This window comes from Eleutherodactylus coqui, chromosome 4 (assembly GCF_035609145.1).
Source record: "Eleutherodactylus coqui strain aEleCoq1 chromosome 4, aEleCoq1.hap1, whole genome shotgun sequence".
NCBI classification, from domain to species: domain Eukaryota; kingdom Metazoa; phylum Chordata; class Amphibia; order Anura; family Eleutherodactylidae; genus Eleutherodactylus; species Eleutherodactylus coqui.
Genome location: NC_089840.1, coordinates 204,862,754 through 205,006,932, shown reverse-complemented (window position 1 = coordinate 205,006,932; position 144,179 = coordinate 204,862,754). Strand labels below are relative to the sequence as shown.

At 43.5% G+C, this 144,179-nt stretch overlaps 4 protein-coding genes across 7 annotated transcripts in view; 3 read left to right on the top strand and 1 right to left on the bottom strand.

Annotated features, from left to right (window-relative positions):
- NUDT13 (nudix hydrolase 13) overlaps window positions 1-17,336 on the bottom strand; it is a 51,185-nt gene extending 33,849 nt beyond the window's left edge. Inside the window, exons 1-2 of the mRNA XM_066600585.1 lie at window positions 17,289-17,336; window positions 4,367-4,473 (exon numbers count right to left, since the gene is read on the bottom strand). Of these exons, the coding sequence (XP_066456682.1) occupies window positions 4,367-4,437 (71 nt within the window). The 5' untranslated portion in view covers window positions 4,438-4,473; window positions 17,289-17,336. The remainder of the gene's footprint in view (window positions 1-4,366; window positions 4,474-17,288) is intronic.
- Window positions 17,337-40,288: 22,952 nt separating this feature from the next.
- Window positions 40,289-87,374, top strand: P4HA1 (prolyl 4-hydroxylase subunit alpha 1). Of its 4 annotated transcripts, none has more exons than XM_066600583.1 (15): window positions 40,289-40,441; window positions 63,214-63,321; window positions 65,671-65,767; window positions 67,602-67,753; window positions 69,081-69,218; window positions 69,366-69,605; window positions 72,997-73,181; window positions 73,300-73,476; window positions 75,444-75,514; window positions 80,059-80,158; window positions 84,254-84,307; window positions 84,935-85,000; window positions 86,100-86,168; window positions 86,518-86,614; window positions 86,771-87,374. In XM_066600583.1, exons 2-15 carry the CDS (start codon window positions 63,234-63,236, stop codon window positions 86,839-86,841), a joined length of 1,605 nt encoding a protein of 534 aa, XP_066456680.1. In that variant the 5' UTR covers window positions 40,289-40,441; window positions 63,214-63,233; the 3' UTR covers window positions 86,842-87,374. The 4 variants fall into 4 exon arrangements, with proteins under 4 accessions (XP_066456680.1, XP_066456681.1, XP_066456678.1 ...); XM_066600584.1 differs by lacking the exon at window positions 84,254-84,307 and adding an exon at window positions 84,138-84,191; XM_066600581.1 differs by lacking the exon at window positions 75,444-75,514 and adding an exon at window positions 74,851-74,921.
- Window positions 87,375-98,115: 10,741 nt separating this feature from the next.
- LOC136624837 (speedy protein 1-A-like) lies at window positions 98,116-102,440 on the top strand. The gene is made up of 6 exons (XM_066598770.1): window positions 98,116-98,423; window positions 99,460-99,617; window positions 100,437-100,495; window positions 101,274-101,356; window positions 101,597-101,765; window positions 101,851-102,440. The coding sequence occupies exons 1-6, from the start codon at window positions 98,389-98,391 to the stop codon at window positions 102,085-102,087; spliced, it is 741 nt and encodes a 246-aa protein (XP_066454867.1). The 5' UTR covers window positions 98,116-98,388; the 3' UTR covers window positions 102,088-102,440.
- Window positions 102,441-106,756: 4,316 nt separating this feature from the next.
- Window positions 106,757-137,828, top strand: LOC136626577 (speedy protein A-like). Its single transcript, XM_066601626.1, has 10 exons — window positions 106,757-106,974; window positions 107,292-107,385; window positions 118,585-118,638; window positions 118,695-118,762; window positions 133,073-133,186; window positions 134,261-134,418; window positions 135,271-135,329; window positions 136,456-136,538; window positions 136,954-137,122; window positions 137,208-137,828. The coding sequence occupies exons 1-10, from the start codon at window positions 106,757-106,759 to the stop codon at window positions 137,442-137,444; spliced, it is 1,254 nt and encodes a 417-aa protein (XP_066457723.1). The 3' UTR covers window positions 137,445-137,828.
- The last annotated feature ends 6,351 nt before the right edge of the window (window positions 137,829-144,179 follow it).

Below are 144,179 nucleotides of genomic sequence, written 5' to 3'. Positions count from 1 at the left end.
GTTAAAATGCTGTCCTGTGTATATTACACCTGCAAGTCCATATTCGTAACTCACAGAAAAAGAAGACAGATACAGGATATATACTACAAAAAGGCTTGATCACCGTTTAACCTGGTAGCATGCAGTGAGCCAGATTGCAATATAGAGGAGCAAAAATGTTCATGTGCAGGCTGATGGGCAGCCACTCAACCCAATCCAGGGGAGTGGAGTGGTGACTGCTAGCAAACATAGTCTACACAATATGAACTGATACCAAGATGACCGCCATAGATAAGTGCGCCACATATACAGGCGTACAACCCACACTAACTAAGCAGTGGATTGCCCTGCATTAAAAGGTGTGCCACACTGGCATGCCATCCTGGGCTCCTCCAGCATCTATAGCAAAACACACACTGATAAATGCGGGTGTTAGTATTTTAGGCCTAAAACACGTAAGCTGGCGTGCCGCGGTCATCTTGGTATCGGTTCATATTGTGCGGACTGGGTTTGTTAGCAGTCACCCCTCCCTCAACCTGGGTTGAGTTAGGTGGCTGCTCAATCAGTCTGCACATTAACATTTTTGCTCCTCTATATTACAATCTGGCTTGCTACATGCTACCAGGTTAAATGGTGATCAAACCTTTCCTGAAGTATATATCATGCATCTGGATTCTTTTTCTGTGAGTGATGTCTTTGAGCATTTTTTCTCACATCTGTGATTTTACAAGTCCATACTCCCAGCAGTCAAAAATGGCACAAAATTATGTATATTATTTCGGAAAGTGTAGTCCCAGTCTTCCCCACATCAGGGGTAACAATTGACAGGATGCTCTGGATGCCATTAAAACACCGAACTGATAGCCATTAGTTCTTAGTCCGCTGTATGTTTTTCAGCACTTCTATTAGCCAAATGACACAAATTATTTTGTATTGCTTTGGCTAACCAGAGAGCTGAGCTGTAGATGTCATGCAGTGTATTAGGCTGATAAATAGAAAGTGAAAGGCCAGGTAAAAATATACAGCTAATTAATACATTTGAGAACCTTGTTATTAGAAGTGGAAAAAAAGAACAAAGAGAAAAAATTCAGAAGGCAAATAGAAGAGCAAGAGACACCGATCACAAACTAAAATATTTTACACAAAAAGCACAGAGCATGGAAAACAAACAAGGAGAATTGGAGCTCCTAACACAGGAAGAGAAATATGATGTCATAGGCATCATTGAAACCTGGTGGAATGATACACATGATTGGAATACAAAGCTTGAAGGATACAACTTATTTATAAGAAACAGACCTAAAAAGGGGAAGGAAGTATTGTGTTGTATGTTAGGTAAACATGGCCAAGTTCCTAAACAAGCACAACATAGTGATTATTATTTTAACTGTTCAGACATTTGTTGGGAATCTCTCTCAGGCAAAAGTAATGGATCTAATAAATTCTTATCCGCTCTTGCTGAGAACTTCTAAAAGGTAGAAGAAAAAACAAGGGGATCTGCTATCTTGGACCTATAAAAAACAAAACCAATAATGTGCAAACAGTGCGCTAAACTTGAAAGGTATGCAAAAAAAGAATCACAATATGCCAATGTAGAAAGCACTCTTCGAGCAAAGGCGGGTGGAGGACGGGAATAGAAGGCAATGACCAGCAGTTTAAGAAAAAAAGCACAGAGCACACATGTGAGACGCAGCCACTTCGGACTTGGTGAGTGCTTTCTACATTGACATATTGTGGTTCTTTTTTGCATTTCAAGTTTAGCGCACTGTTTGCACATTATTGCTTTTGTATTTTATATATCTTAGTAGGCACAGAAATGCTAAGTCCTGAACCTGGGCAAGAAAAATAAAGAAAGCACATACTGCACATAATGGGACTGATTGGGCTAAGCAGCAGCACATGTGAAAAAAACTAGAGCATACTAATAGATCACAGACTGAACATGAGACAACAGTGTAATGCAGCAGCAAAAATAGCAAACACAATTCTGGAATGTATTAAAGGGGTTGTCCCGCGCCGAAACGGGTTTTTTTTTTTTTAAACCCCCCCCCCCCCCCCCCCCGTTCGGCGCGAGACAACCCCGATGCAGGGGTTAAAAAAACCACCCGCACAGCGCTTACCTGAATCCCGGCGGTCCGGCGTCTTCATACTCACCTGCTGAAGATGGCCGCCGGGATCCTCTGTCTTCATGGACCGCAGGGCTTCTGTGCGGTCCATTGCCGATTCCAGCCTCCTGATTGGCTGGAATCGGCACGTGACGGGGCGGAGCTACACGGAGCTACACGGAGCCCCATTCAGAAAAGAAGAAGACCCGGACTGCGCAAGCGCGGCTAATTTGGCCATCGGAGGGCGAAAATTAGTCGGCACCATGGAGACGAGGACGCTAGCAACGGAGCAGGTAAGTATAAAACTTTTTATAACTTCTGTATGGCTCATAATTAATGCACAATGTACATTACAAAGTGCATTATTATGGCCATGCAGAAGTGTATAGACCCACTTGCTGCCTCGGGACAACCCCTTTAAGTAAAGAATAGAGTCTAGATCACATGACGTAATTATCCCCCTCTACTGTTTCTTGGATAGACCTCATGTGAAATACTGTGTCCAATATTGACAAAATGGAGTAAGTTCAGAGAAGAGCTGAAAGCATGGTGAGCGATCTGAAAACCGTGTCCTATGAGGAATGGATCTAGGAATGTTTAGCTTACAAAAAAGAAGGCTGAGAGGAGACTCACAACTATCTACAAATATCTGAAGGGCTGTCACAGGGCAGAGAGATCAACCCTATACTCATTTGCACAAGGAAAGACTAGAAGCAATGGGATGAAACTGAAAGGGAGGAGACACAGATTAGATATTAGACAGTGAGGTGATCAATGAGTGGAACAAGTTGCCACGGGAGGTGGCGATTTCTTCTTCAATGGAAGTCTTCAAACAAAGGCTTGACAAATATCTGTCTGGGATGATTTAGTAAATCCTGCACTGAGCAGAGAGTTGGACCAGATGATCCTGGAGGTCCCCTCCAACTCTACCAGTCTATGAGATGAGCTTTAAAAGGCCTTCTGATTCAATTGTTTTCATAATCTCTGTCTGCTGTCAGTGAATGAGAATATAATTTTATAAATTCAGAAGCTGAAAGTCAAATAGATGTTGTCCTGCTCACTCAGATAGTACAGAGAATTTCCTATAATTATATCCAGTCAGGGAAATCCGATGTGAACTATTGCAAACAGTGTGGACTTTAGGAGGAGACATTGTAGCATCTATCAGGAATGAATAGAACTCAGTGCAACCAATTTGTTTAACTGATGGAGGTACGTCTAAACTGAATACATTTCAGCAAACTCTCAGTTGTGTAACATATTAAATACGTTGCTCCATTCATTTCAATGGGTCTGATAGAAACAGCGCTCAGCTATCTCCAGCAGTCCCCTTGAGAATGAATGAAGCGATGGAGTGCATGCGCAGCCACTTGTTCATTAAAGGGGTTGTCCCGCGGTAAAAGTAAAAATTTTTTTTTTTGCCCAGTCTCCCTAGCTAGCAAAGGGCATTAAATATACACTAAAACCGTTTCCATAAGTGCTGCACACTTACCTGTAGCAGCTTTTGTTCATTGGGAGAATTTTCCTTTTCAAGATGGCGCCTCGGGTCTTCTCCCACGGTGCACCGCGGGTCTTCTCCCATGGTGGACCGCGGGTGGTCTGCTGCTACGTGCGTGCTCCCGATGACGTCATTGCGGTAGGCGGGCACCTTTCTGTTCCTGCTCTCCGCTCTGGTGGCATGTATGCACTGCCGATTCCAGCCACCTCATTGGCTGGTCGGCGACACGTGCAGGAGGGAGGAGGGTGTTCAGCCGAGGGAGGAGCCAGCTCACAGCGTCCAGAAGACAGAAGAAAGCTACTGCGCAGGTGCGACTGCTCCAGCGGGGAGAAGAGGACTTTGGTCGGCGCCAGGACAACGGGGACGCCAACACAGGGGGGGGGGGGGGGCCCTGTAGGTCAGTATATAACTTCTGTATGGCACATATTTCATGCACGATGTATATTACAAGGTGCATGTATATGGCCATACAGAAGTGCTTAGCTTAACTTTAATTCGTGGGGCAACCCCTTTAAATCTGACGTTACTGCGGGTCAGTGCAGTGAGCCCACAGCAAAGAGAAGAGTGAGACGAAGGAACCCTGTTCTCGGGATCTGTGGGTGTCTCAACGGTGAGACCCCCACCGACCAGACTTTTATTGTATGGATAGGTCATAAAAATCAGTCCAGATATCAGTCAATATCTTTAAACGGTTATTACATAAATAAGAAAACATAGACCACCTTCAAGAAGATAACATCACACAAAACATAAGTGGGTGTGAACACCCTACAAGCTGACGTACCGTGTCTGTTTAATGTAGGAAGAGCAAAGCCTGACAGAACGGGCTGTATGCCTAACAGCAGCGCTAAGCATCTTCTGCGTCTAATTACTACTACAGCGGGAAAATACCTACAAACGACAAAGGCAAAATGGAGATTACAATCAAAATTAAAATCAAGGAAAGGGTTTTTTAGCTGGTGTATTCAAATTATTTCCACCTAAGGGCTCAGTCAGATGAGCGTTTTTTCCTGCGCATTTACTTGCGTGAAATGCACGCAAAAGGCATGCGGCGAAAATTCACAAGACTGAGGTGGGTGTCACGGTAAAAAAAGTAAAATAAAAATATCGCACTTGGGTGCGTGCATTCAAAATTTGCACATAAAGTGCAGTTGCATCGCCATCCCCTGCTGCAGCTGTGACACATCCAGGGGTTTCACCTTGTGGTCAGTCGGGCCAGTGGCAGCAGCGGCGGCCCCATCGACAACATACAGAGAAAATCGCGATCTTCTGCCACAGCTGTGGCGGAGGATTTCTTCATCTCCGCGGGGAGTCCCCTCATCACTAAACACTGTGACAGCACTATCACAGTGTTCAGTGACAGGGAGACTCCCCACGGGGATGAAGAGTTCCCCTGCAACAGCTGTGGCACAGGAGCGCGATGTTCTCCCATTGCTGTTAATGGGGCCAGCGCTTCTGCAGCCCCATTGAAAGCAGTGGATTGCCAGCAACCCCTGCAGTGATTTTCGGGGGAAAGGCTTTAAATATAAACTTTAAATTGAGAGAAATGAAAATCTCACCTTGCTGTTGTGGTCTGTGATCGTATATTTTTGAAGCATGCGGCTATATATACTCACGTCCTTTACCATTCGGTCCGGATGGTTACACTTCACTTATGTAAAATAAAGTTGAGAGAATGTGGACGTACTCCGAGTATATTTAAACTGCTTTATTAAAGATGTGCTAATGAAACAAAGTTTCATTCAAAGCTTTGTTTCATTAGCACATCTTCAATAAAGCAGTTTAAATATACTCGGAGTACGTCTACATTCCCTCAACTTTATTTTATTTAAACCCCTCCCTGAAAATCATCCCTAGCAGGTGTAAAAAAAATTTTAAAAATATATACTCACCTCTCTGCCGCTCCCGGGGCTCAGGCGCATCTAGCCGCTTGGTCCTCCTGAATTGCTCTGAAGTTGTTTCAGCAGGCAGGGATTTAAAATTCAATGAATGCCTGAATTCAATGAATGGCTGAGCACTGCCTGTGATTGGCTGAGCGCAGGGACCAATCACAGGCAGTGCTCAGCGGTCATTCAATGAATGGCTGGGCGCTGCCTATGATTGGCTAAGCGCTCAGCCAATCAGACACAGCCTTTTCAACAGGCGGGGATTTTAAATCCCGCTTGCTGAAAGAACTTCAGAGCAGTTCAGGAGGACCAAGCGGCTACAAATGCCTGAGCCTCGGCAGCGGCAGAGAGGTGAGTATTTTTTTTTTTTTTAAACATTCTAGGGATGATTTTTAGGGAGGGCTTACATTTAAAGAAGCAATGGGAAAACATTGTGCTCCTGTGCCACAGCTGTGGCAGGGGAACTCTTCATGCCCGCAGAGAGTCCCCTTGTCACTGAACACTGTGATAGTGCTGGAGACAGTTGTAGCAGAAGATCGCGATCTGCTCTGTATGTTGTCAATGGGGCCACCACTGCTGCCGCTGGCCCCATTGACCACAAGGTGAAACCCCTGGATGTGACAGCATCCAGAGGTTTCACATCTAAAGAATCCTGCTGCCGCATTTAGTTGCGTTTTGCAATTCGCTGTCCTATTTTTTACCGGTGCAAATTTTTTGCACAGGTAAAAACCGGATATTTGACCACTGCCATTGAAAAGCATTGGTTCTCATAGATGCGAATCGCAAACACAAAAAACGCTTGTGTGACTGAGCCCTTAAATGGTAAAAAAAAAATCAGAGAAGATGCTGAACAAGTGATAACAGAGTGAGATAGTGTTATAATAACTGACATTGTTCCTCCTCTCACAAGCAGAGAAGATGTAGCAACTTCAGAAGCACCACACCAGGGATCCCGCCACATACCTAGTGCAGCAGAGAGAGAAGCAAGACTGAGCAGGTGTGACCACCTTGACACAATAATAACGGAAGTCCTGGAATATCTAGGGGTAGAAACTGTTTTATTTTAATAAGTTTAAGTAAATACGACCGACTTCTGTGAGGCCGTCTGCTGCATTACGTCCCGATTTGCAGACTATACGCCACCTAAATCTCCTGGTTTCTTCCTTCTCCATCTGATCAACATTTCTTGGCCCAATTATAAGAAATTAATCATTCACCACCTGCTCAACGTGGCTCGTCCATGCAGCCCTACACTATAGAGACAAGTGACTCCACAATCTATATGTCTCTGGTTTCAGAAACTCCAAGAAGTGAAACTAATGGAAGACTTGACGGCCTCTCTTCCGGAATGTGAGGACAAATGTCTACACTCCAGGTGCTATTGGCGGTGCTTTGTAGAGGAATATCTGCCCTTCAAGTTGTGATATACCCCATCTTCTATTTTGGCCCCATGTCCACCAAAGATCGACTTTTCTGTCAGCCTGTCTGTTTCCCCCCACAACCCCAGATCCACCTCCCCCCACCAGTTTTTTCTTCTTGCCCTTCTCCTTCTGTACCTCTCTCTATATCTATATCTTAACATTATCAGATAACGGTTCTCCCAGATCAATAAAATGTTTTGACACCTTACTATGTTGTGGACCTAAGGCCATTCTAACACATGCACTTTTTACAGCGATTACCGCAGCATTTTAAATACTGCGGTAATTGCGGTATAACGCTCCCATTGATTTTAATGGCGCCTCACAGACATGTGCTCAAACGCAGTGTTATCTAACTCCTTGATTTTTGAGTGCTGTGTGCTCTATTTTGCACCATTTCTCGTTTTTAATGCATGTCATCCCCGATCACAATGGTGGGGGTGCGTTAAAAAACACTGTTAGACGCAGTAACCTGCGCCCGAAAATGGCAGTAAAATGCCGCTATCAAAATCACAGCGTGCACTGCTCCCAGCCCGGCCCGCCTCGATATATGGGAGTGTGAATCAGCCCTCAAGGTACATAACAGCCTGGTCCTTAACGGGTTAAAGGGGTTATCTAAGTTTAGACGACGTGAAGTCCATCAGCTTGTTGCCCTGCAGATTAATAAAACTCTCAGCTATGCCAATGGGCACTTCTACAGGGTGACTCTGCATGTGACCTGCCAGACAGACGGCATAGACTATACTGTAAGTGCTTATCTCCCCGCTCACATTGTATCACTCACGATTCCAAATGTCTTCATCCACAATTGTTCATTTGCAGTTTCCCCTGCGCTGCTTGCCAGCCATGTAGTAATGGTCTAGATTTTTCATTGCACTAATGGAAAGCAGATGTTCCCATCTGGAAATGCCTAATACCAGGACAATCCATCCCTAACAAGCTAACACCATCATAATCCTTTTTGCCAATCTAGGCACGACTTCGTGTTTTTCCATGTACAAAAATGTAATCCGTTCTCGTAATAAAACAACAAACAATCCTTTCAGCACTTTTTTTCCCCAAATAGATTACCGTATTGCCAGAAAAGCTCCCACGCCGTTTCCATTTCTGGTTATCCATATAACCCATACATTGCACTTTCTATAGGAGACAAACTGACCTACGGTATTTTTCGGACTATAAGACGCACCCCCAGGTCTAGGCAATAGAAAACAGGAAAATATATTTCATAGGGCTCATTCACACGACCGTATACGTAAAACGCTGTAAGAGTCCCGCATCATTTTACCGGTCTGTGTGATGGCGGCTACCGCTGCGTATGGCAGCGAGTACATTGCGCATAACTGCGTATCTCATGCACGGGGTCATGCGCAGTGTGACTGTCATTTTTTAAATAGGGGCGCGTATGTATCGCCGCCCATACACAATGTATTGTGTATGGGCAGCATTGTATAAGCTGCCCATAGAAGAGAATAGGGCTCACGCTGCGTGGTACACCAAGAAATAGAGCATGCTGTATTCTTCTTCTCGCGTGTATCTACATGCTGTGTAGATATGCTTATGTGAATGTCAAAATCCATTTACTTCCACTGACTGCATTCACCATGTATCACACGGCCATACACTGCATGTGTAATACGTGAAGAATAGAGATGAGCGAGCGTACTCGCTAAGGAAAACTACTTGAGCGAGTAGTGCCTTATGCGAGTACCTGATCGCTCGTCTCTAAAGATTCGGGTGCCAGCGAATGTTGTTTTTGAACGTGACGTCGCTAAGCCCGAACAGCTTCCACTGACTTCTGCATGAAAATGGAGCATGCTGCGAATTTTCCTCTCCATAGCAAGTAACGGGCGGTATTTACTGCAATTCCGTGGTGCAGATGCCGACTGCAGATTCAGCAGCATATATCAGCCTGTGAGCAGGAGCCCTTATACACATACACAGCACATTGTACATGCGCACAGCACACATAACTCTGCGGCATATACACACAGCTCTGCTACATGCACACACACACACATCTGCAGCTGGCATGTTAAACACTGATGTTATTACCACTAAATCCCCCCATACAAGTATAGTAATACATGACCCCCTAGCTGCTCCTGGTTACATGGTTAGGACATCATCAGAGGTCCTGCTGCTACTGCAAGACCTTTGCTCTGTATCTGTCCCTGTATGCACAAAGGAGGTCCTGCACCCCGGGGGAGATATGTAACTGATCTCCAGTGTTATTTGCTGGAGGGGACTGATCTGGACAAAAGAAGCAGGACTGTGCGCTATGTATGGCTACAGAGTTCTCCCGATGTATCAGCATTTACCGGATCATTAAGGCAGCGGTCAGGGGTCTCTGGATCTATCAGACCCCCCTGCATCTGGACGATAACGGCGTCTTATAGTAAGAAAAATATAGTAGTTCATCCATGGATTGTTACCTTCTCAAAAATAACATAATCAAGAAACATTACTGAGTGACCTGTACATGTTGTCTGGATCTAAATGCTATTTTCCAAAAGAATAATGTCAGACAATCTCTTCAAATTTACTTAAGACTTTGGCAGAACTTGTAGCACAGGAACAGTGTGAATCTCTCGAGTAGATATTTGGACAATTGCTGTTTGTACATGGTACAGATCCATGCTAATGACTTAAGCCTCCACTAGCTGTAAGTTGTTGACAGCCACATAGTTTGCCTAAGGGACGGTTCACAGCATTGCGGAACATACTCTCCTGTGGAATATTCAGCCCCCACATCCGCACTGCTTACGTGCAGATTATAGTGCGCAATTAAAAATAGCAGAATGCTGCTGGCAATTCTATATCAAAACCCGGTTAGCAAAGCGGATTATGGTACGGAATTCAGGGACGGCATAGCGAAAAGATCCCTAACACCGCGTAACCGCTAACCATACAGAACTGCATTACCACGGGGTTGTCAGCTGCATTGTTGCTGCAAACCAGCCACACAGCGACCGCTTCGTAGGACCGTACGCTAAATAACTTTACACTTAGTTAACCTTATGTCTGACATATTCACTGCAGGCTTTCCAAAGCAGAAAACACAGCAAATATACACCAAATTCACAGCGTGGCCAAATCCGTACCTAAATGGTGCAGATTTGGCTGCGTTTGTAATTGCAAGATTCAACCCTTTTAGTTCAAGGGTTAAATTCTGAGAATGAATCAGTACGGTAGGTTAAATAGACATGCTCAGTATTTAGAATCTGCAGTATTTTTCAAAAACAGATTCATAGAGGAAACTTTCCAGCTTGTGAAGATTTTTTTAAATCACCTAGACATGACTTGTACTGTAAATACTGCGCTTACGCAGTGTGTAAAGATGGCATATACCCATGGTGGCGAACCTATGGCACGCGAGCTAGAGGAGACACACAGAGCTCTTTGTTGGCACGCGCACCAATGGCTGCTCACCACGATAGTGATTACCACCCAGGGTGCCACTGATCCTAATTTCAGTTTGTGCACCTGGGATCTTCCTCCCCTGACCTCTCCTCCTTGGTTCCGCAGGAGAAGAGAAAAAGGGAGGAGGTGTCCGGGCACACACACTTCCTCCCGTAGCAACGCAGAGAAGCAGTGGCGCTGCAATGACAAGGAGGAGATAAGTATATCGGTCTCAGAGGGGCGCTATTACTACTCAGGCCACTTTGGCGGTCACTATTACTACTGTGGCCAATATAAAAGAAACTATTATTACTGAGGCCACTGTTGGGGTCACTATTGCTACTAGGGCCAATTTTAATGGACACTATTACTACTGGAGCCACTGCGGGGGTCACTATTACTACTGGGGTTAATATAGGGGACACTATTACTAATGAGGCCACTGTGGGGGGTCACTATTACTACTAGGGCCTATATAGGGGACACTATTACTACTGAGGCCACTCTGCATGTGACCGCATATCTCAAGCTGACAGGGTATGTTTACATGTGGCGGAAATGCTGTGGAATGTCCGCAGAGGAAATTTCTGTGGCAAATTTCGCAGCATTTCCACATCCAAAAAAACAGTCAAAATTTGTACCACTGGAGAGGATTTTGACTGGAAATCAGCCGCATATCCACAGCTGATTTCATGCTATGCAGCGCTCCCCCTCGCCTCCTCCATAGGTTTCCCGCTGTCAGCGCTCCCCGGCTTCCGGTTCCCAGCGCCCTGGTCAGGTGATGCTGGAGAGGTGAGGCCACTACAGGCCACTGGGAACCAGAAGCCGAGGAGCACTGACAGCGGGAAGCCTTCAGAGGAGGTGAGGGGGAGCGCCGTATAGTATGACATCTGCTGCGAGTACGCAGCTGATTTCCAGTCAAAATACACACCCATGCTGCTCCAGGGCTCCAGCTAGGTAAAAAAACACAGGGCGTTCCTCCCTGTCTATTTTGAAGCACCCCTGTCCTTTTTATAACGACAGAGATAAAATCATATGCCATGATAAGCCCCGCCCGCTGACATGTTGGCACTTTGTGATAGATAAGTGGGTTTTGGGGTGCAGTTTGGGCACTCAGTCTCTAAAAGGTTCGCCATCACTGCCATATACTATACCGAATGGCCACTTTATTTGAACCACTTTCTGGATTGGGGCTCTCCTGTATGGAAATGAACACACGTGACCCCGGAGTGCAGAATAAAATCATGACAATCTTTGAGTGGATTAGTTTCAGTCTGAATCCACATTAGAATGGGAAAATGAAGTGATCTGAGCACCTTCGAAGGAGGCGAGGTCATCGTAGCTTAACCCCTTAGTGACCGGGCTTTTTTGCTTTTTTCCATTTTTGTTTTTTCCTACTCCCTTTTAAAAAATCGTAGCTCCTTTATTTATCCATCGACGTCGCTGTATGTGGGCTTGTTTTTTGCGGGACGAGTTGTATTTTTCAATGGCACTATTTATTGTACCATATAATGTACTGAAAAACTTTTTAAAAATTCTTAGCGGAGAGAAATGGAAAAAAAAACGACATTCCACCATCTTTCGGTGCGTCCTGTTTCTACGGCACACAAACTGCAATAAAAACGACCTGATATTTTTATTTTATGGGTCAGTATGATTACTACGATACCAAACTTATATAGTTTTTTTTTGCTGTACTACTTGTATTTTTTTTTAAGATATTTAATTTTTTTCAATTATTTTCTGCGGTCATTTTGTGCGCGCAATAACTTTTTTATTTTTCTGTGGACGTAGTTGAGCAAGGGCTCAATTTTTGCGGGATGTCCTGTAGTTTCCGATAGTATCAATTTGGAATACATACTACTTTTTGATCGCTTTTTATTGCATTTTTTCTGGAAGACAGGGTAACTAAAAAAGTGTATTTCTGGCATTCTTTTTTTTCTTTTTCGGACGACGTTCACCGTGCAGGAAAAATAATGCACTACTTTGATAGATCGGACTTTTACGGACACGGCGATACCAAATACATATTTTTATTTTATGATTTAGATTTTTTTAGTAATTGATATGGCAAAAGGGGGGTGATTTAAACTTTTATAACTTTTTTTTTTTTACAATTTAAAAAACTTTATTGTTTTTTTTAACTTTACTTTGAAGTCCCCCTAGGGGACTTTAACATGCGATGCTTTGATCGCTCCTGCAGTATGACGTAATGGATCTCCCGATCTCACCGCGGGGGGGGCCGTGCGGGACCCCCAAACAGCGTTCGGGGGATTTAAATGCCGCTGTCAGAATAGCCGCGATCGGCCAAGCGTGGCTATTGCCTGCGGGTGTCAGCTGTAATGAACAGCTGATGCCCGCGCTGTATGGAGGGAGATAGCGCCGCTACCTCCCTCCATACACGTCCTGCAGCTGCAGGACGTAAAAACACTATAGGGTGGTCACTAAGGGGTTAAACTCATCAGGGCCATTACTTCAGAAACTGCCAAACTTACAATGGAGTTGTGGTATGCAGTGAACGCTGTGATAGAGGGAAAACAATCAATGAGAGAGAATAGGGTCGAAGAAGGTTGTCAAGAATTGTTCAGACGAGTCAAGCAAATTGCAGATAAACACAATGCTGGTGCGCCAACTAACGAACGGAGCAGGAAAGCGGAATCCCCAGCGCAGGCGTGAAACCACCATTGCTGCTCGTAAATCATCTGAACTAAATTTGAAATTAATGTGTTTGGGATCACTACTTCTACACCAGGGTCATTTTCAATTAAGGCAAATTTACAACTGCACCAAGCCTCTGCTCTATCTCCGGCGTTCGGCTGCATCCTCGAGGCTCAACAACAATTCTAGAACTACTGGATCCATGCGTCACCAGACAGATCTGACTAACTAATATGAGGTCTGACTAGCTTCCGGTGCGACAGACAGAATTTTCTCAAAGTAGTGCGGAATGCTGCGGTATTTCGTCCAGCCAAGTGTTTATGTAGTCTAATCAGCGTGGAAATGACGGCCTCCTAGTGATTCAGTATAAAGTCTTATGACACTATATACATTTATGCATCAGGGCAAGATTCATATACTGCCCCTCATGGGAGTCAGCCTATCCAATCATCTCCACTATAACACAGCCCATAAGGAACATTATCCTGATATTACCCCCATAAAACTTATTATTTTATTATATGAACTATTATATGTATTAAAATTTGCAGACTGCGTTTGACTATGAGCTGGAATAGGGTTTTCTCCAGCAGGCTTCAGGGTATTCTGCAGCTTCCTAATTGTGTAGAAGCAGTATGCGCACACTGACCAAGTCCAACACGAGGTATCAATCTCATGTTAAAAATGGCTCTTCTGGGAGAGACATCCAGACAGGCCTTTTTATTGAAAAGGATAACACCTGCCCTTTATGGGCGTTTAACAGATTACATCAGTAACATATATATATTCTTATTCGCTGGATTATATAGAATCTCCCGCCTCCCTACCCACCCTTCCTCACGTCCGCCATAGTGTGGCCTTTGTCTGCTTTAGCATGCAGACAACCTTAAGGAATTCTGTGTAGTTGACAAATCATTGTTTAAATAGATTGTGTGAGGAGTGGAAGGGGGCCTAGGTAAACACTCAGTATTGAACACAGGATATACACATAACACTATGGCCCTTAACTCTTAGAGGCTTCTTGTGCAATCCCTATGTACTTAGCTAACATTATATCAGACATCCTTCACCATCCCATTGTCTAGTATATACTATGATTAGATTGTGTGTCGATCAAACTCCAGAGCTAAAAGTCATTACAACAGCATAACACATTGGTTTATATAAATCAATAGACATTTTATACTAATCAATTATCATGTCTACTACAACTATACTAAAGGTCCTGATGGTATTTGCATAACCAAAGTATACTGTATTCCTGACGGATAACCCATATATCTCAGTGTGCTGACGCTAGCTGCCACTAGAATACAATGTTACTATAGCCCTGGACAGCAGCACCCTCTGAGGGCAAGGCTATAATAAAAGGAGAAAAAAATCACGCTGAGCATTCAGAACTTCCCGCTATGACGTCATCGAGATGCGCTCACATCTGTAAACCAATCCCTAACCCCCTCTCATCTCAGCTTATCCCATGGAAGCTCCAATAGGTCAGACACCAGTAACTACCTGCCACTCCTTCTGGTCATGTACGCGGGAACGGGCAAGAACTTTATTAACACTATGTCTCTCTCTTAGGCCGGCTGCACAGGACCGGATTGGATTCCGAATTAGAGATCACGCAGCGAAATATGGCTGTGACCCCGGCCGGCAACCCTGCGTAGCTGCAAACTATTGCGAATGGCGGCGGCCGCTCGGCCGCTGGTCATGTGGAGTACAGATTTTTTTTTAAATACTTGTATTTCTCATGCGAACGTGATATCGCTGCATTTTTTTTACGCAAATGCCAATAGAACTTTTTAATGTTAAAAAGGCATTGCACAAAAATTGCAAGTTTGTGCTTTGCGATTTTTGTGCAATGTGTCTCTAACATTAGAAAGTCCTATTGGCATTAGTGTTTAAAAAAACACAGCGATATCACGATCGAAAATGTGAAGGCACCCTAAGGGCTCTTTCACACGAGCGTATGTCGGCCACTGTTTTCACGGCCGGACGATATATGCTACGATCTGATGCATTGGATTCCAGTGCATCAGATCACATGACCGTACTCCCACGGTGTAAAAGCGCCCGGCCGGGCCAATATAGCACTGCACATTTCACGCCGGTGGGCTTAGTGACTTAGGGCTTATACGCCTTTTTACTGCCCTCACTAATGGGCTTTTAAATGGGCCAGGCTCTTGCTCTAACTGTCAGGTGTGGAGAAACCTCAGATCCTAGCAGTTTAACCCCTAACATTCCAGAATCAATAGCAACTGCAGCACCTAACCAGATGACAGTGGGTGGAGGATCTTTCTGTCACTCTTCAGCATCCCGAAGTGTGATTGCAACCGGAAGCTTGACAAAGCCCTATGTGTCTGCCATGTAACTCAATCCATTAGAACCCGTCTCCGGCAGAGTCTAATAGGCTGCTGTCATAGGCATAGTACAATGCACTACATAAGTAATGCAGTGTACCTAAACCTTAAATAAGCTCTACCCTGATTTTTTGAGATTTTCAGGGGGAGGGAGGGGCTTGAAATATAAGCCCTACCCTGAAAAGAAGCCCTGGCTACACTACATAAAAGAAGATAAATATATTACCTAGCAGGCGCAATGGCTTCGATTGGTTTTTGAGCGCCGTGGCTCAGCCAATCAATGCAGTGCTGGATGAACCAATGTGATGGCTGTGATTGGTTCATCGAGCGAAGCACTGATTGGCTGAGCAGCGCTTGAGAACTAATTGCAGCCATCGCTTCCTGGAGGCAGGATTTATGAATCCCATAACCAGGAAGTGATGATGTATGAGCGGCCAGGACTGAAGAACAACGCGGACCTCCGCAGAGCAGCGTGATGGACGTGGACCGAGCCTGTAACTAAAATGAAACCTCCCCGAAAATAAAATCCTGTGCCTCTTTTGGGGCAAGAATTAATATAAGACAGGGTCTTATTTTGGAGGAAATACGGTAGCTATCGCATCTTCAAGTCCCATTGAGGGACTAAAAAATACGTTCAAAAAGGTTTAATTTAAAGAAAAAGAAATTCTGTTTCGGCTCAGACAATTCATAAATCCCGCCTCCACACACACTGGCTGTTGATTGGTTCTTCAACCGATACTCAATGCAGCACTGGATGAACCAATGCAATGGCTGTAATTGGTTTATCCAGCGCTAAATTGATTGGCCGAACAGCTCTAAATCAACCAATCAGAGCCATCGCTTCCTGAAGGCAGGATTAATGAATCCCACAACCAGGAAGTGATCGTCTGTGGGCGAACGAGGACTGCAGGATGCCTGGTGGAGCTCTGGAAAGCAGCAGGAGGACCCGGACTGAGTCTTTTAGGTAGGTATTCCCCCTTTTTTTTGTTTAGTGTGGCTAGGGCTTTGTTTCGGAGTAGGGCTTATTTTAGAATGTTAAAGTCGTATTGCATAAGACTGTGATTTTGTGCACTGTGATAAAAACGTAGGCTCCATAGAGAAACATGGGCTACAAAAAAGAGCAAATCACGGCAATATAGAGCATATATCCATTTTTTTTTTTTTGTTCGCAATATAGAATCAGAGAAAACAGCGCTAATGTGAAGGAACCCATTGGAAAGCACAGGCTTCACATACATTCGTTTTCTCTTGCTGTCGCATTGCGGCAAAATCGCTCAACTTTGTCGCCTGTGTGAAAGCAGCCTAAACGCCGCCATCCGTTCACCATGTATAATGGGTGAACGGATGAAAGTTCTGCAAAGTTGTTCTCATAACATTCAGTAAAACTGAAAAGGGGGGGTTTAGTCTTTTTAATGGGAAAGAAGTTTTGCGCAAGGGCTGAAAGACGTCACGACATGAAAAATTTACATAGAAGAGATGCTAATTACAGAATTAATAGCTGTTGGATTGTGGCGGATCTGTGACGGAGCCAGCGCGGATTTGAAAGCACCATAAAACACAGGAGGCGGTCTTCAGTTCTATAATCAATTACGTTTTACGGGGTAATATCAGGTGAGGTGCCTTATGGGCTGTGTTAGGCTGCACTCACATGGGTGCAAGTTAAGTTTGACATTCCCGGGTGCGACCTGCATCGCACAGCACATAAACACTCCGTCTGCGTGCTAAGTGGGTTGTATTTTCGTGCGTTTCGCAAAAAAAAACATGAAATGAGGAAATGGTCTAAAATGCACAGCGAGTTCCAACAATTTATCATTGTTTGTGTCATTTAACTAAATCTGCTGCACTATGCGCCATTTTCATAATATTTTTATCAAAATAAATAATATACATTTAATAGACTTTTTTGATAATGATACAAATCAGAGAATAGAGTGCTAATGACTATATCAGCCCCGATACTTGCACTAACATACACTTACTTTCACTCTGGAAGATCAACCCTCTGTACCTATCAGGGATCAGACGAGCGTTCATTGCAAGGGAATTCTGGGAAATGTAGTCCCTGTGAGCCGTGAAGGGCAGGTCACAAGGAGAAACGTAATCGGTCAAAACTACTTTTCCCATAGACCTATTCGGCACTCCCGGCCAATTCAATGGTAGAGGCTAGAAAGAGGGTCCGACGTCAGAAGGTCAGGTGACAGTTCCTGATCACGTGATTTTAGCAGAGGCGAATTTTTTCAGAGCATTGGAGCAGATGCAGCTGTGAAGCTGCAGGGGGGAAACTAAGGGGCTGTGTGAGCTTGTGGGGTGCTGGGAAGTGAATTGAAGAGCACATGAGGGGCTGTAGGATGTTTTGGGGGTGCACTGGAGGCTCAGGGCAAGTTTGTGAGGGTGAATTAAAGGGGAAGTTCAGTTAGAATGAATGTTTTAAAAATAAAATAGCCTAAAGGGTTAAACACCTGTCCTTAGCCCTGGTGTTCTGGCGCTACAGCCCTGCGATTTCAGCAGTGTTTGTAGACAGCGAAATGGGGTGACTGCCCCCTGCCAATCAGGCCGCAGCGTCACCGCCGGTTACGTAGCGCTATATTGTATAGGGAAAACGTGGCGCGGTTAGATGGGTTTAGGCGCAGTCCCGGAATATGTAGGTACGTACTGCCCGCTTTGTTTGAAGAGTCTGAATGATGTACAGAATGGCTGGTTTGGTGGTCCAGGGGGAGCAGGGGGTCTGATCAATATACTGCACAGCTGCTCTGGGGGTCTCAAGAATGTACTGCATGCCTAGTATTGCGCTTTCTATCTTGTTCTTCGTCTCCATAAAGTACTGTATAGCTAGTTTAGGGGGGTCTGCATGGTAATAGTTGTGCAGGGGTATGTTAGGGAGAGGGGGTCCAGGGGAGCATCTCGTCTATGGTGCAGTGTTTGTGTGAAAGGTGAGCCATGGGGTTAACCCAGAAGAGGGGCGCAACCAGTGCGAGTTGTGGAGTCAAGGAGAGCATGGTGCTGCGGTGTGCAACCTGAGGGGAAGTTCAGTTAGAATTAATGTTTTAAAAGCATAGCCCTGGTGTTCCGGCGCTACAGCCCAGCGATTTCAGCAGTGTTTGTAGACAGCGAAATGGGGTGACTGCCCCCTGCCAATCAGGCTGCAGCGTCACCATCCAGAACTCCTGGCATCATGGTGACCAGAATATGAAGGTTGACGCTGTGGCCTCTGATTGGCAGGTTAAAACCGCTTCGCAAGTTGGTGCTTTGCAATTTTTTGCACAGGAAAAATGCAAGTGTGCAGGAGCCCTAAGGGAGACTCTTGATTTGAGAGAGCACATGTGACAGCAGTGCTGGTATCTACAAGACACAGAATGGACAGAAAGATGATCAAAGGATCTTTCTAAGGCCGGTGGCATACAGGCAATCCGGATTCCGGCTCTGCCCCCGGCTGGTGACCTTGCGTACCTGGTTTTTTTTTTTGCTTTTTGTACAGATTACCCCTAATAAAATGTAAAAAAAAAAAACTGAAAAAAGGTACTAAAATATAGCCCTGTATGTGACGGGGAAAAAAATGCAACAAAAATAATTTTGGCGGGCCATAAAACTAGCACATGGGTAAAATCTCTAAAAAGTGCTTGGTCCTTTAGGGCCAAAACATTCTGGTCTTTCGGGGGTTAAGGCTCCCAGCACATGGGTGGATTTGAATTGCGGAATCTGCAGTCGGCACCTACGCGGATGATCTGCTATTATAGTCCCCCTATAGGAAAGCATGAGTGTTTGGTTCGTGTGGGCAAACAAACACCGGGCCCACATGAACGTGACCCAAAAGGGGCTTAGGGACCAACGGGAACAGTGTCAGAGCATGGACACAGACTGGACGTACTGGAAGAAGACACAAACAGGAACCAACTGACGACACATACTCGCCATGCATACCTGTACACATAAGCAGATGTTATAGCTATAAAGGTACGAGGTATTGGTTCGTATATTGGCCATAATACTTAAGCCCGCAAGCTGCGCTCAAGGCTTCTTGTTGTCTTGCGGGTCCCTATACTAGCAAGACACCTGACCCCTAGCTAAAGGGAGCATGGCAGGACCCTACCAAATAAGTGGGATGATCGGCTCAATAAAGGCGGCCCCGCGCTGGAAGTTCGGTCCTGACTATCCCTCAAAGGTTAATACACGGAACCAGAACAAACCGGCACCCTGAACACAATTCACACAGCAACACACAAGGGTTAGCATGCCAGACACACAACCACATAGAACAGGACAGTTGACTCCCCATGTCTAGCCACCTGCACAGACAGAACTTGACACTGTTCACACCATACTCACAGAACAGGGCTAGCCACACCTAATGTCTGGCCACATGCGCAAACACTGGACACGACACTGTTCACCCACATAACATGTACAGGCATGCAAAACCAACAAGCCCTAGAGCAATGTTTCCCAACTCCAGTCCTCAAGGAACCCCAACAGGTCATGTTTTCAGGATTTCCTCAGTACTGCACAGGTAATATAACTATTATCAATGCCTCAGACATTGCCACTGGTGTTCTTACTATAGGATATCCTAAAAACATGACCTATTGGGGTGCCTTAAGGACTGGAGTTGGGAACACTGCCCTAGAGTGAAGGGAAACCAGCTTCCTCTTGCACAGGGAGGATATTTATCTGCATCCAGACTGGTGGTAATTTGGCTAGCAGGAGAACACCACACCAAGCCAGCTCAATCATTCCACACCTGTGGGGCTGTGCTGCTAGAAACCTATGTAGCACAACAGATCCCAGCCGCACACATGCGGATTTTAATTGTGGATTCCACAAGCGGAAAATAAATTTCAGAATGCTCCATTTTAGTGCGGATTCCGCGTGGACGGGCTACATTGATCTTTATGGAAGCATTCAATTGTGGATTTGTAGATGTATATTTTTCAAGTTGCTTGGAGACCAACAGGGAGGTGGAGGAAAGCACCATTAGGCTTGCGTTTGTTTTTTATTTGCGCACGGATGATCCGCCATGCATTTGCGTACATCCGTGCGGAAAAACTTGAATCTGTGATCATCCGCAAGCATTTTAAGTTCATTTCTGCGATGAATCGCAGGTCTTCCGCAGCAGAAATCTACATGCAGCATCCGGATGTGCTGTGTGCAGGCGGCCTAAGATGTCAATCACAATTGACCTTTATATGAATAATATCTATATTCCTGTATGCATGGATGGGAAGAGGCAGCCCGCGTTCTTGGCTCATTTACACTGCAGACAATATGCTGTAAGGTCAGGTAGAATGGAGTGTGTAAGACCCTGTTCACATCACTTTATTCCAGTATAAAGGAACAGCAGCAATGGTGTATGACAATTATAACCTCACCACTTATAGATCATGAGTAACTTTTATTTTCATTTCTTGGTCATAATATACAGCAACAGCTGGGTCTTTTTCAAGCTGATTTCCACATACATGCTGTTACCTCCATTTTATATCAATACATTGCTTATTAACTAGTGATGAGCGAGCATACTCGCTAAGGCTGCATTCCCACAAACGTATATCGGCTCAGTTTTCGCGCCGAGCCGATATACGTCGTCCTCATGTGCAGGGGAGGGAGGATGGAAGAGCCAGGAGCAGGAACTGAGCTCCCGCCCCCTCTCTGCCTCCTCTCCGCCCCTCTGCACTATTTGCAATAAAAAGATGGGGGCGGGGCCAAGGTTCAAGAATTAGCCCTGCCCCCGTCCCGCCTCTTCCTATTGTAAATAGTGCAGAGGGGCAGAGAGGGGGCGGGAGCTCAGTTCCTGCTCCTGGCTCTTCCATCCTCCCCCCCTGCACACGAGGACAACGTATATATCGGCTCGGTGTGAAAACCGAGCCGATATACGTTCGTCTGAATGCAGCCTTAGGGCAATTGCTCGAGTGAGCATTGCCCTTAGCGAGTACCTGCCCGCTCGAGAGAAAAGGTTCGGGTGCCGGCAGGGAGCTGCGGAGGAGAGCGGGGAGGAACGGAGGGGAGATCTCTCTCTCCCTCTCCCCCCCCCCCAGCCCCGCTTCCCCCTGCTGACTGCTGCAACACACCGCTCCCCCGTGCCAGCACTTGAACCTTTTCTCTCGAGCGGGCAGGTACTCGCTAAGGGCAATGCTCGCTCGAGCAAATGCCCTTAGCGAGTATGCTCGCTCATCTCTATTATTAACCAATCACCAATGCACACCTAATTAAAACTTACTCAGCACTCCTTATTTCCCTTGTCATAGGCACGTGAGTGACAGGAGCTCCATCCACTCCCCTGCTACTGAGAACATGCTTGCCGGCATCAGCGTCTGTTCCTCACTTCTGCGCATGCACGGGACTCACAATCCCTCACGCAAGATCACAACTTCCAGCGTCACCCTCTGTCTGCCTATGTAATTCCCCAGCGCATATGCGGGCTAACCAACATCAAGTAGCACTTTCTATACGGCTCAATGTGGACTCAGCAGTGTCTATAGATGCTACGGTGTTACCATGAGAACCCCACACTTCAACAAGGTCTGCAGCACATATCTCGGTCCCAGAGCCGACACAACATTACAGATCTCCCATATTGGCACGCCTCGAAACCTAAAGGAACTCTGTGTATACACCATATATGCAAAGTTACATGGCAGTCACAGGCTGCCAATATCAGCATATTGTAGATCTTTAAAGCCTCCATAGATATACCCCATATATGCTGAATAAGATACCAGGACTGCCTATCAGGGATTGTGCCGTTTCTATTCCAAAACCCCTTCTGAATAGCAGATACAATTTAGTTACATAAACTTCTCTTGGCCATTAAGTAATAATATAACATAAGCCCCTCCATTCCAGGTGACTCTGGGGTCCGATGAGATGATGAATTGGATGAAAGATTCCTTATCAAAATTGGGGTAAAAGCTGACAAATCCGCATTCCATTGTTGTAAATGGGGTTTCCACAGCCTTGTTAATATGCTGTGGAGAATTTCCACAAAACTTTTTGGCTGTGCTGTTTTAAAAAATGACAGGGATATATGTATCATACTTATTTTGCTAAAGATTAGCCCCACTGAATTACACTTGCAGACATGCAGCAGCAGTTTGAGTGTGGGCTTGGATTTCTGCCCCAGATCTTGTGGGCATCGATTTGGGGAGTCAAAAATGCCCCTTCCTCAAAAATGCTGACATTGATCAGCGTTCAGTTTTGTCCGTATTCACATGGCGGGTATTCTCAAGCAAGTTCTGTCCATGTCCGAGGTGGACAGAACACGCTTGGAAAATGAACCTATTCACATGAGCGTTTTGGGTTTTTTTCCTCTCGGACCAATGGTTTGAGTTTAAAAATCACAGCATGCCCTATCCCTGTATGAGTCCCACATGAGAATTGGACATGAAATGTACGTTGTCCCCCATATCACACAGTATACATACTGGGTATCTGCTGTGCATTGTGAGTTGCACCCGACAATCTTGAGCGCAGCTGCCATGTGCATAAGGCCTTAGGCCTACTTTCCACAGGCGTAGTGTTTTACCGCAGCGGATTTCTGCCGCGGGAGAACGCTAAAGTCACTGCGATTTTCCGCGATGAACCTATTATTAATGATAAGTTCATTGCAGTATGCTGTGATTTTTATATGCCAGTGGAAAATTGCGACGATTTTCCGCTCATGTACATTGGGCTGCGCTTTCCATAGTTATCCTATGGAAAGCGTTCATTGCGTTACCAGCGTGCGGATTATCACCGCAGATAATGCAATGATATATCGCCCGTGGACAGGAGGCCTAAGGTACACATTTTTCCAACATATCAATTAAAGGGGTTGTTTGAGTTAAAAGTTTTGTCCTAAAACAGCTCTCCCATGGCCACAACATAACAAATAGCTTATACTTGCCACTGCCCGCTTCTCACCCGCTGGCAGCTATGGCTCTTCCTGGTGATGTATTGTTTGCAATCAGTCTGTCATGTCCTGTAAACCTGCCGCTGTAGTCAATAACAGAACTTAGCAATCATTGCCATAGGGGAATTATTTTTAGACAAAACCTTTAACTCGGATAACCCCTTTAATATTGATCCCTTCGCACTCAATGATGTACACTCATTCTAAAAAAAAAAGTTCTCAGAATCTAATGAAACTTTCTTTGTGTGATTATAACGTTGATATAAGTAAGTGATTACACTAACAGAGCAAAAAGAGAATTTATTTTGAAAAACTGAACACTTGAAGGGAGGCTCTAGTACCCGGTTGTACCGCCTCTAGCTTGCCCTTGGAGTGAAAGGGCAAAAACAGAAACAAGGGGGTAGTCAGTGTAGTTAGCAACCTGGGTCCAAGTAATGGGAATGGGGGTCGAGAAGGGGGTGGGGTTAGTACAGTTAGAACTGACAGAACCAACAGTGCCATTAGTAGCAAAATAAATTTAAAAAACAAAAATCAAAAATAGTCTAATAGGTAAAGTGGGAGAGCTTGAAGCGAGCATGACTGATGAAAACTATGATATAGTTGGAACAACAGAAACATGGCTTGATGATAAGTGGGATTGGGTGGTGAATTTACAAGATTACAATCTCTTCAGAAGAGACTGTGGAAACCAGAAAGGGCCAGGGGTATGTCTGTACGTTAAATCCTACTTAATGCCGAGGCTATGGGAAGATATAGGTGCAGGAGATAAACACGTCAAATCCCTGTGGGTAGAAATACAGGAAGAAAAAAAAAGAAACAAAATCCTGATAGGGGTTTTCTATAGACCACCAAAAGCAACAGATGAGACTGAAACTTCATTATTAGGGCAGATAGAAGAGGTGTCAAACCGCAATGAAGTAATTATTATAGGGGACTTTAATTATCCAGATATAATATGGGATAACGAGACCTGCAAATCTCACAGGGGTGATGAATTCTTGAGAACAATTAAAGATTACTACCTTACCCAACTGGTGAAGGAGCCAACGAGAGGGAGGGCCACTTTGGATTTAGTATTAGCTGACAAACCAGACCGAATGGGGGTGCACGTTGAGGGGCACTTGGGAAATAGTGACCATAATGTAATTAATTTCCAGCTGTCATTCAATAAGAAACCTTATCAGGGAGCGACAAAAAAAACAAACTTTAGTAAAGCAAAATTTGATCAGCTCATTAATTGTCCCAATTAAGGTTGGTAACATTAATTGGGACAACCCCCTTAAAAATAGTACAGACGACAAATGGAAAAGGTTTAAAAAGATCCTAATAACCTTATGCGAGCAGTTCATATCCTTTAGAAAAAATAAAAGAACTACAAGTAAAAGGAAATCAATGTGGCTCGACAAGACTGTAAGGGGGGCAATAAACAAAAAAAAAGCGTTTAAAACTACTAAAACAAGAAGGCAGCAAAGAAGCGCTAAATTCCTACAGGGAAAAAAACAAAATATGTAAAAAAAAGATCAAAATTGCTAAGGAAGAGGCAGAAAGACTGATCGCCAAAGAGAGCAAAAACAACCCTAAAATATTCTTCAATTATATTAACAGTAAAAGGATTTGCACTGAGAGCACTGGCCCTTTAACAAATAATGCAGGAGGAATCATAGAAGACGATGGGGGCAAGGCAAACCTACTAACCTTCTTTTCAAGTGCATTCACGAACGAAAAGGAACTATCACATGAGATGCAGGGGAATAAAATTAATCCCTCACAAAATATTATATATCTAACACAGGAGGAAGCACAGAGCTGGTTAAAGAGGATTAAAATCGATAAATCGCCGGGTTCTAAGGGAACTAAGTGATCTGATAGCTAGGCCGCTATTTCTAATATTTATGGATACTATCAAGACCGGGGTTGTACCACTGGATTGGCACATTGCCAATGTAGTTCCAATATACAAAAAGGGGTCCAAAGGAGAGCCTGGTAACTACAGACCGAGAAGTCTCACTTCAGTAACTGGAAAAATATTCAAGAGGTTTCTGAGAGACGCCATACTAGAAAACCTCAAGGAGAACAATGGAATAACTCCTCACCAGCATGGGTTCATGAGGGGTTGATCAGGTTAGACCAATCTGATCAGCGTCTACGATGAAGTAAGCTCTAGGCTGGACCTGGAAGAGTCTATTGATCTTGTATATCTGGACTTCTTTAAACATTTGACACCGTGCCGCATAATAGATTGATATACAAAATGAGACAGCTCGGACTGCGCGAAAACGTGTGCATCTGGGTAAAGAACTGGCTCAGAGATAAAAAGCAGAGGGTGGTAATAAATGGTTCATACTCTGATTGGGCCACAGGGTTCAGTATTAGGCCCCATTCTGTTCAATATATTTATTAACGACCTGATAGAAGGACTGCAGAGTAAAATATCAATATTTGCAGATGATACAAAATTATACAAGACAATTAATACAACGGAGGACAATCACGGCTACAAATGGACCTATATAAACTGGGGGCTTGGGCAGAAAAATGGCAAATGAACTTTAATGTTCATAAACGTATGGTTATGTACATGGGCAGGAGAAACGGATGTCACCAATATACACTGAATGGGGTACAGCTAGGGAAAAGTGAGATGGAAAAAGACCTGGGGGTACTAGTGGGCTGTAGATTTAACTGGAGTAACCAGTGTCAGTCAGCTGCTGCAAAAGCAAACAAAATCGTGGGGTGCATTAAAAGAGGTATAGGGGTGAAGGACGAGAACATTATTCTTCCACTATATAAGGCACTTGTCAGGCCCCACATGGAATACTGTGTACAGTTCTGGACACCGGTGCTCAGGAAAGATGTAGCAGTGCTTGAGGGGGTTTAAAGGGCAACTACGCTAATACATGGAAAGGAGGGGACCGGAATACCCAAAGAGGCTATCAAAATTGGGATTCTTTACCTTGGAAAAAAGACAGCTAAGGGGTGACCAAATAACAATGTATAAATACATTAGGGGACGATACAAGGATCTCTCCCATGATCAGTTTATACCCAGGACTACGACGGTAACAAGAGGGCATCCTCTACATCTAGAAGAAAGCAGGTTTAATTACCAACACAGAAGAGGGTTCTTTACTGTAAGAGCGGTGGAAGACTGTGGAACTCTCTGCCTGAGGACATGGTGATGGCAAAATCCATTGAGGAGTTTAAGAGGGGACTAGACATCTTTCTAGAGCAGAAGGATATTACAGGATCTAAACATTTTTCAAATAAAGAAGGGTCTCAGCAGCACACCAAATCTCCACATGCTTGATAAAAGTCTGCTGTGTCGGACGAAACGTCGCAAGTTATGCTGCGGTTGGAGTTTTACTGATAAAGATGAACCTAGCAGGGTTGTTGATCTGGGTCTTACAGACAGGTAGGAACTATCAGAGGTTGATCCAGGGATTATTCTGACTGCCATTATGGAGTCGGGAAGGAATTTTTCCTCCAAAAGGGGCCAATTGGCTTCTGCATCCTGGGGTTTTTGCCTTCCTCTGGATCAACAGGGAGGTTGAAATAGGCTAAACTAGATGGACATTGTCTTCATTCGACCTAACATACTATGTTACTATATATATATATATGTGATACAGTGGGCATGGAGGCTCTAGTACCCTGTTGTACCACCTCTAGCTTGGATACAATGTGATACAGTCGGCATGGAGGCTCTAGTGCCCTGTTGTACTGCCTCTAGCTTGGATACAAGATGTGATACAGTGGGCAAGGAGGCTCTAGTACCCTGTTGTACTGCCTCTAGCTTGGATACAAGATGTGATACAGTGGGCATGGAGGCTCTAGTACCCTGTTGTACTGTCTCTAGCTTGGATACAATAAGTGATACAGCGGGCATAGAGGCTCTAGTACCCTGGTGTACCGCCTCTAGTTTGGATACAAGATGTGATACAGGGGGCACGAAGGCTCTAGTACCCTGTTGTACCACTTCTAGCTTGGATACAAGATGTGATACAGGCACCATGGAGGCTCTAGTACCCTGTTGTACCCCTCTAGCTTGGATACAAGATGTGATATGGGCAGGCATGGAGGCATACAGGTTGTGTCTGGTATCCTGTGGCATATTGGTCCCTATTTGCTGTAACTGAGCCTCTAAATCGTGTAAATTCGTAGGCTGTCCAAGTTGGCATCCCAGATGGTCCTACACGTTCTATTGGCGATGACCGAGCAGCCACGGAAGTGTGACAATGTTATGGAGACATTCCTGTGACCCCCCCCCCCCCCTTGTGTGTGCAGCCGAGCATTATCCTGCTTGAAAAAAAACTGCTATAAAGCCAATTAGTAACCTATAGTTTATAATAATTGTCAGGTCAATTAACAAATAGGTTGTATCAAGAATAGCTTTTTAACTCTTCATGAGTTGCTGGAGATGACCTATGTTAGAACCCCAGAACACTTATTTTAAGTGCAGACCTTTAAGTGAATGGTAAAGTCATATATTAAAAAAAAAAAAAGTTAATTCTTTTAATTTTATTAGTCACGTTGATTTTTCACCCAAGCAGCTCCATGTCTCCCTTTACTATATAAGGCCTCCTTCACACGGGTGACACCGTATCGCTGCGAGAAAATTGCAGCGATATCGCATCGCTGCAACGTGCGATATCGCTGTGATTTTCTCTCAGCAATACCATGATTGTGTAGCACTACAAAGTCGCATGTGATGCTACAAAATCGCACGACTTTGTAGCATCACGTGCAAGGATTTTCGGAGGGGGGGGCTTGAAAATAGGCTATAACTAAAGGAGAAAAAAAAAAGTATACATCACCTCTTCCGCGCTGTCCGGGGCACCGCCGCTGCTTCTCCCCAGGTCCCGGCACTGATCATCTTCTTCATCTTCTGGCCGGGGATTGAAAAATCCCTGGCTGCTGGAAGCGCTGGCTGATTGGCTGACACTTTTTGTAGCATTTCTAAGAATGGCTGTGATTGGTTCAATGACTGCCATTCATCGAGCACTTACTGTGATTGGCTAAAGTGTCAGCCAATCACAGCCAGCGCTTCCAGGAGGCGGAGATTTTTGAATCCTCGGCCAAAAGAGAAGAAGAAGATCAGTGCCAGGACCTGGGGAGAAGCTGCGGCCAGGCTGACAGCTCGTCTAAGGTGATGTATATGTTATTTTTTTTCCCCCGTCAGTTAGGGCTTAGATTATAGCTTTGACAGTAGCATTTGCTGCTGTCAAAGTTGCATCACATGCAAACCGCGTTTTCATGCGATGCAACAGAGAGGAAGGCTCCATAGGGAAACATTGGCTACAAAACCTTGCGTGTCGCAGGCATATCCCGGGACCTGCAAGGTTTGTGTGTCGTTTTGTATCATGCTACAAAACATCTCGTGTGAAGGAACCCAAAGGATACCATGGGCTTCACATACATGCCATTTGTAGCATTATAGCAATGCTACAAAATCGTGCGACTTTGTCGCCCGTGTGAAGGAGGCCGAATATGTATATTCCTTTCAGCTGTTAGATAGCAAGCAGTACATTATATACAAACTAGAGTGTATGTGTGCCTTATATGTTTGAAATGCTTATTCTGGCAAAATTTCTTATATCCTGCAATTAGCTGGCTGGATTCTGCTGTACTAATATATGGTAGAATCTAACTCATATTATAATTGGCCCTTAAAGGGGTTGTCTCGCGGCAGCAAGTGGGTCTATACACTTCTGTATGGCCATATTAATGCACTTTGTAATATACATCGTGCATTAAATATGAGCCATACAGAAGTTATTCACTTACCTGCTCCGTTGCTAGCGTCCCCGTCGCCATGGATCCGTCTAATTTCGCTATCTTCTGTCGTTTTTAGACGCGCTTGCGCTGTGCGGTCTTCTCCCTGGTGAATGGGGCCGCTCGTGCCGGAGAGCTGGTCATCGTAGCTCCGCCCCGTCACGTGTGCCGATTCCAGCCAATCAGGAGGCTGGAATCGGCAATGGACCGCCAAGAGCCAATGGTGCACCATGGGAAAGGACTCGCGGTGCATCGTGGGTGAAGATCCCGGCGGCCATCTTGGTGAAGGAAGAAGTAGGAAGAAGGAAGACGTCGCAGAGCGGGGATTCGGGTAAGTAATATGTTTTGTTTTTTTTAACACATCCATTGGGGTTGTCCTGCGCCGAACGGGGGGCCTATGGAAAAAAAAACCCCGTTTCGGCGCGAGACAACCCCTTTAAGCCTACAATTTTAATAGGGCCAATAGTGTGTAGAAATAGAAATCTCATTTCAAGTATTTTCAAGAATGTCCATAAAAATAGAACCATGCAATCTCAAAGGCCCTTTATGGATCATAACATCTATTTATTGTTGACCATTTAGAAGACTCACAAATATCATGTATCTTACAACACCACTAAATCACTTTAATGGTGCTCAAAAGAAAACTGCTAAATGCAGTAGGTGCAATAAATAAAGAGGAACCTATATGATATTACAGGGAAATCAACAGTAACACATTACCCTGTCCACCTTCGATCTACTGGAGGAAATTATTCTGAGGTCTCACAGCATTGTGGAAATCAGTCTCAGAGAAAAAGAAAATACACTTTCCCTTCGACTGTAATGAACCCAACTACCCATACATATTTCTTTAAAGGCTACTTATTATACACTTATTGTCAAACAAAATCCCTCCCCTAGAAGTTGTCAGAATCTATTGTAACATTGATGTAAGTAAGTGATTACAATATTAGAACAAAACGATCATTTGTTGTGGAGAACTGACCCCTTGAAGGGAGGCTCTAGTATACTGTTGTACCGCCTTGTTGTACTTGTAGGCTTTGGAAATTGGCATCCCAGATGGACCCATACATACGTTCTATTGGCAATAAATCTGGCGATAAGTGTGACAATGTTGTAGAAGTTGTTATCCTGCTCGAAAATGCCTCTTGGAAGCCGCCATGAGAGGAACACATGTGGCTGAACAGATCACAGAGCTGTCATTGTCTCTCGTACCACTATTAGGGGTGACCATCTGTCATATGTGATGTCCCCCAGATAGTCACACCAGAAGCGGGGGCAGTGTGCTGCTCCACAGCAAAAGCAGGATTGAGGCACTCATCCTTAGGTCTCCAGAACCGATCATGGCTGATGTCGGTGCCCAAACTAAACCTGGATTTGTCCCTGAAGACAATCTGGTTCCACTCCATAGCAGTCCAGTTTCATTGCACATGACACCACTGCAAACGGAGACGATGGTGGGTGTCAATGGCCATACACCTTACGGGCACTGTGAGAAAAAATGTCTTTCAGCCAAGCGCCTGGAAATGGTTCTGACAGACACAGGGGTATAAATATGGTGCTACATGTCTCAACGAAACAGTTGGAGCTGCTTGTGTTTGTTAGACTATCAGATGATCCTCCCTACTGGTGGTCTGCTGAGGGCACCCTGAGCCTGGTCGCCTTTGTGTGCCCTCACGCATCCTCCAATCCCAACACCTCCTAACAGTCTGGTCAAAATGGCCCAGGTGGGGGCAATTCATCGATTCGATCATCCAGTCTTTCTCTTTTCCAATAATGCGCCCCTCTCAAACTGTTAACTGAGAGAAAAAAGGTCACTACACACAAGAAGCCTTTTATAGACCAAGAGTGTAAACTGCTTTTTGGGCCTCAGGTGGCAAGACAGTTCATCCAATCATCCTACAACTCCTACAACTCAATGAGCTTTGCAGCAAAATCTTAACTTTTTCTAGCTGTTTGATTTTTTTTCTTTTTTGACAAAGAATGTACATATATGGGAGGAGAAATGTCGTATATTTATGTCATATGTATGCTGCAACAGTGGGGACTGGTAAGAACACCGATCCCTGCTGTTAACTGCTTAATTGCAGTGATCAGTGTTGAAGTCATCAGCCCTCTGTAATCGCAGAGGGATGATAGGGTACCATGGCAACCAATCGCAAGTTAATGGTGTTTGGGTCTGCCATGATCTGTGATCGCTAAGAAAAGCAATAACACACTAAACGACCATTAGCATTGGGCAGGGCTAAGCTCACTCTCCTGCAAAAGCCCAGGAAATTTTTGGCACGATAGGCACCTAGCATCATAGCAGGCAGAGGTAGGAGAGACGCAGAAGTGTATATTGTTTTACAGCACACAGGAGAGGACCCCCAGGTGTATATTTCGCAGGGGCCAACAACAGTCAGCAGACATGACAGTTGCCGCAGAAAGACGGGCGGCCTGGACACAGTCCCCGTACTTGGGAAGGCCATGGAAAGAAGCCGAATGACTGACGGTGGAAGATGAGCACAGAAAGGCCTGTTGACCAGAGCTGAACAAAAGCCAGAGCCTGCATGGAAGGAGAGGTAGGCTCTGTCCCAGAAGAGGACAGTGACATGGGCCCAAACAAAAATAAAGGAAAACCTTTGTAGAGGCGCTATGCATTCAGAGAGTTATGTGAAGGAAGTGATTTTCCACATTCCGTGTGGTTTGATAAATGGATTCTTGCTGGTCCATTGAGGTTGTGATGTGGTTCCAGAAATTAATTATGCAGTATTATGAAAGAAGGACAGTAACCCGAAAGAGGGAAATGCCTTGCCGTTCTGAGAAATTGAGAGGTTTTGTCAGTGTGGAATGCTGTTTAAAGTTTACGTAACGCTAAAGTATCAAACCGGTATACTCGTATACAAGTATGGTCAGAAATAATATTCTAGTTTTGGTTCAATAAAGTTTTTTTTTTAATTTAAAAAAGAAATCTGGCCTCCATCTCCATCTAAAGCTGTTGGGCTATCCGGAACCTTTTGTCGCTTCACCACTCGCAACCGAAGGACAAAATGTATATTGCAAAAAACATACATACTCGCCTATCCACTGCCATGATGCTCCCCAGCCACCACTCCTGTCCTCGGTCACTTTATTTGTTGTCTGCAGTGGTCATGTGGTTCTTTCGTCATGTGACCTCTGCAGCCAATAGGATCCCTGTAATGGGATGTCAGTAACGTCCTGTGAAGAGTTTAGGAGCCCACATGACATGGACGTCACCGGACATACAATGGTACCAGAGCAGTGCAAAGGCACTCCAGTGCCAAGTACATATCACATATACCCAATAATAAAAAAAAAAGATAAGTCAGGCAAGCCCTTTAATTGTTGTGTATTCTGCCTATGACTGTCTCTGATCAGTACTATATTGTCTTGCATAGTCTGCAGTGTGGAAATATTCTGCTGAGCGGTCGTGTAGACCTGGTATTTGGCTACTACGTGGTTCATGTGTAGCGGTACTAGGGCTTATACACACGACCATGTTTGCGAAGCTTTTGCAGCCGTGAAAATCATGGCCACAAAAAATGACTAAACTAAACCATTGATTCTCGCACAATATTACAGCCCAAGAGAAAAGATTGGACTTTCCCCATCTTTCTCGCACGCATATTTTATAGGGCTTCTGCATACTGGCGAGAGCGATATTGGGATGTGATACACGCCCCGATATCGCTTTCGCAATCCTTCTGAGGCCCTCGATGCGAGGCGTTTTCGCAGGGAAACAGCCTCCCATCCCTGCAGGACTGAAGGAATCTCCTGCTATGGCTGTCACAGCCACAGCAGGAGATAGTGATCTTTCCCCATTGTTTCCACTGGGGCCAGTGGCAGCAGCGCCAGCCCCATTGAAATCGATGGGAGATGCTCGAGATCCCCTGCCATACTGTGACAGCAAGCCAGACCTTTTTTTTCCCTTTAAATTATAGGTCTGCACCTATATTAGTACTGGACCAGGTCTTGCTTGAGGGATTTTGTTTTTGCAACTTAGATAGCCTTGGTAGGTCATCAGCTGTTTATTCATCAGAGTAGGTTGCCCTCCTGAGCCTTGATAAGACTGAAGAACAGAAGAAAGATATCAAACAGAGCTTAATAAAGGGGACCATGGACACTGAGGGACCCCAAAGGAAGATCTTGAATCATAGGCATGTGCCAAACATTTTACACTTACCGGTAATTGGATTTCCTCATGCCTATTACAGCTCCAGCTTTTGGGGCTGTCCTGGGCAGAGAAGAAATAACATTGGCCGGCTATTAAGGGGTGGAGGAGGCTGCATTTTTTTTTTTACCAACATCTTGCAAATGCCTATGATAATTTTACCATTACCGGTAGTTGATTTCCACACACTTATGACAGCGCTGTCATGGCTGATGGGAATTAGGTGAGAGCTGGTCGTCTATTAACCCCTTAGTGATGAAGCCTGTTTATGCCTTAGTGACAGAGCTAAATTTTGGAAATCTGACATGTCACTTTAACATAGAATAACTCCGTAAAGGTTTTGCATATCCAAATGATTCTGACATTGTTTTTTCGCCACATTTTGTACTTCATTTAGGTGGTAAAAATAGACCAATAGAGTTTGTGTATATTTATTAATAGTGCCAAAATTGGGAATTTTTTTTTCACATTTTGAGGAACATTGGTTTACCACACCAAGCCAAGATTGCAAAGGCTCATAGGTGTCAACATGATAGATACCCCCACAAATTACCTCTTTTTAAAAACTACACCCCTTAATGTATTCACTGAGGAGTGTCATGAGTATTTTTTTTCTATAGTGCACGTGAAAATGAGGATTTACACCCCAAAATGGATACCCTTGTTAGTCCTATGTTCAGAATCATACCCATTGTGGCCCTAATCTTATGTCTGTAAGCACAATGGGGCCCAATCTGAAAGGCGCAACCGGTGACTTTCGGAACAGAAATTTTGCTTGAAGGTGTTTTAGGCCACATTGCACACTTGTAGAGCTCTTGAGCGGCCAAAACGACAGAGAACCCCATTTTGAAAACTAAACCCCTTAACAAACTCAGCTAGGGGTGTACTGTGTATTTTGACCCCACAGTTTTTGAATGAATCTAAGCAAAGCAGAAGGAGGAAATCATGATCTTCATTTTTTCGGCAATTGTGTCATTTAAAAAAAACAGCGCACCCATGAATGAAGACTTTCACCCCAAACTGGATACCCCTGTTTCTTCCATGTTCAGAAACATACCCATTGTGGCCCTAATCTTCGGTCTGTATCCACAACGGGCCCCAAACCGAAAGGAGCATTGCACTTCAACTGTTTTTAACTTTTACGTGATCGCCGTTATCCATTGGATAACGGCGATCACGTGACCGGAGACAGCTCGCTGCGGCCCTCGGTCACTGCTCCAGACTCTTGGCTACCTTTAGTAGCCAGGAGCAAGGAGATTTTAAATTTAAATGAGTGCTGTTATCCATTGGATAGCGGTGGTCATGCGACCAGGGAATGCATACCGCAGCCGCCTGTGAAATCTCCAGGCTCTCAGGTAGATTTGTTAGTCAGGACTGAAGGGGGTATCTTAATGGTACTTGAGCATCTCTTCCTAGCCCCTATGTTTCGGTGCTTCATTTTGCTGGATGGCAATCGCCATTTTCTAACTACTTAATAGACACTGAACTGTTCTGTAAATGGACAACGCTGATTATGTGAGCAGTGCTGGTCAATGACACAGCAGCTACAGTGCATTGATAGTGCTAACACTACCAATGTACTATGGATGCTCTGTAAGTCTAGAGATGGCGCTGCCTATTTTGTCCACCTGAAAACTTAACTGGCTGAACCAGCGGCATAGCAAGGTCAGGTGTACCCAGTGCGGAAATTTTTTTTAACCCCCCCCCCCCCCACATGCACATCACAAAGCCCTATTGAGTCCACTTGTAGCCACCATCTGACATTTGGGCACTTGTTCACTCTGTGAAAGTGAATGTACAGCATCAAACGCCACACAAAGTCAAAATGACTAGTAAAGTAGCTGCACAGCTCTAGCTCGCCATAGACACGGGCCAATCGCCATGTTGTCCCCAACAACTGTGTGAAGCTGAACAATCACCATCCACAGGACATGAGATTGAAGCAGACCATGTTTAAAGGATTAATCTTGGTTCCTCATAAAAAGCAAGGATGGTGACCATATACTCAGCTGTCACCCTATATGGGTGTCGTCAATAAGATGGACCCAGCGCTATATCTCAGTAGGGGCCTAAACTGAAGGAACAATAGAGTACTTGCATAGGAAGGCACGGATGCGCTACACAATGGTATGGCGCACAGGCCCTGGAACATGGATTTCAATTTTGTATTTTGGCTTCTATAAGGGTTCCTTCACATGAGCGTTAGCTTCACGCTATGAATGATTTGCATACATATCGGCGCACATAAGGCATGTAGATTTGCGTGCAACAGATATACCACCCCCCCCCTCCCAATTTAAATGATTATTTAACCTAATAAGGTCTAGATGTGTCCTTTTTTTCACTGAATTGTGCATTTGCGCACTTCCTGTAGACTTCTATGGGGACCTTTGGTGTATATATGCGCGCAAAATAGGGATAGCGCTGGATCCGTCTTTCTGACTGCACCCTGTATTACATCCATGATGCTGCTCACATCCCGCTGCCCCATAAACCAGAAGGGACAACACTGGAGAATTGCGGAGTCAGTCTGCCCACAATGCTGGTGATCCAATCTGTTACTGCGGATGGCATTGTGGTCCTGCTGACACGTTACAAAATGTTTCATCATTTGCACCCAGCCCTGATAAGGCAGCAACAATACGTAACATGTCAGCCAGCTGTCATATCATGTAACATCTGGGGGGCTGATAACTTGGCAGCTAATTAATGAAGAGACCAAATTCCATCCTGTCAGCACTGCCGGCCCCATTACAACGTGTCAGAGACCCCCTCATTACAACGTGTTAGAGACCCCCTCATTACATAACCCTCATTTACAGGCGCAGTCCGCGGCTCGTGTGACTGGAGGCCTTACCGGCTGGGTTGTTGTGGATGAGCTTAACTGTACAGAACAGGAAGCCATTTACCACCACACCTGTGTCCCATCATCCACAATGAGGAGCAATGCCGGCCATGTCCCCCCTCCACTGTCATGTCTCCCTCTGCACACACCCTGATACTTGCAGCTCCATCCACACTGACCATTACCGGCAACTGCTGACAGAGGGTGACCACCACAGCTCAGCCTCAATGTGACACACTGCATGGCCACCGCCCGGGGATGCTGTGAGGAGATCAGCGGTGTCACAGAGGACTCAGCCACAACGGTTCCACTTATCAGAAGATAGGAAAGGTGGGAGACGCAGAAACACACCAAGGTAAAGGCGGGGAGAGTGGTGTATACTCCGCGGAGCGTGGGGTTACATAACCGGGGCTCCCGCTGCAGGTACACTGGCTCACTGAGTGGAGGGGAGCTGTCGGCACCCAGCGGGAATACTTTGTTCTTGTCTAACCTGCGGTCCTATAGCTGAGTGCGGGGAGCGGGGGATGTGAGAGGATCAGAACCAAAGCTGAGCCGTCACCCCCCCCCCCCTCAGTGATAGCACCCGGGGCGACCCGCACCTGCCGCACCCCCCTTCCTACGCCACTGGGCTGAACCAAGGGCCAGAAAGAGAAGATAAAGTACTAGTAAGATGGCTCTTTGGTCCCAGGACAGAATTTTGTTTCAAAATCAGAGGGTGTCTTCAAATGTGTGTACCTTTCTAATGGTACATTGATGCCCCTTGAGATGAAGTTTGGCTAGCACACCCAAAGATGAGTAACTTCAAGGAGATAGTAATTGCAGTTCATATTTATTTGCACACAAAGTAACAGTTCCGTATCTGCATAATAGAGGTACAGCATGCTTGTCAGTTCTCACTGACACATACAATACTTGAACAGTAGAGTAAGGTGTTTTATAGGTGCATGGTGGTTCTACTGCTTTCCTTTAAAGACGTTTTTCAGGATTTCACCATTGATGACCTATTCTCAGGATAGGTCATTAACACTTGATCTGCGGGCCTGATGCTCGGGATCTCCATCAATTAGCTGATCTGTGGAGTGCTGCAGCCTCTTCCCAGGCCAGTTACATCATGTTCATTCGTTACGTAGTCGGAAAACAGCTCAGTGAATGCAATCAGCTTATTGACGGAGGTCCTGAGCTGCGGACTACTGGCGATCAAGTACTGATGACCTATACTGAGGATTGGTCATCAATAGTGTACTCATGAAAAATTCTCAGTATCTTGCTGCCTTGGTACCTTTGCCTTCCTTGGTCCTATGATGTTTTGCAGGAAAAGGGGGGAACTTTGAAGTTTGACTTGGTAGGGTGCTCCGAGTCACACCGGCTTCTCCCCATTTGTATCATGTTGAGTGATAGCTCTCTCCCTCTTTGTAATTCAAGCAGCATGAACCTGGTAAAGGGTTCCCTTACTTTTTTCAGTATGTGTTCAATAAAAATATAAATGGTACAACTTTGTATTATTGGTTTAGCTAGATTGTATTTTCTACCATCGTGACTCAGATAGGGTTGCGACTGGGCCAGTGAACCACCCTAGAGCCAGTCATTTCCAGCTGAGCCCGGTAAAATATAATTAACCTCTGGTGGGGCACCGTGCCAAGCGTCCCAATCCCACTACTGACTCCCCAGGATCTGTCTCGCTCCTGAATATCCGGCTTAGTCTACTCTAGGACAGGAGTAGGGAGGAGTCAAGTTATCATTCACATAGGGTGGCATAAGGTGGCCCGAAGTTCAGACTGTGAGTGTAACAGAAGCTCCTGGTCAAAAGGTTGATGTCTGCCAAGGAAGCCGTTCAGGTAGGGGGGGAGACCACTTACTAATAAAGGCCACAATGGGGGCACTGTTACTAATTAAGGCGACGGAGGGGGGCACTGTTACTAGTAAAGACTATGGAGAGGGCAATATTACTAATTGGGGCGATAGAAATGGGCACTATTACTAAATGGAGCCATAGAAGTGAACACGATTAGTAAATGGGGCTGTAGAGGGAGTACTATTACTATGGGGGGATAATAAGGGCGGCAGTTGCAGCAGGATGGAAAGAGAGGTGCAGAGTTACGTTGTGGCTGGAAAAAGTCTTTATCGCAGACTTGGTTTGATACAGAAGAAATGCAAAATGCACAAATTTTTCTAGGAGCAATTCTGAGTTTTGCTGCAGGGCCACGGAGTTCTATGTACAACCCTGAACTATCAGTGCATTTTTATGAAGGTGTCAATGGCTAGTGCCCCAATATGGGAGAATCTGTGGCTGGTGCCTCATTACAGAGCCATTGCCAGCTGGTGGCACAATGCAGGAGGCATTGGTAACTGGCACTATATTACAAGTGGCCCTATAGGAGAGCGCCACAATATAAGAATGATAACAGCCAGTTGTCACATTAGGCCGGCTTCACACGAGCGTGACGGGCTCCGCCGCGTAATATTCCGCAGTGAAGCCCGTCACGGCGCCCCCCAGAGACCCCATACTTACCAGCGGAAGATAGCATGAAGACGCTTCCCCGCCCACCGCCGTCGCGTCATGCGACACGCCCACAAGTGGCCCTATAGGAGAGCGCCACAATATAAGAATGATAACAGCCAGTTGTCACATTAGGCCGGCTTCACACGAGCGTGACGGGCTCCGCCGCGTAATATTCCGCAGTGAAGCCCGTCACGGCGCCCCCCAGAGACCCCATACTTACCAGCGGAAGATAGCATGAAGACGCTTCCCTGCCCACCGCCGTCGCGTCATGTGACACGCCCACCGCGTCACATGACGCGGCCGGCCGTGTCACGTGACGCGCCGGTCGCGTCATATGACGCGCGGCGGTAGGCGGGGAAGCGTTTTTTCACGCTATCTTCCGCTGAACAGACGGCTTCCATTGACTGCAATGGAAGCCGTCAGCGCGTACACCCGCGGAAAATAGAACATGCTGCGGGTGAGGACGGGAGATTTCACGGTGCGAAATTCCGCGGTGGAATTCCGCACCGTGAGCATTGTGCTATTAGGTTCAATAGAACCTAATAGCAGGGGGCAACTCAGCGGATTTTTGCCGCGAATTTACGCGGCGTAAATCCGTTCGTGGGAAGGAGGCCTTAGGGCTCGTTCACACTTGCGTTTAGGGTTCCGATTATCCGCTCAGTTTTGGAAGCAGAAAAACGCAACCCTGTGGCCAAACATTACCGTCACATGATGGAACTGAACAGACGCCATTCACTATTATGGGGTCTGTTCGCTTTCCCGCTGGGCTTCTGGCATTTTATAGGATGAAATTGTACAGCATGCTGCGCTTTTTCCTCCTGTTTTTAACAGGAATCGGCTGCTGTGAATGAACCTTTACTCATACATTTCCAGTAAGAGTATGACCAGGTCACACGACCGTGAGTCACGCAGCGTTTTACTGCTGTGGATCCGGCCTACCGCCACGTATGGCAGCGATTCTGCGTCTCATGCACGCTGTCATGCGCAGTCTTCCTGGCTTCTTTTATTGTTTACATTTCCCCGCGCCTATATGCAATGTAATTCCGCATGTACAGCGTTGATTATGCACCCAGAGAGAACAGTGGGCTCTATCGCGCAATACACGGCAAAATACAACACGCTGCGTTCATCTTGGCACACATCTGACATGAAATGAATACTCGCAAATATGTATGGATCAATCAAAATCAATGTACTTTCATTGACTTCATTCAGCGCGGAATAGGCGGTGAAATTACGCTTGTGTGAACCCAGCCTAAGTCTGAAGCTTCAACCCCGGAAAATGCAGGCGCAGCTCCTATTGATCTTAATGAGCCCCCTGGCAGCAGCTTCCGCTCCATACTCCTGTGTGCTGCGGTGCTGACAGCAAGCTTCCAATCACCCTAGGTCCCGAGCGGCAAAACCCAGCCAATCAATACTGATTACCTATCCAGAGGATACATCATCAGTAGTAATGCCCTGGAAAAATCCTTTAAGCCACACCCCTTCTGTGTAGTTTGGTTAAAAAAAAAAAAAGGTGCCCCCCCCCCCTATCTTCCACACTCACTGCTCCCCATTACCATCCTCCACAATAATCCATTGCAGCAGCAGTTACCTCTACTTCCTCCTCCATAGCTCTACATGAAGAATATGCCCCACGTTCTAATCTGGTCATGTGACCTATACATCATCAGACCTCCGAGGAGCTAATCCATTCTTACTCTACGGGTCTCGGAAGGAGCCGAGTGAATTCGTACATAGTCGGAACGTTTCGTGCTTTGTTGACGCATGCGTTGTACGTAACAGGTTTGCGCCTGCGTTGGCTGTCCGGGCCAGTGTGAGGAGTCTCACGTAGAGAAGGACTGAGGAGGGGGAGCTGGAGAAGAAGCCTCAAGAGAGGGTGGAGGGGACTGAGGAGATCCAGTACGGGCCGGAGCCTCCACTGACTACAGCGCTGACCGTGGTCCACAGGAGGAGGTAAGAGCACAGGGCAGCCTGCACGTACCGAGCACTCTGCCTGCTCCGCAGGTGGCATCGGGGCAACTTCTCTGAAACTTCCACTAACTTTATAGAGTGGTGACTGGTAGCTGTCAGTGATGCCAGGGGTCATGGGGCTCATTTATAGTGGTAGATGAGGAGCTGTCCTGCAGTATAGCCCAGGTATTAATGTATAGAAAGGACGTGTGTGTGTGTGTGTGTATATATATATATATATATATATATATATATATATATATATATATATACACACACACACACACACAAAATGTCATCTTGTGTGTTCCATTAGTAAGATCTCCCTATAATAATCATTACATCACTGGTGACACAATGGACAGGATTAGATTGGAATTGAAAAATTGGTACCAGTGCTTCATGTGCCATCTGATGGAGGGCAAATCCTAAATATAGACGGAACCTTATAGGACCCCATATACAATAGTTTCGTTTTTTCTTAAAAAAAAAAACAACAAAAAAAAGCTGTCTGAATCCAGAGTATAACCTGAGCCTTTTAGTAGATGCCTATTGCTTTATGCCACGGCTGTGTGGCAGTGCCAGGCAGCTCCCATTCATGGTGAGTTGGTGCAGAAGTGGCATCTTTCTGCCTTTACTTCCATACATCATAAAATGAAGTCTTCTGCTGCGCCAGCCAAGCATTTAACCCCTGGATGTTTCTTCTTGGAATCTCTGCAGCTGTAATTTGCTGGAAATTTCTAGTCTTCTGATTACGTTTCCTTCTTGCGACTTATTTGGAAAAAGGGGAAGTTTCGCGGAGGTTGGGATGGAGTCAGCAGCGAAGAGTAGAAATGCGCTGCAGACTCTTTTATTGAGTACTGCAGTAGGGAAAAGGGGGTCTGACTGTGCAGAATGACATTCCGCAGCAGGGGGGGAGGGGAGGCTATATAGATATATACGTGGCAGAGCATTCCACCTTCCTATCCTGCTCCTGAATCCCCCCTGCTTCCTCTATGTTGTTTATTCTAACACCAAGTTTTTCTCCTTTCTCGCCTCTTTGGTGAAAGTTCCAGACTTCTGTAGGAGAGATGTATGACTGTTGTGTGTAGCCGCTCGGAAGTCGTTCTGCTCCTTTTTTAGTTTGCTGGTTTCTCGTCTCCTGAATTTGCATTAATATTCTAGAAGAGGCTCTGTGAAACAATTGCCCCATTATATGTCCTAAATTCTGCAATGCAAATAACTAGTATTTAAATCCCGCTCTCCTTCTTCTTTATACAATGGATTTCTTTAAATGCCACACGCGTAAATCTGACACCTGATTCAGTAGGAACCGAATGACATGTTTATTTAAAGACTTAATTATCTGTTAACTTATTGAATTGTCCTGGTTATATAATTCTTGGCTGAACAGCTATAACCACTGCTTTCCAGAATCCGCACATCTGTAAAACTTGTGACGCGTCATATTCTAAATTTCCTGGGAAGTCCCCTCCCACCCCCCCCCCCCCCCCCCCCCAGTAAGGGGTGGGATAAAGCAATTTGACTCCCCAAGAGTACGTGACTTTTGTATTTCCAGTGATGGTCAACCAGGGTGTAATGAATGCGGTGGGTTTAAATGCTTTATATTAAGTTTATTGCATCTTCTTCTCAATGTAAATTATTTTTGAGTTGAGTTTAAATATTTGTGAAAGAAGAAACAACTTATTTATTTGTTGCAAATATTTATTTCAATGTTGCAAATTTCTCTCTTCATTCTGGGGACAGTCATTCTTTATGTAGATGGAGAAGTGATGTTCCAGATGTTCAGTGCTGAGGTGGCTGACTGCAGCTGCTGCACCACCCCTCCGTGCACCTTCCTCATCCTGGAACTCCTCATCATCAGGATCTGTAGAGGAGTGTTGGACAAATACGTCAGGGATGTTGTGTGTGTATATAGGATGTTGCAATTTAGTGGTTTTGAGCCAGATACAGAATCGCTACTAGAGAATATTGCAGAGTGCTACCAATTGGACACCTGGTTTATAGCAGATGGTGGCACAAGTCTGGGAGATACCGCTTTATTTGAAGGAAAATAAATAAGAATTAGTATAAAACTTGTATAAACAGTAATGTAGATGAAATCAACACATTCCCACAAAATACTGTACAACTGTTTCTCAATGGTCAGAAGCAGACAAGACACTGAGACATTTCTGACAGCACATCTCGTGTGTTGATGTGGCGTTCGCCTCAGATTTCACCCTTTGCATAGCAATGGGGTATTTTGCGAATTTGGAAATTTGCAGCTCATCTATTTGAATTCGTGAAACCATATTGTTCACATGCGGTTTTTCGCACAAACTGCGTCACCTTTGCTAGTGGACTCTGTATGGTATGTCCGTATTGTAGTAGCCGCCCAGCCATTGGAGAAATATAGTGTTTCTAGTAAAAACAAAAAAATATATATATCCTCTTCTCAGAATACGGCTTTGCAATATGTTCACATGTGGCAGATATTTTGCGTATTTTCTGTAGCGTATTAGAGTGGCACGTTCACATGTTGCTGAAAAAAAATGCTATATAATTGAGCTGCGGGAAAGTTTTGAAATCCTTAGCATACCAATTTATGCAGCAGATTTTATCTCTTCAAATAAGGGGATGAAATCCGCATCAAAATCTGTGTGTTGCATGGAAACTTTCATGTGGATTTTGGTGCACATTTTGACTAGCTCCACAGTGGATTTTTCACAGCGAAAAATCCGCTACCTGTGAACATAGCCTGAGGCTGGGTTCACACAGGGAGGATTTACCACGCAAATACCGCCCGGAAGTTTGCCGCAGCAAATCCGCCTGCGGCTGCTAATCCTGGGTTTAGCCGGCCATGTGGACGAGATTTCTCAAAAGTCTCGTCCACGCGGGACGGCGAATCCGTCACGGCAAAGCCAGCATTGCGGCGCGGATTTCTTGGCCGCAACGTGTCCTTTTTTTTTTCTTTACGTTGCGGCCACGCTCTTCTCTAGGGGAGTACCGCGGGTTTTGAAGCAGCGCTCTTCCGGCGGAAACGTTTTTTTGCTATGGCCAACCTGCGAGATTTCCACTGGGAATACACCGTGTGGGAACAAAGCCTTAAGGTATTATCCTCTCTCTTCAGGCCAGATTTGCACGCACACAAGCTCTGTGTATTTGCAGAATGAACGTTGCTTTTTTGTACGTGCATTTATGGCACTTTTTGCGTGCACAAATCATGTACAAAAATAATCCGCACCAATGCTCCCAGCCATTAAAATGGCTAATTAGTCTAATGAGGTCAAGACGCGTTCTTTTTCCTGCGCAATTAACCAGTATTTCATGCATCTCCCAATGTCTAGCGCGCACATTTGTGCATCCCCATTGACTTCTACGGGGAGATTTGGTGTGGAAATCTGCAAAAAAAAAAAAGAATAGAACATGCTGTTTATATCAAGGCCGCCATCACACGAATGCATTCTGGGTGCAGTTTGGACAAGTGCCCAAGTCTAACTGGTGGTCTACTGACCCAAACTTGTAGCATCGTAGAAAGTGGGGTTTAACTTTCTAGAGATCCAGATTTGTGTCCTTTTTACTTGTTTTTTTTTCCATTCCATCTTGATTTGTATGCAGCTGTAACACATCAGAGTTTGCAGAGTTAAATGCCTGAATTGTGGGAGTTTTGGCTCCCCGAGGATCCGGCATTCCACAGAAGCTCGAAGTAAAAGTCCCTTGTAATATAGCAGTGTGAAGCTCAGCCTTCTCCATGCCATGTTCTCCTCATCACGGGTCCTTGTTTGCCAGACAAGTAGCCATTTGTTTTTTGGAGGCAGACAGCGGTAATTGTATCCCGTCTACCAGACTTCTATGGCGGTGGTATATATGTGTCATATGCCTCCTACCAATCACACTGGACGACGACAATAGGGACTAGCTCGTTCGTCCTTGACTTTTTTTCCCACTTTTGTTTTTCAGTACTTGCCCTAGCGCACCCACAGGGGCAATGAGTGACTACATGATGCCTGTTGATATGAATGTGCTGTTCGTGTTACACATGGACCTACTAAATTCTCTAGAGCGAACCATTCTTCCTAGCTGCTCTCTGGTCCACTTACGGTCCACTTACAAAGTCAATCATCTGACTTTGCTGGGATAATGCCTTTAACTCTAACAAGGTTTTCTAAAATAACCCCTTTAAAGAATATTGGACAGAAACTGGTATTTTTAACTTTTTAACTTGGAACATCCTTGAGGTCATGTAGCTTTCTCCCCCAGTATGTGTGGGAATCCAGCCTACTGCTTTCTGAAGTTCATCTGTAGTAGGTTCTAGATGGATGGACAACTGGCTGCAAGCTTCATCCAGACTGGCATGTTTTTTCTATGTATTGCATGCAGCTTAACTGCTTACAACACCCCAATGCACATGGATGGATTAACAATCCATAAGATGTGCATTCAACCAGTGGAATGTATGAATGTACGGTATTTCATGTACATATGCTTAACTTGCCCGGCATTTTTTGTTAAACTAAAAAAAAGTGTGTTTATTTTTTTAATTAATTAAATTTTTTTTATATTGCACTTACTTATTAGGTTCCCTCCAGACCAAGCCTGCTAAAGAAGTTTGTGTACATGCATAAAGGCAATTTTTTTTTTTACTTAAATGCATGTTTTTTGGGATGACAGTCTTTTTTGCTATGGGGTTTTCAATTTAAAAATTAGCACCATTTATCTTCTGCAATCTCTGCATATCGCTGTATATAGAAACTGCAATCCAAGTCTCACTCGGAGATCTGTCAGTGAGGCTGGACTGACGTCTTAAAGGGGTTGTCTCGCGAAAGCAAGTGGGGTTATACACTTCTGTATGGCCATATTAATGCACTTTGTAATATACATCGTGCATTAAATATGAGCCATACAGAAGTTATTCACTCACCTTCCCTGCGCTGGCGTCCCCGTCTCCATGGCTCCGTCTAACTTCAGCGTCTAATCGCCCGATTAGACGCGCTTGCGCAGAAGGGTCTTCTGCCTTCGGCTCGGTCCGGCAGCAGCGGTGTTCTGGCTCCGCCCCCTTGATTGGCTGGAATCGGCACACGTGACGGGGCGGAGCTACGCGATGACGCGTAGAAGGGGGTGAAGCCAGAACGCCGCTCACGCCCGGACCGAGCCGAAGGCAGAAGACCCTTCTGCGCAAGCGCGTCTAATCGGGCGATTAGACGCTGAAGTTAGACGGAGCCATGGAGACGGGGACGCCAGCGCAGGGAAGGTAAGTGAATAACTTCTGTATGGCTCATATTTAATGCACGATGTATATTACAAAGTGCATTAATATGGCCATACAGAAGTGCATAACCCCACTTGCTTTCGCGAGACAACCCCTTTAAGGCCCTTTTACACAGGATGATTGAGGCCCTAAAGCGCCCGACAGCCGCCCCAACGATAATTGCTCCTGTGAGCGATGAGTACGGTGAATGAAGGCAGAGTCGGCCGAGGGTCACTCCAGCCCGCCTGCTTCCTATCGCCGTAAACAGGCAGGCGCTCATAGATGAACGACTGCCTGTTTACATAGGCTGTTCATCATTTTACTTTTATGCCTGCACAATCTGAACAACAATCAGTAAGTGAATGACTTATCATTCGGTGTTCTGTCGCTGGCCACATTTTTACTGAATGATATCATTCGATGTGAAAGGACCTTTAGTTTTCACTCTTGTCTTTTCTCTCCTTCACTTTGTATCTGTTCAATTTATTGTTGTTGTTTTTCGTGGTGCTATATGAGCTGATACAAAGTGCAAGAGAGGAGAGATAATCAGTCCAGCCTCCCAGACAGATCTGTTATTAAGACTTGGACTGCAGTTTCCATATACACTGATCTGTAGAAACTGCAGAAGACAAATGGTGCAAATTTTTTAATTAAACCCTATTGCAAAAATGATTATTAGCACCAAATCCATGCACTAAAAAAAAAAAGTGCCTTCCAAAAGTGTCCATAGACTTAAGATTACCTAGCTCCTAAAGGAGTCTCAAGGTTTAGTGAAGATCACCATTATCAACTTCTGTATGCTGATGTACTTGACACAGCGGGGATAGCAGGAGGTCTGCCTATCTTGAAATTATTACTCTATTTAAATTTCCTAGTTTTTAAGTCTTTCTTGCCTCCCTATGCTCATAAAGACTATTGCTGTTTGTACATTTTCTTTTCTTTCTCTTGTTTTTATACATAGAGCCAAATAACTCCGATCACCACTGGTCTCTAGATTGAACAACCTCTATTAAGAGCTTAAACCCTTATGGCACTAAGTATCAGTCCATTCAAATCAGTGCAGATGTGCTCACAATGTCAAATATCCACATGTTTCACATGATATCGCTGGATGCTTCTTCCCTGTTTGCAATGACCCATATCTCAGACTCTCTCTCCAGCCAGCATTGATTGACTTGTCTTTACGTATCGCTGTTCACCTGCGGATGCCATTGTTCTTCTGATTACAATAGCCTGTCTCTTGACAAGGGGTCACATTGAATAGTAGCGTGCATAATGCTGTTACGCGGCTTGCATTCCCCCCAGTATGGCGTAGTAACCTTGCCCAGAGCAGTCTGATGTGATTGTGCTTATCGTTCTGCTTTTCAGCTTTTCTGCAACACACATGAATTCCTTATTAATCAGCATATGGTGTCATTCCACTAAACATCCGGAGTTTGTTAGAATATTGCTACAATATTGACACTTAGTAAATAACAAGATTTGGTAACCAGAAGGTTTCAATGCTTTCTAGGCACAAATGCTTTAGTTGGGACACTGAGTGTGGCTACTTCTTGCATTAGGAAACTACCATATGCCACTTGGTGACTGCAGATAATACATTGATTGATACCTATTGATTCAACAGGTGCAATTTAGTGCAGCAAAGATACCTAAAGGAACACCTAAGACCCCCTTCACGAGCATGTGCGAATCTGCAATAAATAGGCCATGATGTGTTTTTATTTTTTATTTTTGAGTGACCGAAATGCGAATGCAAAAACCAAAAATGTGAACAAACCCATCAAAATTAATTGTTCTACTCTCTGCATATTGTGCGCGCAAATATGTGACTTCACACGAGTGTATTTGTGTGCGCAATATGCAGTGAATAGAACCCACTGATTTCAAAGCGTGATTTCAAAGCGTAATTTCCTGCGCATTTCGGTTGCACAAAAAAAGCGCAGCATGCTCTATTTTCCTGCACATTTGTGCACCTAAACGTCCACATAGAAGTCAACATGGAGGGGGGTGGGGTGCACAAATGTGCCCCAAAATATGCTAGGAGATGCTTGAAACACTGCGTAATTAAGCAGGAAAAAGACATCTAGAACTCATTAGATTAATTAGCCATTTCAATCTGTGCTTATTTTTTTGCAGTGTGCAGTAAAATACGACTGTGCGGGCAAAAATGCATCATTCATTCCGCAAATATGCAGTGCCCAGCCACACGCAAATACACTCGTATGAAGGGGGCCTATAGCTGGTGTAACACGGTCATAATCGTATTTGCACTGCGTATTTGCGCACGTGTGTGCCTGTTTTACTGTGCTCACAGTCATGCTTCCATTCATTGAAATGTGCAATTAAGTTAATTAGTTCAATATGTGCTCTTTTGTGCGCAAGAAGATAAAGAATGCTGTGGGTTTTTTTTCTCTCATAAAATGCGCACGCAAAGTTGGTTTATGTGAACGAACTAATTTAAATAAATGGGCGCCAATATTGCACACACAAAACGCTGCGCAAATACGTCGCATGACACAGGTCTTGGGCCTTAAATTAATTAAAGCATGCGGATTTGATTTGCAGACCTTTCAGTCCGGAAAACAAATCGCTGCATGCTCCATTTTTCTGCGGATCCCACTCAGACGGCTTCCATTGAAGTCAACGGAAGCCGTCTGATCCGCAGCTGACGTTGCGTGCCGTGGATCCGCAGGAAAGCAGGATATTTTAAAAAGAAAAAAAAGTGTACTGCGCATGCGTACGGTACGCATCCACTGTGCAGAAGGAAGAAGATCTGGCTGGGATGGAAGAGGCCCGCACCACATCCGGGCAGGTAAGAAAATGTACAAGGCCGCGAGCAGGGTGGGATCCCTCTGCGGGCTCCCGCAGGCGTAATCTGACCCACCCCTGTTCTGTGGCCGGGCTGTCAGCAATGAAAATCCAGAGCTACATACATAGTAGCTGTCACTGAATTACAGTCTAACAGATCTATATGTTTTGGGTAAACTCCTGTATTAACATTTTCTATTAATCGGTGATATATATTAAAGCAACCCTTTGATTTTGGGACAGATTTTTGAACTGGGACCGGAAGGGGGTATATTACCTGCAATATTACCATCCCTCAAATCCACCAGTTCCAGGTCTTATTTTCAGTCGTCCAAGATGGCAGACACAATCTTCAGACTACCTAATCCCCATAGTGCATTGCTAGTATTGGACTACAACACACTATACCTGCTCTCAGATTGGCTGCTCATGTGATTAGCAGTAGCCAATCAGAGGACAGTACACAGTGTGTATTAGAAAATTGCTGCTTTCATCTTGGAAAGTGGAAAATGGAACCTAGAACCTGCAGATAGGAGGGTCAGCAGAGAACAACTGCAGGTAATTTAACCCCTCCCCCTCTGGCCCTGGGACAGAATTATGTCCTGAAACCCGACGGCTGCTTTAACAATATTCTTTATGTAAAACTTGGCATCATAAGATTATCAGAGTGCAGAACTATGTCAATGTTCCCTTCAAAAGGCACTCAGTGAGCAAATATTTAATTTACCGGTAATGATTGTTGTCCATGTGAATCAGTCAGACAGGTCCAAAGTGACTTGTGTCCACATCCGCATTAACGTTGTTTTTTTTTTCTTCTTCCGGACGCTTTCAGACAAGCGTATTTTTACTCCATATTTGGTCTGTGTTTTGCAGATTCGGAGTTAATGTCACTTTATTTACGTGGCTGTATTTTTCGCAGCCTTGATTTACACGCCAAAATAGTACGCAAATGTCATTGCGTACTTGCTGCGTGCCAGTGCACAAGACGGTCGTGTGAGCCCGGCCTAGTACAGATGTGTAGAAATTAGAATAAATGGTTATTTAATTAAAAGATCTGTCTGTCCTTTGTACATTAAAGTCTTTTCCGTGCAGTGCAACCACCTGTCTGATGCTTATCAGATGCCATTTTCAGATTTCTTCCTGCTTTCTGTTCCTCTGTTAGTGTTTCCCCAAATACCAGTCTTAATAACACCCCCTCCCCCCACTCCCGGTCAGGTTTTCAGGATATCCTATAAAGATAACTATACATGCAGTGTAAGAGGCACCGACAATTACATTACCTGTGCAATACAATAGAAATCCTAAAAACATGACCTGTTTGGGGGGAAGTTGGGGTCTTGAGGACTGCAGTTTGGGAAAGACTGCTCTATACTGTGCTAGCAATCCCATAATGCATCATATGACCCACTTGAGCCAGTACCATCTCTGCTTGCTGAGAGGACAGTATGATCATGATTACTCTCTATATTTTCCTGAATAAACTAAAGGCCATAAATATACAGTCAGGAAGATGAATGGTCATCAGTCATCTCCTCCATTATAACTGTATGACAGGAGCCTATAATCATCAGCATTAGGGGCTTATTCACACAAGCGATATTGTCGCGCGAGTTTTATGCGATGCACACAAAACTCGCGCGAATACGAAATACATTCTTTTGAATGGATTTATTCACCTGAGCGATTTCTCTTTTTTTTTTTTTCCTCGCAGTATCATTGCAATAAAAAAAATTGCAGCACGTTCCATTTTTAGGAATTCCAACAGAATGCCCATTGTTTTTCCGGCCCACTATTGTGTGAATGTAGCCTAACTGTGATAGGAGTTTCTGTTTTCCTTTATGAAGAGTGTGTGTGGTTTAACCCATGTCCTCACACAACAATTATGCTAACTGAAAAAGTGACTTCTTGAAGGAACATGTAGCCAAGTAATTTCCAGCTACTCAGAAGGAGTTTACACAACCAACTGAAGAGAAGGACTCCAGGAGTTATTAAAGAGAAAGGAATAACTAACCAATGTAACACTAGCTGACATATATACTGGGGGGATAGTTGCATAATAAATGGAGTGGCCCTTTAAGTTTAAGGGCTTATGCACATAACAAAGCCAAGTGCAGCACACGGATATTGAATGGATTTTCTACAGGTTAGTATTGCAGAGCCCTGGGCATTCCTTGTGCTTTTATAAGCAATTGTTAAGCAACAACTCCTTTATAACCTGGGATTGAGGATGCCAGATTTTTATTTTTCCTCACTAATTCATGTGAAGGCATCAGCAGGCCATGTGTGGATGTATTCTGGATCCTTACCTCACTGATCCAAGTGTGTAAGTCCTAGCAAACTGTCCAAAATAAAGATTGCCGATCTAGTTCTTCCTGCTACTTGAGTTTCCTATTTAGGCTGTTGGAAGCTTCTACCGTGGGTCCTAAAAGTGCCACAATCTGCAGAGATGAGCTCAAGGCGGCTTCTCTCCTAGCGTACAAGAACGGTGAGAGCTGGAGACAAGATGACGCCTAGTTGTACATAGTAAAGTTGTAACTATCCTTATAACCCATTATATAGTAGTTTATTGATAAGCGGCAAGTAGACCATTAGTGGATGTGCACAGGCCAATCTAAAAAGGCTCCAGATAAAAGTATTATGTGAAGTCTTCCATCATAGTAGCAAACAAACTTCATAATCCTTAAATATTTGGAAAGTCTGACACTTATGGATTTAAAGCGGAAAGTCTGATCAAATACAAAACTTGGGCAGTGTCCAAACCTGTTGAGTAGAGGACTTTGGCAGAATGGTTCATTCAGAATACGTACTTGTTTCCAAAAAAAACGGGCAGCTTCTTGACATGGTCCAAATAACCTAGTCATGTGGTGTTATATATACCACTGCGTTATGTAAATATTGATCATTAAGGGTAAATGCACATGGACTAGAGGACTGGTCATATCGGGAAGATGTGGAGACACTTCATCCAATTTTGATGCACATTTCAAAACATGCTGTGGAAATTCACCATGGATTTCACCGCATTCAGAGTTGAAAGGTAAAATCTGCATGCTACACATGCTTATTGCAGCAAAAGGATGTCACCTGTGCATGTATCCTGAATTGTCACATTGATCTACAAATATTTAACCTGTTAGAGACCGCAATATGTCTTTTTTTTACTGATCTCACTGGTGGCCTTAAAGGGGTTGTCCCGCGGCAGCAAGTGGGTCTATACACTTCTGTATGGCCATATTAATGCACTTTGTAATGTACATTGTGCATTAATTATGAGCCATACAGAAGTTATAAAAAGTTTTTTACTTACCTGCTCCGTTGCTAGCGTCCTCGTTCCCATGGAGCCGACTAATTTTCGCCCTCCGATGGCCAAATTAGCCGCGCTTGCGCAGTCCGGGTCTTCTGCTCTCTTCAATGGAGCCGCTCGTGCAGAATGCCGACTCCGTGTAGCTCCGCCCCGTCACGTGCCGATTCCAGCCAATCAGGAGGCTGGAATCGGCAATGGACCGCACAGAAGAGCTGCGGTCCACGGAGGAAGAGGATCCCGGCGGCCATCTTCAGCAGGTAAGTATGAAGACGCCGGACCGCCGGGATTCAGGTAAGCGCTGAGCGGTTTGTTTTTTTAACCCCTGCATCGGGGTTGTCTCGCGCCGAACGGGGGGAGGGTTAAAAAAAAAAAACAAAAAAAACCCCCGTTTCGGCGCGGGACAACCCCTTTAAACCTGCACATAGATCTTTTTAAGGTGGTGGCTTGGCTGACTACTGACAGCCAGGCTCCTGCTCGAACAGCAAGTAGTGGGGAAAAAACGCAGAATAGTTTAAGCCTTGCATGCCACAATCTATAGCAACTTCAGCACCTAAGCAGATGCCAGTGGGAGAGGGATCCTTCTGTCACCCATCGGCATCCTGCAATGCAATCGCAAAGTACCAGCGGGTTCCCAGGGCAGCCGGAAGCTTGACAAAGGCCTTTTCCTTCCATGTCATCTGAGGCCTCCTGCAGTGTCTAATAGGCTGCTGTCATAGGCCTGGTAGAATGCACTACATAAGTAATGCAGTATAATATTCTAGCGATTGTACAACCGCATCTTCAAGTCTCCTTTAGAGACTGAAAAATAGTGTCAATAAACTTCAATAAAGTTTAATTAAAATTTTTTACAAATCAGTTTAAAAAAAAAATGCATTTTTCATCACACAAAATCCATCTTAAATGCATAAAATACAAAAAAAATACTCATAATAGGTATTACTGCGCTCGTAATGACACTTGACGCTGCAAATATTTTGTCATCTATCTCGCATGGTGAACGGCATAAAAATAGTTTTAAAAACTAACGCCAAAATTACTTTTCTTTTTTGCTCCCCAAAAAATGCAATAAAAAGCAATCCAAAAGTCACATGTACCGTAAACTGGTACCAATAAAAACTACAGGTCTTCCCGCAAAAAACAAGCCCCCAGACAGCTTCGTTACCGGAAAAATAACAATACTATGTGTCTTAGAATCCGGCGATGCAGATTCAATTATTTTCCTTTAGACACGTGTTTTTTATTGTGCAGAAGTAGTAAAAAAAAATGTAAAAAATTTACATATACTTTGTATCTACATAGGAAAATTATCATGTTGTTTTTGCTGAATGGTGAACGCTGTAAAAACAAAACCCAAAAATAACGGCAGGCGTTCTGCACGCTATTTCCATCTCCTACCCCCCTTCCCCAAAGAAAAAAAAAACAATGTTCTACAACAGAGTATATGTATTCTACAGTGATTTCATGATAAAATACAACTCGTCCGACTAAAACAAGACTGTCAACGAGCTGTGTCTCTTGCAATGTGATGATATAATCACTTGCTCCTTAAGGCAAAAAATGGTCTGGTCTCTAAGGGGTTAATAGACAAGAAATAGGGACATTTTTAAAGGGTTACAATACACTGGCAGATGTGTGCCAAGGCATGCCTGCAGACACGAGGGGTTCACATCGGTGACTTTGCATATTGCAGAATGATTTACTTTAGAGAGTGAGCTAAGTTCTAGCTCCAGAAACCAGCTTGATTAACAAATCTCTGCTCAATCATGTATACCGTAGACCAGTGATGGCGAACCTTTTAGAGACCGAGTGCCCAAACTGCAATCCAAAACTCACTTCTTTATCGCAAAATGCCAACACGTCAGGGGGGCGGAGCTTATCATGACGTATGAGTTCACTCCCGTTCTAAAAAGGACAGGGCCGCTTCAAAATATACAGCGTGCAGATTTTGACTGACTGCTTTTTGGATGCAGAAATACTGCAGAATGTCCTCAGCGGAAAATTCTGCAGCATTTCTGCATCCAAAAAGCAGTCAAAATCTGCACCCTGCCTAGTTTAAAACAGCACTGCCCATTTTCCCCACATGTAAACATAGCCCAGCAGTAATGGTGACCCCCACCCCACAGCGATAATAGTGACACCCCCCCCCAGCGGTAATAGTACCCCCCACAGCGGCTCTAGTGGTAAGTGACCCCCCCCCCCCCCCTCCACTCCACAGCAGCCCCAGCAGTAAGTAACCCCCACAGCGGTCCCAGCGGTAATAGTGACCCCGACCCCACAGCGGCACCAGCGGTAATAGTGACCCCCACAGTGATAATTGTGACCCTCACCACACAGCGGCCCCAGCGGTAATAGTGCCCCCCACCCCACAGCGGCTCTAGCAGTAATAGCGACCCCCCCCCCCCCACTCCACAGCAGCCCCAGCGGTAATAGTGACCCCCCCACTCGACAGCAGTCCCAGCGGTAATAGTGACCCCGACCCCACAGCGTCCCCAGCAGTAATAGTGACCCCACCCCCACCCCACAGCGATAAGTGACCCTCACCCCACAGTGGCCCCAGTGGTAAGTGACACCCCCCCCCCCCCAACCAACAACAGCCCCAGCAATAATAGTGACCCTCACCACACAGCGGCCCCAGCGGTAGTAGTGACCCCACCCCCACCCCACAGCATCCCCAGCAGTAATAGTGACCCCCATCCCACAGCGGCTCCAGCGGTAATAGTGACACCCCCCCCCCCCCAACCAACAAAAGCCCCAGCGGTAATAGTGACCCCCCCCCACCCCACAGTGGCCCCAGCAGTAATAGTGACCCCCAGCGGTAATAGTGACCCCCACCCCACAGTGGCCACAGCGGTAATAGTGACACACCCCCAGTATAATAACATCCCAGCGGACCTAGCGATAATAGTGACACCCCCCAGTATTACAGTGACACCCCACAGCGCCCCTCCCGAGACTAACATATTTGCCCCCTCCTCCTCCTGGTCCCGGAGCGCATATTAACTCTTTCTTCCCAGTTCGGCTGCAATAGGTAATTCCCAGCAACCTAATTGGTTGTTTAGTTGTTTGGGTTGGCTGATTCACCAATCAGGTTGCTGGGAATTGCTGATTGCGGCAGAAGTGGGGAAGAAAAAATTAATATGCTCCCAGCACACACTGTAACATCGGTGTGCTGCCGGACGCCTCCTCCCCCCAGACGCTCTCGTGGAACCAAGTGGTAGGAGATGTCGGGGGAGGAGGGAGGAGGATCCTGGCTGCACACTGAAGTCAGTGTGTGCTGGGATCAGCGCGGCTAGCAGCGCCGTTTGTGAATGCCGGCAGGGGAGCTGCGGCCCCTGCTGGTATTCACAAGTGGTGACCGGCCGATGGCGGTGCGTGCCAGTAGAAAGGGCTCTGCGTGCCGCCTCGGGCACGCGTGCCATAGGTTCGCCACCACTGCCGTAGACCATGATTTTAAATGCTGAGAAGGCATTTGTCAACAGCATATAGCAGTGTTGGTCAACCTACTATGTTACGCTTGCTTCATTCATGGTTCCTCACTCCCTATGAGGACAATACTTTATATTTAATGTATCTCTGCACTTCAGTCAAGCTTTTTATTTTTGGTATGTGAGTGTATTTCGTGTTTACTGTAATGGAGTGCCACCATGTACACTCTGTCAAAAAAAAAAAATCAAGCGCCTAGAAGGTGGAGTTGTTGTTCTGCAGAACGACAACTAGGGTTGTGGTGAGATTCGATGAACAGTCTTGTCACCTCAGGCCTTAAAATTTGTTTCCTTTTTTTTGGCTTATAAAAGGCTCTCAGAGACTCCTTGTGTGTAATGACCTCTTCTTCCGCTTGCGTACAGCTTGTTGGCCACTAGCTGCCACTACGGTGCAGAGAAGAGATTTGACCCCGTTACCAGAGTCTGAGAGGGGGCGTATTATCGGGTTGTGAGAAGTTGGAAGGTTGTATCAAATACTTTTCCGCCACCTGGGCCGTTCTGATCAGACTGTTAGAAGGTGTTGGGACCAGTGGGTATGTGAGGGCACACAAGGCGATCGGGCTCAGCACGCCCTCGACAGACCACCAGTAGAAAGGATCGTCTGACAAGCACAAGCAGCTCCAACTGTTTTGTTGTCCACCATCCAGAGACGGGTGGCACCATCGTTACAAACTCATGTCAGAACCATTTCCAGGCACATGGCTGAAGGACATTTGGTCTCACAGTGCCCATAACATGTACTGTTTTTGACACCCACCATTGCCTCAGTTTGCAGTGGGATCATGATCAATGAAACTGGACTGCTACGGAGTGGAATCGGGTTGTCTTCAGCGACAAATCCAGGTTTAGTTGGGGTGGGGTACTGTCTATGGCCATGGTTGTGTCTAATACCCTACATCTGTATACCTCCATGCCCACCCATATCGCATCAAAACTAGAGGCGTTATAACGGTATAGTAGAACCTACATGCCCGCCTGGATCACAACTTGTATCCAAGCTAGAGGTGGACCAATGGGGTACTAGAGCCTCCATGCCCACCGTATTACATCTAAGCTAGGGGTAGTACAACAGGGTACTAGAGCCTCCATGCCCACCTGTATCACATCTTGTATCTAGGCTAGAGGTGGTACAGGGTACTGGAGCCTCCATGCCCGCCCGTATCACATCTTGTATCTAGGCTAGAGGTGGTACAACAGGGTACTGGAGCCTCCATGCCCTCCCGTATCACATCTTGCACCCAAGCTTAAGGCGGTACAACAGGGCACTAGAGCGTCCATGCCCGGCCGTATCACATCTTGCATCCAAGCTAGGGGTGGTACAACAGGGTACTAGAGCCTTCCTTGAAGGGGTCAGGTTTTCTCAATATTTTATCCTTTTGCTCTGTTAGTGTAATCCCTTACTTATATCATTGTTATAATCACACAGAGAAAGTTTCATTCCAGTCCAACAACTCCTTCTAGCGCAGGGACTATTTGTTTTTTGACAGTGAGTGTATGTGCAACCCTGTTTCTCTCGAAAACCGTATCTAAAGGTGTCCAATGAAGCCATGACCACACAGCCCCAAACAGCCTGGAAATCAACAATGAAATGTGTTACATATGGGTTTTGTCACTGATTTTGGCAAAGACTTCATCATTGCTTTGCTATAGTAGAAATCCCCAACTGATAAGGCATGGTGTGGATTTGAAAATCCTCAGCACATATGGAATCCACTACACATATATTTTTATCACAGTGAATGGTGTCACTTATATTGTACCTAACTGCAAATTTTCAGTAGCAGCCAAAAATGTGAAAGGTCTGATCTGATACTTGTGTGAATCTGGCCTTGTTTGGATTCTCAGCAGTCAAGCTAATGTGCCATAAATGTGTATATTAGGAACATCCCTTTAGAAGTACTAATGATGCCCATGTAAGAGTAATCACTTAATTTAGGTGATACTCAGAGGGTATCGTAGCTGTTAGGGTGGATTTATACGAACGTATATCGGCTCGGTTTTCACGCCGAGCCGATATACGTCGTCCTCATCTGCAGGGGGGGGGGATGGAAGAGCCAGAAGCAGGAACTGAGCTCCCGCCCCCTCTCTGCCGCCTCCTCCACTCCTCTGCACTATTTGCAATGAAAGGAGGCGGAACGTGGGCGGGGCTACAGTCTAAGAATTAGCCCCGCCTCCCTATTGCAAATAGTGCAGAGGGGTGGGAGCTCAGAGCACTGCTCCTGGCTCTTCCAGCCTCCCCCCCTGCAGAGAGAGACGACGTATATCGGCTCGGCATGAAAACCGAGCCGATATATGTTCGTGTGAATCCAGCCTTAGGTTGTGCTGCTGGGACCTGTAGTACTATGGTTTCTAGGAGCACATTTCCACAGGTGTGGCATGATTGTGCTCGCTGGGTGTGGTGATCTCATGCTAGCCAATTCACCCGGGTCTTTGCTCATATATATACCCAGCTCCTATCAGTGTCTGTTTGGTGTTCAGGGTGAGCAGTATTACTTTCTGTGTTGCAGCTTGCTGCGTGACCTATGTCCCGCTGTCTGTGCTGTACAGCTTGTGGTGTGTCTTGTGTCCTGTTGTCTGTGCTGTTGCTGCTTGCTGTGTGAACTGTATCCGCTGCTGCTGGATCATGTGTCTCGTCAGAGTAGGGACCGCGAGACACACGGACCCTTGATCGCCGGGCTCGCAGCTTAAGTGACTTGACCAATTCACAAACTAATCCCTCATATTTATATTTCAACTATTCCATCTACTTTAGTGTGCGGGGATGTTTGGCGAGTGTGTTAGCCGTTTGTCCTATGTTATGGCTGTTTGTGAGTTCAGTCCGCAGTATGCAGTTTTCTGTCCAGTTGGTGTTACTATCAGCACGTCCAATCTGTAATCCGTTTTAGGTCCCTGTGTTTGTGGTATCCCCGTCTTTGGGCACGTTCGTGTGGGTCTTGTGTTTATTTGCCCACACAAACGTAACAGTAGCCTTAGCAATCAGATATGCTAGATTCGACAATTCACTGGAGAAGAATACAGCGTGAAACAGACACGTGGTGTTTCAAGATTTGTTTCCTCCTCTGAAACTCTTTATTGAGTAAAAAGTACCGTATTTTTCACTCTTTAAGATGCACATCCCCACTCTCAAGTGTGTGTGTGTGTGTGTGTGTGTGTGTGTGTATATAATATATATATATATATATACACACACTCTATATTGTGTGTGTGTGTGTCAGTGCATCTTATAGAGTGAACGTGCTGAAATGCAAGGTTTCCGGAGAGATCGCGAAAACTAAATTGCAGTCGTGCGAACAAACATGCGATCATTTACTAGTTCTCTCACCTCTGCATTGCCGCCTCTTATGTACCACTGATTGGTGGTGAGCGCCGGCAGGAACTGCTACTGGGTACGTTCGAAATAGTTTTCCCCTATTTTCCGACTCTAAAACGTGGGCGCATCTTATCATCCAGTGCATCTTATAGAGTAAAAAATACGATATATATATATAACACATGGTAGCACAAGCTGATCATAAGCCGACACCGCCCTGCTGTCATGCAATCATTGTATGACAAAGGGGTTAGGTTCCCCCAGCTCAGCAATAATCATCAAATTATTCTAAAAGTTACAAGTGACATGTAAACCTATAAATGCTGAAATTAGCAGTTCTCTTATCTAAGGCTTACACAGTGAACACATATGTGCTGGAGCCTCACCCACTGCTTTTGCAAGTCAGGCTGCCTTCACACGGGTGCTAAAATTGCGCTATATTTGTGCCTTTTGAGACACACAAATATGAGCGATTGTTTTCCTGTATGGCACCGCGATGCAGAAAACGAATCGCAGCATGTTCTATCTTGTGTGTGCTCTCGCATCGTAGCTTCCATTGTTTTCTATGGGAGGCGGCAGCATTGCGAAGTCTCCCATTGAAAGCAATAGGAGGAACTCCGCGATCCTCCTGGTGTACCTATGGATTGCTTCTTCCGCAGACTGATGCGAGGCTGTTTTACCATGAAAACACCCCTCAACCATGGCAAATTCACATGATGGGGAGCATGATATGGGAGCCGAATTCGATTTACAGCCTGGTATTAAGTTTGCCCATGTGAAGTTAGCCTCACATTAATAAACCATATATAAGCCTAAAATGTGTAAAACACTATTACAGGTTAACACCTACGACGAGCCAGAACTCCATCATGGGTCTGAAGATGACCTGTAACGGTAAGGCCCCCTTCCACGGGCATGATTTTGCCGGCGGTAAATCAACGGCGAATCACGCCGTCTGAAGCTTTTCATAGCGTTGCTATGAAAAAGCATCGGCCCCTTGTCCACGAGCGGAGAATCATTGCAATTCTCCGCATGATGCAAATTGCCGTGATTCTCCACGGTCAGCCTATCTGTAAGATAGGCTGACAGCAGAGATCCGTCTGCCAGCTCCTGCTCCCCGGTGGCGGCTCCCGCAGTGGAGATCCTCCACGGGATACCGCAACACCCATGGGCAGGGGGGCCTAAACGGACATACACCACTCAATGCAGCAGCTCTTCCGCTATGCCACTTCATGTGGTCAGTTTTGTGCCAACAGCGCTTGTATATAATTTTGGGGGACTATGTTCATTAAAGGAGCAAGGAGACCCAGAATAGTCACCCACTGTCGGTGGTACCTGGACTTGTGTGAGCACTGCCTATATACCGGTTCTGCTAGAGCTATAGGTTTGTGAGTCTGAAGAACCCCCTAATAAATCATTACAGCAAGAAACTCCTTCCTGGCCTTTAATGATTGTCACAGGTTGGGCTTTAATTAACCAAAGGCCAAAGTATACGTGAGCAGCTCAGAGAGGATAGAACTAGGTCACGTATATTTGCTGCATTCCTGTTTTTCTTCAGCTATTTCCTAGCAGCAGCCAAAGGGAAAGCAAAATCTATTTAGTTTTATTCCCTCCTGGCATAAAGAATCTGCAGGTAGAGCCTGACTAAGCCAGCTTGGCATCTGCCGGAAATGTAATAGGCTTGTGGGGGCGGATGGCTTTGTTCTCTGTAAAACGTGAACTACAGTTAACACATACTTTGTGCTGTCAGCATGGAGAAAGAATTAAATCGAGCTCTGGCCGATGGCTTTGAGAATCTAGTTATATAAAGAACTACCGTAGTATATATAAAGTTACATCAGCCGCACGCTTGTCAACCTTCAGGTTATCACATAGGCTGAGTACTTATGTGAATCTCGTAAGTAGCCGGGCGCAGTGTCAGATGCAGCAGAGCTGGGTCTGTAGTATCTGTTGTTTGGGGCTATATTTGGAATGGGCAGAAAACTTGCTTTGTATAACTCCTAGTTAACCCCTTACTGGCGAGCCTCTTTTTTTTTTTTTTTGGTTTAAGGACTGATTGATTGTCACCGTCGCATTGCAAGGGCTATAAATTGTTGACCTAGCTATAGGAGAGGCTTGTTTGTTTTTGGGCCAAGTATTTTTTTAATGGCACCACTCTGGGGTTCATATAAGGTTGGCGACGCTGTGTACCTTATTTTGCTGTATTGCAGATGACTGTGGCGACTCACTGTCAGTCGTGCTCAATACGGGGTTTTTTTTTGGCGATGGCTGTAGTTGGTTCATCGAGTGCTGCCTCGATTGGCTGTGCTGCGGCAGTCAAGAACCAATCAGAGCCAGTGCTTTCTGGAGGCGTGATTTATGAACCCCCTAATCAGGAAGCGGCGGCTGCCAACAAGTGCAGCGGAGCTTTAGGAGGAGAAGTGCGAAGGAGTGGACATCGCCTGTTAGGTGATGTATTGTTTTGTTAAATGAAATTAGGACTTATTTTAGGGGAAACAGTAGGACTTCCCACTGTTAAGTTGCATGGCACCGCACAAAAAACGCTAGTTTATGCGATCCAACACAAAGGAAGACTCCATAGGGAAACATAGGCTACAAAACATGGGGGGAAAAATCATACTTGATATTGCCATATGTATATATATATTGCTACAAAACGCATGTATGTGAAGCCCATGGTTTCCAATTGCTTCCTTTACATTAGCGCTGTCATATATATATATATATATATATAACAGCGCTAATGTAAAGGAAGCAATTGGAAACCATGGGCTTCACATACATGCGTTTTGTAGCAATGTTACATTGCTCCAAAATTGCGCAATATTGTAGCCTTTGTGAAAGTGGCCTAAATGTTGCAGTTGCTACTAGAGATGAGCGAGTATACTCGCTAAGGCACATTACTTGAGCGAGTAGTGCCTTAGCCGAGTATCTCCCCGCTCGTCTCTAAAGATTCGGGGGCCGGCGCCGGTGACAGGTGAGTTGCAGGGGGGAGCGGAGGGGAGAGAGAGATCTCCCCTCCGTTCCTCCCCGCTCTCCCCTGCCGCTCCCCACCCCCCGCCGGCCCCCGAATCTTTAGAGACGAGCGGTTAGATACTCGGCTAAGGGACTGCTTGCTCAAGTAATGTGCCTTAGCGAGTATACTCGCTCATCTCTAGTTGCTACTGATTGTGGCATGTAAGGGGTTAAGCTGCCAGGATCTGAGGTTTCTCCACTACTGGCTCTTGGAGCAGGGGCCTGGCTTTCAGTAGTCAGCCAAGCCACTGCCTTAAAAAGATGTGAAATGGTGTCCGAGATTTTCTTCTTTTTTTTTTTTTTTTTTAACCTTCTCTCGGCAAGAGCTTAACAAACAGTAATTTTCTCCTCTCTCGTCGTCCCCTGCATCTCCCACAACACTGCTCCGTCCTCCATGGCCATTGCTGACTTCAGCCTGTCAACATGTGTACAAGACACCACAGGTTGTCGCAGTCAATGAATTAGCTCCATGATCAAGCCCTGAGCACAGCAGGGAGCTGGGAGAGGGGCGTATATGAAGCTTTTTGCAGGAGAAAAAAGTCTTGCAAAACCCCTTTAAACCTATTCAGTACCTGACTTTCATCTTTGTATGCACAGCTTTAGGATTAGTATCCCTTTAAATCCAAATTCCTGTCATGCCGGGAGATGATTGTATATGTGATTTTTATTAAATGATTAATATAAAAGGACAGATGCTTTTAGCTTATCCCAGCAAGAGAAACCACGTAATCTTGTAGATATGATACCTTTTAATGGCTAATAATAATACATCATGTAATAGCGAGCTTTCGGACCTCTCTGGCTCTTCGTCAGGCTACGAAGAGCCCAAGAGGTTCGCAAGCTCACTTTGACATCATGTATTTTTGTTAGCCATTAAAAGGTATCATCTACAAGATTACATGGTTTCTCTTGCTGGGAACAATCACATTTTGCTCTACGGCTAACATCATACCAAACCTTTGTTTTCATTTAGCATATCCGTAATTATGCCTGTTTTTTGCAATTTGCTTGAATTTCAGTCAAGTGCTAGTTATATAATGTTGTTATACTTCCTTGGAAACCGATTTTTTTACTCTCTAAAAGATACTGGCATATTATGGGTAGAACCTGTAACGTTTTATCTGAACATGCATGTTTTACATTTGTTAATTACATAGAGCTGGAAATGTTTGCTAAAACCTTATGGGGGGAACCTTAGACCTGAAGGGGATATTCCCACTATCTCTGGAATATGTCATCATTTCCTGATTGGTGGAGTCCAACTTCTCAGACCCCCGTGGGTTCTTTATCCTCATTTTTCTGCAAAAAGATGTTCTCGTCCAGTCATTCACTTAAAAGGAGCTATGTTGAAGTTTTGTGCATGGTTTCAGTGTGCAGCAGTGATTGATGGGGTGGGGGTCTTAAAGGTTGGAACCACACAGCTCATAATGTTATTCCCTTCTTATCACGGGACTAGCCCTTTAAATTCAGTTTTGAGAGTTATTCGCATACTGTTGAAGAGTTGTATAGTCTTTTTTGTTTCTATTAAGCAGAGCCAAAAACTGTAGGCTTCTTTTGTTACTATATAGCAAATCGGTTAAGCCCAGCCCAAAATCATACTTGTGATCTCTTCTTTGTTGCCAGTATATTTCTGCAGTTGTACAATGAAGGCCATGAAGATACTCCAGGTTTTGCCACTATTAGTGCTATTCTCGTCATGCCAAGCACATAAAGACTTCTATACTTCAATTGGTAAGTTTATTTCTTATTAAGTGTATGAAGGTGCTTGTAGACTAAACAATTGTCCAAAAATTCATACAAAGGAGCGAAAGTGAACTTTGGTCTAAACTGAGCCAACTGAAAGGCCAACGATAATCACTGTCCGTTCATTTTATGTAGGCAAAAAACCATCATTGGCTCGTTCGGTTAAACAGCAATAGTTTAGTCCCGCTCAGTCACTTATACAGCGATTGTGAAAGACTGACCGATTCTCGTTTGAACGAGCCAACAATGATCTGCTTGTCTAAACGGGCCGCACAAGAGCAAATGAGCTAGCGGGGATGTCACTCACTCGTTCCAACGAGAATCGGCTCATCTAAAAGAACTCTAATTGTACTTCTCAAGAACTTATGACATGTTATAAAGACATATCAAAAGCTTTATTCAATGGATTCTGGGTCTAAAGACCCCCACCAATCACTAGTACGAAGCAGCAGAAGTGCTCAGCTGAGATCGGTCTCTGTTTACTAGCTGAAGATGGACAAAACTTGCTATTGAGCCCATCTTCAACTAGTGTGCTGAGGCAGAGCTTGGCTAAGAGCATCTGCATTCTTCTAGTGATTGGTTGGGGTCTTAGCCCCTGGACCTCCATGTCCTTATGACATGCCAAAAGTTTTTTGAAAGTATAGTTATACTGTACTTTTTGAAAGAAGCATTTTCCAATAACACAACACAGCCTTGTTACATGAAAGTGAAAGACGATTCATGTATTATACATGAATGTTAGACTTTGTCACGTCTAACACTAAATTAATTTGTTGTTTGTGCTCTTTTGTAAATCATTTATTGTTGCTATATTTTATACTGCTTTTTAAAGAGTAACTGCAGTAAGAAGAACTTTTGACACATCAGAGCGACCTATCAAAAGTTTTGATCAGTTGGGGTCCTCCCACTGTTGAGAGCCCTTCTGATCACTGAAATGAAGGGGCTGCAGTGCTCCCCCGAGCTCTGTGCCGCCTCCTGCTGTCATTATTGCCTCTCTGGTTCACTCAGCAGCTGAAGACGGACAAATAGATGTCGATGATAGTCTTTGCATCCATCTTTAGCTCCTGAGAGGTTCTGACAGGCAATGATGAAAGCTAGGCACACGATCGCTTTTTTTTTTAGTGCAGTATAAGTGAGCGGAAAAAATGGTGCCCATACTGCGCTAAAAATCATGTGAATGGGCAGCTGCTCCAGGAAGAGAAAGAGCTTCAGAATTTCCCCATAGCAGGGAGAGAGAGAGCGGGGCTATGGGGGATTAACCCATAGCTGGCTCTGTCTCTCCCTGCTATGGGTTAATCCCCCATAACTCTGCTCTCTCCCTATTCTGGGGATCCCCGAGGAATATTCCCATAGCGCAGAGAGAGGGGGTGGGGTTATAGGGCTTGTCACAGAGAGACCTCATAGAAAATATAGAGGGGGTGGGGCTAGATGACAGATCCCTCTAGCCCCCCACCCCTCCTCCCATGCTCTCTGGGAATCCCTGTAACCGCACCCCCCTCTCTCTTCTCACTATCTCCCTGGGGGGGAGAGGTGGAGGGAGTCCCCTGCTGCCCCCCCCCCCGCTGCTGAGGAATACCACGCGGCTTACAGCAGGACGTTTAAAATATCCTGCCCAGATGCACATGTTAAATTTCCCATTGTATATTCCTGTTAGTCTGGGCAGGGATTAACGGAATCTTCGGGGAGTCCCCTCACCCCCTCAGGGACTAACAAGAGTTTACAGCGGGACTTTTGAAATGTGTTTCTGGGCAGCATGTTTTAAATGTCCTGCTGTAAGCAGCGGGGTATTTCCTCGGTCGACAGAAATCTTCTTTTCATGCACAGGAGTTTCCATAGACTCCTGCTCCCATAAGAGTCTATGGAAACTCCTGCACAGATCGCACCAAAGATAGGTCAGGTTCTATATTTTCTTGCACCACGAACCTTAGATGTGGGTATTGTAGCCATGCAGGTCTTACCTTTGATTGGTGCGAAAATTTAGCGCGTCTAAAATTCCTTTATATGAACGCTTCTATAGGAAACCATTGGTTCTAATAAAAGCACTCTTTTCACGGGCCTCTAATGCGCGAAAATGGCGCTCGTGTGAACGAGGTCATGAAGACAGCACTCGTGAGTGCTACAGCGCCTTAATTTTAGCAATCAACTTGGCACTCAGTACTCTGATCGAAGCTTTTGACATGTCAAAAAGTTTGTTTTTTTCTTAATTGTAGTCACTCTTTAATAAAACAGAACTAAAAAAACAACAAACAAATAGCAAAGTATTCCAAAATTTATTACCTGCAAAGATTATATATAAAGATACTGTTTTATGCTTTATTTTATTTTTTTACAATGCAGGTCACATGACCGATTTGCTGTACACGGAAAAGGATCTTTTAACGTCTCTAAAAGATTACATAAAAGCTGAAGAAGTGAAGTTGCAGCAGATTAAAAAGTGAGAGAATTTTGTTCCCATATACTATAAATTCATATACTGTCATGTAATAATGTAACGGCCTGCACTACTACCTTTTTTTTGGACATTTCTTTTCCTATTCTTTTCACAAAAGCAAACCAAAACGCATATCCCATTTTAAGAGTGATCTGAGACCTAAATATCACTCTATATTATAGTCTTTGGCCATTTTGTTGAAGATATAATAGGGGATTGCTTATAATGCAGTTCCCTAATATTCAAGCTTAAGTTTGCCAAAGTTTAACTGTAAAGAGTATTTATCACTAGGTGCACCCTTAATAAATTCTTCTCCCAATTAGTGTCTCTCCAGCATTTGGCAGCTACAGCCCCTATAGCGGTGGCACTAGGGAGGTCATAGTATTGCTAGAATTTGGTATTGGGGTTAGGATAACGAGGTTATTTACTTTATAGTACTCTTCAATTTCACTATTCACTGTAGCTCAACACCACCTTTTTGTATTTGAAAATGGCTTGCAACTTACGAAAGGGGGGTGACAACGGCTTTACCTCTTAAGGACCAAGCATAATCAATATACGGTGCTTGGTCCTGGGCTTTAATCCCCGCCGATAGCAAAAATACAGTGCTGGATTAAAACCTCAGCTTCTGCAATCAAGCAGGAGCAGGTCAGGATCTCAGTTGTTAGTCTCAGCTTAGAACCTGGAGGAGAAGGGAAATGTGTTTTTTATCCGCTTCTGCCTTCTCCTTCCTTGGGTACATAGGGCTCAATGAGTGCTATGTACTAAAAGTGAAAATGGAAGTATTTCTTCCACTACACGACCCAGCAATCACATGACCGCCGGGTTCCCCCTGTTACAGTGCCAGTGTCTATTGTCACTACAGGGGGATGTTTTCCCCTTTAGCTCGGGCTCCTATGGATGCCCCAAGTACAGTGCAAAAGTGTGTAATTAAAAAAAAAAAAAAAAAGACAGACAATGTGAATGACCTCCAGAGGTCTTATATGATGTTATGGGTGTCATGGATGGTAAAAAAAAAAAAAATAGCTCCAAAGAAGTTTTTAAAAAATTATAGAATAAAATAAAAATATACACCTAAAAAAGAAAATGACCCAAAGTTGACGCCAACCAAAACAGTCGCTGTATGCGCCCTGCAATACAAAACTATACATATTATACATCAAAACGTCCGAAACAAAATGAGGAACCCATTCCCATACTTTTTTTTTTTTTTTTTAGCATAATATACTGATTAAAAAAAGATAATTCTTTTAGCTTTTTACCTCCAATAAAACTAAAAAGCAGGGGAAAAAAGTCAGTGAAAAAAAGATATAAAAATAGCCCTATATGTTAGAAAAAAACACAGCAAAAATTATTTTGGTAGCTGATGGAAGAAAAATAGGACAGTAAAACAACCACATGGGTAAAATCCCTAAAAAGTGTCTCGTCCTTTAGGTGCAAAACAGTCTGGTTCTTAAGGGGTTAATCTGTTACACCTACTATCCTAAATCTGTTCTCTCATTGAATGCGGTCCAAAAAGTTATTCTGTGTTACATCTGTGCTCATCGCTTGTTTCACACTGATTTTTTTTTAATGTTTTTGTCAAGGGAAGACATTCCTACCGAGTGTGGGCCATGTCCACAAAGTGACCCTCTTTGTTCATTACACTTATCCTGTACGTTACACATACACATGCCCCGCAGTGGGCATAGATCTCTATAAAGTCTGAAAATGCTTTGGGTGCAGCTGTGTGAGATCTATAGATCTATGCATACTAAAAAAGATGAAACTTTCTTTAGGGTTAAATGTGGTAATTTCTGCTATATTTTCTGACCTGCAAAATCTTTGTTTTTTCCAGATGGGCAGAGAAGTTTGATTCATTATCAGAAACTGCTACAAAAGACCCAGAGGGTTTCCTGGGTCATCCAGTCAATGCTTTTAAATTAATGAAAAGGCTCAATACTGAGTGGCAGGAACTGGAGAATCTTGTGCTTAAGGATATGTCAGATGGTAAGGTCCTGATTCAGTTAGTTATAGTCGACTGAACACTGCAAAATGCTTGTGACTATATTAAATAAAAGTACAAATTGCACTACAAGACTTACCCGTGTTCTCCAAGACTTTTGGACAAATGTTGGTCTGTTTCTGGTAAAACATAAGTCCACGGGGGGGACAACATGTGGCCCACAATACCATTCTTGCGGCTCTTAAAAGGCATTCAGTATGGAAATGTGGCCCCAGACCAGAAAAAGTTGTGCACCCCTGCATAAGTCCCTTTTTTTTTAGTCCTAGACACACCCCTATAAAGGGGCTCTCCATGACTTTTACCATTCATGTCCTACCCTTAGAATAGGTGATCAGCAGCGGCCCACCAATCAGGATCTTCACAATCTGCTGAATCCTGCTGCCTTTTTGGAAGCAGATAGTGCACGTTCATATTGCAGCAGCCCTGTTTGGTATTGCAGAGATCTTGCGTTGAATTCAGTCTGAGCTGCGCCTGTAGTACAAAACTGGGCCGCCGCAATGTTGGCAGCCATATCTGCTTCCAGTGCTGCCCACACTGACAGCAAGCCGATATTAGCCGATTGAGAGGGATCCTGAGTGATGGGCCCCTGGATCAAGTAATTATGACCTATTATGAGGATAGGTCATCAATAGTAAAAATCCTGGAGAACTCCTTATGGGGCTGTCTAGAACTAGAAAAAGAGTCTTCTCTTTCCAGAAACAGATCGATGTTTGTCTGTAGGCTGTGTTTTTGGTATTGTTATTCGGATCTATTCACTTGAATGAGGGTGAGCTGGGCACAGTCCAAGGACAGACATGGTGCTGTTTCTGAAAAGCCAGTACGACCCCTTTTTTTTCTACTTTTGGAGAAACCCTATTAAGGTGGCAATACACATTCAAAAGCTGTCAACGGAATGCTTGATTGGCCAACAGCTATTCCTTGTGACTTTTCCATACACACATTTATACCTAGTTCGGCTGTGCATCCTTGTATTCTCACCAGGGAGAGGAGAGTAAGCTGCTGCTAGACATCTCTGGTGGCGTTTTCTTTGAAACTAAAGAAAGAGGCATGTTGAAATTCAATATGCCCAATCATCTCCCCACCCCCTTTTCCCACATCTCCTTAATGAACATTAGCTGACCATATCGTACTCCATTTTTTTTTTTTTTTTTTTTTTTTTTTTTTGGCGCTCTACTTACTGTTCATCCAACATTAGCCTAATGTGCATAGCTACCTTATTTTGAATCTCTGTTATTTTATAGCTATGACATTAGTACCGATTAAATATGAGATATCCATGTAACACTTTTATAACTACTGTTTTCCCGCAAGGATTCATCTCCAACTTGACAATCCAGCGTCAGTACTTTCCCAATGATGATGATCAAACTGGAGCAGCTAGGGCTTTGATTCGTCTACAAGACACATATAACCTGGACACAGAAACTATCTCTAAAGGAAACTTGCCAGGTAATGTAGTGATGATTTACATTTTTACTTCGCTTTTAAGACATTTAAGTAAAGCAAACAATAATCTAAAAGTATTACCTTTATGGGTTTCACATCTCCAAATCAACTTCAGGTTAAGAGTCACTAACCAGGAATTATTGGTCATAGGTGTAAACAACAAAGCCACTCTGACGGCTGAAGACTGCTATGAATTAGGAAAAATTGCATATACAGAATCTGACTATTACCACACAGAATTATGGATGGAGCAGGCTTTACGGCAGTTGGATGCTGGCGAGGAATCCTCTATTGATAAGGTCTTGGTTCTAGATTACCTCAGCTATGCGGTATACCAACAAGGAGACTTGGAGAAGGCTTTGACGTTGACCAAAAGGTTGTTAAATCTAGGTAAGCCACAATAGCAGTTAATGTCTAAGGATGAGCGAGTATACTCGCTAAGGCACTACTCGCTCAAGTAATGTGCCTTAGCCGAGTATCTCCCCGCTCGTCCCGAAAGATTCGGGTGCCGCCGCGGGGCGGGGAGCTGCGGGGGAGAGCAGGGAGGAACGGAGGGGAGATCTCTCTCTCCCTTTCTCCCGCCCGCTCTCCCCTGCTCCCCGACGCAACTCACCTGTCAGCCGCGGCGGTCCCCGAATTTTTATGGACGAGCAGGGAGATACTCGGCTAAGGCACATTACTCGAGTGAGTAGTGTCTTAGCGAGTATACTCGCTCATCCTTATTAATGTCCCATACAAGTCTTTCCTTTTGGAATAGGTACTGCTGCAAGGAAGGCATTCATTATTACTTGTGTCGTCTATATAGCAGCCGTTTTCAAGATTAGCACTTGGGTACACATTTTTGACACTGTGTAGGACAGCTATTGTAGTAAGCAACTGCTGATTGCATTATACACCCAAAATGTAAATATTTTGACAAGGTTTTAAGGTGTAGCGTCACTGTGAGCATGGAGGGTAAACGCATAACTGGTGCCTCCTATTTAACTTGAATCAGATTCAAATCAGGCAGTTTCTTATAATAACTCATTACTGCATTTGGGGAAATGGTTACATTGCTGGTGTACTGCGGGAATATGAGCTGTCACAATCAATTACAACTTGGCCATAGTCATTGTGAAATTTTTATTACACCGTAATGTGTGTTGCTCTGCTGAAAGTTGAGTGCAAATACAGGGGCGTAACTAAAGGCTCATAGGCCCTGATGCAAAAGGTGAGCTGGGCCCCCCCCCTCTATCTGTATCTGTATCTGTACCCGTACCCATACCTAAACCATGCTGCACAGAGGCATAACTTGAAGCTTCTGGGCCTCAATGCAAAACCTGTAACAGGGCCCCCAACTATAATGCTTTATTCATAGTACTGGGCTCCCTATATCGAGAAGAGAGGCCTTATAGGCCCCCTAAGGCTCCTGGGCCCGGGTGCAACCGCATCCCCTGCACCTTCTACAGTTACGCCCCTGTGCAAATATATTCAATTCAAACTTGGCGTGAATATATGCATCTTTTCTTTTCTCTTCAACAATACACACCCTGAAGAAACCTTCGATCCCTGCTGTTTAATCCCTAACAGACTGCGAAAAGTGTGACCATGGCATTTAAAAAACTGACAGAGGGAGGGGGTTCCCTTTCTCACCCATTGTACCCCTGCGATCACATGGATTGTTATGGCACTTGGAGGCTTGAATATAGCCTCCGGGCCTGCCAACTCTGGTGGCCTATAAGGTGTAGCCTCTGGCTGAGCTTCATAGGCTTTCTTATACACTGCTATACTGAAGTATAGTAGTGAATTAGAAGAATTATAAAATATGCTGATAATCCAGTCCCCCAGTGAGAAGAAAAAATGTCAAAAAATGATGAAACCCAACCTTTCCCCATTTACCTTGCAAAAAAATCACACATGGTATTGCTGCATTTATAATGACCCAGAGGAAAAAAGTTACTACATATTAAACCTGCACAGTGCACGTCATGAAAAAAAAATACAAATAACAGGCAAAAGTAGCTATTTTCGCCATATAACGCCTTACAAAACAACAGAATAGAAAGTGATCAAAATGTTGCATGGATCAACAAATCGCAGAGAATAATGTTATCACGTTATTTATTTTGCACTTTTAATGCCATTAAAAAGAAAAACCAAAAAACAAATGACAATTCCCCCCCCCCCCCAATCCACCTAAGAAAAATGAATAAGAGTTATACAATACATTATATGTACCCCAAAATTATTGCATTTAAAAAATAAAACTTTTCCCGCAAAGCCGTCATATGGCTATTTCAATGGAAAAATTAAAAAGTTACGGCTCTAGAGTTAGGATGATGGGGGGAAAAAAAACTTGAAAAATTAGTTGGTCAATAAGGCCCCCTGACCACGGGCGAGGCGAAATATCGCTAGCGATATTCTGCCGCCCAGGAGCGGGGGAGAAAACTGTCAGTTCTCTGTGGTGAGCCTATCTGACAGGCTCACCGCGGAGAATCGCGGTAAATCGCAGCATGCTGCAATTTGAATCCTACGAGCGGAGAATCACAATGATTCTCCGCTAGTGGACAGGGGGCTGCGTGCACTGCGTTACTCGCGGCCGCATTATTGCCGTGAGTAACGCAATGCAAGATCGCTCGTGGACAGGAGCCCTAGGGCTTCGTCACTGAGGTGTTAAACTTGTGGTTACCAGTGTCATTAAAATGTAACATTTCATTAGTCAGAGAGTTACTTGCTGCATTATGTCCAAGTAAAACTAGTGCATTCAATTATCAGAATTGCTTCTAATCTGAATAATGGCAACCCCGCCCTCAAAACCAGAATCCACAGTGTACTGTATGGGTGCTTTTAGTTGAACCGATGTATTGTTCAAACGAGCAAACGTGAACAATAATTTTTCAGTCTAAGCGCAGCCAACTATGAACAAGAATCGTTCGCTTTTCACTTGTCGTTTATTTTAGGCAGACATAAAAACCATTGCTGGCTCAATCACTTATTGTTCAGGTTTTGTTTTTTGTTTTTTTTCTCTCGTTTTTTTGCTTTTTTAACTGTAATTTTTTATTTGAGATTTTCACACTTCTTATTGAGTTTAAATAGCAATTGCTTAGTCGTTAAGTCAAAAGACTGAAGGATAACTCCTTTTGAACGAGCCAGCGATATAGCTGCTTGTATAAACGGGCTGCCCAAGAGCGAATGATCTAGTGATGACATCACTCACTCAATCAAATGATAAATCGGCTCATCTAAAACTGCCCTATACCTCCCAGATCTGTGAGTTGTCTTCTAGCTTAAGTTTCTTTTCAGGTGTTAAGTGATAATTAATGTGGCCACTAACACACGTTCTGTAGGGGTTGTTATCCTGCAGACCGCTGAGCAGTACATCTGTCTAGTGACGCAGTGAAGACTATTCAGCAGTATTGAAGTGGAGGAGGTTCTATGCTACGGAAGGCAGACTTGGCATTTAGCGGTCAAGAAAGGCTGGGTGAAAACCCTGTGTGAGTGAGACTATGTTCTGATTATATCCTATACAAATGTGCATAGCAGCCATTTGTTATCCATTTTAGATATTTTGCAGCATGCCATTTAATTGGAAAGTGTAGTCGGCAACGGTTTCCAATAAATAATACATCTAACATTTGTGAAACGCTTGGGCGATGTAAAGATGACCTAAAACCGGTGGACATTTTGCATGCCAGATTTTCTAAAAACTTTAAAGAATTTTCCGAAAAAGAGGTCAACTCAAAACTTTTGAACTACAGATTTGCAACTCCTTAACTAACTGGTCCATCTCTTTTCATTGTAGATCCTGAACATCAAAGAGGAAATGGTAATCTGAAATATTTTGAATATATCATTGCAAAAGAGGAAAATAAATCTAGCTCCTCTGATTCGGAGGCTGCAGCAACAAAAACAAAGGGTCGTCCCAAGGGTCATTTACCAGAAAGACACAAATATGAGAAGCTATGCCGTGGAGAGGGGATTAGGATGGTAAGTGCTGTACATACTGTATGTTGTATAGCTCTCATAGTATATACGTCTACACCTCCTTTTTGTATGAAATGTATTGCGTAATCCTCCTTTTTTTTTTTTTTTTCCTGACCCTTAGACTCCTCGTAGACAGAGGAAGATGTTCTGTCGCTACTACGATGGAAATAGGAGTCCTGTCTTCATCCTGTCTCCTACAAAGCAAGAGGATGAATGGGACAAACCCCGCATTGTGAGATTCCATGATATCATTTCTGATGTCGAGATTGAAAAAGTCAAGGAACTTGCAAAACCCAGGGTAGGTAGTTCAGTGCATTGCTTCTTTCTGTAGACCCCTTTTTATTTCAGGGCATAATTTTTTAAATTTACTGGATCTTTTGGTCTTTTTTTAACATGAGACATCCACTAGCAGTAGACAGAATATGCTTTGTAATTTGCTTTTCTTCTCAAAGTACTTTAATATATATTAAAGGGGGTTTCTGGGACTTGCACTACTGATGACCTATCCACAATATAGTTCATCAATAGTTAATCTGAGAGGGCTCTGCATTCAGGATCACCACAAATCAACCAATCGCTAGGCCCAGCTTCCATGTAATTTTCCACTACCCCCGATCCCCTGAGGATAAGTCATTGATAGTGAAAGTTACAGACAAACCCTCTAAGTTGGCAGGCTAGTAGTTCCACCAATAGATAAATTTGCTATTAGAGGACAGTGGAAGCTGTAATACAGTCCATAGTTCAGAAATTCACCTGTTTGTAAAATTGCTTTCTGCTGACTTTGAACATTTCTATCTCCTTAAATTATGTAAGCACTAAAGGCCTTTTCCATTTATGGGATGCCTCTGTATTTACGAGTTGTATAGGTGATTAATGGGTTATGATACAGGGTACTGCATATTAGTTGTGGTATAAGGAAGAAGCATAATAATGGTATGTTCACACACTGAAGTTGGTGTTCTACCACTGCGTTATTTTACCAGTCCCTCTCCCATGATCTAGTTTTGTGGCCATTCATCTCCAGTTGACTTCAGTGTACTGGGAACTGCAGTGTATAGTAATAGTGAGTCTTTATCCCACACCATTATACCATTATGCGAACATACCCTGTCACTTTCCAGTGATGATAATTTACATAAAGTCATGAGTTATAATGGCTATTACAGAAGCCTATCTTACTAAATTAAAGGGGAGCTTTGATCATGATTTTATATCTCCTAAGATGTAACATTTTTGAGTAATTTGCTGATCGCATAAACCTTTCAGGGTTCAAGATGATCATTATAAACCAACTTTTCCAGTGACCCATCTGGAGAGGCCTTGAGGTGACCAGACCACTTAAAGATCTAGCATTGGTCTCCTATACATCTTGTTCCTAACATAAGACCTTTGAGTCAATAACTCTTCTTTTCTGCTTCAACTGAGTCAATGGTTATACATGTCTCTGTTTATCGGTATTGCGAATACTCCAAATGAAACGATACAAAAGGGTATTTGATTTGCTTAGATCATTAGCAAAATAAATGTTTTGCAAAACGTATTATCTGAGATATAAAATAAGGGACGTTTACTGTTTCTCGCCTGCACTTACAATATAAATTTTCTGATTGGTTGGGTGAATTTTAGTTTTTTTGGTTATTATTACAACTCTTGTGATTGGTTGGCTTCACAGTTGAGGCGAGCCACCATTTCCAATCCTATCACAGGAGTGCTGGAGACTGCTCACTACAGAATTAGTAAAAGGTAAGCTTATAAAATGTTCCATAATCCTATGTGTAAGTAATTTCTTGGGTTAGTGAAAAGGAACTGAGGTATCCGGATTGGTTTCCAGATAGATCAGTTTTGTGTCACTATTGATGCAGAGTAGTCCATCCTTTTTAGTTGGTTATAGTATGGTTGCTGAAGTTGAAGACCATAGTTTCTTGCTACTATATTGGTAATTACAAAGTTGTTCATCATATGGTCTAAATTATATTGCCCTCAACAAATCCTATGTAACATTATTATATTTCTAACCTTAAAAACTAAAGGGATTGGGCACAAACTCTGCACCATTAAGTGATCATTTTCAATGTCTCTGATAAAAAGCGAAAGGACCTCAAATTGTAGACTGTTGACTTGTTTTTGTTTTTTTTTTCTATTACTGTATGTAGAAGAATGGCTGCTTAGTCGAAACTGAATTCACCCAAACCAATCAGAACCTCTGGCACGGCACACAATCATGCCTGCTCCCAAATTAAACCATAGTCCTTTCTCTTTTTGTAGCTGAGACGGGCTACAGTGCATGACCCTGTGACAGGACAGTTGACCACTGCACAATACAGAGTTTCTAAGAGGTAAGGGAAAGCCCTGTGAATATGTGGATCTGACTCCGTGGGGGAGAACAGTTAGCCAAATCCATTTGTCATAGTTGCCAAATGGATTTTTCTTCTCAAATTCAGGAATTGGTCAACTTTAAAGCATACCTCCAGTGATCTGCTTAAACAAGTTTTGACCAGAAAATCATTGACCTCTGCTCAGGATAGGTTCTCAATACCTAATCACATTGGACTCGCTGCTCAGAATCCCCAACGATCAGCTGATCTCCCGACCTGCTGTCAGTGCAGTGGGCCTAACATCATCATCGGGAGCAATACTGCCATAGCGAGCTTCACTTCTATTGAAATCAATGGGAGTTCAAACCAGTTAATATACTTCCTACTTTTCCATCTCAGACACTATGGTCGGACGTGGAAGTGTAATAGGAGGCTTCAGCTCTCATTGATTTCAATTGGAGTGAAGCCAGCTATGGCACTGCTGCTCCCAATCCTGATAATGACCTCAAACCCGCTGCATGATCAGCTGACTGCCCAGGATCCCGAGAGGCAGATAGGTGCTGAGGATAGTTCTTCAATAGTTTTTGCCTGGAAAACCGTTTTAAAGAGCTCTTCAGATATGCACCTCTAGTTTTTAATTTACTTACAGGCTGAACAGGCCATTTTTATATTGGGTAGAGAAGGAGTAAATTTGAATTACTGTAGCCCTTTATTTCCTCCTAGCTAATGTCTGATACATGAAAAGAGTTGAGAAAGCTAAAATAATATGACTGTCTTAACCTGACAGGCAATTACAATCTGCTTGTATATCTTTTAGAGGGAACGTGCTAGTTAATAAATTCCTGTGATTACAGCAGCCTTGGCACAGTCAACCTGGTGTACTAACATGAGCAAGGACTGGGAAGCGCAGGCCTGTGTCTGTAACCAAGCTTGCTTCATTGTGCCTGTAGCATGGGAGACAATGATAACTTCCTATCAGTCAATTGAGGAGAGGTTTACAGCACAAACAGCTGAGCTTTCGGCCTCCTTCACACGGGCAACAAAGTTGAGCGATTTTCTCGCGTTGCTACAATGCTACAAATTGCATGTATGTGAAGCCCATGCTTTTCTATGGGTTCCTTCACAAATGCAATGTTTTGTAGCATGCAACAACCCAACACAAAAGCCTCGCAGGTCTGGCTATACGCCCGTGACTCGTGAGGTTTTGTAGCCCATGTTTCCCTATGGAGTCTTCCTCTCTGTTGTGTAGCATTGCATCACATGAAAACGCGATTTTCGTACGGTGCGATGCAAATTTGACCGTAAGAAATCCTACTGTCAAAGCCAAATCTAAGTCATAGCTGCAGAAAAAAATAAAAGAAAACACATACATGACCTTAGAAGCACTCTCCGATGCCGCTGCAGCTTTTACCCGAGTCCCGACATTGTTTCTCCTCTTCATCTTCTGGCCGGGGATTGAAAAATCCCCGTCTCCTGGAAGCGCTGGCTGTGATTGGCTGGCGCTTAGCCAATCACAACCAGCTCTTCCAGGAGGCTGGCATTGTTCAATCCCTGGCCAAAGATGAAGAAGAGAAACAGTGCCGGGGCCTGGGGAGAAGCTGTGGCGGCGCCTCAGGCAGCATGAGAGAGGTGATATTTTTCGGGCTAGGGCTTATATTTCAAGCCCCACATCCCCCACGAAAATCCTCGCATGTGATGCTACAAAGTCGCGGTATTGCCGCGAGAAGACGCAATTTTCTTGCGGCGATGCCGTGTTGCCCGTGTGAAGAAGGCCTTAATTGGCTACAAAATTGCATGACTTTGTAGCGCTACAAAATGCATGTATGTGAAGCCCAGGGTTTCCAATCGGTTCTTTGAGGCTACAAAACATCTCATGTGAAAGAACCCATTGGAAACCATGGGCTTCACATACATGCGTATTTGTAGCGCTACAAAGTCACACGATTTTGTAGTGCTACAAAGTCACACAATTTTATAGCCCATGTGAATAAGGCTTAATGGGCTTCACTAGAGTTTTTAAATGAGGATCTAAGAGCACTGAAGTTTTTATTTTTGCCTGAAGGTACACTTTAAGCCGTGCTAACGTGCGCAGCACACAGCCAGTATGCAATGACATTGCGTACTGGCTGCATGCTGCCCATCACCATGTACTATTTGGCATGTATGTGCGCATAATACGTACCAAGATAGAACATGCAGCAAATTTTTTTTTTATTTTTATTGAGAACGTAATTTTCGTAATTTGTTTGAGTGGCAACATGGCCGCCTGTGAAATATTGGTTAAGCCTATTACACTCTATGAGCATACGCTCGTGTTAGACAGCCCTTATAGTGTAGTTGAAGACCAGTTCTTCCACAAGCTGCTTGGTGATAAATGGTTTGGGTTTGGAATGCCCCCTTAACATTTTAGAGGTGACCATGCTGATTTATTGCTAGGGCATCAAAGAAAAACATGCATTAATACATCCATGTTGCTGGACTGAAGATGCTATCAACATATATTAGTATGTGCTACCAATGAATATGGGGATTGCAGAGCATCATTTGTTACAGTCTGAAAAAAAAATTGTCTTCACGGGAGCCTCGTAAGATTGTTTCATTCAACCTTGATTCAATTTCGTTTCTAGATTAAAAAAAAAGAAATAATAAATATATACTGTATATGAAGTGCGGCCCCTCTTTATCCGATTTGCATCCTCTTGCATGAAATTCTCCAGCTCCCACAGCCTGTTACTGCCCCGATATGATGTGAAAGCATATATCATGCAGGCAATCCTCTGAGTTTATAGGAATGAACACTGTATAGAACAAAGTGATGTTCATGTGAATGTAGTTTCTTCCAGCAGCTTCATTTACTTAGTTTTTTTCCTTTTTCTTACTGCTCCTGACCACTGCCAAGTCTGCCGTAAACGACAAATACACCCTTGTTTGTGACTTGGTGTGCCCTGTAAATAGTACGTGGCAATTCACTATGGCTTATAGCCAATATCCACCAAGCTCTTTCTTAATGACCCAGGGCAGAAAAGACGTAACTGTTTGCTGGCACTCTAGGAATTTTGTCTTTCAAAAGGGTTACTGTACTTTTTATAACTTTGGAAAAGGATATTTTCAACTTGGCCCCTTCTGGCACCTTTTTTTCTTTACAGTAAATGGAACAGTTTAAGTAAAGCTTTGCTATTATTTCATGTCGGCAGATTCAAAAGAACACCTTGAGTAGAAAATTTTCCAGTAAAGCAAGCTGTATAAAGTTCTGCTTAGTATAACCCTAAATCTTATATGAACAATATTAATTACATCACTCTTGTTTCTCTGTATAAAAAATATTAGTATGTAAGGTTGCTTTTATGTCCATCCTGCTAAACATAGAGGGCGCCCCCTTGTTACAGTCCTGGTATAAATAGATGATTGGAGAGATCTTTGTATTGTCCCCTGATATATTTATACATGGTTATTAGGTCGCCCCTCTGCCGTTGTTTTGTTTCTAAACTAAAGAATCCCAATTTTGATAACCTCTTTGGTTATTGTAGTGCATCCATTCCATTTATTGCCCGCCCCTGACCCCGAACAAGCTCTCATATGTCTTCCTTAAGTACTGGTGCTCAAAACTGTACATATGTAGTCTGATTAGTGACTTGTAAAGAGGAAGAACAATGTTCAGTTAACTAGTCCTTTTCTATGTCAGCGTTCCCCAGTGGTTCCCATTTAGTGTGTAATGGTGACATGTATTTCCTCTGCCCATGTACAGAACCTTACATTTATCAGTGTTAAATCTCATTTGCCACTTTTCTACCCAAGTCCACAACTTATCCAAATCCAGAACCGTATCTTGTCCTGTCTTGTGTTACTTTATGTAGTTTTGTATCATCTACGTTTTGTATCGTCTTCTACGAGGCTGCTGATAAATCTTAAAAAATGGGGCCCAATACTTATCCCTGTGGTATCTCACTAGTAACCCCTCCAATACTGTTCCCCGTAGTACTCACTGAAAGTAAATAATGAAGGTTCCTACTGGGTGACTGCAAGCAGAGATGTATTGCCACATTTTAAAATCTTATAGGTTGCTGGAATATCCCTTCAAATTGCCTGCATATTGCTTGTATGGCAGTGACGTGAGTATTATTACTCCTTTTTGAAATCTTGGCATAAACAAACCATTACGTAAAGGACTTCATTGTGGTACGTTGTAACCCTTCTATCGCCTCACATCTACACCTTTAGGCATTTTGGAATATATCCTAATTATTGCTAGCTGATTGAGCATTAGTGGGAGATTGTCCCGTGAATAGGGCATTAACGAAGCGATACACAATAGCCATCCGGAATCCCGTAGTTCAGCCGTGTGTTGTTGAGTTGAAGTGTGGTAATGGTTTTGTATAGGAATGGTGAGATGAGAAAGATTCAGCCACATTCAAGTTCATATGTATGCAGAGTAGCAATGTTGACCCCTCTAAATGGCACTAAAGGACTAGCGCTGTGCATGCTAAATGAGGCTATACTTTAAAAGAGCTGTGAAACTTGTATCCAACTATAATAAATCTATGCCCCTGTCCTTTCTTTTACACCAGTGCTTGGCTGTCTGCCTATGAGCACCCCGTCATTGCCCGAATTAATGCAAGAATACAAGAATTAACAGGGCTAGATGTGTCCACTGCAGAGGAGCTACAGGTATGTTGATAATGTTTAACCCTTTAAGGATGCAGCACTATTTGGAACTTTAATTTGCATCTCAACTCTCCAAAAACCATAACTTTTTAAAAAATTTTTTTTTTTTTATTTCACCATCTGATTGTTTGGCCATTTGATGGTTTGTTTGTTGCAGAGTGAGACACACATTTTATTGGTACCATTTTAAGGTACACATAATGTATTATATAACTAAAATTGTTGTTTTTTTTGGGGGAGGATGAAAGAACACATTAATTCTTAATTGTTCCATGTCCACCATGTGGTAAAAAGAATTGTAAAAAAATTCTGCAGGTTGGTACAATTATGACTACCAAAACTAAAAAAATATATATTTTTTTGTTTTTTCCGTATTCCAAGACAGATAATTGCTTTTTTCCCCATTGTTTAGAGTTGTGTGCTAGCTTTTTTCCTTGTGACGAGCTGCTGATCGTATTGGTACCATTTTGCAGTACATCATGCGATTGGTTTTTTTTGCTTTTTTGGGGGAAAGCAAAATGAACAAAAACAGCATTTTGGCTCTATTTATAAGACAAAACAAAAAAAAAAACGTTTGCCATGTGGAATAAAAAAAAAATGTTTCAACTTATTGTATTTTTTTAGTTTTTTAAAAGCCCCCCAAAAGTGCACAAATAGGCGTTTCTTTTTTTCTTTGTTTTTCTTTCTTTTTTTTTTTCCTTAATTGTATATATTTTTTTACCTTTTTATATGTATCTGAATTGACTTGAATATGTGATCATTGCTCCAATAATACACTGCAGTAGTTCTCTACTGCAATGTATGATCTCTTTTTATGCTTCATACCAGCCATGGCAACCCATCGGCCCTCCACGATTGGATGGTGGAGGGCTCATAATGTCTCTGTTAACTCCTTAAAGCAGGCTCCTGTTGGGAATAGTGTGGCTCAGCTTGAACTGCTTACCTTCTATAATGTACATGTTCTTAGTGGGGCAGGAAAGATTAAAGGGATTTATAATCATTGAAAAATAAGCACAAAGTACATAAAGAGCTATTGAAAGAAGAATAAAGGTTAAACATAAGTTTAATCCAACAATTGAATATTCTCTTGTGGCTCATGCACATTTCCTGCAGCTGTTCAATTAGTCATTGTCCCAACTTGTCCTTCTATTGCACAATGTGTTTACTGTTCAAGAAACCCCACAAACATGTCCTTGAACTACTTTTATAACTGCAGGTGCACACATAAGATCCATACAACATCATAGTTTCTTACCTGTGCCTTAGTGCATGATTATTTTCCTTGCCATTCATTTAATATGAAACATGGAGTGAGTGCATGTTCTGACAACCTACAATAAGATGAGGAACAAAGTAGATATTCTAAATGGCCACTTATCTTCAAAAGAGTCCGAGAAATAACAACTCCCTTGGAAGGAAGATAATTTGTCGTACAGCAAATATTAATCATGAATCACAGAAGATTTCATTATCTTCAGAAGAAAAAAAAGTTTCATTGCAATATATGGGCTGGTTGTAAGGCTGGTAAAGGGGCTCTTCCAAGATCAAAAGTTATCCCCTATCCACAGGGGTGGAGTTCTCATAGCTGAGACCCCCACCGATAGTGGGAACAGAGGTCCCGTGTCCCCCATTGTCCTCACTGCGGGCTTACTGTATTCCCCGCAGTAAGGAGGAGACTAGTGTGCTGTCTCTCCATTCACTTTCTACAAGATTGCTCGAGATAGCCAGGCGGCAAGCATTCAGGTATTTCCGGCAGTCCCATTTGAAATGAATGAAGTAGTGGCCACACATAGACTTGTAAGGGAGAGCGCATGCATGGCACTATGAACATCCGACTCTTTTCAATGTGGTGCGTGAACTTCAGAGAGGAACACAACGGGCGAGAATTAAAAAAATACCTCACCTGGCTCCATCGTTTACCCTAACAGCACCATAACTTAGTTCCCTTTTACAAGTGTTCTTAGTGTAGTTCTTCAGTGTGTGATCTTTGGGGATCCAATAGTTGGGAATCCTGTTGTCAGCAGAAAAACAGGAGCCCCTTCTTGAAGTACCACTGCTGTCAACCTGGTTGGCTGCGTTGTATCAGCCCCATTCATAGCCCTATGGGCAGCACTGTGGTCCCTTTCATTTTCTGTTCAATAGAGGTCAGAGGGATTGGTCACTTCAGGTCAGATTGATTGCTTACCCTATAGTTAGGCTGTTACTGTTTTGTCCTGGAGAACGCATTGTCTTCTTTCACCATCCCACATACGGTGGGAAAAAAAGTATTTAGTCAGATACCAATTGTACAAGTTCTTCCACTTAAAAAGATGAGAGAGGCCTGTAATTGACATTATAGGTAGTCCTCAACTATGAGAGACAACATGAGAAAACATCCAGAAAATCACATTGTCTGATTTTTAAAGAATTTATTTGCAAATTATGGTGGAAAATAAGTATTTGGTCAATAACAAAAGTTCATCTCAATACTTTGTTATATATCCTTTATATGACAGAGGTCAAACGTTTTCTGTAGGTCCTCACAAGGTTGGCACACACTGTTGCTGGTATGTTGGCCCATTCCTCCATGCAGATCTCCTCAAGAGCAGTGATGTTTTGGGGGTGTCGCTGGGCAACATGGACGTTCAACTCCCTCCAAAGGTTTTCTATAGGGTTGAGATCTGGAGACTGGCTAGGCCACTCCAGGACCTTGAAATGCTTCTTACGAAGCCACTCCTTCGTTGCCCTGGCGGTGTGCTTGAGATCATTGTCATGCTGAAAGACCCAGCCACGTTTCATCTTCAGTGCCCTTGCTGATGGAAGGAGATTTGCACTCAAAATCTCACGATATATTGCCCCAATCATTCTTTCATGTATACGGATCAGTCGTCCTGTTCCTTTTGCAGAGAAACAGCCCCAAAGCATGATGTTGCCACCCCCATGCTTCACAGTAGGTATGGTGTTCTTTGGATGTAACTCAGCATTCTTTCTCCTCCAAACACGATGAGTTGTGTTTCTGCCAAACAGTTCTACTTTGGTTTCATCTGACCATATGATATTCTCCCAATACTCTTCTGGATCATCCAAATGCTCTCTAGCAATCTTCAGTCGGCCCAGGACATATACTGGCTTAAGCAGGGGGACACAGTTGGCACTGAACGATCTGAGTCCCTGGCGGCGTAGTGTGTTACTGATGGTAGCCTTTGTTACGTTGGTCCCAGCTCACTGCAGGTCATTCACTAGGTTCCCCCGTGTGGTTGTGGGATTTTTGCTCACCATTCTTGTGATCATTTTGACCCCATGGGGTGAGATCTTGCGTGGAGCCCAAGATCGAGGGAGATATCAGTGGTCTTGTATCTCTTCCATTTTCTAATTATTGCTCCCACAGTTGATTTTTTTTCACACCAAGCTGCTTGCCTATTGCAGATTCAGTCTTCCCAGTCTGGTGCAGGGCTACAATTTTGTTTCTGGTGTCCGTCAACAGCTCTTTGGTCTTCACCATAGTGGAGTTTGGAGTGTGACTGCTTGAGGTTGTGGACAGGTGTCTTTTATACTGATAACAAGTTCAAACAGGTGCCATTACTACAGGTAATGAGTGGAGGACAGAGGAGCCTCTTATAGAAGAAGTTACAGGTCTTTGAGACCCAGAAATCTTGCTTGTTTGTAGGTGACCAAATACTTATTTTCTACCATAATTTGCAAATTCATTAAAAATCAGACAATGTGATTTTCTGGATGTGTTTTCTCATGTTGTCTCTCATAGTTGAGGTCTACCTATGATGTCAATTACAGGCCTCTCTCATCTTTTTAAGTGGGAGAATTTGTACAATTAGTATCTGACTAAATACTTTTTTTCCCCACTGTATGTCTGCTTGTTGTTGACCTCCCTGTTAAATTCCATATCAGAAACTACTCTTTGACCTTCTTAAAGTTAAATAGATTCCACATGGGGAGCATCACCAATGCCTATCCACTCTCATTCCTCACTGTGTTCTTCTCGTAGGTGGCCAACTATGGTGTTGGAGGCCAATATGAGCCCCACTTTGATTTTGGAAGGGTAAGTTTAACTTTTTAGAGGACAGATAAATATTCCCATGTATTGTCTTTTGTCTCTTTCAGGTGGCAAATTATGGCATGGGAGGACAGTATGAACCCCACTTTGACTTTGCACGGGCAAGTAACCTTCTGAATCCTGCAAGCAGCACTTCCATCTGTGGGTTCTTACCTGTAACTGCGATAGCATGTTTATTAGCGTTACCTGAGCTGAAGCTGATGGGACTGCTGTTTTCAGTGATGCCACCATACTTGTATTTCAATGTAAATCTTAAAATTGGTCATTTGATCTTTCTTAGTAGAACGATGTATAAAACCACCAAGAGAAGAATGGATAGTCAGTACTACATATAACAACAAGGTCGTCCTGGTGAATTGGAAACAATGAATTCATAGTCCTATATTTCTCTTTATGGATCTCATGGTGGTTTTGTAGCATGGAAATAGTTTGTGAACAAAACATCAATCTGTATTAGACTTTAGAAGATCTTTGCCTTTGTGAATGTTTGGCTGTAGTACAGTGATTCTAATCCGTAATTAATCTGCAGTGTTTGTCTGAGCATGTTTCTGAATGTCTGTAACCTGATTATTGTTGGACATTGGAAGCCAATTACTGTATAAACCACATTTCTGGAAGCTACATCATTCTTCAGATTTCTAATAATGCAATGAATGTAACAATGCATGTTACTCAGAACACTTCTAAAGTTCTGATGGTGCGCTGACCTATTCTTGTGTGTTCCACAGAAAGACGAACCGGATGCTTTTAAAGAGCTCGGTACAGGCAACAGGATTGCCACTTGGTTATTTTATGTAAGTTGCACGAGTCTCACGCTATCCGTTATGTATCTGTTTGGAAGGAGTGTTAAGTGCCAGTCATGCCACACCTTTACCGCATTCATTATGTGCCTCTAAGGTGTCACATTTGGGTGACCTGTGAATGAACCCTTACTAAGCCCTTAACGAAACAGGAGGTACAGTTATCTAGGTTGATCACGCTCCATACAATGTGGGTGCTGGCTGTTTCTTACAGCCGACACCAACTGGCAACACCTGCGATCAGCACTAATGCTGATAGTTGTTAACCCTTTAAATGCCACAGTTAATTCTGACATTGAGTTCTATGGGGGCCTTTGCTGCGCAAATACGTAGAAACTTAGAGCATGCTGTATTTCTTTCTTGTGCAACCAAAATGCGCCTGAAGAATACGGATGTGTGAACAAACCCATTAAAATCAATGGTCTCCATTCTCTGCGTATTGGATGTGCAAAATTTGCGTTTGCAAATATGCCCGTGTGAAGGCAGCATTACACAGGCAGATAATCTGCCCTTGCTAACAACCACTCACCGACAATGAGCATGTCAGTCAGCGCTCATTACCTCAGTGTATGCAGATTATCTGCGCCATACAGCTGTCATTGATCGGGTAGACGTCTCCTCACTTGCGCGGAAAGATATGTAGCCAAGCAGTGAGCACATGAATGGGCCGATGAACGGTTGCCCGTTCCACATGTATTTTATCATATTTAGGCCGGTTTCACATCTGCATCGGAACCTGTGGCCGGAGATTACATCACGGATCCGGCTTTAAATGCAAAAAGAAAAAGAACTGCATGCAGAGCTTTTAATTCCTCTCAAAAACCAGGCTGCTGGATGGAAAGCAAACGGACCCCATCATAGTCAATGGGGTCCGTCCAGTGCTGTTCGGTTCTGTCCAGAAACTGAGCCGTTCAACCGCGAAAATTCCCTTTTCCTAACCCCCGAATGCAGTAGGAAAGCAGAAGCCTGATTGCATATGTGAAACCACCCTTAGTGGTGATATAAAGTTTGTCTCACACCTTTAAATGCTAATAGAAAATAAAACTGAGTGTCCATAAAATGCAGTAAAATATGAAATATTTGCATTTTGCAGATGAGCGACGTGGCAGCAGGTGGCGCTACAGTCTTTCCAGAAGTAGGAGCTGCAGTATACCCTAAAAAGGTATTGTGTTTTGACTGAGGCCATTCTGTAGTGTCCAGATATTATATTTCCATATAAAGGATAAGGGTTATATGGGTCACGTAAGGTTTCATCCATCGCTGGGATTTCTGGAGGCATTATATACTTTAAGAAAGTGTTGTCATTAGTTTTCTGTCATTGTGAATATTTCTACGCAACACAGACGGAAGGATGCGTGTCTGAAATTATTCTCTCATTCTAAGGCCGTATGCTGGACTTGTTTAGATCTGATAAATGCACATTTTGGTAATTGTTGGATTAGGGCATTCTACATTAATAAAGAATTCCCCCCTCCCCAAAATTAATCACTCTGGTAAATGTGACTTTGTAGGGAACAGCGGTCTTCTGGTATAACCTCTTCCAAAGTGGAGAAGGAGATTACAGCACAAGGCATGCGGCATGTCCCGTTTTAGTTGGCAGTAAATGGGGTGAGTATGTCATGTATCTGCTGCAGCGTCTTCTTACAGTCATTACAGATAAATATTTCAATTGATAGTTTGCAAAAAAAGTAAAAAAATTAATAAGCTGTGATAATATTTCTGATTTATTGATTCCATTCAAAGTAACCTTTTTTTGTATTGCAGTATCCAATAAATGGATGCATGAGCGGGGTCAGGAATTCCGAAGGCCGTGTACGTTGTCTGAACTGGAATGATCCAAACCTACATTATGTGAAAAAGGAACACTTCTCGGCCACAAAGCTTCCCAGACTGTGCTTTGCCCAGTGTGCTAGCAATGAACTGTAAAGCCCAAGTCTCAGAAATCTCCGGGAAAGAATCATTTGTGGAGGACATTATTGGTTATTGCTATTTTGAAGGTGGAAAATCTGCACAATTTGTTAGTATGCAATGATTAGAACTGGAGCCACGCAACACGGTTTGGAGACAGCTGATATTCACGGGCCCCGGCTTCCTTCCCTCTGTGCTTTGGTGACACCAAGAGAAAAAATACTAAAATATATGTAGGTTTATTGACCGTCTGTTTTGGTGCAGGGTTTTGTATTTTTACTTTTCTTGATACATTTCAACATAATATTTAGGCAAAATTTGATTTACAGTCTTACAATAATTGACAAATAATATTTCTCATTTCAAATATCCAAATATGAAATCATGAAAAAAAAATTCAAGGAGCACACCAGGCAAAGCTGACCCACCATTATGCCTAGGGCAGGGCTTTTGGGGGGGATGGGGGGGGGGGGGCTGGGGGCAGAACAGAACTTCTATATTTAATACTCTTACAAATCCTGAGTTGTGTGCTCTCCACCTGAGCCATGCGTTAGCGATAACCGGATATATCCTACAGGTTTACAAAAAGGTCTCAATTGAAGCTATCAGGAGAAACATTGATTCTGTATATTGTTATTACTTTCGGAGCACTCCTAGCATCGTGATGTCTGACTATGTAGCCTGAAATGGAGTAGTAGTATGCCAATACTAGTGAAAAGTACACACAGAGAAGCGGTTCAACAACCTTTACATTGATTAGAAAATTACTTCACCTTAAAACACTACTCTGTATATGTTAAAGGGCCTACATTTGGTCACTTCTACCCTTTAAGCTTAAACTACCAGATCTGCCTTGGATACATTCTGCACCAATAGAGCTATAGCCAGTGGCCAATGGAGACAAACAATGGGATTACTACTAGGTACGAATGGCTTACCTATGGCTGATTTCGCCTACGCTTTCCTCTGAATGTCCAGGCCAGCAGCCCAAATCTCACTTTCTAACTAGTCCAGATGCTGCTGTCTCCATCAGTGCAGGCTGCCTTCTCTCACTCCTTCTTGGTCTCAGTTTAGTTTAGGAGGCAGCCCGTGCTGATTAAGGCAGCAGTGCCCAGAAAAGCTAGATGGTAAGTGAGACTTGTGCTGCTGACTGAACATTCAGCAAAAGGGTAGACCGTAGTATCATGGGGAGTGGTAGTATGAAGTGCATTGGATGTAGCAGAAGAGGGGTCATGGCTGGAAAAAAATCTTCATGGTGGTCTGGGACAAGATAGAGAACAAAAATGAAAATTGACATCTCCAAGCACAAAAGGCACCACTATGCCTAGAGGTAACTGCACTGTAATTACTATCACTGTGTAGCGCCAGTATCTGACTATTATACGGTGACTGCATCATTTATAGGTACATTAGAGTTGAGCTGCTGTATCTAAATCGGTTGCAATATAGATATGCTGTCTCTAATATCATTTTTCTCTTTTGGGGGAGGAGGCAATTTCGAATTTTGCTATGAAGCCCCATGAGTTCCATATATGCACCTGGTTATAAATGCATAGAAAATATAGCCACACTTCTTGCTAGAATATTTCTATAGGTATAAGTGGTGATCATACATTAGGGAAGAAGTGACCAAATGAGAGAAATGATTCTTAGGCCTCCTTAACACATACGGTAGTTGGACCCAGATGTCAAGAAGGATACCATTAGATCAAAAACCTGATTGATCTGTATTTGTGCACAGCTATTATCTGGATAGGAGTCCTTGAGTGAACCCAGCCTTAAAAATGGGGAGCATTGGCTGCTTTAGGTAAATGATCAGGGTTGCCAACCATCCATAAATGCATAGACAGTCCACAAAAAAACTAGTGTCTTTTTCTGCTGTCCATAGTGTCCGGCAGGAAAAAACACTGAGAATTTGATTTCAAGCTTGGGCATGTGCAGCGCAAACAAGGCACCGCTAGGGCAGCCGGCAAAAAAAGGAAAATTAGAGAGCAAGGGTTTCGGCCAATCTTCTTTCTTTGTCAGCCTAGGCCCTTCCACTGCTCGTAAAGAGAAGTGATGTCTGACGATTGTCTGCACTGATGATGAAAGGAGTTACATGTGTTGGTAGACTGACACTCTGGTTATTGTAATTATAAGTATGTTAATTTGTGTTTAATATACTTGTGAACTTTATAGACATGGGCTGCCACCCATTACCCCGCAGGGAATACCCCAAAAGGGATGTTAGTTGCTAATAAACTTTGTAATATATTTTATTACTTGATTTTGCCTCCTTATTTAAAAACCTTGCTGGATCTCTGTCATAGTAACTCCTACAGCTCCACTGCTTGGAGCAGATCACTGTTGCTATATGAAATCCGTATGCGGCTTATAAGCAAGTGGTGTACAGACGGTTCTGTCTATATATGGGGAAGCTGCCTGGTCAGGGGGAGACAGGTTTTGCTGTGGCTGCAAGATAAGCCACAGGCATCGGCAGAGCACTGGAGTGTGCAGTACTGATCAGCCAGCTCCCGTATACACAAAGCTAGTAAGTACAGTGTGGACACCACCTGCTTCATAACAGTGTACAGATTTCACATAGCAACAGTGCTCTGCACTCATGTAACAGGCAAAATCCAGCAATAAAAATATTACGAACTTTAATAACATCCAATATCCCACGGAGATTCCCCTTTCTCCACAAACAAGTTACATATGTACTCTTTAACCTCTTAAGGACCAGACACTTTTTAGGGATTTTACTCGTTTGGTTTTACTGCCTAATTCTATTTTTTTTTTTTAAATACCAAAATTAATAATTTTTGTTGCATTTTTTTCCCATGACACATAGGGCTTTTTATGTGTTATCTTTTTTTTCCAATTAATTTGTTTTCCTTTTTTTAGTTTTATTAGGGGTAAAAAGCTAAAAAAAAAATGTAATTTATGGTTTATTTTTAAAATTAGTATATTTACACTAAAATAAAGTACGAACATGGGCTCCTCATTTTTGTTTTGGATGTTTCGATATATAATTTGCATAGTTTTGGATTATAGGAAGAATATGGCGACTGTTTTGGTTGGCATCGGCTTTAAATCATTGTCTTTTTTATGTATATATTTTTATTTTAGTCAGTTTTTCTTTACGATTATATATATATATATATATATATATATATATATATATATATATATATATATATATATATATATATATATATATATATAAATTACTATACATTTTTTATTTATTTATTTTTTGCCATTCATGTTCCCCGTAACATCTGAGGGTCATTCACATGTCTTTTTTTTTTTTTTTTTTTAATTTCACATTTTTCCACTATAGCTAGAACATCCATGTGAGCACTAGTTACAGGGGAAAACATATCCTGCAGTGACACTAGTCACTGGCAGAGCTGATCAGGATCATCCAGGACCCTGCAGCTCTGCTGTGACAAAGGGCACCTGGTGATCATGTGATCGCTGGGTAACATAGCAGAACTAATGCTTCCGCTTTCACTTTTTAGTACACAGCGCTCATTGAGTGCTATATAGTCGTGAGAAATTTGTGGCACAATTGTATCTTTTTTTCCCCTGATTCTTGAGCGTTAGCGCTGCTTTTTCTCGCAAAAACATCGCTGCCGATTGCAATTTTCTCGCAAGTTTGTGCTTTCTGATAATAAGGAGGCTCCATAGGGAAACACAGGAGATAAAAAAAAATTGCGGCATGCCCCATCTTTCTGTGATGTGAGATTATTTTTTTTCACTTCGCAACATCACAGGAGTGGAAACATCGCAGTTGTGAATGAAACTATGGAAAATCATGAGTTTCATAATTCTGTGTTTTCACTCACTCTCGCATCGCACGAAAATCACAAGATTTTATCACCTGTGTGAACCTGGCCTTAAGGGGTTAATAATAATTCACAAGACAGGGTGTATATAAATGTGACAGACTGACAGTAAAGTACGTCTTTATAACTCATTGCAGATTGGGGCTCTGGCATGGGGCTCTGCGCACGACATTACATCTCCTTGCTCCTGACAGGTCCATGATACTTCACATTTTGGGGGCGTTTTGAATGTGTGGCATGTGGGTGTGGCCTGTAGAAATGGGTGTGGTATACGTCTGTGAAAAAAAAAATTGTGCCGTCCGTGATTTTTGGTTCAATTGTCCAGAAAAACTAGCTTAGGTGGTTGGCAACCCTGTATAGGATCCGTTTCACTGGTGGATTACTTCTCATTGGGAGAGCTACAGTAGATACATTTCATCATCTTGAAAATTCCTACGGAATAAGTATTTTTGTGACGTAACTGTGTGGAGTTTTTTCTATTCCTGCTGGTTTATTGGAAGCATTTTAGTCCCCGTGCAGCAGGAGAACAGAAGCCAGTAAATAGTGTGACTTGTGCATCGTGGTGCTGCTGAAAGTTTTGGTGCCAAAGTTATTGGTGGTCCGTTGTCGTTTTGTGCATCCTAGTCTAATTTGGCAGAATTGTGCTGGAGAAGGTAAAGGACAATATGCTGCCAAAATAGTGCTGGTGGTGCACAAAACTGCTGAAATAGAATTTTTTTTTAATTCCTGTAATTTGCTGAAGTGCCCTCTCCCCGCTGGCATCGCTGTGTGAATGTGACCTGTAATTAAGTGGAATGCACACATTACTACACTTACTGGCTTTGTTCTGTGACAAGACAGTGCCTTAGCCTTCCATAGACCCGCCCAAGGAATAGAGTTACTGTTGTGCCAACAGGGAAATGTTACCATTTTTCTCCTTTTGCATCTGCCAATTTTAGGTTTACCCACCCATGTGGTCTTTACTTCCCGTGATGCTCCATAAACATGAACTCGTCACCAGCTGCAGAATGTTCCTGTAGTTTTTATACTTCAAAATCTATTTTTGTGGCAAAATTGATCTATTTATAACCCTTTTTAATTGCTCTTTTTGTACATGTCTGTGGGGTTCGGGATTGTGAAGTGTTCTCTATTTAGATAACTCGATGTATGAACAGGTTTGGCAAACACTTAACTCTGTTCTCATGGTGATCTTTGTATTGTTGTGCACTGCATCCTTGCCCTAAATACATTTCTGTAAAAAAAAAAATGTATTGTGCTTTTTTTTAGATTGATAGTATTAATTGTGAAGATTAAAGGCCCATTTATATGCAACGATTATCGCTCAAAATTCGGTCAAACCGAGACTGCAAATGAGTGTTAATTGTAGCGTGTAACGCGGCCATTGTGCACTTTTTGGCTGAACGATGATTTTAAGGTGAGCTTAAAATCCATCGTTCAGCTGGAGAGAGATAACAAAGACTGCATGCTGCGTTCTCAGCGGGAGATTACATTGTATTCTGCCAACAACCCATGCGAGAACAATGGAGCTGTCTGCAGAGCTCAGACCACATGCTGGGCTCTGTAAAAAGCTTCTGGAGGCCCTTTTACACACAAAAAGGTAATAAAGTGTTAATGGACATTAGTGTCTATTAACACTTTATGCAAAATGATTGCTTTAACTTTAAATCTTTCAATCACTTGAAAGATTGTCTTTGCGTGTAAATTAGTCTATTGCTAGTATAGGACTGCGTAAAGATAGTGATAGGCCAGGTAAAATTTTTCAGCTAATTAATGCATTTGAGAACCTCGCTATTAGAAATGGAAAGAAAGAACAAAGGCAGGTAGAGGAGCAAGAGACACCGATCACAAACAAACTAAAATGTTTTTACACAAATGCACAGAGCATGGGAAACAAACAAGGAGAATTGGAGCTCCTAACAGGAAGATAAATCTGATGTCATAGGCATCATGGAAGCACGGTGGAATGATACACATGATTAAAATAGAAGGCTTGAAGGATACAACTTATTTATAAGAAACAGACCAAAAAAATGGTAAGGAGGTATTGTGTTGTATGTTAGGAAAACATTAATTTCCAGAGATTCAACCTTCAGAGCATGGTAGTTTTATAGAAACTGTTTTGGTAAGACTGCAAGGCGAGAACAACAGGAAAGACACCATTATAGGGATTTACTATAGGCTACCTGGACAAGCAGAAGATATGGATGAACTCTTTCTACATCAGATGGCCAAGCTCTCCAAAAAGCATGACATGGTGATTATGGGAGATTTTAACTATCCAGACATTTGTTGGGAATCTCTCTCAGGTAAAAGTAGTGGATCCGAAAAATTCTTATCTGCTTTTGCTGAAAACTTTATCTTCTAAAAGGTAGCAAATTTCCTTGTTTTCTCTTCTATCTTGGACCTAATTCTTACCAACAGGGAGGAAATGGTTGAGGAAGTAAAGGCGGCTAGGACCATAGGAGGCAGTGATCATGCTATCCTTGAATTTTGGATAAAAAGGGGGAAAAGGGAGAAACTCAGACCTCAAGGTTGGATTTCAGAAAGGCAGATTTCAATGAACTTAGAAAGAGGGTGGGAAGAATCCAATGGCTGGATGTTCTTAAGGACAGAAATGTCAGAGAAGGTTGGGAAATTTTGCGAAATAACCTTCTCAAAGCGCAATCGTTAACAATGCCTAAAAGAAGGAAGAATGGGAAGCATTTATAGAGACCAGGATGAATAAACACAGAACTTGCGCACACATGTTAAAAATGAAGAAAAATATGTTTATCAAATGGAAAGAGGGGGGAATATCTAAAGAAGAATATAATGCAGTCTGCAGAAACTGTAGGACAAGTGTCAGAAAAGCTGAAGCTAATAATGAATTGAGGCTTGCAACAGAGGCCAAAGGCAATAAAAAAGGATCTGGGGGGTATGTCAAAAGCAAAAGCAAGATGAAAATAGTGAATTGGTTAAGAATGGTGTTGAGAAGGGCGAATTTTTAAATTTCTCTTTTGTATCTGTTTTTTCTCAGAAAGTAGATGGAGCATCAACTGATCTTCCCTGTGCTATTGGGGAAATAAAAGAATGCAGACTATCTATAAGCAGAGAGATGGTGAGGGGACACTTAGCTAAATTAAATGAATTCAAGTCTCAAGGTCCAGATGAATTACATCCTAGGATACTAAAGGAAGCAGCGGAGGTAATTGCTGAACCACTCGTCACAATCTTTGAAAAATCCTGGAGAACAGGAAAAGTTCAAGAAAATTGGAAAACGGCAAATGTTGTCCCCATCTTCAAAAAGGAAAAGGTGGATCCAGGAAACTACAGGCCTGTGAGCCTGACTTATATACCGGGAAAAATCTTTGAACAAATTATTAAAAAGCATGTATGGAAATACCTGGGAAAAATGAAGTAATTAACTAGAACCAGCATGCGTTTGTAACAAACTAGTCATGCCAGACTAATCTAATTTCCTTTTTATGACAGTATCACCGACTGGGTTGATTAGAGAAATGCGCTTGATTTAGGTTATCTTGACCTTAGTGAAGCATTTGACAAAGTATCTCATGCTATACTTATTGAAAACATGACCAAATATGGGATTGACAAGGCAACTTTTAGGTGGATTCACAACTGGCTGAGGGATCGTACTCCAAAGAGTGGTCATAAATGACTGTACATCAAAGTGGGAGAATGTATCAAGAGGGTACCACAAGGCTTTGTCCTAGGCCCAGTATTGGTCAACATTTTTATAAATGATCTTGAGGAGGGAAATGATGGGAAACTGATCAAATTTGCCGATGACACAAAGCTAGGAGAAGAGAGAGAGCGTATTCAAAAAGATCTAGGAAAGCTTGCACAGTGGTCAGCGACTAACAGAATGGTATTTAACAAGGAGAAATGCGAAGTCCTACATCTGGGTAAAAGAAAATGAAGAAAGCACATACAGAATGGGAGGAATTGGGATAAGCAGCAGCACATGTGAAAAAGACTTGGGTATACTAATAGATCATAGACTGAACATGAATCAACAATGTGATGCAGCAGCCAAAAAGGCAAACACAATTCTGGGATGTATTAAGAGAAGCATAGAGTCAAGATCATAAAAACAGAGAAAAAAAAAGAAGAAATTCTCAGTGCTCAGGCGGTATCTTTGATCAGAAGAGGAAGTAACCAAGTGCGTCACTTGCTTTACGGGGATGCCTATTGCTCAGGCACCCCCAATCTCAGTAGGCGTATAAATAGCGGTTCACAGTAGAAAGGTTCCACAATTTTATTCAGTACAACGCGCTTCGGCCTTTCCAAAGCAGGCCTTTTTCAAGTGTCTAGATCATGTGAGGTAATTATCCCCCTCTACTCTTCCTTTAGTCAGACCTAGTCTGGAATACTGTGTCCAGTTCTGGGCACCCCACTTTAAAAAAAGACATAGACAAACTGGAGCAAGTTCAGAAACGAGTTATCAAGTTGTTGAGCGGTCTGCATATCATGTCCTATGAAGAACGGTTAAAGGATCTGGGAATGTTTAGCTTGCAAAAAAGAAGGCTGAGAGGAGACTGAAAAACTGTCTACAAATATCTGAAGGGCTGTCGCTGGGATCAGTCCTATTCTCATTTGCACAGGGAAAGACTAGAAGCAATGGCATAAAACTGAAAGGGACGAGACACAGATTAGATATTAGACAGTTAGGGTGATCAATGAGTGAAACAGGTTACCACGGGAGGTGGTGAGTTCTTCAATGGAAGTCTTCAATCAAAGACTGGACAAATGACCCTGGAGGTCCTTTCCAATTCTACCAGTCTAAGCTGCTTTCACATCTGTGGTGGGAGTTCCGTTTGCCTGCTCCATTCGTGGAACAGGAAAGGGGAATCTGTTGGCCAAAAGGATTCGTCTTATGACGGACCCCATTGACTATAATAAGGTCTGTTCGATTTGCACCCAGCATTTTACCGAAAGAAAAAGTGCTGCGTGCAGCGCGATTTCTTCTGGTACTTTGTGCAGGATCTGCGACTGAAGTTCTGGATGGAGGTTCTAGAGCAGATTTGAACCAGGCCTAGACATACGCATGAAGACAATGGTAAAAGGTGGTCCAATAGATGTACCTCTTGACAGACTACAGAGCACACACTGCATTATTATACCATTCCCCGGCAGAATTTACTATGGCAGCTTGTTCCTCTACATGGAAATATCAATCTAAAACAGCCCCCCATTAAAAAAAACAAACACAAATCCCCAATATATGTATTTCCCGGATGATATGGTGATGCAGACAAGGCAACAAATATATCCGTCTCAAAAAATGCATCAAAGACCTGAAACAAATTTGCTTTGTCTCAATACGGCTTTAGGAATGTTGAGATCTTATCCACAAGGCTGGTAGTATAATGCGCTGCAGCCTTTCTATATACAAACCTGCACTGAAAATCTGCTATAATTCAGTTATATGTGCCTTAAGATGCCAGGCTCTTGGTTTTGCTGTAACCCCTGACTTCAGCTCTGGAGAATAGTTCTGCAGGACAGTAGTGTTGGCCACCAGCTTCAGCTTTTTTTTCTTTATATTGTCTTCAAGAGAAGTAAAGCACAAGATGCATCAGTTGTTCCTTTCATCGGTTCTATGTTAGGGAGGCGCTATATGTAAACTATACTGTATGCAGACAGCTCAAATAAACTAATGGGCTGGTAAATACTAAGCAGTATATTTCTTACGCCCATGACTTCGGTCATGATAGAGCGCTTTCCATCTGCACAGGAAACGGGAATCTTCCACATTTTTTTTAAAGGAAACACCCTTCACCTTTTCTGTCCCTGTTTTCTGTATATGGGACCGGTTGGGAAAATGTATTCGCCAGATGTCTATGGAGGTTACCTGTCTGCTGCAAGCCTCTACTAGGAGCCACTGGATAAACCTGGAATCCTTCTCTTGTCCCCTGTAGTGCGTGCTGTGCTCCCCTGTCTCTGGAGGTCAGGAACAGTTTTTCTGGCCTTGTGGGACCCCACTCCTGCATATGTGGTTGGGCCCCTGAGTTGTGATGTGCTCCCTGCATTACTGCACCTTTACCAAATGTTTGAAGTATTTGACCTCCGGTTTATCTGGTGGTGCTTTTTTAGCACATTGACTTTAAGGTGTATGGTAAACTGGGCGACACCTAATATTACAATTAATTGGAATCGGGAGAGGAAATAGGCATTTTCTAAAAGGATCTCCGGCAATCATGCGCAGAATCACCTTTAATGAGATATTACAGTCCAACTTTGCCTTGGCACTGCAAGAATGCAAAAAATAACGAAGGGTTAATTGTGCGCCTGAACATATAGGTCCAAGACTTGATGACAACACAATTGCCTAGAGGGGTGAGAGGGTTTTCTTTTTTTTGCCCCAGTTCACCTTTGGGCTTGGCATCTAGGTTTTGGATTTCTTCCAAGCTTGGCCTATATGACCTCTGAGCTTAGGCTTAGCCTGTAAGGCTTCTGAGCAAAAAATTACAATTTTTTTGCTAATAGGTAGAGTTCATACTTTGTTATTATTGGGTAATTGCATTTTTTCATTCTGCCTTTTTGTCTGTGTTGTTAATATTCTATAGGTGGGTTGTTATCTGTTTAAAACCATATTCAGTATATGATTAGTGTCTTATCTAACATATGTCCTATGACATTTATTTATTCTGACCAGGGAATGGGTGACTACAAGACGGGGACGGGACATAAAAAAAATTTTTTATTTTTTTTTACACTAGCAGGATCTTTCACCTAAATGGCCTATTGCAGTGTGTAATACGCAACACAATAGGTCATGCTGCATATTCTGTCAGGTGATTGCACATGAAAAGATACGCTCATGTGAACGAACCCATGGAAATCAATCTATTCACTGCCTATTACTTGCGGAATAATTTTCAGGCATGATACGCTGTTCAAATATGCTCATGTGAACAAACCCGTACTATACAATCAGCCCTTTGAAGGCGACCATAAGGCCGATGTGGTCCTCGGTGAGAATGAGTTTGACACCCCTGATCTACATATTGCCAACAACATTTACTAATTGCGACATGTTCCTGCCCCAATGCCCTCTGGGTATTCTTGTCGATCCTCAGTTATATATATAAATCAAAGTAAAACCTGCAACAAAACTGATAGGATAACAACCAATAGGAAATGTAGGGGTTAAAAAAAAAACTAGTTTTCTCTTCATACAGAGGGTAACATCTGGAGGCGGCAGGAAAAACTCACTAAAGATAACATAAGAATAAAGCTGTGCTATCTCCAAGTGTATGAATATACAGCATGACAGATTGTATCACACCCAAGAGAACAACATGGCAGCCGCTATAAATGGCGCTAGATGGATAATATAATGGAAAATATAAGAAAGGGAAAGTTTTAAGTAGCCATTCAAAGCCCTAATATAGTAGTATGGAGGGTAAGATGATGAGAGTGCGGCCTCCCTTTACATCTACTGCTGTGTGAACCATTGTGACAGGTGCCACCAGCAACAGCCAATAGGATCGCAGGATTTGCTTCCAAGCCGAGCAGGAGAATGACAGTTGGTGCCAGTCTGCGATTGCTCTACTAGAGTTGAGACTAGCTCCCTGTTGCTCTTATTAAAGCGACTTCAGCGACTTTTATCTTCAACTGAGATTCGGATCTACATCAGTGATGGAGAATACACCGCCCGCTGTCCGTGAGGAGAGGTAAGTAACAAATCTGAGGAATGTATACTGCCATATGCTGAGCCTGCTGTATTGTAAAAGTTGTGTTATAGACCTGCCGCTTTCTTGTGTTATTGCTTTATTGCTTTTCCTTTAAACTTTTTTTTGGGGGGGAAGGGGGGGGTGTAAAACATGTGTTATACTACTAGAGCCTGGTAAGAGTCATGCCGTTGTACTTTATATACGGTCCAGGGATATTATTTGGCTGTGTACTTATATGAGAAGTGTAATATATATACATGTATTATATGTAGAGTGTATAATGTAGGGGTTATACATAATATAGGGGGTACTGCGGTGATAGATGAGTGATGTCCAGCTGTAGGGAGTTGTTAGACAAATGCTTCTGATAGTGTTTATTGCAGATAGCTGTTACAGAACTGCAGGATAATGATGTAACCTAACTGTGATTTGATTATGTTTAACCGTGTAATTCAGTGTTTGTAGCAGTTTCTGTTATGGCCCCATCACCTATCCCTACCAAAGAGGGCGCTATTGACCCTGATGGTTGAACTAAAGCTTGCAGCCCAATCCCTCACTTGATGTCCAAACATATGGAAAGGCTGGGCAGGATGAGCTACAGCCCTAATTTATTAAGCTGTTCAGGGTATATTATATCCTTATTTATATAGTGCCCAACATATTCCACATTGCCCCCAATTATTATTCAGAAATGTGATTATTATTAACTAAGTTTAATAATTATAAACATGGAGATTATGGAGTGAATTAATCTATTTGGAGATATACTGGAGGTTTTGGTGGCTATGAAGAAATAAAGATCCATTTGGTGATTATAAGCCTGGAGAATTGAGACATAAGTATGAAGACATAAGTATGGAGTCATTATTATGGAGTTATTAACATTATAGGGGGCAGTTACTATATAGGGAGGGACAAACAACCATAATGTGATAACATTGTATTGAGACTGCATTGTGATCCACACTTTTAATTTAGTTATAAGAAACTATGAATATTGGCCTAATAATGATCCCTTTTTATTTCCCCTGCTAAGGATTACGGATGGCACGCTGTCCAGAACAAACAACAGAGGACACCCCAGCCGGAAGAGAAAGAGAAAACTCTGCCCGTGTGAGGAAGACCTCCAGAAGAGAAGGAGGGATGACCGGGCCCAACTACAGGAGGAAAGGGAAGCTTTCTTCCGTGTCCTCGGTAAGACTCCATCCCATGTTCCTTGTGTTGCAGCAGGTTTAAAGCATCTTAGATAAAACTATGATAAATCATGATTCCAGGACAGGAATGCAAGGTGGCTGCATGTGTTATTCTGAAACACTGCGGCGTTTCAGAATAACACACTTAGAAGTTTGTCTGTCTGACTTGGTAACAGAGCTCTGAAGTCAATGAGGCGGGCCGCGCCGGACTCTCCTCGTCCGCATCATGTTAACTGACAGGTGTATCCCTATACACAAGCAGAGAGAGGACTGACAGTCAACATGCTGCGGGTGAGCAGAGTCCGGCGCAAACTGCAAAGTGTGTTACCCTGAAATGCTGCAATGTTTCAGAATAGCACTTACATGCGGCACCTTGCATACTTGTCCTGGGTTCATGTTGCACATTGTTTGGCAGAATTATCCCGCTGGCAGGTTTTGTTTAATATATTGCAACAATTTTTGTTTGTTTTGTGTCTTCTTCCCAAAAATGTCTGTAAGAAGGTTGTACCCGGGGTCTCACCTTGCTTCTACAGTTAGCTCTGCTATTAACACTTTACTCTGCTTTCATTCATTCTAACCTATTTATCTCCAAGCTCTCATGGACAGTCAGTGATGTAATGTCTGTGTGATGCTGTCACCACATGTGATGTCCATGGTCTTCAGGAGACTCCTGTAGAAGTACACAACTAATCGTTCTTCGGCTGCTTATTTCACTGTTATGTCCCAGAGGAGATTGTGTTACTTTATTGTAGTCACTAAATAGATTGCTTAAACTGCTACATTAATCGCTGAAATATTGATATTTCTCCTCTTTTTCTAGAGCTTGACTACTTCAAGAAGTTTCTAACCAGAGATAGCTGCATGAGAACATCTGACAAGGTAAGATAATATTGTGGAAACAGATAGAAAATCTGGAAAATAACAGAATATCCATCATATTTAAAGGGGCAACAACTATTATTTATAGTTAAATCCAGCCCATAAATATAAACATTTTTGCATTTACACTTTTTAAAAAATGTTTCCATCCCCAGATATTCCAGGACTGATAGTAGAATAGCGCCACCTGCTGTTTCTGTTGTGTCCACCTCAGTAAATGTTCCAAGGTGGTCACACACCTGGTTAGTCTTGCCTCTCTCTCTGCCCTGCTGGGTTTGTAGAAGGATTCCTGGAGTTGTGAGCGCCTTCCTCTGAAGTTGCTGCCTCTTCTCTGATGTCAGAAGAGATAATGAGTTAGTGATAAGAGAGTAAGACATCCTTTGCAGAGAAGCAAGGTTTGACCGGGCACATAAAAGTTCTGTCACAACAGGTGGCGCTATTCTAGAATTAGTCCTGGAATATCTAAAGATTTTTAGTAAGTGTAAAATGTTCCTAATAATGGGCTAGATTTAACCGTAAACACTATTTTTCATGGGACAACCCTGTTAAATAAAGGGACTTATGTTGATGTAATAGGCCTGGTGACACATTGCACTCTGTTACTTGGTGACATAATAGTCAATGTTAGATGTAACAATGACATTTAACCATACAGTGTAGTTATATTCTTTACTGACTAGTATTCACAGAAGTATATTGATCACATATATAATGAATTCTAAGTTATGTAGAAAGTAAATCTACTTCCAGCCTCTCACTGTCCTTCTCCTCCCACCAGTACCTCCTGGCGATGGTCCTCGTGTACTTCAGAAGAGCCGGACTGCGTACCGAGGAATATAGAAAGAACTTCTTTCGAGCGCTGTAAGTTGCTTTTATTAGAACAGATTTGTATTTATAGGCGGATATATAAATATAAAGATGAACACTAAAACAAGAAACAGGAGTCCAAGTGAACTATGGAGAAGACTCCAGGACCCCATAGCATTACTTGTTTTAGTGTTCAGTAGCTCCCCCCTTTTCTCCAGTTCCCTCTTTAGACAGGTAATCTGCTTTACACTCTTCTAACTTGTTCATCATCTAGTTTAATTTTTTTTCTGGCAGCTTCTTAGCCAACCAGATGGAGGAAGACATCGACTTCTGTGATGAAATCTATGCCTGGGCCTTAGGAGATGGCTGGAGGAAGAGGAAGGAACAATTTCTGGAACAACGGAACCAGCTATTCCGCCAGATGGGATTCAATGCGTTGGTGGACCGGAGCACCTGTGAACGGGTTAGTAAGAATAACACAAAACACTCCAGTCTTGAATGAAGAGTCTGTCTGATAATAATACTAATCATATACTGTTTAATCCTAGGTCATGGCAGAAGATCCTACACATTGGGCATGGAGAAGACAGCGGCAGATCCAACACAGCTGGGCTATTCCCATATTCAGAAGACATCACGAGGAGTTCACCATCCACGGCCCATGGGGCAGCCCACCTCCACCCTGTGCTCTTTGTAAGAACATCCACAGGTTTCCATCGATGTGGAGAGTCCAACAGGCAGAAGAGGAACCCGACACGGATCCCAACAGCTGCGACGACAGGTGAAGACGTCACATTTCCTTCTTATGGTCACCACATGAACACAGACAAGACTTCACACATTCACAGCTCATACTTACTGATGTGCACACACACGTACAAACGAAAAACACTTTCAATAAACATGATTACACACCCGCACACTGTAGGTAGTCACATGCAGTCACTGTAGGTAGTCACACACCGTCACCTTGCACACATTTTATAGTGTTACCCTCCCTTAGTATGCCCGGAGGAAGGGCAGTACAGCAGCCATGGATTCCCTACAGGTTTCCTCCACTGGGGTTTTTTCCTGTCCTGCGTGTTGCTGTTCCCTCTTTGTGAGTGATGGGAGGTAACAACCAAAACACATATAATACACAAATAATAAATGTTACATTTTTTAACTTCTTGTACTTGGTCTGAGTCATTTTTTTTGTATATCTGTGTGTCTAAGTAAAATGTAATTTATAGCTCCTATGAGCCTCATAAACTAAGCTTATGGGCTCATGAGAGTTAGCCATCTGTTAACCATTTGTATGCCATGGTCACCATTGACTGTGGCATCTAAGGGATTAGTGGTCTGGGTCAGAGCTATTTCCAATCCCGCCTCTTTGCAGCAGGACCTTGTCTGTCAGTTACAGCTCGCTACTGTTGAGGATTTTGTGGGCTCAGCTGCTAAGCCTGTATCATCAGTATGTTCTAAACATGTAGCAATTTATCTTAAAGCCCACCTCCGCACTAATTACATAAATGCTCATCATTGAGGGGTTGAAAAAAATACTAAAGTTTTGTGAAACTCGGAAAATGCAAATAAAATATTTGGAACGGTTTCCATAGCAAAGACTGCCAGCTATTTTTTCAAGACTACATAGTCAAGAATAATCACAGGGCATTGACTGTGCATGATATTAATGACTATTGTGCTACTTTTCATGATTTAAGATCATTATAAAAAAAAACAAAAAAACACCCGGTCTGTTTCTTTTATGTCAAACAGTAGTAATATTTATTATTTGATGTATTCCCAACAACATTTGGTATCCTTGAAAGTAGAACTTGAAAATCGCATTGCTGGTATGTTGCTTTAATTGCTGTACAACATGCAAGTACAGCAGCATTTGTCAGGAAGCAATGCTGTTTAATCCTACAAGCCCCATGGGTGCACGGAGAAGAGGGAAATAGACAAGGGTCCTAAAAAAGCAAATATGGAAACAACGTTCACTACTATCGGGGTCTCTAGCCGCCGGCCTAACGGATAGGAACATTTATTGGATTTCCATGAGCACAGATCATAGGCATCCAATACATTTATGAAAGGTAACGGGCAGCTTCCTACAGTCATGTGAATTATAAATGTGCTAAAACTAAGGGTATGTTCACATGGCAGATCGTGTCACAATCTACTGCTGCTTGCCGTATTTTTCTACACAGATCTGCACATGGAATTTAACCTGTCACTGTGCAAAATCCACATGTGGAATTATGATGTTGAAGATCGTGTTTGACAGGGCAAATTCCGCATGCGGACCGATGCTAATAACTGCGGCAAAAAGCTGTGGTGTTTGATGCCGTTTATTAAGGGAGAACTCACTACTGAAAACTCAGCTATGAATTCTACATGTGAACATAATCTAAGGCAGGCAACTTTAGATGTCTTTGTGTAACCTAAATGCATCATTTGTGTTTGCAACAGACTCTAAAGAGCTTGCCAATTATCAGCTCATCACATCATACAACCGGCCTGTTGGTTTACTCATGCCTCTAATGAAAAGCATTTTTAGTGATTTTTCTTGTCTCATTTATCCTGATTCTCATTATGAAACCTCATTATTGTTTGCAGTGGCGCACAGAGTGTAAATGTAATGCAAGTTCTCCCTATAATGGGCCTTTGCATATCCCGTGCAGTTGCAAAAAATGATATGTAAAGATATTAAAACAAGAAAGGATGCAAGGAGATTGCAAGTGGACCTGGATAAGTTGGGGATTAATCAGAAAAATGGCAAATGAGATTTAACACCGATAAACGTACGGTTACGGCAATGGGATGGGAAATACATGTCACCATTACACACTAAATGGGAAACCACTAGGAAACACTGACATGGAAAAGGACTTGGGGATTTTGGTTAACTGTAAACTTAACCGGAGCAACCAGTGTCAGGCAGCTGCTGCCAAGGCAAATAGGGTCATGGGGTGCATCAAAAGAACTCTAGGGGCACATGACAAGAACATTCTTCTTCCTCACTACAAATCATTGGTCAGACCACACATGGAATATGGTGGACAGTTTTGGGCACCGGTACTCAAGAAGGACATATCGGAGCTTGAGTGGGTACAAAGGTGGGCAACTATAGAAATAAATTGAAAGGACGGACTACAATACCCAGAGAGGTGATCACAATTGGCTTTATTTAGTTTAGAAAAAGACGTCTCAGGGGTAATCTAATAAATATATATAAATGTATCAGGGGACAATACAGAGATCTCTCCCATCATCTACGTCTAGAGGAAAGAGGGTTTGCACACTGACAATGAAGAGGGTTCTTTACTGTAGGAGCAGGGAGACCTCCAGCAGTACCTTGAGGGCACAGCATGGTCTGGTCTTTGATATAAATTTATACTCAGTTGTATGAGAGTAAACATAGCCATCCTTCTTAATAATCAGAGGAATCTGCCATGTCAGGTGAAATCCATGTCTGCCTGATGTTTATAAAAAGGAACCAATCTATATTGTCTGTGGATGGGCAGATGTGTCTGTCCGTTATCATACCCCCAGCTGTGCTGAACACAATTTCTGACAGCACATCAGCAGTGGGGCAGGCACGCACCTCTAAAGCATGTTGTGCAAGCTCTGGCCACTCATCCAGCTTAGACACCCAGAAGTCAGAGGGACCAACGCCATGTCTGAATATGGCTGCCTGCAGACGGGCGGAAATTCCGCGGTGGGATTTCCCACGGAATTTCTGCCCCTGGAAGCTGCCATAGGATTGCGTTAACAAACACAATCCTATGCAGACGGCCGCGATTTGGCCGCGCGAAATCTTGCGCGGCAAACAAATTGCAGCATGCTCTATTTCTGTGCGGGGCTCGTAGAGCCCCGCACAGAAAGGTGACTCACCCGCCGCTGGCCCCGTTCTGCACATGCGCTGGCTGCCCGGCAGCCGGCACATGAAAGAGGCGGGGCCGCGGGAGAGGTGAGTGCCCGCGCTGCTCTCTGCAGATGCTCAGGTCGGGTTCCGCTGCGAGAATTCTCACAGCCGGATCTGACCTGGCCGTCTGGAGGGGGCCTACATCTACGCGAGAGCCGATATACTCTTGATGTATCATGCACAAGTGCTGCCTGTGACTACCATCCTCATAGAATAGCTGGAGTTAGTGATGAATGGATCGATGGATGGATGGAAGGAATGTTACATAGTCTCCTCCCCTGTCTCTTGACCTATATTATCTCCCTCCTCCTCCTGCTCTTCCCTGTTTATACTTCTCTCATTGCTGGAGAAATGTGTTTGAGAAGACACCCCCTTTCTTGCCCAAAGCCACCCTCCCTGCGGTGTTGAGTAATGGCAGACTGGCTAGACACTTGATAGATTGGTATTCCTTCCTCATGTGACAATGACACATTATTGTCCCTGTGGCCCTGCAGCATCTGTTCCAGTAGGCAGACAACAGGGATGGTCATACTGATCAGTCCATCATCATTACTGATCATTTTGATTGCTTCCTTAAAACGGGCTAAAACCAGATACTAATCTTTGATCTGCAGCCACTCCACAGGCGTCAAGTGACTGACCGCTATACAGAGTCATGAGCGTAAGGGAAACAACCAGATTACTTGCCGGTAATCCGTTTTCCATCAGCCCATGACAGCACAGCTATTTCCCCTCCTACTGCTGAGTCTCTTTTTTTAGTTTATACCTAAACTTTATTTTAAGTTGAAAACAAACATAAATAAAAGACCTCAACTAGTCCATGGGTATCGCTACGGACTGAGGAGCTGAAGGGTGTTCTCGCTTCTTTTAAGAGATCTAGAAAGTTCCTATTTCTTGTCTGGATATGAGGCGGTTTCTCACTGCTGCTGTCATGGACTCATTGAAAACTGATTGTATACATGAAAAGGAAAATGCAACAAAAAGCAATATGAAAAATGCCAAAATTTACAGGGAATCAAGGCAAAATAAGCTATTGCCTCATCATTTAATAGAAGCTGCAAGAATATGAATCCAGTGTAACAAACATCAGCCACAATTACTGTGAATTGAGTCCTGGCAGTATCCAATGATCACGGCACTGGCGTAACTATAGAGGATGCAGGGGATGTGGTTACACCCGGGCCCAGGAGCCTTAGGGGGCCCATAAGGCCTCTCTTCTCCATATAGGGAGCCCAGTACTATGAATAAAACATTATAGTTGGGGGCCCTGTTACAGGTTTTGCGTTGGGGCCCAGGAGCTTCAAGTTACACCTCTGCGTTAAGGGGTTAAGAGATGTTGGGGGGCTCCTAAGATAAACTTTTGCACCCAGGCCTATGATTCTTTAGCTACACCCCTGGATCGCGGAATCCCATCTAAAGAACAATTGGGTGGGTTAAGGTGGCTATACATATTAGAGGGACCCGACGACCATCCGATGTGTACTGGTTTTCCCTAAAAAGCACATGGGTTGTAGAAAGATGTATTGAGCTGTTTGGATTTTAACATGGCCGATCCTTATGTTTTCTGCAAGATCTGCCACCACCAGAGATGTCTGGCAACTTGCTTCCTTCTCCCCATCCAGAACACTCAGTCAAGCATTCATTGTATATGGGAAGGAATATCTGTCGAATCGATGAGCAAATGTGATTGGACAATGCGGGCTGTCCTGCCAGATATGGAAGCCCAGGAGAAGAACAGGACACTCTCTGTTCAAACGCGCAAGTAATGGCGGCCACAGGACAGACATGATTACTGCTATTTAAAAGCAGAATCTGCAATGCAAAGGATTCTAGAAAAACAATAACTATGCACAATCCTGCACTACCTTCCTTCTCCTGCATAATTAGGAGTACATTCATGCAACACTTCTATTTTATGCATCCAAGTAGTTTGTTTTTTTTAAAGAGAAAGTGAGATTTTGCTGCAATGTGGATGAGAAAAACAGCAAATCCAAGAAACTGCAATACCTTTTTTGTTTGTTTCGTTGTCTTTCTGTCCACTTATTACAAGTTTCAGCTTTTTATCATCTTATGTTTTAGGAAGGATGGGCAACAAGATGCAACATATAAGGCTGCTTTCACATCTGCGTTGGCCGAACGGGTCTGTCTTATGATGGAAATGAACATCGCTGGGGTACTGTTGTACCTTGACAGCACTGGAAGCTAGGGATTTGACAGGGCTTAGATGGAGGAACGCCCCTATCACACCCCTGAGAAAGTACAGGTCCATAAAATGGAAGAATCTGTCTCAAAATGGCCGCTAGATACAAAATGGAGCATTATAAGATGTAAATAAGCTTGTGCGTAGTGAAACAATAATTAAAGCAGAAATAACTTTACAGCAGGGTATTCGGTGCAATGTCTAGAGATTTGTTTTTTGTTTTTTTTTTCTTTCTATTCATCCGAGAACATTTGCCTGGTACAGCCGCTATCAGAAAAGACTCCCCCATGTCCTGAGCTTTGGGAAAAGAGCAAATCGTGCTGATAAGACGCTGCGATCATCCAAACTCACAAGAGAGAATAATCATTTGAAGGACATTTCACATATTTATTCTCACTGCGCTGATTGTTCAACAAAGCACAATTCTAGATGTTTTTCTAACCCAATAAGATTAACCTCGTGACTAATGACGTATTCCTTTCCTGTATTAGAACTATACTCCGTCAATAAAGATTCAGTGTACGCGCCTTAAGCAGAGTGGGCTGAATACTTGCCGCGGCTCATCTCTACATATCTGTGAGAGCTAATTACTATAAATCATATAGTTTTTGGCCTCTCTGATGCATCCAGGTATGAACTAATTTGGAACCCAAGGCTTGAAAGGTTAATGTGACCGGTCATGTGTAACGGTCCTTAACAACTGGCGTAGTCGGCAGGATGATTTATTGATTGACGCTGATGATAACCATTGGACTGCGACACAGACCTGGATTGATGATATCGGCCGTGCCAAAGGCCGGGGACTGATCAACCCCATACAGCGCGGTAAGTCACATATATACATATATATGATGTCTACCGTGGTCTGTTTTGGCACGTTTGATTGTAGTCTGTCCTGCGGTCAGTCGTTATTTCAATGTACAATTGTTAAGCTGTCATCAATAGACATTGTTACCTCAGGTCTTGGGTACTCTTAAGTGACACCAAGGGACAGAATCTGTAATTTGACTATTTGCATATATATGTGTTTTCATTGTGGGTCCAGTAGGACTGGCTGTTTAAATGTACAGGGCGTTTTGGCTGTTTAACTGTACATGGCATTTTGTGGGTCCATTAGGACTGGCTGTTTAACGGTGCAGGGCGTTTTGGCTGTTTAACTGTATCGGGCATTTTGGCTGTTTAACTGTATCGAACGTAGAAGTCTGTGAACACTACGTCATCGAGGACAGGGCATTTGGCGTGGAAGTCTTTGAACACTACGTCTTGTTGTATCGTACGTAATAACATGTTGAAGTTCTTTAAGAAGACTACTGATCAGGGTCTCCTGGATTCTGTCCACTTGGTGTCATGTAGAGCAGGCAAAAAGTTAAGAAGTTATGTGAAAGGGCGTCAGACGTTAGAGTTCTTACATTACATGATTGAGCATAAGGCTACAGGCATACCAGGGTCTCAGGCAGTTATATATACTTATAATTAGGCCGTTGTAATATATGATGTTTAAATTGTTAAGAAGAAGACTGTAGATGATGGTCTTTTGGATCCTGTCTAGTTGGTAGTATATAGAGAGGAGTTGAAAAATGCAGAACATGTGGCGTTATCAGAAGGTGCCAGCGTATGTGTTATTTATGAGTCTAAATGCAGGGAATAGTTCATATTCACAGAGAGCGGACAGCCGTTTTACAAAGGTGGGGGCTGTCGGAGAAGGCTTGAAAAGTGTGTTAGCTGATAATGAAGGAATTGTAGTTAATAGACGATTGCTCAAGTTGGCAGAGAAAGATGTTTCAGTAAGTAACGTAAAGTTGAAGTAAGAAAGTTGCAGATTCAAGATGGTGATTATTCATATGCTTTGAGTTGAAGACAAAGGAAGGCAGCCCTTCTTCACCATCTGAGGGCACCGCCCCGGCCGTGTCATGGACGATGTTTTTCTTCCTTTTGTCCTGCCCCTAGATGGCCGTGTTGTTATTGGGGCCAATACCAGTCGGTATATCTTGATACGTGTCTAGTATGTAGTATTCCTGGACCCTCCCGTCACCATCGCGCAGTTAGGCCACGCCTTCGGTGGCCATTTCAGTGCCAGCCATAGCCCAGCGGCCATTTTAGCTTCTGTTGTAACAATACCTTCAGCTGCCGCTCAGACGTCATCTTAGCTCCGCAGCAGAAATGAGCTGGCCTCTGACCTCCCATCTATGTATGTTTTTACCTGGCATACCAATTCTTTGAACTGCAATGACGAGTGCCTTTTCTGAATTTTGCATAGAAACATTCAAGTCCCCTCATCCCGCCTGCAAATAGCCTTCTCCCGATTATCTGTTCTGCAGTCTGTGTTTAGCACCCCCATCCCAAGTAGGTCTGTGCTTAAAATTTCCCATGAATGTAGTTGTTGCTGGAAAAATCTTTTCCACTTTGCAAGGGGGAAAAATGGAGGAGAAAGGGAATCCTCTAGTCTGTGTCCCCCTATGACATGAAGCAAGTTCATACAGAGTCTGCAGACAATTATGTGACAATTAACCACCGTGCTGTCTGTCCTGTATGTTTTAATGTCATAATAATTGTGTCATTGCTGTACGTGTTGTCCATATCTCATAAGTCAGATACTGCTGAGAAGAAAGGTCGGAAGGAGAGGGTCAATATGTGATAATATATATATATATAGGAGTACATAGAGGGTTAATGCTTGATCTATTAGAAGCCGCAGCTAGTCCGGATCTCCCCCCCTTCCCTTTGGTTTTCTTCATCTAACTCTCAAGGCCAAAGATTAGAGAAGTTTGCTTGACTAGAATAGAACCCGTAATGAATCCAGTGAATCTTACTGTTTTTGCAGTTCTTTGTGTAAATGTCAGTTCTGTAATTGGTTGGACGTCTGCATAATTGCTAGATGTGTGTTCCTTTTATGGGAAATATTAGTGTGGTATACTTCTCTGGTATTACAGACAGTGAGGTGGGAGTGATTGAATGCATTTGTTTGCAAGATGAGGACAGTTGCATCATACGCGTTACGTCCTGTGTGAACTCTTACTAATATTTGAATGAGACTTGACTGCATGAACGGATGAGAGTTAATGTGTGATGTAGGCGCTGTGTGCTGATAATTTGGAAGCCTGCCAACAAGTCACAATTATACTGTTTCTGAGAATGCTCTATAGAAGAAACGTACGGACGGCCATACCTGTACTTACACCTGCTGCCAAACTCCGCACCTTTCTGGACCTTGTTTTCATACTGCCGCCCATGGGTCCACTTTGTTTTCGTTCAATCATTCCTTTTTTCCTATCTCACCCCTGAAGCTCATTTCTCACCCTTTTTACACTTTATCCTTTATTCTTTTCTGTACGGAATTTTCTGGCCAGGGGACGACAGTATTGACACAAAAGCACAGGGGACAATCACGGCCACCTGGATGCTACTCCATGAAGCTGTATCCGGTGGCTCGAGGAGCTCCCTCATGTGTTTGTGCGGTGGCAGCAGTACAGGCAATGGTTAACAAATCTTCGGAGTTGGTATTGAACCAACTCCCCCTTAGTGGTCCTCACCCCTCTTGTCATTCGGAGCATACTCACGCAAGTGCAACCCAAGCACTTATCTCTGGCCTGTCAGATCCGGCTACAATGTGCTCTTTTGAACCTGGCTACTCTTCTTTTAATTGAGTATCCTGGTTCACAGGGGGGAGGAGAAGGCATAGGTGATCTAGGTATTGCAGATCAGCTATTTTTAAATTGTTTGCAACAAGGTTCTGATCTATTTGAAATAGAATATCAGCCTGATTGTCTAGCAGTGATGCAACAAGAAAATGTAAGTTTTAAGAGGTTACTGAAGCCCCTGTTAACAATGCATATTTTGAGTTGTTTTTTATAGATGGTACCAAGGTGATGGACGACTCCACACTGGATATGCAGTGGTCACACAACAAGATGTCCTAAAAAGCAGAAACTCTGCCTCCCCATGTTTCAGGACAAGAAGCGGTACTGAAGGCCCTCACTGGGGCGTGTAGAGTGGTAGAAGGTAAGATGGCAACCTTTTACACTGACTCCCGGTATGCATTTGGCATAGCTCATGACTACGGCCCAACATGGAAGGCCAGACAGCTTGTTACCTCAGCAGGACAGCCAATTAAGAATGGTGCAGCTGTGCAAAGTCTCATGGAAGCCCTACTGCTACCTGACAAAGTGGAAAGCTCACACCAATTCCTACACCGGAGAAGCAAGAGGCAACGCCATCACAAACCTGAAGCCGTGGAAGAAAAGAAGAATTTGACAATAACTTTGGACTTTGACAATAACTTTGGACTTTGATATAAACCTTGGACTTTGACTACTTTGATATGAACTTGGACTTTGATACAAACTTTGGACTTTGATATGAACTTGGACTTTGATACAAACTTTGGACTTTGATATGCTAAAGACTTTACAGTTACAAGCCAGCAAGCAAGAAAAAGACAAATGGACTAAATATGGGAGCAGCAGAAATGGGACGGCGTATGGCGGACAGTCAACAGAACTTGCCTACCACGGTCCCTGTGCCCCATGATGGCCCAGCTGATGCACGGAAAGACACACCTACCGGGGGTCTAGATGTCCGCCTTGAGGTCGTGTCCTCTGGCCTGCTCCGTCGCCTCCGGTGCCGTCCGACATGGCGTGCCCACAAAAGGTCTTTCTGACTTTATTCCTGGTGATGTCGCCTCCTGTGGCTAGAAACGCGCTAACGCCAAAATCTGCGATCTGCACGGAACCGTCTTCACCCAGGAGGATGTTTCCAGCCTTAACATCCCTGAGGATCTGGCCGTTCTTATGCAGGTACTCCAGGCCTTCCAGCACCTCCTTCAGCATGGTGGCGATGCTCGCCTCATCCAACACCCCGTTCAAAGCAGCAATGATGTCAACGCTTGAGCAAGGACGGGTGGCTCCTGGGTTTTCTGTAGCTGCTGTATCATTTGTCCAATTTTGCATGATCTTTGCCGTAAGCAACAGGGCAGAAGTAAATTTGCCACATATCGCTTGCCTAGACCACTCTACCCATTTCAGGGATTGCAAATTGGCTACATTCAGCTCCCACTTGTTGGGAAGTATGAATATGTGCTTGTTGATTTCTTTTCAGGTTGGAGACCTACCCTGTTACCAAAGTAAATAAGCAGGTAACCGTACAGAAGCTCATGAATGAGATAATCTGCAGATATGGGGTACCGGAAGTAATTGAGTCTAACAAAGGTACAAATGTCACAGGTGAAATAATGCAATACATCATGTCTGCTTTGGGTATATTCCAGGCTTTTCACACACCCTACCGTCCACGGAGTAGTGGGAAAGTAGATCCATGGGCAATGAAGGAAACGGGTAAATCTTGAATTGAGTGTCTTCCATTAGTTTTTCTTTTTCTCCGGAGGGTACATGCCACAGTAGCCAAGTTTGGGAAATGATTCTCTTGTTAATTTTGTCATAGGTCTCTCCAAGGAATTGTCAATAACGCATTCTGTGGTCTCTGCTTCTCTCTCAGGTCCTACAGACGAGCGTCACAATCTGAAACCAGGTGGCAGGTTTGATCCACATGTGTATATATATAGATGCAATCAGAGTGCCAAGGGGGGGTGCCAGATGAGTTTAAAGCCAGGGATCAAGTTAAGGCCGGATTTGAGTCCCTGTTTGGAATAGTAACCATCAATAAGAACGTTTGTATATATATTACAACCAGCAGGGGTTCGTGAGCTATACAAGAGATGCACTTTAGGGGCTTGCTGATCAGTTGGGCCCCACGGCCACCATGGCTTTCCGGAACCGAGTGGCTCTGGATATGATGCTAGCCGAGAAAGGTGGTGTTTGTAAAATGATTGGTGAAAACTTGCTGTACATATATTCCAGATAATACAGGCCCCTCAGGTAAAGTGACTATCGCAATAAAGAAATTGGCCACATTGTCAGAAGAGCTGAAGCGTAATTCTGGGATAACTAACCCCTGGGATGAGTGGTTTGTATGGACCGGACAATGGAAACAATTCTTGATGCAGATAGGAATAGGGAGTCTGGTTACTCTTATCATACTCCTGCTACTTTCTGTCTGTATTGTGCCCTGCATGAGACGCTCTTGTGCTAAGCTTACAGATCAGATGGTGCCTGTTGCTCCCGTGTATGTTGATGCGGAAACCCCAGGCGATGGCTATATGCCTATAATACAACAGAGCGATTTGTCCCCTTATGGATCTGTCTCAGCAGAAGCAGGAGTGACCACTCTAGTCTCCCAGGCATTAGACTAGAGTAGCATGTGTGTTGTAGATCCCTTCTGTGTCTACTAGGTCTTCGTGTTTAGTTAGTTAGGATTAGTTGTCGGGGAAGGGATTAGCCCTTGGACAGCTGACCAACAATGATAGGTAGGGCATAGATAATAAACTAGAGATAGGGAAAGCAAACCTTACCCCGCCCAGTAGAAGTTATAAGGTATTGTTTATTTTGAGACAGTTTCTAGGGGGATTTGAGAAAGTACAGGTCCATAAAATGGAAGAATCTGTCTCAAAATGGCCGCTAGATACAAAATGGAGCATTATAAGATGTAAATAAGCTTGTGCGTAGTGAAACAATAATTAAAGCAGAAATAACTTTACAGCAGGGTATTCGGTGCAATGTCTAATGATTTGTTTTTTGTTTTCTTTCTATTCATCCGAGAACATTTGCCTGGTACAGCCGCTATCAGAAAAGACTCCCCCATGTCCTGAGCTTTGGGAAAAGAGCAAATCGTGCTGATAAGACGCTGCGATCATCCAAACTCACAAGAGAGAATAATCATTTGAAGGACATTTCACATATTTATTCTCACTGCGCTGATTGTTCAACAAAGCACAATTCTAGATGTTTTTCTAACCCAATAAGATTAACCTCGTGATTAATGACGTATTCCTTTCCTGTATTAGAACTATACTCCGTCAATAAAGATTCAGTGTACGCGCCTTAAGCAGAGTGGGCTGAATACTTGCCGCGGCTCATCTCTACATATCTGTGAGAGCTAATTACTATAAATCATATAGTTTTTGGCCTCTCTGATGCATCCAGGTATGAACTAATTTGGAACCCAAGGCTTGAAAGGTTAATGTGACCGGTCATGTGTAACGGTCCTTAACACCCCTAGCTTCTGATTGGCTGGCGACCCAGCACAGCTCAGAGAGCCGACAGCAGCGTGGAAGGAGTTTTGCCGTGGGATGGAGGGTTAGGGGTAGTTTCAATGTTAGGCTTACATTATTAGTTATAAATGGTTCCGTGTGAGTGCTGGCTGTCATTTACATGAAAGCATTGAGACCTAATAATGTAAGCCTAACTGTGAAACTACCTCTAACCCTCCATCCCATGGCAAAAGTCAGTGCACGCTCCTCGGACTATCCCCTGCATTCAAAACCCCTGCGCGCCGGTGCTGCCAGCACCTTGCCGCCAATGTGAGCTAATGTCCCCTGACATCTGAAGGCCCCCCCAACCGTGGTGGCCGCGGCAGGTGCAGCTGTCTGCTTTTGAGTTAGAAAGGGGGTTGAGTCGCTGCACCTGGGAGGCCCGGCACGTCTTAAGGGGAGAGAGCAGGAGGCGAGGAGAATCTACAGCGCAGCCCTTACTCACTGCTGCCGCCGGGGACAATTCAGTGCAGGCCACCAGAATACACAGCGCTGGAGGGATGAGAGCATGCTATCAGTGGCGCGCCAGAATGGTGAATGCAGCCAGTCAGCCACTGGGGGCCTGACCTGCCTATCAAGCTCCCTAACTCTTGGCTGCACCCACCACTTCCGGTGGTATGAAGGTACAATAGTACTCAGCACAGGATGGTCCCCATTGACTATAATGGGGTCCATATGATTTTCGCTCAGCTACTCGGCATTTTACTGGCTGCAGCGCTATTTCTTCTGTAATTTTGTTATGGATCTGCGAAGAAACCTCCAACTAGAGGTTTCAGTGCAGATGTGAAGGCAGCCTTACATAACTAAACAGATTTTACCTTCAAGACTCTGTGACTGTTGGTTGACAACTCCTGTGACAGCAGTAATGGCAGCTATATTCGTTATTAACCAGTTTCCCGAGCAACTAGGAACCCGTACTTGGCCAAATACAAATGGACATATTAGGTATGGAGGACTATCTATGGAAGACTTTTGGGAGGTAAATAGCATACTACATTTACAGAAAAAGGTCAGATTCACACAAACGTATTAGCACAGCATACTATTTAAAAAACCTTTGCGTGAGCAATATGTAGTAAATAGAACCCATTGATTTTAATAAGATAATTCACATACATGTATTTTGTGATGAAGGTTCTTAACAGATTGTCCAACACAGAATTAAACTTCACCAAGCATATCTATTCCACACATTGGATAAAAATCAGTAGAGCATAGCAATTTCAATTTGCATCTTCTCTGATCTGTATGAGAGCCTCCTATCTGCGGATATTACGTATAGAAGAATGGGAGCTTTTTTGGTGGAGCAGGTAGAAATAGCTCTTAGGCTGGTCTAAAAGGTGCTTTTAGATGCAATGACTATCATTCAAAAAATCGTTCAAACAAGCGGAAGTGAACAGTAATTGTTCGGTCTAAACTAGGGATGAGCGAGTATACTCAGTAAAGCACTACTCGTTCGAGTAATGTGCTTTAGACGAGTATCTCCCTGCTCGGCCCTGAAGATTCGGGAGCCGCTGTGGAGCGGCGGGGGAGAGCAGGGAGGAACGGAGGGGAGATCTCTCTCTCGCTCTCTCCCGCCCGCTCTCCCCTGCTCCCCGCCGCAACTCACCTGTCAGCTGCGGCGGCCCCCGAATCTTCAGGGACGAGCAGGGAGATACTCGTCTAAAGCACATTACTCGAGCGAGTAGTGCTTTAGCGAGTATATTCGCTCATCCCTAGTCTAAACGCGAGCCAACAACTGAACAGCGAATTAGAATTGTTCACTTTTCGTTCATGGTTCATTATATGCAGACATAAAAATCATCGTTGGCTCGTTCACTTATTGTCCGGTTTAAGCAATGTTTGTTCAGTCTTTCTCATTCACTTATACAGCAAATGTGAACGATGTGTCTGAATTTATTTTCTCATTCTAAGGGCTCTTTCCCACGAACGTATATCGGCCGGCTGATATACGTTGTGATCTGATGCATTGAATTCCAATGCCTCAAATCGCATGGCCGTATTACTAAGACCTAAAAACGCCTGCCAGGCCAATATAGCGCTGGGCGTTTTTACGTCGGGCCCTAAAGATAGTCCTAGAAATATCTTTTAGGCCGGAATACGTCGGCCGCTGCATTGGCTCCTATGGGAGCCTATGGTAGTGGACGGAGGTGGGAGGGAGTTTAGCTGCATGGCTGCTAAACACCCTCCCTCTGCTCTCCTCCCCCCCGTGCAGACTCACCTGTCCTCTCCTCCCCACTGTCTCTCTGCAGTGGGAGGGGGCGGGACAGGGCAGAGCTAAGCGCCGGCCTGTCCCACCTCCTCCCACTCTCGTTTGAACGATCCAACGATATATCTGCTGTATAAACAGAGTGCATGAGCGATCGGGCTAGAGATGCTGCTGCAGCGTCCGAGCGAGACGTGCCAAAGTGGGGGAGACCACGGGGATTGCAAGATGGATGTCATGGGTGGCTCTGCAATCTCTCTTGACAATGGTGGAAAAGGTGTCTTACTTAGTCGCAGCACAGTGGCACAAAATACACGTCTTGTTATACTGAACGGTGGTTTATCATGTGACGCCAGCACTTTATTCGGGACTACGGTAGTCAATGGTGGAAATAACTTGTTCTACACATTGGATAAAAATCAGTGTAGTATAGCCATTTCAATTTGCCTCTTCTCTGATCTATATGAGAGCCTCCTATCTTCGGATATTACGTATAGAAGAATGGGATTTTTTTGGGTGGAGCTGGTAGAAAAAGCTCTTAGGCTGGCGTAAGTAGCTGTTTTGGTTAGCAATCCGGAAATGCACAGTTTACTTCAGTTTTTAATGTAGTTGAAACAAAATACAATTAACAGTGTCAGTCTTGCAGAATAATAGCAGAGCAAATGGTTATGCAATACAGTTGATTTCCAAGTAAATACAATTTCCTCTTCAATGCTCTCTCTATTTGAACTTGGAAGGTTACCCAGTATGAATTGCCACAGGCCTAGTTATCTGTGTGGCTTACTGGAAGGGAATTATGCAGGTGTTAAAATTAGAGCAAAGATGGCCGCTGTACTGCAACTGGCTTTCAATTCACTGGGTTTTGTGTAACTCACTGTTTTAATGGAACTGCTTCAACCTTTCTCCTCCATACTACCAGGAAGACTAGGGAGCATACTGCCAGGAAGACTAGGGAGCTGGTGAATCCTGGCTTCCCTAAAGAGAAACACTTGCTTCAGCTGCTCGCACTGCAGACCTACTCCATGCACATCCTCCTTCAATGACCTACTAAGCAGACTATTCCTAAAGACTGCCTTGACTCCTCCTTCACTTCCTGCTCTGCTCCTGCACTTTCTCTAATCTCCTTCCCCTCTGCATAGAGGCTCATACTATTGTTTCCCGCTCTAACTCCCACCCCTCTACCAATCAGGGAGGGGCATAACATACAGCCAATAATCAGCCAGCTGCTACCAAGCTTTTAGCTTAGGAAGAGGAGAACCAGGTTTCTTTGATGTGCGGCACATCCTATGCCTCCTTGAAGCACATAGGCAGGTGTGACAGGAGAATAAAAAAGTACCTCATCTGGCTCCTTCACGTACCCTAATAGCACCATAACTTAGTTTATGGTGCTGTAGGGGGAGGTGACAGGTTCCCTTTACAAGTGTTCTTAGTGTAGTTCTTCAGTGTGTGATCTTTGGGGATCCAATAGTTGGAAATCCTGTTGTGAGCAGAAAAAGAGGAGCCCCTTCTTGACACACCACTGCTGTCAACCTAGTTGGTTGTATGATATAAGCCTCATTCATAGCCCTATGGGCAACACTGTGGTCCTGATCAATAGAGCTCCAGGTCAGATTGATTGCTTACCCTATAGTTAGGCTGTTACTGTTTTGTCCTGGAGAACGCACCATCTCTTTTCACCATCCCACATATGTCTGCATGTTGTTGACCTCCTGTTCAATTCCATATTGGAAACTACTCTGTGGTCTTCTTAAAGTCAACTAGATTCCACATGGGGAGCATCACCAATGTCTATCCACTCTCATTCCTCACTGTGTTCTTCTCGCAGGTGGCCAACTATGGTGTTGGAGGCCAATATGAGCCCCACTTTGATTTTGGAAAGGTAAATTGTGATTTTTTAGAGGACAGATAAATATTCCCATATATTGTCGCTTTCAGGTGGCAAATTATGGCATGGGAGGACAGTATGAAGCCCACTTTGACTTTGCACGGGCAAGTAACGTTCTGTATCCTGCAAGCAGCACTTCGATTTTTAGGTTCTTACCTGTAACTGCGATAGCATGTTTATTAGACTTACCTGAGCTGAAACTGATGGGACTGCTGTTTTCAGTGATGCCACCATACTTGTATTTCAATGTAAATCTTAAAATTGGTCATTTGATCTTTCTTAGTAGAACGATGTATAAAACCACCAAGAGAAGAATGGATAGTCAGTACTACATATAACAACAAGGTCGTCCTGGTGAATTGGAAACAATGAATTCATAGTCCTATATTTCTCTTTATGGATCTCATGGTGGTTTTGTAGCATGGCAATAGTTTGTGAACAAAACATCAATCTGTATTAGACTTTAGAAGATCTTTGCCTTTGTGAATGTTTGGATGTAGTACAGTGATTCTAATCCGTAATTAATCTGCAGTGTTTGTCTGAGCATGTTTCTGAATGTCTGTAACCTGATTATTGTTGGACATTGGAAGCCAATTACTGTATAAACCACATTTCTGGAAGCTACATAATTCTTCAGAGTTCTAATAATGCAATGAATGTAACAATGCATGTTATTCAGAACACTTCTAAAGTTCTGATGGTGCGCTGACCTATTCTTTTGTGTCCACAGAAACACTAACCTGATGCTTTTAACCCCTTAATGACTCGGCCATTTTTCTTTTTCCTTTTCCATTTTCATTTTTTCCTCCCCCCTTTAAAAAAATCGTAACTCCTTTATTTATCCATTGACATCACTGTATGAGGGCTTGTTTTTTGCGGGACGAGTTGTATTTTTCAATTGTGCTATTTAAAGTACCATACAATGTACTGAAAAACTTTTTAAAATTCTAAGTGGAGTAAAATGAAAAAAAAACACGACATTTCGCCATCTTTTAGTGCGTCTTGCTTCTATGGCGCATAAACGGCAACAAAAACGACATGATAACTTTATTCTATGGGTCGGTACGATTACTACGATACCAAACTTGTATAGTTTTTTTTTTACTATACTCCTCTTTTTTTTTTTTCAAAGACATTACATTTTTTTCAATTATTTTCTGCCGTCATCGCCGTAGTTGAGCAAGGTCTCACTTTTTGCGGGATGTCCTGTAGTTTCTGATAGTACCATTTTGGAATACATACGACTTTGTTATCGCTTTTTATTGCGTTTTTTCTGGGAGACAGGGTAACTAAAAAAGTTAGCATTACGTCATACTGCTTTTTGACAGGCAGTCTATCAAGCCACCCTGTGTGGATGGCTTGATAGGCAGTCTGTTAAGGCAGCCCTGGAGCCTTTCATTAGGCCCCCGGCTGTCATGACACCTGCCCGGCTCCCCCGATCTCACTGCGGGGGGGCTGTGCGGGATTTAAATGCCACTGTCAAAATTGACAGCGGCATTTAAATGGTTAATAGCTGCAATCGGCCGCGCAGCCGCTCGCGGCTATTGCCCGCGGGTGTCAGCTGTTATAAACGGCTGACGCCCGCACTGTATGAAGAGAGGTTGCATCGCAACCTCTTTTCATACATACCCCGCGGCCACAGGACGTACCGGTACGTCCTTGGTCGTGAAGGGGTTAAAGAGCTCGGTACAGGCAACAGGATTGCCACTTGGTTATTTTATGTAAGTTGCACGAGTCTCATGTTATCCGTTATGTATCTGTTTGGAAGGAGTGTTAAGTGCCAGTCATGCCACACCTTTACCGCATTCATTATGTGCCTCTAAGGTGTCACATTTGGGTGACCTGTGAATGAACCCTTACTAAGCCCTTAACGAAACAGGAGGTACAGTTATCTAGGTTGATCACCCTCCATACAATGCGGGTGCTGGCTGTTTCTTACAGCCGACACCAACTGGCAACAGCTGCGATTAGCACTAATGCTGATAGCAGTTGTTAACTCTTGAAATGCCACAGTCAATTCTGACAGCAACGTTTAAATGCCCCGAACAGAGTTAAGGGGATCCGTACGGTCCCTCTTCAATGGGCTTGCAGGGTGCCATTTGGTTAAAATGGCTGCCAGGTGCCTTCTGAAAGTCCCCAGGGCTGCCACTGCAGATTACCTATTAACCCATGCCTGTTGTGCGGGTTGATAGATTGCCTGTCATATCGCGGTATAATGTAATATTATGGTATTACATTATACTACATGAGCAACCAAACCATCACAATTTCTTATTCCCTTTGGTATCGCTGCATCCATAAAAGTCCGATCTATAAAAGTAGCAGATTATTTACCCAGCATGGTGAACATCATTGGAAAAAATACACATCACAATTGCACTTTTTGGGTCACACTGTCTCCTTTTTAGGCCGGCTTCATACATGTGTGTGCATATTTACGCTTCCTGAGCGTTGCGTATTTGCAGAATGAGCAATGCTTTTTTGAGCGCGCATCAACGTATTTTACACTTCTTTTTGCGCCAACAGGTCACTTTCATTTTTGTGTGTGGCCCTTCACAGACTAGACCCTTTAAAATGATTATTCTTTATTGGAAAGTATCTAAAAACATACACACAAAGGCTAGACCAAATGGGATGGGGGAAAATACACCCCAAAGACACACCGATTGAAATGGCTAATTAGTTCCAGATGTCTGCAGCCAGCGGAATTGCACAGTGTTTCATGCATCTCCTTGCGTATTGTGCACACTTTTGCAACGCCCCCCCCCCCCCACATTGACTTCTATCGGGGCCTTTGCTGCGCAAATATGCAGAAAAATAGAGCATGTATTTCTTTCTTGTGCAACCATAATGTGCATGAAAAATACGGAAGTATGAATGAACCCATTGAAATTTATGGACTCTATTCTCTGCATATTGGATGTGCAAAATTTGCGTGTGAAAAAATGCCCGTGTGAAGGCAGCATTACACAGGCAGATAATCTGCCCTTGCTAAAAACCACTCACCGACAATGAGCATGTCAGTCAGCGCTCATTACCTCAGTGTATGCAGATTATCTGCTCTATGGGGACGACCAATCGCTTGCACCATACAGCTGTCATTGATGGGGTAGACGTCTCCTCACTTATGCAGGAAGATGTGTAGCTAAGCAATGAGCACATGAATGAGCTGATCAGCCGATGAACGGATGCCCATTGCACATGTGTTTTATCATATTTAGGCCGTTTTCACATCTGCATCGGAGGTTACATCATGGATGCGGCTCTAAATACAGAAAGAAAAAGAACTGCATGCGGAGCTTTTAATTCCTCCCAAAAGCCAGGCTGCTGGGTGGAAAGTGGATGGACCCCATTATAGTCAATGGGGTCCGTCCAGTGCTGCTTGGTTCTGTCCAGAAACTGAGTCAGAAACTTCGGCCATGGAAATTCCCCTTTCCTAACTCCCGAATGCAGTAGGAAAGCAGAAGCCTTGAGCAATAATCTAGCTTTAAGAGCAATAAATCCAGTTCTAATGAGTATCTATACGAATAATAATGCAGTTCTAACTCACATCTATACAACTTAAAAACATTGGGTTATTTGATACTTACTGCCCCTTCTATCACTGTAGGCTGGTAACCCAGCACAGCCTCAATGTTCGTGTCTTGCCATTGTTAGTATGTTTATGCGTTAGCCCATGGTTTTAATAATTATTAATAAAGCTTGTTATTTAGTCTATATCTGTGAAGGGCTAGATTAACTATTATATAGACTTTCCCTACCACTGTGAATTATAGAACTGTAAAGCCCAAGTCTCAGAAATCTCCGGGAAAGAATAATTTGTGGAGGACATTATTGGTTATTTCTATTTTGAAGGTGGAAAATCTGCATAATTTGTTAGTATGCAATGATTAGAACTGGAGCCACGCAACACGGTTTGGAGACAGAGAGCTGATATTCACGGGCCCCGGCTTCCTCCCCTCTTTGCTTTGGTGACCCCAAGAGAAAAAATACTAAAATATATGTAGGTTTATTAACCTTCTGTTTTGGTGCAGGGTTTTGTAATTTTACTTTTCTTGATGCATTTCAACATAATATTTAGGCAAAATTTGATTTACAGTCTTACAATATATTGACAAATAATATTTCTAATTTCAAATATCCAAATAGGAAATCATGAAAAAAAATTAAAGGCGCACACCAGGCACAGCTGATCCACTGTTATACCTAATGCAGGCCTTGTGGGGGCAGAACATGACTTCTATATTTAATACTCTTACACATCCTGAGTTGTGTGCTGTCCACCCGAGCCCTGCATTAGAGATAACCTGATGTATCCTACAGGTTTACAGAAAGTTCTCAATCAGGAAAAACATTGATTCTATGTATTATTATTTTCAGAGCACTCCTAGCATCGTGATGTCTGACTATATAGGCTGAAATTGAGTAGTTGTTTGCTGGTACTAGTGAAAAGTTCACACACAGAAGCGGTCTAATAACCTTTATATTGAATAGAAAGTTACTTCACCCTAAAACACTACTCTATATATGTTAAAGGGCCTACATCTGGTCACTTCCTCCCTTTAAGTTTAATCCACCAGATCTGCCTTGGATACATTCTGCACCAGTAGAGCTATAGCCAGTGGCCAATGTAGGCAAACAATGGGATTGAAATTAAGTACGAATGGCCCTACCATCTGACCTATGGCTGATTTTGTCTACGCTTTCCTCTAAATGTCCAGGCCAGCACCCCAAATCTCACTTTCTAGCTAGTCCAGATGCTGCTGTCTCCGCCAGTGCAGGCTGCCTTCTCCCACTCCTTCTTGGTCTCAGTTTAGTTTAGGAGGCAGCCTGTACTGATTGAGGCAGCAGTGCTCAGACAAGCTAGATGGTAAGTGAGACTTGTACTGCTGACCGAACATTCAGCAAAAGGGTAGACCGTAGTATCATGGGGAGTGGTAGTATGAAGTGCATTGGGTGTAGCAGAAGAGGGGTCATGGCTGGAAAAAGTCTTCATGGTGGTCTGGGCCCAGATAGAGAACAAAAATGAAAAGGGACATCTCCAAGCACAAAAGGCACCACTTATGGCTAGAGGTAACTACACTGTAATTACTATCACTGTGTAGAGGCAGTATCTGACTAATTTACGGTAACTGCATCATTTATAGATATACTATAGTTGAGCTCCTGTATCTAAACCGAAAAAGAAAAAAAAATTAAAAACAATCACAGAAAATGGTAGTTACTTACTGAATGAGGAGTGCATATAGATGCTTCCTCTCACCATGTAGGTAGCTGACTACCAAATGGAGGAGCAAATAACACCTGTGCAGGACACCGATAAGACAGCCACTCACACTGCCTCTTAATAATGAGGGGGGTGGCTGCTTGGCGTACACTCCCACACATAGTGGATACAGGGTGCCAGACCATTCTAATATATGTAGTTCACCATGCACCATGCACACATCTAAACCGGTTGCAGTATATATATGCTGTCTCTAATATAATTTTTCTCTTTTGGAAGACGAGGCAATTCAGAATTTTGCTATGGAGCCCAATGAGTTCCATGTATGCACCTGGCTATAACTGCATAGTAAATATAAACACATTTTCTTGCTACTATGTTTCTATAGGTATAGGTGGTGATCATACACTAGGGCAGAAGTGACCAAATGAGAGAAATGATTCTTAGGCCTCATTAACACATATGGTAGGTGGACCCAGATGTCAAGAAGGATACCATTAGATCAAAAACCTGATTGATCTGCATTTTTGCACAGCTATCATCTGGATAGGAGTCCTTGAGTGAACCCAGCCTTAAAAATGTGAGCATTGGCTGGTATAGGTATATGATCAGGGTTGCCAACCATCCATAAATGCATGGACAGTCCACAAAAAAAACTAGTGTCTTTTTCTGCTGTCCATAGTGTCCGGCAGGAAAAAACACTGACTGTGAATTTGATTTCAAGCTTGGGCATGTGCAGCGCAAACAAGGCACCGCTAGGGCAGCCGGCAAGAAAGGGAAAACTAGAGAGCAAGGGTTTCGGTTAGCCAATCATCTTTCTTTGTCAGCCCAGGCCCGCCCACTGCCTGTAAGGAGAAGTGATGTCTGACGATTGCACCGAAGATGAAAGAAGTTGTGTGTGTTGATAGACTGATACTCTGGTTATTGTGATTATAAGTATGTTAATTTGTGTTTAAAGTACTTGTGAACTTTATGGACAAGGGCTGCCACCCATTACCCCACAGGGAATACCGCAAAAGAGATGTTAGTTGATAATAAACTTTGTAATATATTTTATTACTTGATTTTGTCTCCTCATTTACAAACCTTGCTGGATCTCTGTCATAGTAACTCCTACAGCTCCACTGCTTGGAGCAGATCACTGTTGCTATATGAAATCCGTACGCGGCTTATAAGCAAGTGGTGTACAGACTGTTCTGTCTATATATGGGGAAGCTGCCTGGTCAGGGGGAGACAGGTTTTACTGCGGCTGCAGGATTAGGCACAGGCACGGGCAGAGTACTGGAGTGGGTAACACTGATCAGCCAGCTCCCGTATACACAAAGCCAGTGCAGTGTGGACACCACCTGCTTCATAACAGTGTACGGATTTCACATAGCAACAGTGATCTGCACTCATGTAACAGACAAAATCCAGTAATAAAAAATATTACAAACTTTAATAACATCCAATATCCCACGGAGATTCCCTTTTCTCCACATATGTACTCTTTAACCTCTTAAGGATCAGACACTTTTTAGGGATTTTACTCGTTTGGTTATACTGCCTAATTCTATTGTTTTATAGCTACCAAAATTAATTATTTTTGTTGCATTTTTTCCCCATGACATATAGGGGTTTTTATCTGTTATCTTTTTTTCAATTAATTTGTTTTCCATTTTTTAGGTTTATTAGGGGAAAAAAGCTAAAAAAAATGTAATTTATGGTTTATTTTTAAAATTGGTATATTTACGCTAAAATAAAGTATGAACATGGGCTCCTCATTTTTGTTTTGGATGTTTCAATATATAATTTGCATAGTTTTACATTATAGGGTGCATATGCCGACTGTTTTGGTTGGCATCAGCTTTGAATCATTTTCTTTTTTATGTATATATTTTTATTTTAGTCTGTAGTTTTTCTTTACGATTATAACAAATTATTATATATATAATTAAAAATTTATTTTTTTTGCCATCTATGTTCCCCTTGACATCTGGGGGTCATTCACATTTGTCTTTTTTTTTTCTTTTTTCTTTCACATTTTCACCCTATAGCTAGAACATCCATATGAGCACTAGTTACAGGGGAAAACATCCCCTGCAGTGACACTAGTCACTGGCGGAGCCGATCAGGATCATCCAGGACCCTGCAGCTCTGCTGTGACAAAGGGCAACTGGTGGTCACGTGATCGCTGGGTCACATAGCAGAACTAACGCTTCCGCTTTCATTTTTTTGTACACAGCGCTCATTGAGTGCTATATAGCCTGGGAAGGATAAGGTGGAAGCAGTGAAAAATTGCTTCTCCCTTCTCCTCCAGGTCCTCAGTTGTGTTTGACACCCAAGGACTTAACCTGCACCGTATTTTTGCTATCAAACGGGATCAAAGCCCAGGACCAATCGACTTATATTTACTGCGCTTGGTCCTTAGGTCTTCACAAAGGCAATCGCGATATTGTTGTGAGAAAATTGTGGCACAATTGTATCTTTTTTCCCTGATTTTTGAGCATTAGCGCTGCTTTCTCTCGCAAAAACGTCGCTGCCGATTGCAATTTTCTCACAAGTTTGTGCTTTCTGATAAAAAGGAGGCTCCATAGGAAAACACGGGAGATAATAAAAATCGCGGCATGCCCCATCTTTCTGCGATGTGAGATAATTTTTTTTCATTTCGCAACATCACAGGAGTGGAAACATCGCAGATGTGAATGAAACTATTGAAAATCATGAGTTTCATAATTCTGTGTTTTTACTCTCTCTCGCATCGCACGAAAATTGCAAGATTTTATCACCTGTGTGAAACTAGCCTTAAGGGGTCAATAATAATTCACAAGAAAGGTTTATATAAATGTGACAGACTGACAGTAAAGTACGTCTTTATAACTCATTGCAGATTGGGGCTCTGGCATGGGGCTCTGCGCACGACATTACATCTCCTTGCTGCTGGCAGATCCATGATGCTTCACATTTTGAGGCGTTTTGAGTGTGTGGCCCGTAAGTGTGGCCTGTAGAAATGGGTGTGTTATACGTCTGTGAAAAAAAAAATTGTGCCGTCCGTGATTTTTGGTTCAATTGTCCAGAAAAACTAGCTGAGGAGGTTGGCAACCCTGTATAGGATCCGTTTCACTGGTGGATTACTTCTCATTGGGAGAGCTACAGTAGATACATTTCATCATCTTGAAAATTCCTACAGAATAAGTATTTTTGTGACATAACTGTGTGGAGTTTTTTCTATTCCTGCTGGTTTATTGGAAGCATTTTAGTCCCCGTGCAGCAGGAGAACAGAAGCCAGTAAATAGTGTGACTTTTGCATCGTGGTGCTGCTGAAAGTTTTGGTGCCAAAGTTATTGGTGGTCCGTTTTGGTTTTGTGCATCCTAGTCTAATTTGGCAGAATTGTGCTGGAGAAGGTGAAGGATAATATGCTGTTAAAATGGTGCTGGTGGTGCACGAAACTGCTGAAATAGGATTTTTTTTAAAATTCCTGTAATTTGCTGAAGTGCCCTCTCCCCGCTGGCATCGCTGTGTGAATATGACCTGTAATTAAGTGGAATGCACACATTACTGCACTTACTGGCTTTTGTTCTGTGACAAGACAGTGCCTTAGCCTTCCATAGACCAGCCCAAGGAATAGAGTTACTGTTGTGCCAACAGGGAAATGTTACCCTTTTTCTCCTTTTGCATCTGCCAATTTTAGGTTTACCCACCCATGTGGTCTTTACTTCCCGTGATGCTCCATAAACATGAACTCGTGACCAGCTGCAGAATGTTCCTGTAGTTTTTATACTTCAAAATCTATTTTTGTGGCAAAATAGATCTATTTATAACCCTTTTTAATTGCTCTTTTTGTACATGTCTGTGGGGTTCGGGATTGTGAAGTGTTCTCTATTTAGATAACTCGATGTATGAACAGGTTTGGCAAACACTTAACTCTGTTCTCATGGTGATCTTTGTATTGTTGTGCACTGCATCCTTGCCCTAAATACATTTCTGTAAAAAAAAATGTCTTGTGCTTTTTTTCAGATTGATAGTATTAATTGTGAAGATTAACTGCCCATTTATATGCAACGATTATCGCTCAAAATTTGGTTGCGTGTAACGCGGCCATTGTGCACTTTTCGGCTGAATGATGATTTTAAGGTGAGCTTAAAATCCATCCTTCGGCTGGAGAGAGATAACAAAGACTGCATGCTGCATTCTCAGCGGGAGATTACATTGTATTCTGTCAACAACCCATGCAAGAACAATGGAGCTGTGTGCAGAGCTCAGACCACATGTTGGGCTCTGCAAAAAAGCTTCTGGGTGCCCTTTTACATGCAAAAAGGTGATAAAGTGTTAATGCACATTAGTGTCCATTAACACTTTATGCAAAATGATTGCTTTAACTTTAAATCTTTCAATCGTTTGAATGATTGTCTTTGCGTGTAAATTAGTCTATTGCTAGTATAGGACTGGGTAAAGCTAGTGATAGGCCAGGTAGAATTTTCCAGCTAATTAATTCATTTGAGAACCTCACTATTAGAAGTGGAAAGAAAGAACAAAGACAAAAAATTCAGAAGTCAAATAGAGGAGCAAGAGACACCAATCACAAACAAACTAAAATGTTTTTACACAAATGCACAGAGCATGGGAAACAAACAAGGAGTATTGAAGCACCTAACAGGAAGAGAAATATGATGTCATAGGCATCATGGAAACATGGTGGAATGATACACATGATTGGAATACTAGGCTTGAAGGATACAACTTTTTTATAAGAAACAGACCAAAAAAATGGTGAGGAGGTATTGTGTTGTATGTTAGGAAAACATTAATTTCCAGAGATTCAACCTGTAGAAACTGTTTGGGTAAGAATGCAAGGCGAGAACAACATAAAGGATACCATTGTAGTGATTTACTATAGGCTGCCTGGACAAGCAGAAGATATGGATGAACTCTTTCTACATCAGATGGCCAAGCTCTCAAAAAAGCATGACCTAGTGATTATGGGAGATTTTAACCATCCAGACATTTGTTGGGAATCTCTCTCAGGTAAAAGTAGTGGATCCAAAAATTTCTTATCCGCTCTTGCTGACAACTTCATCTTCCAAAAGGTAGAAGAGAAAACAAGGGGATCTGCTATCTTGGACCTAATTCTTACCAACAGGGAGGAAATGGTTGAGGAAGTAAGGGTGTCTGGGACCTTAGGAGGCAGTGATCATGCTATCCTTGAATTTTGGATAAAAAGAGGAGGAAGACCTGAGAAAACTCAGACCTCAAGGTTGGATTTCAGAATCTGGGAATGTTTAGCTTGCAAAAAAGAAGGCTGAGAAAAGACTGAAAAGCTGTCTACAAATATCTGAAGGGCTGTCACAGTGCAGAGGGATCAGCTCTATTCTCATTTGCACAGGCAAAGACTAGAAGCAATGGAATAAAACTGAAAGGGAGGAGACACAGATTAGATATTAGACAGTTAGGGGGATCAATGAGTGGAACAGGTTACCACAGGATGGGGTGAGTTCTTCAATAGAAGTCTTCAACCAAAGACTGGACAAATGACCCTGGAGGTCCCTTCCAACTCTACCATTCTGAGTCTAAGCTGCTTTCACATCTGTGGTGGGAGTTCCGTTTTCCTGCTCCATTCGTGGAACAGGAAAAGGGAATCTGTTGGCCGAAAGGATTCGTCTTATGACGGACCCCATTGACTATAATGGGGTCTGTTCGGTTTGCACCCAGCTACCTGGCATTTTACCAGAAGAAAAAGTGCAGCATGCAGCGCTATTTCTTCTGGTACTTTGTGCAGGGTCTGCGACTGAAGTTCCAGATGGAGGTTCTAGCGCAGATGTGAACCAGGCCTAAACATACGCATGAGGACAATGGTAAAAGGTGGTCCAATAGATGTACCTCTTGACAGACTACAGAGCACACACTGCATTATTTTACCATTCACCGGCAGAATTTACTATGGTAGCTTGTTCCTCTTCATGGAAATATCAATCTAAAACAGCCCCCAAATAAAGAAAAAAAAAACAGAAACCCCCAATATATGTATTTCCCGGATGATATGGTGATGCAGACAAGGCAACAAATACATCAGCCTCAAAAAATGCATCATAGACCTGCAACAAATTTGCTTTGTCTCAATACGGCTTTAGGAATGTTGATATCTCATCCACAAGGCTGGTAGTATAATGCGCTGCAGCTTTTCTGTATACAAACCTGCACTGAAAATCTGCTAGAATTCAGTTATATGTGCCTTAAGATGCCAGGCTCTTGGTTTCGTTGTAACCCCAGACTTCAGCTCTGGAGAATAGTTCTGCAGGACAGTAGTGTTGGCCACCAGCTTCAGCTTTCTTTTCTTTATATTGTCTTCAAGAGAAGACAGATAGATGTTAAGCACAAAATGTATTAGTTATTCCTTTCATTGGTTCTATGTTAGGGAGGCGCTATATGCAGACTGTACTGTATGCAGACAGCTCAAATAAACTAATGGGCTGGTAAATACTAAGCAGTATATTTCTTACGCCCATGACTTCGGTCATGATAGAGCGCTTTCCATCTGCACAGGAAACAGGAATCTTCCAGATTTTTTTCAAAGGGAACACCCTTCACCTTTTCAGTTCCTGTTTTCTGTACATGGGACCGGTTAGGAAAATGGATTCCCCAGATGCCTATGGGCATAGAGGTTACCTGTCTGCTGCAAGCCTCTGCTAGGAGCCACTGGATAATCACTTTGAATGAGATATTACAGTCCAACTTTGCCTTGGCACTGCAAGAATGCAAAAAATACCGAAGGGTTAATTGTGCGCCTGAACATCCAGGGCACAGACTTGATGACAACACAATTGCCTAGAGGGGGAAGAGGGTTTTCTTTTTTTGTCCCATTTCACCTTTGGGCTTGGCATCTGGGTTTTGGATTTCTTCCAAGCTTGGCCTATGTTGCCTCTGAGCTTAGGCTTGGCCGGCATGGCCTCTGAGCTTTAGGCTTGGCCGGCATGGCCTCTGAGCTTTAGACTTGGCCGGCATGGCCTCTGAGCTTTAGGCTTGGCCGGCATGGCCTCTGAGCTTTAGGCTTGGCTGGCATGGCCTCTGAGCTTTAGGCTTGACCGACATGGCCTCCAAGCTCAGGCTCGGCCTCCTTGGCCTCTAAGATAAGGCTTATCCTGCATGGCCTCTTTTCATAGCGCCAGCAGAGATTCATTAGACAGGCAGTTAAGCAGATGGTCTGGGAAAAATTCTGGGCGTATAAATTTGTTCAGGTGGTAATGTGTGTAATAAAATCATCTAAAAAAAAAATTTTTAAAAGTCCACCCGTCTGAGCCCTGCTATATTAAATTGTATCCATGAGTTTCCAGTAAAGTATACAAACAGGTTCCAGCAGCACTCAATATATCTACCAATCTTGCAGCAGTGAAGATATTCAAGCTCATGCAAAGCCACTTCCACTGGGACCATGGACCTCCGGCCCCACCCAATGTCCACCAAATTGTAAAGATACGTAGTAGCATCAAAGGTGTAAAATAAATGTACTTCTTTATTGCTCCATGTTAAGCAGAACAGGCAACGTTTCGACATCTAGTCTTTGTCAAGCCTATGGTTTTAAACAGATAACTACCCACCTATAGAATATTAACACATAGACAGAAGGCCAGAATGAAAAAATGCAATTACCCAATAATAACAAAGTGCCTATTAGCAAAAAAAAAAAATCATTTCTTTTTTTTTTTGCTATGTGTTAATATTCTATAGGTGGGTTATCTGTTTAGAACCGTAATCAGTATAGGATTAATGTCTTATCTAATATATGTCCTATGACGAATATTTATTTATTCTATGTGCTTATCTGTTTATTTATCTGCTGAAAATATGGGTATTGCAATGTGGTCTGCATTACAAATCTGTACAACATAGAACAGGTGAATTATTGTCCAGATCACATTAGTTGGCCTATGCAGTTAATAGCATGGAATTTTATGCCAGCCATGTGGGAGTTAACTTTTAGCTGTTACCTTTGTTTTTAATTGATGTTAATTGCACTAGGTTTAAAAGGAAGTAATGTTTTCACAGAAATTAGGTGACCAAGGTCTGTTGTAGACCGAAACGCGTCCCCTGTGTAACTTATGATCTGACGCTTCTGCAATAAAGGCTTTTGATTCTTCACATACAAGCAGTGCATTACCTTTTTGAAAGAAATTCTGTATAGATATATACATTTATTATACACCCAAAGAAGTGTACAAAAAAAACCTTTATTGGTGGGTAACCACAGGACACGGGGTGATCACTGGGGCACGGTGATTACTGGGGCGGGGTGACCACGGGATGGGTCGGGGACACAGCAGAAACTTTTGTGGATTTATTTTACACTGACGGATACACTGACACTATGTTGACCAACATAGTAACAGGTACAACTACAACAACTAACAACTACACTGACTGACCACGGGATGGGTGACTACGGGACAGGAAGAAGGGGTCGGGACAAAACAAGAATTTTTTTTTTTTTTCACGGCATATTACGTGTGGAATAATTTTCAGGCGTGATACGCTGTTCAAATGCACTCACATGAATGAACCTTTGCTATACAATCAGCCCTATGAAGACGACCATAAGGCTGATGTGGTCCTTGGTGAGAATGAGTTTGACCCCCCTGATCTACATATTGCCAACAACATTTACTAATTGCCACATGTTCCTGCCCCAATGCCCTCTGGATGTTATTGCCGATCCTCAGTTTCTGTTATATATAAATCAGAAAGTAAAACCTGCAACAAAACTGATAGGATAACAACCAATAGGAAATGTAGGGGTTAAAAAACTAGTTTTCTGTTCATACAGGGTAACATCTGGAGGCGGCAGGAAAAACTGACTAACGATAACATGAATAACGCTGTAATATATCCAAGTGTATGAATATATAGTATGACCGATTGTATCTCACCCAAGAGAACAACATGGCAGCCGCTATAAATGGCGCTAGATGGATAATATAATGGAAACATATGAAAGGGAAAGTTTTAAGTAGCCATTCAAAGCCCTAATATAGTAGTATGGAGGGTAAGATGATGAGAGTGCGGCCTCCCTTTACATTTACTGCTGTGTGAACCATTGTGACAGGTGCCACCAGCAACAGCCAATAGGATCGCAGGATTTGCTTCCAAGCCGAGCAGGAAAACGACAGTTGGTGCCAGTCTGCGATTGCTCTACTAGAGTTGAGACTAGCTCCCTGTTGCTCTTATTAAAGCGACTTCAGCGACTTTTACATTCAACTGAGATTCAAATCTACATCTACATCAAATACAGCTGCATCATCTACATCAGTGATAGAGAATACACCGCCCGCTGTCCGTGAGGAGAGGTAAGTAACAAATCTGAGGATTGTATACTGCCATATGCTGAGCCTGCTGTATTGTAAAAGTTGTGTTATAGACCTACCGCTTTCTTGTGTTATTGCTTTTTCTTATTACTTTTTTGGGAGGGTGGGGGGTGCAGGTGGTAGGGGTGCAAAACATGTGTTATACTACAAGAGAGTGGTAAGAGTCATATTGTTGTACTTTATGTATGGTCCAAGAAAATTATTACTTATATGAGAGGTGTATTATATAGACATATCTTATATGTAGAGTGTATAATGTAGGGGTTATACATAATATAGGGGGTACTGCGATGATAGATAAGTGATGTCCAGCTGTAGGGAGTTGTTAGAGAAATGCTTCTGATAGATAATGTTTATTGCAGATAGCTGTTACAGAACTGCAGGATAATGATGTAACCTAAATGTGATTTGATTATGTTTAACTGTGTAATTCATGTTTGTAGCAGTTTCTGTTATGGCACCATCACCTATCCCTACCAAAGAGGGCGCTATTGACCCTTATGGTTGATCCAAAGTTTGCACCCTGAATCCCTTACTTGATGCCCAAACATATGGAAAGGCTGGGCAGGATGAGCTACAGCCCTAATTTATTGATTAAGCTGTTCAGGGTATATTATATCCTTATTTATATAGCGCCCAACATATTCCACGCTGACCCAATTATTATTCAGATATGTGATTATTATTCACTAAGTTTAATAATTATAAACATGGAGATTATGGAGTGAATTCATCTATTTGGAGATATACTGGAGGTTTTGGTGGCTTAGAATAAATAAGGAGATATTTGGTTGACTATGAAGAAATATAGATCCATTTGGTGATTATAAGCCTGGAGAATTGGACCATAAGTATGAAGACATAAGTATGGAGTTATTATTATGGAGTTATTACCATTATAGGGGGCAGTTACTATATAGGGAGGGACAAACAACCATAATGTGATAACATTGTATTGAGACTGCATTGTGATCCACACTTTTAATTTAGTTATACTGGGCACAGAAACTATGAACATTGGCCTAATAATAATCCCTTTTTATTTCCCCTGTTAAGGATTACGGATGGCACGCTGTCCAGAAGAAACAACAGAGGACACCCCAGCCGGAAGGGAAAGAGAAAACTCTGCCCGTGTGAGGAAGACCTCCAGAAGAGAAGGAGGGATGACCGGGCCCAGCTACAGGAGGAAAGGGAAGCTTTCTTCCGTGTCCTCGGTAAGACTCCACCCGATGTTCCTTGTGTTGCAGCAGGTTTAAAGCATCTTAGATAAAACTATGATAAATCATGATTCCAGGACAGGAATACAAGGTGCCCGCATGTGTTATTCTGAAACACTGCAGCGTTTCAGAATAACACACTTGGAAGTTTGCCTGTCTGACTCAGGAACAGAGCTCTGAAGTCAATGAGTCGGGCCGCGGCGGACTTTCCTCGCCCGCAGCATGTTAACTGACAGGTCTATCCCTATACACAAGCAGAGAGAGGACTGTCAGTCAACATGCTGCGGGCGAGGAGAGTCCGGCGCGGCCCGCCTCATGGACTTCAGAGCTCTCTTCCTAAGTCAAACAGGCAAACTGCAAAGTGTGTTACGCTGAAATGCTGCAATGTTTCAGAATAACACCTTGCATACCTGTCCTGGGTTCATGTTGCACATGGTTCAGCAGAGTTATCCCGCTGGCAGGTTTTGTTTAATATATTGCAACAATTTTTGTTTGTTTTGTGTCTTCTTCCCAAAAATGTCTGTAAGAAGGTTGTACCCGGGGTCTCACCTTGCTTCTACAGTTAGGTCTACTATTAACACTTTACTCCCCATCTATTCATTCTAACCTATTTATCTCCAAGCTCTCATGGACAGTCGGTGATGTAATGTCTGTGTGATGCTGTCACCACATGTGATGTCCATGGTCTTCAGGAGATTCCTGTAGAAGTACAGAACTGATTGTTCTTCGGCTGCTTATTTCACTCTTATGTCCCAGAGGAGATTGTGTTACTTTATTGTAGTCACTAAATAGATTGCTAAAACTGCTACATTAATTGCTGAAATATTGATGTTTCTCCTTTTTTTCTAGAGCTTGACTACTTCAAGAAGTTTCTAACCAGAGACAGCTGCATGAGAACATCTGACAAGGTAAGAAAATCTGGAAACTAACAGAATATCCATCATATTTAAGGGGCAACAACTATCATTTATAGTTAAATCCAGCCCATAAATATAAACATTTTTGCATTTACACTTTAAAAAAAAAGTTTCCATCCCCAAATATTCCAGGACTGATAGTAGAATAGCACCACCTGCTGTTTCTGTTGTGTCCGCCTCAGTAAATGTTCCAAGGTGGTCACACATCTGGTTAGTCTTGCCTCACTTTCTGTTCTGCTGGGTTTGTAGAAGGATTCCTGGAGTTGTGAACGCCTTCCTCTGAAGTTGCTGCCTCTTCTCTGATGTCAGAAGAGATAGGCCACCTGCACACGGGCGGAAATCCCGCGGCGGGATTTCCCGCAGGATTTCCGCCACTGAAAGCCTGCATAGGAGTGCATTACAATACGCACTCTTATGCAGACGGCCGCGGTTTGGCCGCGCGAAATGTCGCGCGGCAAACAAACCGCGGCATGTCCTATTTTTGTGCAGGGCTCGCAGAGCCTCGCACAGAAACGTCACTCACCCGGCCGCTGAATCCGGTCTGCGCATGCGCCGGCTGCCCGGTAGCCGGCACATGAAAGAGCCTGGGGCCACCGGGCGTGGGTGAGTACGCGCTCGTCGTTGCTGGCGCTCGGGTCGGGTCCCGCGGCGAGAATTCTCGCCGCCGGATCCGACCAGCTCGTCTGCAGGCGGCCATAATGAGTTAGTGATAAGAGGGTAAGACATCCTTTGCAGAGAAGCAAGTCTGGACCGGACACATAAAAGTTCTGTCACAACAGGTGGTGCTATTCTAGAATTAGTCCTGGAATATCTGAAGATTTTTAGTAAGTGTAAAATGTTCCTAATAATGGGCTAGATTTAACCGTAAACACTATTTTTCATGGGACAACCCTGTTAAATAAAGGGACTTATGTTGATGTAATAGGCCTGGTGACACATTGCCCTCTGTTACTTGGTGACATAATAGTCAATGTTAGATGTAACAATTACATTTAACCATACAGTGCAGTTATATTCTGTACTGACTAGTATTCACAGAAGTATATTGATCACATATATAAGTTATGTAGAAAGTAAATCTACTTCCATCCTCTCACTGTCCTTCTCCTCCCACCAGTACCTCCTGGCAATGGTCCTCGTGTACTTCAGGAGAGCCGGACTGCGTACCGAGGAATATAGAAAGAACTTCTTTCGAGCGCTGTGAGTTGCTTTTATTAGAACAGATCTGCATTTACAGGCGGATGTAGAAATATAAAGATGAACACTTAAACAAGTAACAGGAGTCCAAGTGAACTATGGAGAAGACTCCAGGACCCCATAGCATTACTTGTTTTAGTGTTCGTTAGCTCCCCCATTTATCCAGTTCCCTCCTTAGGCTGCCTGTCCACGGGCGTCTCGTGGAGCAGGAGCAAGCTGATGAATTTCCGCGGTAAGCTTATCTGACAGATAGGTTACCCGCGGAGAATTGCAGCAATTCACTATGGAAAGCGTGCACTGCATTCCCAGCGGCCTATTATCGCCACAGGCAACGCAATGCAAAAACGCCCATGGACAGGTAATCCGCTTTACACTCTTTTGACTTGTTCATCATTTGTTTTAACTTTTTTTCTGGCAGCTTCTTAGCCAACCAGATGGAGGAGGACATCGACTTCTGTGATGAAATCTATGCCTGGGCCTTAGGAGATGGCTGGAGGAAGAGGAAGGAACAATTTCTGGAACAACGGAACCAGCTATTCCGCCAGATGGGATTCAATGCGTTGGTGGACCGGAGCACCTGTGAACGGGTTAGTAAGAATAATACAAAACACTCCAATCTTGAATGAAGAGCCTGTGTGATAATAATACTAATCATATACTGTTTAATCCTAGGTCATGGCAGAAGATCCTACAAATTGGGCATGGAGAAGACAGCGGCAGATACAACACAGCTGGGCTATTCCCATATTCAGAAGACATCATGAGGAGTTCACCATCCACGGCCCATGGGGTAGCCCACCTCCACCCTGCGCCCTTTGTAAGAACATCCATAAGTTTCCATCGATGTGGAGAGTCCAACAGGCAGAAGAGGAACCCGACACGGATCCCAACAGCTGCGACGACAGGTGAAGACGTCACATTTCCTTCTTATGGTCACCACATGAACACAGACAAGACTTCACACATTCACAGCTCATACTTACTCATGTGCACACACACGTACAGACGAAAAACACTTTCAATAAACATGATTACACACCCGCACACTGTAGGTAGTCACATGCAGTCACTGTAGGTAGTCACACACCGTCACCTTGCACACATTTTATAGTGTTACCCTCCCTTAGTATGCCCGGAGGAAGGGCAGTACAGCGGCCATGGTTTCCCTACAGGTTTCCTCCACTGGGGGTTTTTCCTGTCCTGCGTGTTGCTGTTCCCTCTTCGTGAGTGATGGGAGGTAACAAGCAAAACACATATAATACACAAATAATAAATATTATATTTTTTAACTTATTATACTTTGTCTGAGTCATTTTTTTATATATCTGTGTGTCTAAGTAAAATGTAATTTAACCCCTTCCCGCTGCAGGGCGTAAGTTTACGTCCTGGCAGCCTGGTACTTCCCGCAACAGGACGTAAACTTACGTCCTGGAGATAGCGCGGGATCATATGTGATCCCGCGCTATCCCGCAGCGGGAGCCGGCTGTCAGTCACAGCCGGCGCCCCGCTGCAACAGCGGAGGGGCATCGGAGATGCGCCCCCCCCCCCGCTGTTAACCCCTTCCCTGCCGCGATCTAAGTAGATCGTAGCAGGGAAAGAGTTCACAGAGGGATCGCGCTCCCTCTGTGTCTCCGGCCGGAACTCGCGATGTCATCGCGAGAGCCCGGCCTGTCACCATGGCAACAGGACGCCAGACACTGGCGTCCTGTATTGCCTATGCCTGAGATCGCTGTATAAGCGATAAGGCATGGCAGAGCAGTAGCTCTGCCATGCCTTATGACAGCGATCAACAGGGCAGTGGTTAAAGTCCCTTAGAGGGACACAAACAGTGTAAAAAAAACAAAGATTAAAAAAATGAATTTAAAAAAATGTTAAAAAAAGAGTAAAAAAACATTTTTTATGCTTTTTCTCAGATTAGCATAAAAAAAGGTAAAAAAAAAATTAAAGCCCCACATATTTGGTATTGTTGCATCCGTAACGACGCGTACAATAAGTTGCACATGCTTTTGAATGTGCACGGAAAAAAACGCAAAAAAAAACGCTAAAAACTGAGGCAAAATCCTAATTTTTAGCATTTTGCCTCACTAAAAACGCAATAAAAGTGATCAAAAAAGCCATATGTACCCCAAAATGGTACCAGTAAAAACTACAGTTCGTCTCGCAAAAAATAAGCCCTCATAGAGTGCCGTACATCAAAAAATAAAAAAGTTACAGGACTTCGAATGCAGCAATTTAGAATAGAAAAAAAGATTTCCAAAAAAAGGGGTTTTATTGCAGAAAAGTGGGAAAACCTAAAAAAAATTTAAGAATTTTGGTATCATTGTAACCGTACCGACACACAGAAAAAATGGAATGTCTCATTTATGCTGCATGGTTAACGCTGTAAAAAAAAAAAAATCTATGGCAGAATTGATGCATTTTCTCTCCCTGCTATCATAAAAAAAATAAAAAAAGTTTTACAATATAGTCTATGTACCCAAAAGTGGCACCAATAAAAACTACAGTTCGCCACACAAAAAACAAGCCCTTATACGGCCGCGTCGACGAAAAAATAAAAAAGTTATGACTTTTGATAAACGGAGAAGAAAATCCGCCAAAAATTGTTGCATCCTTAAAGGGGTTGTCCCGAGGCAGCAAGTGGGTCTATACACTTCTGTATGGCCATATTAATGCATTTTGTAATGTACATTGTGCATTAATTATGAGCCATACAGAAGTTATAAAAAGTTTTTCACTTACCTGCTCCGTTGCTAGCGTCCTCGTTCCCATGGAGCCGACTAATTTTCGCCGTCTGATGGCCAAATTAGCCGCGCTTGCGCAGTCCGGGTCTTCTGCTTTCTTCAATGGGGCTCCGTGTAGCTCCGCCCCGTCACGTGCCGATTCCAGCCAATCAGGAGGCTGGAATCGGCAATGGACCGCACAGAAGCCCTGCGGTCCACCGAGGGGAGAAGATGCCGGCGGCCATCTTCAGCTGGTAAGTAAGAAGTCACTGGAGCGCGGGGATTCAGGTAAGCGCTGTCCGGTTTTTTCTTTAGGTCCCTGCATCGGGGTTGTCTCGCGCCGAACGCCTTTAAGCCCAAAATAGGCCATGTCATGAAGGGGTTAAAGGGAATCTGTCAGCTCCTATGAGCACCATAAACTAAATTTATGGGCTCATGAGAGTTGAAATGCCAAATCAGAAGATGAGAATATCATACTTCTCTGTGTACCTCCACTCTCCTCTGTCATAGCCATAGCTGCATGCACCCACTCTGTGGGCTACATAGGCATGCATATAGAATAAAAGCACTCGTTGCCTCTCTCTGTTGACCATTTATGTGCCATGGTCACCATTGACTTTGACATCTTAGGGATTAGTAGTCAGTACCAGCATATTATGTCGCCACCGGAAGTAAGGGGTGGCGACACAATACAGCTGTCTGAAAATTTAGCAACGCCCCCAACTTCTGATTGGCTGGGGGCGTATGATTGACTGGGGGCCTGTCACTGGTAAGGCTGGGAGCGGCGGCCTCGCTTCTGATGTTACAGTGCTTCGGGCTGTGGAACAGCCCGTCAGGCGCTGTCCCCAGCTTCAACCGAGGCCCCCGCTGATGGCAACTCCGAACCCCTGCCTCCACTGCCTTCAGCAGCTGTCACGGGTGCCACTGCCGAGGGGAGCATGGGGAGTGGAGTAGCTGTCAGCGGTCACATCCCCCCCACGCTCCAGGAGCGCCGATGCTGACAGGCGCACTCCCTTGGCTAACGGAGTGCAGGGTATGGACTGTGACAGCGGGACCACAGCTAGTGGAGATGCGAGGCTGCCAGGGGACTTGTGAGAGCAGACCTGCAAGGACAGGTGACAGCAGTGGGGTCGGGAGCTCTGGGACGCAGCAGGACACTAGTCGCCAAACACTGACAGTGCCAGCGGGAACAGGACGCTGTCAGTGTAATGGGCAGCTGGCCATGCTCCATCATCGCCCCCCATGCGCTCTGTGGTCCCCACTGTCGGCAAGTATTGCCCTAGCCTTCCCCGCTCTTCCATAGTGTGCGATGCAGGAAATAGGCAGCTAGGGGTGTGACAGGGGCGCTCCCTCCTGCTTAGAGCTGTCAGACCCCTAACTTCCGGTGGCATCAAGCTACAATAAGACCTTAGTGATCAGGGTCAGAGTTATCTCCAAACCCACCCATTGCAGCAGGACCTTGGCTGTCAGTTACAGCCCGCTCCTGCTGAGGATTCTGCGGGCTCAACTGCTAAGCCTGTATCCTCAATATATCCTAAATATACAGCACTTTATGTTAAAGGGGTTGTCCTGCAGCAGCAAGTGGGGTTATACACTTCTGTATGGCTATATTAATGCACTTTGTAATATACATCGTGCATTAAATAGGAACCATACAGAAGTTATACACTTACCCCCTCCGGTGCTGGCGTCCTCGTCTCCTTGGCGCCGACTAACGCTGTCTTCTCCTTCCTTTAGACGCGCTTGCGCTGTGCGGTCTTCTGCTCTGTTCAATGGGGCCGCCCGGCGTGCTTGCGCCGGAGAGCTGGTCTGCGCATGCGGAGTACAGAGCATGACGTGGCCGGCGGGCGGGGTCACGTATTCACGCGATACTTCTGCTGTACTGACAGCGAAAGTATAGCATGAAGGCAGGCTTCCATTAACTACATCGAAGCCGGACGCGCGTATTACCCCAGCAAATAGGACATGCCGTGGGTCATTTCATTCCGCAGCGTGAACATTCAGCTATTAGGTTCAATAGAACCTAATAGCTGTGGTGTAATGCCGCAGATTTCAACCACGTATAGGAACATTTATTGGATTTCCATAAGCACGGATCATAGGCATTCACTACATTTATGAAAGGTAATGGGCAGTTTCCTACTGTTACGTGAATTATAAATAATGAGCTAAAACTAAGGGTGCCTTCACACTTGCGAGAAAATCGTGCATTTCTTGAGCGATGTGAGAGTGAGTGAAAATGCAGAATTATGAAACTGATGATTTTCAATGGTTTCTTACATATTTACTATGTTTTCACTCATGCGCAGTTGTGTGGAAAAAAAATTGTGGCATGTCCTATTGTGGCAGTTGCCAAGAATGATATATAAAGAAATTAAAACTAGAGAGGACGCAAGGAGATTGCAAGTGGACCTGGATAAGTTGGGGCTTGATCAGAAAAATGTCAAATGAGACTCAATACTGATAAATGTAAGGTTCTGTACATGGGCAGAGGAAATACATGTCACCATTACACACTAAATGGGAAACCACTGGGAAACACTGACATAGTAAAGGACTTCGGGGTTTTCAGTTAACTGTAAGCTTAACCGGAGCAACCAGTGTCAGGCAGCTGCTGCCAAGGCAAATAGGATCATGAGGAGAATCAAAAGAGGTCTATGAGTGCATGACAAGAACATTGTTCTTCCTCTTTATTTACAAGTCGTTGGTCAGACCACACATGGAGTGTTGAGGACAGTCTTGGGCACCGGTACTCAAGAAGGACATGTCAGAGCTTGAGCGGGTACAAAGGCAGGCAACTAAAGTAATAAACGGAATGGGCGGACTACAATACCCAGAGAGGTTATCAAAGCTGGGATTATTTAGTTTAGAAAAAAGATGGCTGAGGGGTGACTAATAACTATGTAAGAATATATCAGGGGACAATACAGAGATCTCTCCCATCATCTATTTATACCCAGGACTGTGACTGTAAAAAGGGGGCATCCTTTACGTCTAGAGGAAAGAGGGTTTTTACACCAACATAGAAGGGGGTTCTTTACTGTAAAAGCAGTGAGACTATGGAACTCTCTGCCTGAGGACATGCTGATGATAAGTTCGATAAAAGAATACAAGATGGGCTTGGATGCCTTTCTTGGGTGATACAATATTTTATGTTATAATCATTAATAACTTCAAAAGGATTGTTGATCCGGAGATTATTCGGAATACTAGATGGGAGTCAGGAAGGAATTTTTTCCCTTAAATGGGGAAAATTGGCTACTACCTCATTAGGGTTTTCTTTTCCTTCTTCTGGATCAACTTTGGGGGATGGACATGGATGGACATATGTCTTTTTTTGGCCTTACATACTATGATACTATGAATAATGTGCACCAAATGTACTAAGAGGCCTCTTAATAAATTTGGTGGATGTCTGGCCACTCCATGTGCCAGACTAAAATCTACACCAGCTATGAGCTGGCTTAAATAAATTATAGTAAATCTGACTGGCCTCTCTTCCCCTTCTTTCTGCCTTGCACACGCACTGAAAAGTGACAGCTGTAAATTCAGTATTACCTACCCCATTTCAAACAGCTGGGTTCTAGTGTAGTATGCCTCCACTGGAAGACATGGGTTGGCTGGGCTGAGCTACAGGTAACGCCCAGGTCATGTCCACACACCTTCACAGATTCCCACTCCCATGTCCGTACATCTCGTACATGTCTCCCCATACACACGTACTGGCCAGGATATTCACCTGTTAAGGATACGTATTGCACCTGTTTATGTTTGCTGAACCACGTGTCCATGGTCAGGTGCACCCTGCCACTGATAGCATTCTTCAACATCAGGGACATGTTATCACTCATATGATAGTACAGGGCAGAGACTCCTTTTCGGGCAAACACATGGTGGCTGAGCATCTGGTACTGTGGGTTAGCATGGAGCATCACGTTGCGAAAGGTGTGCCTATTAGCCTGAAGAGCAGCATTTCCATTACAAGCAAGGCTGGCTTCTGACCTGGGATACGCTAGAATATGGGGTAGATGTCAGTGAAAGTTGTGGTGGTGGCAGTGGCAGTTCAAGTTCTGCTCTGTTTGCCACTCCTGGCCCTGAAGCATGTAGCCCGTCAGATGGTCAGTTGAGGAGGACAGGCCTGAAATAGGTGTGCTACTACCCCTACAGAAAATTGCCTATCTGTGCTCAGAGGCTACTGCAGGAACAGGGAGGGAAATGGAAGAAGAGACAGCTACAGCAGTGGAAGAGGGAGCAAGATGAGACTGACCCTTTGCCCTCTGGCCCAGGTGGGCTCTCCAAGACAGTGGGTGGAGGGAGTTCATGTGAATATTCATACATGTTGTGTTGAGGTTGTTTACGTTTCTGCCACATATTAAATGCTTACCAGAGATCCTACAGATGACCATTCTTCTGTCACCACCTGCGGTTTCAAAGAATGCCTAGACTGCATGAGTCTAATGAGCAGAACTAGCTGTGGGCCTGATGATGCTAATGCTGTGATTAGTAGCAGCTAAATGTGGTGGCACTACCCTTTTGTTTTTCTGCAACACCCTACTTGCTACCTTGGCAGGATGCTGCCCAAGACATCTACCTCTTGCTCCTCTCCCTGCAAGCTGCTATGATGAATCTCTCTGCCTCTCTATGTTAGTTCGAGTACTTTATCCTCTTCCACCTCCTCTTCCTCTTTGTCATTCTCCTCCTCAGTGCACTTTGTTACAGTGAGCATCGGGAGCTGGCACCTCCGTTCCACATCCCATGAGTACATATCACCTGTAGAGGGCTGACCACATGCACTGACCTACCCTCATCTTCCTCTTCCAAGGCCAAAAAAAGGATTGGGCATCACTGCATTCAATATCTTGGTTTTCTTCCTCTGGTTGTGTTGTTTGGACTGCCTGGTTAACGTCCATGACACTGAATGACC

Excerpts from the sequence above, each read along its gene's own strand:
- LOC136626577 (XM_066601626.1), top strand. The coding sequence starts at position 106,757 with ATGGCCGATCCTTATGTTTTCTGCAAGATCTGCCACCACCAGAGATGT. Across the intron at positions 118,763-133,072 it reads GCACGGGCAAGTAACGTTCT|CGACTTCAGCGACTTTTACA; the intron begins GTATCCTGCAAG and ends CTCTTATTAAAG. Across the intron at positions 135,330-136,455 it reads GCATGAGAACATCTGACAAG|TACCTCCTGGCAATGGTCCT; the intron begins GTAAGAAAATCT and ends TCCTCCCACCAG.
- LOC136624837 (XM_066598770.1), top strand. The coding sequence starts at position 98,389 with ATGGAGAATACACCGCCCGCTGTCCGTGAGGAGAG. Across the intron at positions 99,618-100,436 it reads AGCTTTCTTCCGTGTCCTCG|AGCTTGACTACTTCAAGAAG; the intron begins GTAAGACTCCAT and ends CTCTTTTTCTAG. Across the intron at positions 101,357-101,596 it reads AAGAACTTCTTTCGAGCGCT|CTTCTTAGCCAACCAGATGG; the intron begins GTAAGTTGCTTT and ends TTTTTCTGGCAG.
- P4HA1 (XM_066600583.1), top strand. The coding sequence starts at position 63,234 with ATGAAGGCCATGAAGATACTCCAGGTTTTGCCACTATTAGTGCTATTC. Across the intron at positions 73,182-73,299 it reads GTGGAGAGGGGATTAGGATG|ACTCCTCGTAGACAGAGGAA; the intron begins GTAAGTGCTGTA and ends CCTGACCCTTAG. Across the intron at positions 84,308-84,934 it reads CCCACTTTGACTTTGCACGG|AAAGACGAACCGGATGCTTT; the intron begins GCAAGTAACCTT and ends TGTGTTCCACAG.